Raw genomic sequence first — 122084 nt, forward strand, 5'->3', positions numbered from 1 at the left:
AGTTGTAGGGGAACAAAGAAATTCTTTTGGCTCCTGCGCTTTCAGTAACCTTGAACGGCTGTCTCCTTATCGGAGACTTTCCAGGTGGTGTTTGTACTGGGCTCAGGGAGTTTGAGAGATATATGGTGGTGGGATGGGAGGATGGGATGTGTTTGTGCTAGGCTCAGGGAGTTTTGAGCCCGGGGCTGAGGAATGTGCCCAGCTCCTTTCATTCCCCCCTTCTTTTCAGGTATCTTTAGAGCCAATCTTGGGTCTTATAAGTCTGATTCTGTTTCAGCATTTACAGGTTGGTATTGGGCTCTGAGGACCATGAGTTGTACGGTGTCAAATCTCTCCCTAACAAATTGTAAAATTCTGTTAACAACACAAGGTCCTACGGTAAGCAGAAATAGTAGACTTAGCAGGGGTCCAAGGAAGGGGGCTAACAGAGAAAACATAGAGGAATTCCACCATTGGTCTGCAGCTGAAGCAAACTGCCGTGTTTTTACTTCAGTGCTTAACTTGCGTAACTGTTGGACCCGGTCCTCTACAAGTCCTGATTCATTTATGTAGAAACAACAGTCTTCTTTTAGAAATATACATGTACCACCTTTTTCTGCAGTGAGTAGGTCTAGGGCCCTCCGGTTTTGCAAGGTTACCTGAGCTAGGGACGTGAGCTGCCGCTGAAGGGAGGCAAGGGACTCAGCCGACTCCTCCATAGCAACGGCAAATTGTTGGTATAACTTGTTACTTTCTATGAGGGTGTGACTTAGGGCTCCCCCCGCCAGTCCGGCTGCAATGAAGGATGCGGTGAGGGAGATTCCTGCAATGAGGGGGAGAAATATGGCTCGTGCAGGTCTTGGTCGAGGGTCTGGGTGAATAACAGCACTAGTCCAGTTACCGGTATACCCTAGGAACTCGCCAGCAGTTAGTAGAGTCAACCGGGGAACTAATGTGACAGGGAGACACAGTAGGTTATTAACAGAAGGACTAGGTAGGTTCTTAGATAAGGTTCCATTACACCAGAAGAATATGCCTGATGGAGCCCTTAAGGTGATATTAGGGGGCGTTGCAGTGATGCTGCAGAGGCTGGAATTGGTTCCTGAGAAACAGTAGGGAAACTTCTCCTGACTGGGGTTTAGGTATAGGGGCACGTTCAGGATAGGAGCATACGAGTGGTTTCGGAGGTTGTTAGCTTGGGCAAAGGTAGAGGGTCCCCATGGCAGAGGGACAGCTGTTAGCGGTGGACGCCCTAGAGTGGCGCACAGGAAGCAGCCAGACAGGCTATGAAGTCCTGTAAGGTTAGCAAGTTCTAGTCCTTCTTGTAATAACTTTAACCAGGAGAAAGGACGTAAGTCTTGTGTTAGTCTGTTTTCCTGTCGTTGGATATTCCCGTGGACCAGGGGCAGTACTTGCACTAGGCCTTGCCACAGATAGAGGTGACTGCTAGGCCATGTGGAGGAGGGGGAGTAGTATACAGCCCCATGTTGAGGTGTGGTCCAGCGGGAGTTCCAGGGGTCTCTAACTATCCATGTATATGGAAAGTCTCTATCCCATCTACAATAGAAGGGCCATTTAGGGTCTAACTGTTTCCTCTCTCCCCAATAACGGGGTCTGTGGATGTTACAATAGTTATAAGGACAGCCAGCATTTTGGTGCCACCAATAGTGTTTACAATTGTATTTAGTCTGATCAAACTCAAAGCATATTATTGGTGTCATAGGTTTGGCTATTTGAAAACCAGTAAAATTTAGTAGAATTGGGCTGTTGCACCCTGAGGAAGGGCAATCAGCACTGGCCAATAATTTTCCGGGCTTATGAGGTTGCCCAGGGTGGGTTCGGTTTTCATAAAGCCAGAATCTCCAGACAAAGGGATTATGAGCTGGTTTTGTGATTTCTCCAGCGGCCACTAGGGCGACTAACGTTAGGGTTAGACTACCTAACTGCATGTTTGCAGTGAGCTATGCTGCCGGCGCAGGGTGAGTTTTAAGGGGTTGTTCCTAGCTCTGTCCACAGTCCACGTGTCCGGTGCTTCAGCCGCCGCCGTGATTGGTCCCAGAAGATCGGAGGTTGGGTCCACTGGCTTGACGTGGGTGTAGTGGATCCACGATGCGATGCCTTCTACCTTCAGGGCGGTGGGTGTGGTTAGGAGTACCTGGAGTGGTCCTTTCCACCTGGGTTCTAGGGTCTCTTGTCGGTGTCGCTTGACCAGGACCCAGTCTCCCGGCTGGTACGGATGGGGTGTCGGCGGGGGACCGGTCTCATATAGTTCCTTCAGCTTGGGCCAGATTTCTTGATGAATTTTCTGCAAGGCTTGTAGGGAAAACAAGAGTTCAGAGACATTTTCTGTTTCGGACTTGAGCAGATCATCTTTTAGGCCGGGAACTAAGGGTGGGGGTCTGCCATACATAATTTCATAAGGAGTAAGGCCTAGTCTGTAAGGGGTGTTACGGGCCCGGAACAGAGCGTAGGGGAGAAGGACCACCCAATTAGCGCCAGTCTCCATAGTCAATTTAGTTAAGGTCTCTTTTAAGGTCCGATTCATTCTCTCTACCTGTCCTGAACTCTGGGGCCTGTAAGCGCAATGTAGTTTCCAATTTGCCCCAAGGATGGAAGCCAAATCCTGACTTACCTTAGCGACGAAGGCCGGCCCATTATCTGACCCTATCTGGACGGGGAAGCCATACCTGGGGAGGATATCTTCCAGGATTTTCTTTGCTACAACCTGAGCAGTCTCTTTCTTGGTGGGGAATGCTTCAGTCCACCCTGAAAAAGTATCTACAAAGACAAGTAAGTACCGATACCCGTATTTTCCTGGCTTTATCTCAGTAAAATCTACTTCCCAGTAGATACCGGGCCTGGTTCCCCTGAGCCTTGTTCCCGTTGCAGCCTGGGATTGGGGGTAGGCGTTGTTAAGCTGGCAGACTTTGCAATTTGTCACGATGTTGCTGGCCATCTCGGCTGTATGTCTGAATTTGAGCTTAGAGCGTCTGATCAGGTCTATCATCCACCGAGCACCCAGGTGGGTGGTTCAGTGGATGTGTTCTAACACTTGTTGTCGTAATTTTTCTGGTAGGATAGTTTGGTCATTAGTATCAGTCCACCACCCATTCTGGATCTGTTTCAGGGGAAGCTTGTCAATCCACTGGAGATCTTGTTCTGAATAATCAGGGAAATATGGCAAGTCCTGGGGGCCCGGGTCAGGGAGCTGGAGTGCAAGGAGTTGGCTGGGAGCCTTCGCCACCTTTCTTGCAGTTTGGTCCGCTAGAAAGTTGCCTTGAGCAGTTGGAGTAGTTAGTTTCTGATGCCCTGGGCAATGCACAATGGCTAACTTTTCTGGCCTCCATAGGGCTGTTAGCAGGGCTAGGATTTCTTGCTTGTTTTTTATTTCTTTTCCTTCAGCCGTTAGTAACCCCCGCTCCCTGTAAATGGCCCCATGTATATGCGCTGTTGCAAAAGCATATCGGCTGTCTGTATATACCGTCAGCTTTTTCCCCGCCCCCAAGGTAAGAGCTTGGGTGAGCGCTATCAATTCGGCCTTCTGGGCCGATGTCCCCGGGGGCAGGGGTTACGCCCAGATTACCTTAGTCTCTGAAGTCACTGCCGCTCCAGCGTACCTCTGGCCCTGATGCATGAAGCTGCTCCCATCAGTGAACCAGACGAGGTCGGCGTCAGGAAGTGGGCGATCCTGCAGGTCTTCTCGAACTCCGTGCACCTGAGCTAGTATCTCGGTGCAGTCATGGAGTGGGGCGTCCAGGTCCGGGTTGGGCAGCAGCGAGGCAGGGTTTAAGGTCGTTGGGGGCAGGAAAGTTATCCTGAGAGGATTTAGTAGTAGTCCTTGGTAGTGGGTGAGTCGGGCGTTACTCATCCATTGATTAGGTGGCTGTTTGAGTACACCTTCGATGGCATGTGGGGTAACGACCCGCAATTCTTGCCCCATGACAAGCTTATCAGCATCCTGCACCATCAGAGCCGTGGCTGCAATCATTCGGAGACAAGGGGGCCACCCAGCAGCCACTGGGTCTAACTTCTTTGACAGGTAGGCAACTGGCCTCTGCCAGGGGCCTAAGTTTTGAGTTATTACTGCCTTAGCGATACCTTTATTTTCATCTACGTATAAGTGGAAGGGCTTGGTAACATCAGGTAGTCCCAGTGCAGGCGCGGAGAGTAGGGCAGTTTTAATCTGTTGGAAAGCCGACTCGGCTTCGTCTGTCCACTTAAATGGCTGCTGCCCCTGTGTTGCCTGATATAAGGGTTTAGCCAGTTCTGCGAACCCAAGTATCCATAGTCTGCAAAACCCCGCTGACCCCAGGAATTCCCTCACTTGTCGGGTGGATTGCGGCCTGGGGATCTGCAGAACAGTTTGTTTTCGGGCGTCTGTTAACCAGCGCTGCCCTTCTTTAAGCAGGTATCCTAGGTATGTTACCTCTGATTTACAGATTTGAGCTTTCTTTGCTGAGGCTCGGTATCCTAGATTTCCCAGAGCTTGTAAGAGACCTTTGGTCCCTTGGATGCAAGCTTCTTGGGTCTCAGCAGCAATCAGGAGGTCATCAACATACTGTAGTAAGGTTATTTCAGGGTGTTTGCGTCGGTACTCACCCAGGTCTTCATGGAGGGCCTCATCGAACAGGGTAGGAGAGTTTTTGAATCCTTGCGGCAGTCTGGTCCATGTCAGTTGGCCACTTATGCCTCTATCAGGGTCATTCCACTCGAAGGCGAAGAGCTTTTGGCTCTGAGGGGCTAAAGGCAAACTGAAGAAAGCATCTTTTAAATCTAAAACAGTGTACCATTGATGTTTAGGGTTTAGGGTGCTTAGGAGGGTATATGGGTTAGGCACAGTTGGATGTATGTCCACAACCCTCTTATTGATTTCTCTTAAGTCTTGTACAGGTCTGTATTCTCCACTATTAGGTTTTCGTACTGGCAACAATGGAGTATTCCAGGGTGAGTGACATGAGCAGAGGATTCCTTGGTCAAGGAGCCAGCGGATATGCGGGGCAATTCCTTTCTTGGCCTCTAGGGGCATCGGGTATTGGCGTACCCGCACGGGGTCTGCCCCAGGTTTAAGTTCAACAAATAAAGCAGGATGGTGTTTTGCTAGTCCTAAGCCCCCCGTTTCCGCCCAAGCTTCTGGATATTGCTGGAGCCAGGTTGCTATGTCCTGGTCAGGGGCCGGTTGCTCCTGGTGGAGCCGGTACTCATCTTCTAGGGTTATAGTTAGGACGGACACGGGTTGATTGTGGGAGTTGGTCACGATGGGCCCCTCAGGGAGGAAATGGATCTGTGCTCCCATTTTAGTTAGCAGGTCTCTCCCTAATAGGGGACAGGGGCTCTCAGGGATAACCAGGAAAGAATGGGTTACATTCTTGGCTCCGAGGTTTACTGTTCTTTGTGTTGTCCATGGGTATTTCTTAACTCCTGTGGCCCCTTGTACCCACGAGGACTTGGAGGATAATTTTCCATTAGTCTTAACTAAGACTGAGTGCTGTGCTCCCGTATCGACCAAGAACTGGACTGGGGACCCCTCCACTTGCAAAGTTACCCTAGGTTCGGGGAGGGGATCCGAACCCCGTCTTCCCTAGTCTTCATCTTGAGTGACTAGTACGGGTGTAGACCTAGGGGGTCCCTGTCCTCGTTGTTTCTTTTTGGGGCAGTCTCTTACCCAGTGGCCAGCCTCCTTGCAGTAGGCACATTGGTCTTTTTTCAGATTATCATGCCTGGGGGGCCGCCTGGGTTGGGTGTACTCTGGCTGTAGATGCTCTTTCTGTACTACTGCTGCCAGGACCTTGGTCATTTTTTCAGTGGCCTTAAATTGCCTTTCTTCTGGAGTATCTCTGTTATTGTAAACCCGCTGGGCTATCTGAAGGAGGTCCTGAATCTGCTTTCCTTCCAAGTCTTCTAATTTCTGGAGTTTTCTTTTAATATCTGGGGCTGCCTGATTTACGAATGACATTACAATAGCTGCCTGACTTCCTGGAGCCTCTGGATCTATGGGGGTGTACTGTCTAAAAGCTTCCATTAATCTTTCTAAGTAGGTGGCTGGGCTCTCTGTCTTTTCTTGCAGAATAGAATATACTTTAGCCAAATTAGTGGGCTTGCGAGCAGCTGCCCGGAGACCTGCCATTAGAGTCTGGCGATGAAGGCGTAGCCGTCCCCTACCTTCTGCTGTGTTGTAGTCCCATGCCGGCCTGGTCAGAGGAAAGGTCGCGTTTATGAGGTCGGGGTTGGCAGTCGGTTGACCGTCGTCCCCCGGGACCAGCTTTCTAGCTTCTACCTGTATTCTCTCTCGCTCTTCCGTGGTAAACAAGATTCGGAGGAGCTGCTGACAATCGTCCCAAGTGGGCTGGTGGGTGAACATGACACTATCCAGTAAAGACAGTAAATCTTTGGGGTTGTCTGAAAACCGAGCACTCTGAGTCTTCCAGTTATACAGATCACTGGTGGAGAATGGCCAGTACTGGAGCCTGGGGATTCCTGTGTCATCTGGGGGTCCTATTTCCCGGAGGGGTAAAGCCACCGTGGAGTCAGGCGGCTAGGGGGGGCTAGTCCGCGAAGTGTGCCCTCGCGTCCGCCCCGCCGGCCCCTCAAAGTTACTTTCTCTTTCAGCAGGCCCGTGAGTGGCGGCCGCCTCCTCTCCGCCTGCTCTCTCCCGCGACTCAGCCCGAGGGGCCGGGACCTGGGGCCCAGAGGGGTACGGAGGGGGTTCTGTGAACAGTGGGTCCCCACTATCAGGTAGAACAGGATGGGAGGGGGCAGTTGGTTGCTTGGTTTTTAGTGGTCGAGCAACCAGTGCCTTAGAGGGTTCAGAGGCTAATTGGAAAGGGGACAGCCAAGGAGGCGGGTTTTCAACAAGGTCCTGCCATATGAGGATGTATGGGATTTGGTCTAAGTGGCCCGCATGTCCAGGTAGGAAAATCTTGGATTTTACCCTAGTGATGACAGCAAGTCGGAAGGTCCCTTCGGGTGGCCACCCCACATCAAAGGCAGGCCACTCGGAGCGACACAGAGTAATTAGCTTTCCTTTCCTGATTTCCATACCAAGATCATGGCCCCTTGCTCTAACTTCTTTGAAATTATTTGTAAGGAGAGATAGAGGAGTACTCTGGGTATTGCCCATCCTGTAACGATTTGTAGTCCTTTCCTGTAAAGGAATGTGGGTTAGAATCCCAATAGAGGAAACCTGATCTGACTTATTACTGATAGCTAGCCGGGAGCGCGGCGCCGGAAGCCGGGAGCCCGGGGACCGGGGCCGGAAGTGTGGCGTCGGAAGCCGGGAGCCCGGGGACCGGGGCCGGAAGTGTGGCGCCGGAAGCCGGGAGCCCGGGGACCGGGCCGGAAGTGCGGCGCCGGAAGCCGGGAGCCCGGGGGACCGGGGCCGGGAGCGCGGCGCCGGAAGCCGGGAGCCCGGGGACCGGGGCCAGAAGTGTGGCGCCGGAAGCTCGGAGCCCAGGGACCGGGCCGGGAGCGCGGCGCCGGAAGCCGGGAGCCCGGGGGACCAGGGCCGGGAGCGCGCTGGAAGCCGGGAGCCCGGGGACCGGGCCGGGAGCGCGGCGCCGGAAGCCGGGAGCCCGGGGGACCGGGGCCGGGAGCGCGGTGCCGGAAGCCGGGAGCCCAGGGACCGGGGTCAGATTCAGACTGCAGGCGCGCACCCGGGGACCGGAGTCAGATTCAGACTGCAGGCGCGTACCCGGGGACCGGGGTCAGATTCAGCTGTTGCCCAGATCGCGAACACGCTCCCGGCAACTCAGATCGCAATTTAAATCAGTAGAGAGCCAGGGGACGTCTCCCACCGGTCTCCACTGGCTGTCCTATAGCGCGTCCGCCAGGACTGTGCCAGCCTCAGTTTCAGACCTCGCGAGTCACAGATTCAGATTCAGAACAGACACACAGACACAGACAGACACAGACAGACAAACGGAGACGAGCCAGCTCACCTATCAGTAGATCGATCTCAGCAGATCCGTTGACCAGGGGTCTGGTGGGCTTGGGGAATCCCGGACGGGCCCCCAGATGTTATGCCCAGACTGTTTGTTCCCCAAAGAAGACCACCAGAGTCCAGAGTCAAAGCCAAGCGGCAAGGATCTTTACTACAAGTTCGAACCTGGTCCCTCCTTTACACAGTATACAAGAGGGCCCCGAACAATGCGAGCGTTTGCTTTTTATAGCCCGAAAGTTGTAGGGGAACAAAGAAATTCTTTTGGCTCCTGCGCTTTCAGTAACCTTGAACGGCTGTCTCCTTATCGGAGACTTTCCAGGTGGTGTTTGTACTGGGCTCAGGGAGTTTGAGAGATATATGGTGGTGGGATGGGAGGATGGGATGTGTTTGTGCTAGGCTCAGGGAGTTTTGAGCCCGGGGCTGAGGAATGTGCCCAGCTCCTTTCAGTATCTCACTTGCCATCTGGGCAATTTAGACTTCTCAGGTCTCAGTTGCCATTTCTGCAAATTAAAGTAATGGGACCAGATGTTACATGGCTTCCATCAGCTCCACAATTCTCTGATTCAAACGTATCCCTTAACTGTTTTTTTCCATATAGTTTCAACTTAATTACATGATGAAAATAGTTTCCCATTTCTTTAGCCATCGCTATTATTTTCTGGACTCTCCAGTTCCTTCCTGTTTTTGTTTTTTGTTTTCCAGAGGAACAGTGATCCAAAGTAAACATATCAGTTTCATAAAGTTATGATTAGTGAATAATATGGAGGAGACATCATTTGTAAATTCTAACACAAAATCACTGTAACTCTTTCTTTTTTGTTTTTTTTAAGCAATAATATTATACTGCTGACTTGTTTCTGACAATTGATAAATTATGTAGTTGAGAATCAAGTAATACAGTAACAATAACTATTTTCCTTTCCTTAGATCATTTGGGTGATAAAAAGCAGCCCAGTGACTCCTCCATCCACAGGTAAGGATGAGAGTATGAACAAAGAAACTTTCCATTATTCAGAAGCAATAAGGAGCATGCAGTGGTTCTTTACCTAACCTGTAGTTCCTGTATTCAAATTAAATTCATTCCACTCAGTCAAAGCTGCTGTTAAAAAGAAAATTCTTTTTAAAAATCTTTTTCAACATCTAAGTATATTTTAGGTGTTATAATTGATGCCATTTCAAATCCATCAGGTGTGGCTATATCATTGAATGTGTGTATAAAGTTGTTAGGGTGAATTCAGTTTTAAAGCAGATTTTCTGTCAAACATCTGTCTACCTATATATGATAGCAAATATCAATCTGATTGAGCAATTCACACTTCAATACATTGATTTTTTAAAAAATGAAGTAGATACACCAAAACCCCTAAAAGCACTTGCGGGGTAATAGACAAATGTACCCTGAATAATAAAGTAGTATGAGGAAACAGGTACCATCCGAAGAAAGGGAAAAAAAAACAACATTCATGAAATGAAAGAACACATTCCCACTGTAAACTAATATACCAACAAGATTTCAATGGGATTGTTTTATTAGGTTATTAGGTTTTTCTTATTTCATGGTGGATTAAGTTTCTAAATCAGACTTCAAGTATATTATTATCAGAAAATACAGAAAGTTCCTGCACTATAATATATACGTTTTCTTTTCTTTTCTTTTTTTTTTGAGACAGAGTCTCACTCTGTTGCCCAGGCTGAAGTGCAGTGGCACAATCTCGGCTCACTGTAGCCTCCACCTCCCAGGTTCAAGCAATTCTCATGCCTCAGCCTCCCGAGTAGCTGGGATTACAGGCGTGCATCATCTTGCCCAGCTAATGTTTGTATTTTTAGTAGAGACAGGGTTTCACCATGTTGGTCAGGCTGGTCTCGAACTCCTGACCTCAGGTGATCTGCCCACCTTGGCCTCCCAAAGTGCTAGGATTACAGGCATGAGCCACAGCGCCCGGCCCATATTTTCTTTAGGTAATGATAAATCATATTTGAAGAATGCCTAAAAGGATCCAATAATGCCTCAAATACACAAACCTACTAGAACAGATTTTATTCAAAATTACAATGACAAAATAATATACGGAGGTAAAAATCTTTATTAAATGACCACATCGTAATCTGATAAAATATTTCCTGATATAAGAGAATGAATTATGAACTGGTTTATAATATATTTTTTAAAACCCAAGGTAAAACAAAACTAATAAACTCTGCATACATTATCATTTACATTTTATGATTATTTTCTATTTGGACATCCTCTTCCGTATACCCATTGCCCTGCGCTTTTCACTGATTTTCTCAACTACACTCCTCCTCCTGGACTGTGAACATTTGCTAAAAATCTCTTTAAAAAACACCACCACCACCACAGACTTCCCACTGCTGCCATGCTCTCAGATTGTCTAGCTCTCCCAGAAAAGGACAATAAGCTAAATAAGCTAAATTCACAATAAGGTGGATCTAAGGGATAACAGGTCTTTTCGAATCTGATTCCTCCCTTCTCCTCCACCCTCACCTCTCACCACTGGGCCTCTCCTTTCCAGCCACAGTGAACTGCTTTCTCACACTTCACAATCATGCCTAGCATGATTGGCTCCTTCAACCTTCACCATGGAGCAGCCTTCACGCACATACATTCCCTCTTCCTCTTCATGCTTTGGCTAACTCTTCATCTTCATTCAGAGTGATTCCAGGAAAACTTATTGACACCCTCCACCTCCCACCCCATAGCTGGGTGTGGTGTCTCATTTAGGTATGTATGTACAGATATATCCTTTGTATGTGTGTATATACATATATATCACATTATAATGTATACTTATCATAGCACTATTACAATGTATCACTGTTTTTACTGTGTCTTTCAATAGGCTCTAAGCTATTTCAGGGCAAAGATCATTTAACAGTCAATTTTATATCCCTAACATCTAACATAATGCTTCACTTATAGTCATAGATTGTAAATGGTAAATGAATAGCTAGATAAACAAATAGTCAAGGGCAGGGAGAGGTTGTCCTGTTCCTAAAGTACATTATGGAGGCAGCCACCTCCCACTGCAAAAAGTGAGCCATTCCTGATTTTCACTACATTCTGTACTTGTAGTCAAGAGAAGTAACCGTTCAGATAGAGATAGGAGGGTCAATGGATGGATGGATGGATAGATAGATAGATAGATAGATAGATAGATAGACACAGATTCTTTGTAGCCTAGGAACAAACGGCCTAAAATATATTTTTAAATATCCCACCGAATCTCAAGGCAATGACTGAAAGGGGTTGGATCAAAGGCATTAAAACCCAGCTACATCTACTTTAAAATTTTATATAGGGTAGCCCAAAACTGATGGTGGTACCCAGTGTACTGCAAGGGTACCAAATACCTGTTGAAATAAATTGCAAACAAGTCCGGGTGCAGTGGTTCATGCCCGTAATCCCAGCACTTTGGGAAGCCAGGGTGGGTGGATCACTTGAGGTCAGGAGTTCGTGACCAGCCTGGCCAACATAGTGAAATCCCAACTCTACTAAAAATATAAAAATTAGCTGGGCATGGTGGCGTGTGCCTGTAATCCCAGCTACTTGGGAGGCTGAGGCATGAAAATCACTTGAATCTGGGAGGTGGAGGTTGCAGTGAGCTGAGTTCATGCCACAGCACTCCAGCCTGGGCAACAGGGTGAAGCTCTGTCTCAAAAAAATAAATAAGTAAATAAAATAAATTTCAAACAAAAACCAAGTGCAGATTAGGTCTAAACCAATTATTTTTTACTTAAGACAGTAACCCCCAACTTGAAAACTACCAGCTTCCGAATCATAATAAGGTATCCTTGAATTCACATTTACAGGCAGCATTGCCAATAGACAAAATAAATGCTTCTCAAACACAAGGATGACTATTTGTCAAGTATAGACGACGGTGTGATTAATAAAATCCAAATACATTTAAAGATGGTATTGAATTTATAATCAGTTTATCATTAAATATTTTCTCAGCTAATATAAAATAAGTATTAATGAGTCCTTGAAAATGTTGGCATTATTTAAAGCATCTCATGCCAAGAAAAGGATTGAGAATTGCTAGTGTAGGGTTCTTTATAAACTCTGCAGAGGAGGCTGGAGTTTCCGGGTTCCAGTGCCTTAATATGTATATATGTAAGCTAACCTCTTTACTTCATTTCACAAAGATTATTAACAAAAATAGTTGCAATGTATTAAGTTTTACTGATGAACATAACGAGAATGGACTTACATTTGGAGTAATAAATTTAAAGTAATAAAAGGAAAGTAAACAACTATATACACACATGCTAAAACCCATATAAAAATCTATTAATTTAATTTATTGGGTCTCCTCCATAGATATGCTCATCTACAGAGTGTACTGAAACTTTCTCTTAGCACAAAGTTAACTAAGCCCCTCAGGCTGCTTCGAACTTGCTTTCTTTCCCACTTCCACGTTGTAAAGAGCTCCAAGTTCACTAACCAAGTGGTCCTTCTTTAACAGCAATAACAAGAAATGGGGAGGAAGAATAGATAGGAACTCAACAGCAACTCTAAGGCGGGTTGATTACCTGGTCTTCCTTAAACTGGAGGCTCTTGTTAAACTCACTTTGCTTCCTGAAGAAAAGCTGGGCCAAGATGCGCTCTGCGGTAGCCTGGATATAATCGTCCATGTCAAGGGTTTGAAGCTGATAGTGTAAACCAAAAGAAGGTATGTCAGCATCTAAAAGAAGATATGTCAGCATCTAACTACTCAGATCCCTGCAGAGATCTTACAGCTGTCAAGGCATTTCCCCGCAAGCAGAGGGAGCCAGTTCCCGCCTGGGCCAGCCCAGACTGGGGCTCCCACAGTGCTTGGCTACCTGCACAGCTATTGAGAGGTGACAACATGCTAGCGGCCCTCACTCTCAGAGCCTCCTTGGCCTCTGCGTCCACTCTGGCAGCGCTTGAGGAGCCCTTCAGCCCGCCACAGCACTGTGGGAGCCCCAGTCTGGGCTGGCCGAGGCCGGAACTGGCTCCCTCTGCTTGCGGGGAAATGTGGAGGAAGAGGCGTGGGTGGGAACCGGGGCTGCGCACCGCGCTGGAGGCCAGCGCGAGTTCCGGGAGGGCGTGGGCTCCGTGGGCCGGGCTATCGGAGCGCCCGGCTGACGGTGCCAGCCCGGGCAGTGAGGGGCTTAGCACCCAGGCCAGCAGCTCCAGAGGGTGCGCAGGATCCTCCAGCAGTGCCAGCCCGCCAGCCCTACGCTCGAATTCCCGCCAGGCCTTAGCTGCCTCCCCGCAGGGCAGGGCTCCAGACCTGCAGCCAGACCTGCAGCCCGCCCTGCCCGAGCCTCCCCCAACACCCGCTGTGGGCTCCTGCGCCTCCCGAACCTCTCCGACAAGCGCCGCCCCCTGCGCCTCGGTTCCGGGTCCCACCAACCGCCCAAGGGCTGAGGAGTGCAGGCTCGCATGGGACTGGCGAGCAGCTCCGCCTGCAGCCCTGGCGGGGGACCCACTGGTTGAAGCCAACTGGACTCCTGAGTCTAGTGGGGACTTGGAAAACCTTTATATCAAGCAACGGGATTGTAAATACACCAATCAGTACTCTGTGTCTAGCTCAGGGTTTGTAAATTCACCAATCAGTACTCTGTATCTAGCTAATGTAGTGGGGACTTGGAGAACTTATCTGTCTAGCACTCAGGGTCTAGCTCAGGGATTGTAAATGCATCAATCAACACTCTGTCAAAATGGACCAATCAGCTCTCTGTAAAACAGACCAATCAGTGCTCTGTAAAATGGACCAATCAGCAGGATGTGGGTGGGGGTCAGATAAGGCAGATAAGGAAATAAAAGCAGGTTGGCGGTGTCAGCAGCAGCAAGCTGCTCCTGAGCCGTTCCATGGTGTGTAAGCTTTGGTGTGTCCCACTTTACAATAAGTCTTGTTGCTGGTTATTCTTTGGTTGCACACCCACTCATCATGAAAGTCTGCAGCTTTACTCCTGAAGCCAGCGAGACCACGAACTCACCAGAAGGAAAAAACTGTGGACGTGTCTGAACATGTGAAGGAGCAAACTCCGGACACACCAAATTTAAGAACTGTAACACTCACCGCCAGGGTCCGTGGCTTCATTCTTGAAGTCAGCCAGACCAAGAACCCACCAAATCTGAACATACTATGACCTCCTGGAAACAGTCATCTTGTGTACCAGTTTCACGTTGCCATGGGGAGCTCACCTTTTCAACTCTGGGTGGTAGGGAGAGTCTGATAACTAGAGGGCCTGAAGCATCTGAAATTTTCTTTAGAAGGGATGGATGGAGCAGGACCTAGAGACAAAAGGACTTCTCAGAATTCCATGCCTAGAGGCTGCCAAATAGTTGGTTCTGGTGCTCTGCAGTCAGAGACTGATGGTCTCTCTCCGCTGGGGCCAGTAATCACCCTCTGCTGGGCCGGGATGTTCAGTGGGCTGGGTCTGATTCTCTGTGTCTGTCTTTGCATATACGGCTGTTGCTGTCCTTATTCTTCCCACTCTTGACATTCTCTTTCTCAGTCTGCTTCTCAGTTTCTGTGTGTGTGTGTGTGTGTGTGTGTGTGTGTGTGTGTGTGGCGCGCGCCTACCTCTCTCAATGAGTGTTTTTCCCTGTGTTTATTATGTTTGCACACCTCTGCACATCTGCCTCTGAATCTGTCTTGTCTGCATGTGTGTGTGTTTGTCTTTATGTATGTTCTTGTGTCTGCCTGCCTTCGTGTATAGGTCTGTCTGTATATTGGCAGGCGTGTTTCTTTCCTTCTGTCTCTCTGTGGGTCTGTGTCCCTCTTTGTGTGTATGTCTGTGTCTCCTACTTGTGTATGGTTGTGGTGTTCTTTTCTTTGCGTCACTCCCTTTTCATGTCCGTTTTCCTGTGTCTTTCTCTTTAATGGGGCTGTGTGTCTGTGTGTGTGTGTGTCTCTTCCTCTCTGGGCATCTCTCCGTGTATCTATCACTGTGTGTGTCTGTCCCTCTGTATGTGTGTGACTCTCTCTGTGTTTCTCTCTGGGTATATGTTCCTTCTGTGTCTCTGCCTGTCTATCCTCCCTCCCTCCCTCCTTTTTCTTTCACACTCCTGATGCAGAACACATCCCTGGTCACCCCATCAGAAGCACCTCCCATCACTTCCTCTGATGGGGGTTGGCGGATTATCCTCCATCAAGGTACAAATCAGACAATCCTGAGGGTGGGTGAGAAGTGAAAAACTTCCTCCTACCCCCAAATTCTGATTCATTTATTTATTTCCTGTTGTAAATCAATTCTTGTTTTCTTTCATTTAAAACTTCGTACTTTAGGTGGCGGGCGCCTGTAGTCCCAGCTACTCCGGAGGCTGAGGCAGGAGAATGGCGTAAACCCGGGAGGTGGAGCTTGCAGTGAGCTGAGATCCGGCCACTGCACTCCAGCCCGGGCTACAGAGCAAGACTCCGTCTCAAAAAAAAAAAATATTTGTACTCTTCTAATTTGGGATTTGTATTTAATGGTTTTCAATTGTCATTTTTATCTTTTATAATTTTAAGCTTTAATTTGTTTATATTAGCCTTTCATGTCACATTAAATCTTACTTTGCCTCCAAAATAATTTTGATTTTTAACATTTTGCCTTTGTCATATTTTGCACATACATAACATTTTTATTCTAATCATTTTTCTATTCTCTTTTCTTATTCACTTTTTAAACTTTAGCTTGCTATCTTTGAGTTTTCCCTTATTTTCCTATTTATATTTTATTTGATCTGATTTTGCTTTATGATTTGTTCTTATTATGGCTATTGAGAATGATGGCCAAGAGGGTGGCAGTCACAGTGAGACCCACACCGAAATTCGGGGTCACCAGAATCCTCCTTCCCTGCCATCCCCTGCCAATAACACCTACAGCCAACTTTCTGCTCTTTCTCATATAGCTCTCCATAAACCTCTCGCCAGGTAGGCCTAGGAAGGTTTTGAGACCAAGGTGCTAGAATTTGCCAGTCTCTCTCAAAGAATGGAGGGGGTCATCCTGGGAAATGAGTTTCACCAGGATCAGGTCCACCTTTTTGGACTTAGGCCCTGTTGAGACTGCAGAATTCACCTGTGCTTCTCCCTGGAGGCCTTGTTGGGTCTCCTTGTAGGAAGAACCACGGTGAAGAGAAATGCCTGTCTGTTCCCAGACTCACCCTAGGGGTGCCCAATCAGACTGTTTTACTTTCCACCCAGTCTCAAAAAGCAACCTAGTCCTAAGAATTTTTAAAATCTAAATTCCACAATGTATCCCTCTCTCAAACCCTTCATTTCATCTAATTAAGGAGCCCAGGAGTGAATTTTTTAAAGCAAATAATTATTTAATGCAGTGAACAATTTATCTTAGTCTATGTTTTGTATATACAGGTCATCGTAGATTTCCCAAAATAAAGAATGAAAGGGAAGAAATTCTACCTCGGTACTCCTGAAGTTTCTCTTCGTATAGAAGAAATTCTCTCTCCCTCCCCCTCTCCCCACCCTTTCCCCCTCAAGTATACTTGAAAAGTAAGTTGGGCATGCTCATTTCATCTCCTCTCTCTTTTTGCTTGGGAGCTGGCAAACCTTCCAAGAACATGCACTTTTACTTTATGCCATAAGTTATACAAAGACCTGCCTCAACATGGGGAGGCCTATCCAATTCTGGGGACCACTATTAGGAAACCCACCTGCCCACAATATTAGTATATTCTCTAATATGTGATTTATTACTAATAAAAGTGATTTGGATCTCTATATGTTGACTTTTTAATCTTTATTTCTAGGTTCAAAATTTCAAGCATTGAGAGAGAATGTGATATATTGGATCCCTTTTTAAACAGATGAGAAGACTATTAGATTCTCCTGTTCACATGTTAATTCATCCAGTTTATTTATTCATTTGTTTAATACACATCTACTGAGGGCTCCCTTTGGTCCAGACACATTGCTTACCAGAATATTGTGCAGAACACTGACACTTGGCAATCTCTCTCAAGCTGGCTTATTCTCACCTGGTCTTCAGGGTTGTAGGCAAGAATGAAAAGCAAATCCTAATCACATGTGCTCTTAATGTAATGCTGGGTTCCAATAGTGAAAAATACCACATCTTCAATGTGAATGTTGAATTCTATGGTACCTTGAGTGCCAATAATCCCCACCTAAGGAGGAAAATGCTGTCTATTTAACTTTAAGCAAATAAAATGTACACTTGTTGTCTCGGTGAAATTATTGATCACACCCCTTTGACTCTCCAGAGAACCTAATTTGGATGATCAATTATATGGATACTATCAGAAAATCTAATTCATTATTCAATCAAATATTCATTAAGAATAAGTGTTAATAGGGAAGAACAGATGAATAAAAGCACGTGGTTATACAGGAACTCCTTAATAAGGGTAAGAGTGGAAGGTAGAGGCCATCCTTCACTCCTTCACATAAAATCTCCTAGCCCCACAAAAATCAAAAGATAATAAAGTAAATGTTCCCTAAAATGTATTAGTGAGTTCAATACACAGAGCATTATGAAAAAGGGTATCAATCACCATGTTCTAATTAAGGGTTACAAATGATGTTCCCTAACACAACAGGCAGAAGATTTACATTTCAGTGTTTTACCACCCCCGTGCCTTCCTTTGCACTTGCTTAGCAAAAATCATCCTTCTAGGATAGCAACTTCCTAACAATCTTCCTTAAAAGGGGTTAAAAAGTAAATTTGTACACAAATGCCCACACACAAACACAACAAAATGAAGTCTAATCCTTGAAATATAATTAGTGAAAAATCACAATGCCCTTTTCCAATTTATTAAAGCCTTCACTTCTAAAAACATAAAACAAGACTTTTGCTATGATGACATAATGAGTAAATTCCAGTCTGGTTTTAGTTCTTTCTTTTAAGATGGAGAAAGGTACAGACTTCTTAGAGAAGCCCATTCCATCTGTGTATACTATTGTTGATTTCCTCAGGGAAATCCATGAAACTCTGGAAGAACCACAGCCAAATCATTATAGAAACATGCTACACAGCTTGGCTTTTCTTATGGTACCCATATAGTTGATCATCCAAACCAGGTTTTCTAGAGAGTTAAAGATGGTGATCAATAATTTCACCAAGACAAGTATACATCAGGGATGCCCTAGACAAACTGGAGTATGGCCACCCTACTGATGCTCCATGTCTCCCCAGCTACCCACACTCACATTGCACTGAGAGGCAATCTGTTATTTCACACTCTCCCAAGGGCAGCACCTTCCACTGAGGATGCAAAACTGAAAAACCTCAGCAAGCGTTCCAGACCTTCCATCATCATGATAACATCTTTACCACTTCTGAAATATTCTTAGCCTCTTTTCATGCACATCTTGAATCGTTCTGTCTCATTAAACTCAGAAACTACCTTGCAGGATCTTCATGGTTTCCTCTGTAGCAACTGTGCCCACAAAGCCATTAGGACTGAGTCATTCTATGTTATTAACAACTGAAGCAAAACTAAAAATACCTCCCATTTGCTTCTTTCTGCATTAAAAAGCAAATTCCCCCCCCCCCCGCAAAAAAATGTTTAGAGATAAATTACCTTTCCACATCCACTTAACACATAGTGCATTTTGTTTGCATTAAAATGAAAATGTGGCTGTCATAATCCATTATAATTCTGTTACAAATTCTGAGTGTACCCAAGGTGAGGGTATTTTGATGCTTACAAAAAAAAAAGGAAGGCCGGGTGCGGTGGCTCAAGCCTGTAATCCCAGCACTTTGGGAGGCCGAGACAGGCGGATCACGAGGTCAGGAGATCGAGACCATCCTGGCTAACCCAGTGAAACCCCGTCTCTACTAAAAAATACAAAAAAAAAAATAGCCGGGCGAGGTGGCGGGCACCTTTAGTCCCAGCTACTCGGGAGGCTGAGGCAGGAGAATGGCATAAACCCAGGAGGCGGAGCTTGCAGTGAGCTGAAATCCGGCCACTGCACTCCAGCCCGGGCGGCAGAGCGAGACTCCGCCTCAAAAAAAAAAAACAAAAAACAAAACAAAAAAAAAAGCAAAGAAAAAGGAAAAAGAAACCCCATTAGCCAACATCCTACTTAGCAACTTAGCAATTCATAAAATCATAATAATAATTAATATTTATGCAGCCCTCACCAAGAACATGCAATTTTCTATGTCTTTTACATTTATTATGTCACTTCTTCCTCACAACAACCTTATAAGTTCAGTGGCATTATTCTCCCCATCTTACAGATGATGGAATTAAAATCTAAGTTGGTTGAGGAATTTACATAGGTCCTCACAGCTAAGAAATGGCAGAACTAGGATTTGAACCCAGGGAATCTGACACCACAATGATACAATATAACCAGTTGAGCATTTAAAAACAAATGAAAAGAGAACTCTCACAGGCATCCAGTCTTTTCATTAATATAATTATCTATAACCAGAGAAGTTTAGTTCCTAAATCCACATTGAAGCCTCAGTCAACCACTGAAAACATGATTGCATTATCTGCAGCAAATTTCTTCCCATAGAAAGAATGGGTGAGTTTATGACTCTTCAGAGATACAAATTATAGCAAATTTTCTGTTAATTATATCATAATCTTTCTGCCAATACATTATAATTTCCTGTGGAAGACCTTGATTAAGGAAAATAAAAAACAACTCAACTTCAACAAGATTTTGTCATTAGGAAGAATATAAGATGTGCTTTTGAGTCCATTATCCAACTTCTATTATATATACCTACTAGTCAATTTTCCCTGGACTTAGCTGACTGCTGCCCTAGAAACACAAATACTCATGCTCTCTTTGTGTCATACCTTCAGGGTGATATGTCTTTTGAGATATGGTACATAATACATACCTTCAGGGTGATATGTGTTTTCAGATATGGTACCTACCTTAACTTGCCTGGAAGCAATGTCTCAGTTGCAGAAAAAAATACATCATCAACATTCAAAGTCTGAAGTTCATCATGTGTGGAAAAGAAGAGCAAGGAAAAACAGTCTTCATTCACCACATTCTTTATCCAGTATAGTATATTTTTAGGGAAGAAGATTACTTGGCCAGCTATAACATTGTATGTGTAACTACTTTACCATCATCATCAACCACCCCAATCTATGCTGTTCCCTGAAATATAAACAGAAAAACAAAACCAACATCACTTTGGAGCAATGTTTCTCAACATCTTTCCATTACTTTCCAAGTTATGCTTTTAGACTTTTTTTCTATTACCACCCTTTGCAATTTTAATACCATACATATACTGTAGATCAGTATACTGTATAAATCTATTGTTTATATACTCTATGCATATCTATTCTTTATACATAAAAAGGGTAAGACTTTTGTCTCCCTCAAAAGTTGTTACCCCATTGGGGGCAATATCACCTCCTAATAAGACTGCATGTTTTACACTTTGGTAGGCCGAGGTGGGTGGATCACTAAGGTCAGGAGTTCAAGATCAGCCTGGCCAACATGGTGAAACCCTGTCTCTATTACAAAAGCAAAATTAGCCAGGAGTGGTGGCACATGCCTGTAATTCCAGCTACTTGGGAGGCTGAGGCAGGAGAATCACTTGAACCCGGGAGGCAGAAGTTGCAGTGAGTGGAGACTGTGCCATTCCACTCCAAACTGGGCAACAAGAGCGAAACTCCATCTCAGAAAAAAAAAACAAAAACAAAGACTGCATATTTTAAAGTTTAAAAAGACTGAAGTCACTTGGGTAGGATGTGTGCATGTTCTTAGTTCATTGTACAAGTAGGAATGTATGTGTTTGTGTGTATGTAAGCATACAGATATGTGTGTGCTTTCCAGATAAGAAAAAGTCTACATACAATTTTAACAATGACAGCTAACATGTAGTGCCTTTAATATATGTCAGGTATTCATGTGATCACTTTACTTGATTCAGCCTGATTATTCCTTACATCAATCCTATGAAGCATGGTAATATTATTATCCCTGTTTTACAAAAGAGAAAACTTTGGAGAGAACATATTTTCCAAGATTACTCAGCTAGTCAATGGAAAAGCTGAGATTTGGACCCAAGCAGTCTGGCTACAAAGTCTATACTTTTTATTCATACTAAACCATATTTTGATTCTGCTTCTATAAAATTATATACTTTCTCATTCTCTAATCTGTTCCTCAGTATTACCCTGTGAGGTAGGCAGAGAAGAAGATACCATTATTTCTGTTTTATCAGAGACTCATGGTCACAAAATGGAGCAGCCACAGGGGCGGACAAAAAAGAAGTCTTTGTTCTGTCTACACAGACATGTATAACTCGAATCCAGATTGGTATTAAAGATGCAGGGGAAAGGTGGCCGTCTAAAGAGCTCTCTCTTCATCCACAAGCAAGGAGCAGCAGCAATGTGTACCTATTCATATCAGGGCACCAATTACTCCAGATACAGAGCAGAGATTACACAGGAGTCAGTAGGATCTTCGCGTTGAAGCCAGGCACACCAGCCAGCTTGCCTACCCTACTCTCAGGGTCCCTTCCAAAGCTTCCATGAAGACACTCAGAAGCAGAAGCAATCTCCCTGGACGATAGGAGTAGAGGGACTTCTTCACATACTGTTGCTTGGTTTCTTACCCTGATTGTGAGAAACAGTAATCTCACAATTTTCTGGGCATCCAGAGAATATTCAACTCCATATAGCTCATATTATGAACTCTCAGGACTGCCTGAACAACCTCCTCAGGCTGAGCTGGGTCCCGGGGCCTATTTTCTACTACAGAAGGCTCCAGACCCATTTCCCTAGCTTGGAGTTTCTTTTCAGGGGTCCCCCCCTCCCCCGAGGAAAGTCCACTGAGCTGCCTTTTCTTCTACTGTTCTGCTACTGCTCAGTCAAGGCCATGAAAATGAATCTTTTAGAGATTATCCTCTTTTACATATTTTATCTAGGTGGAAAAAGACAAGAAGTCAGAAAACATAAGCTTTATCCCAGTGAATCCAATGACAACAGTTTATCTTTAGAAAACCCAACTAATCTCTCTGGCCTCCTGTTCTCTTATAAGAAAAAAAGAATAGTTTGGTCGGTCTTATATAAAGGAAACTCTAATCTCTCTCTCTCTGTTGTAAATTCTAAAATTGAATGCATTGTCCAAGAATAAGAAAGAGGGCTTTCTTAACCACAACAAAAACATCATGTAAAATCGGCTACATGTCTTTAACTAGATTGCCAGGGAAAGACCAAACTCTGAAAGTTCTGTGAGGGCTTAGTCACTACTGCTTCCCCAGTGTCTGGAATGCAAAAGGAAACCAATAAATACTTTTGGGAATTAATGAATTATTTGAAATTCAAGTAAGGACACTCATTTTACCTGCAGCTATCTCTATTTCACTAGACTTCAAGAACATTCTGAAAAGTCTGAACCACAAAAGGGCATCCAATTGGCCTGATCTTAGACTCCAGACTGAACACAGCAAACTACTTTGTTATTCCAATTGCTGTTATTTTCCTTAGAGAAAAGCTGTTGTTTCTTTGATCATTAAATCAGAGCTACCGGTTTTAGCTTTGGCTCAGAGGACCAAACAGTGATCTTATTTTAACAATAGTGTGTGAAAAATGATTTCATACTGAAGAAAAGAGTTCAAAGTGATGCCGAAAATAATTTAAACAAACAGACTAATGCTTAAAGGCATAAATGTTTGTCTATCTCTTAGTTAAGCAGATTTAGTAACAACTAAAATAATATTCTCAGGACAAACAACTTAGATGCTTAAGAGGAGAGTGTGGGCAAACTAGTTATACCTGAGCAAGACAGTCATGTTCATTGGCGTTGAAGTGCCAATGAAGGGCCTGGAGGCCATTGCTTTTTATCCTAAGGGTCCCCAGAGTCATTTGTGATCTCTGACTGTTGAAGCTGGTGCCAAAGGCCTCTTCTTCATTGCTGAGATAGTCTTTGACATTGTTCCTGTACCGGGCCCACTGGATTGTACCACCAAGGAACTCAAACACCTGGAAAATCATAAACAATCCACCATAAGCATGGAGGCCACCTCCTAAGAGCATGGAGCCATCATGGCCTATAGAATAAGAAGGAGGCAAAAGGGAAAAGGCAATGGTGGTGAGGTGAGTTTTGGAGTCCCAGAAAGGAAGAGGAGGAATGGGTCTGTAAGAGTCCAGGAATGGCAATAGTAACACATGCAGTGCTCTCAGTCTAGACCCTGTTAGACATTTAAAAAGACACCCAGGGTGGCAAGAGAATAGGGGAATTTCCATTTGTCCACGTGCAATTCTCTACACTAGTCAGACATGGAGCTATCTACTGAAGAACATTTCTGTCTGAGGTCAACACCAACGCAACTGTCCCCTCTTCTCTATCTCTCATCATCTTTCATCCTGGCTCACAGTTCATTCCTTCCAATAGAGAAGAAAGCTTAGTAAACATGCAATGGGAAGGTGATTTTAAAGTTTCCATTAAGAATAATTATTTTTCCTAATGTGTGTGATTCATACTTTGGATTTAGGTAAGTTATTAAGAAACTGAAATTCTGGATCAATAGCTTTTGATACTATGGGAATCATTGTTTGCAGAGGCCAGGCTTCATGTTTGAAATGAATGTCTGTAAGAGTTGCTAATATACACCAAGGAGAGAATCAGCACTCCTACTGCTGTGGTAATCATGGAGGCCAAGAGACACATCAGGAAAATGCTTACCCGTGACCACAGCCTCTTCTTTTCCTAGGGAAAATTAGAAAGCCATTATTCTCTACTTAAGACACATTAGAAATATTGCCTCCTTTCTCGGTTCTTAAATTTTTCTTTATACTAACTTCAACTAAAATTCACTGACAACCATGATGAAAGGAGCTATTTTTAAAGTATACTTAAAATGTATGTTTTAATTATTTCATGTTAAATCAGGACATGATCAGAGCAGGGGGTACTACATTTCTTAAGATGATAGCTGGCTTTCCTGAGCTCTGTATTAAGGGTCTTAAGGGGAACTAGTCTCAAGATATAAACACAGAAATTTTGCATTGTAAAGAATACTAAGGATTCCAGCTTAGCTTCTATGTCTCATTTTCTTGATGAGGAAATTGAGGCCCAGGGTGGAGCAATGACTTATGGAAAGCTGCACTATTATCTGTAATTGTAGGTGAAGAAAGAATTTCTCCTGATTCCTCTGTTATGCCACTAAGTCAAAGTACTATCACTGCATATCATTTCAGGATCATTAAATTATCTTTTTTGTTTTAGAAATGGAGTCTCGCTATGTTGCCTAGGCTGGCCTCAAACTCCTGGCTCAAGAGATCCTCCTGCCTCAGCCTCCCAAGTAGCTGGGACTATGTAAGTGCACAACACCCAACCAGATCATTAAAATGTAATACTTATGAACCAGCATTCTCAAAGGAAAGTTTACATTTACACACAACTGTAAGGTCACATTTACATTTTTAAAAGAAAATGATAGCATATAACTTTATATGTCTAAGAGTAATGCTTTGCTAGACATTAGTATTTCTTCCTTGATCACTGGCCTTGATCAGTGTTTCTCAAACTTTTTTTTTTTACTACATCTACATCAAGAAATACATTTCCCCTTGTGATCCAGTACACGTAGATATATACATGCGCAAACACACACACACGTACATACATACACACTACTGAAACAAAAGTTTCACAAAACAATATTTGTTATTGTATTAATTTTAAAATGACAATTCAAATCCACTATATAGATTTCATGACTAATGGATTACAATTTGGAGTTTGAAAACCTCCTGGATCCCTTTAAATAGAAGAGAGGAAAAATTATTATTCTGCCTCCCCAAACTGATAAAGCAAACACTAAAAGAAGGACAATGAAAAACCAGCTGCACAAAAAAATAAATAAATAAGTTTCCCCTTTTAACTTGTCTGAAATTCACCGATCTGCATGATTAAAGACATTGCCCCTAGAAAGTCCCTAGTTAAGAGGCATATATTTTACCTGGTGATAAAATCCATTAAGCCAAAAGCACTCATTAATACTATAAGCAACAATTCAAAGGGAGTTGGGCCATTAAAGAGCTAAATGGGGTGTGAGTTTAGAGTTTATGAGAGAGGGCAAATCGAGAAATGTTCATAGCAGGAGATGCTATCTTTCTGAAGAGGGCCACTTAAGAAGAGTTGATCTAAAGAGGGGTTCTTGCCTGAGCTCTGCATAAGATCTTGGAGGGAACTAATCACAATATATAAATCCCCATGTTACCATTCTAGAGATAGTGTTTATCGTCCCCATAGACAAACTGTTCTGCGTTTCATCTTCATGCATTTCCAATACTGAGCTGTCCATTGGCAAAAAGGAACAATCAATTCACTGAAAAAGAAAGGAGGGGAGAGGAAAAGATAGCTCTAGCAAACTGGGAGATCCCAAAGGAGAAGAATGAAGATTCTTAACTAAGGGTGTACTTGTATAGAGCTGAAAGTGAAGGACATGAAATAAGGAAACTATCTATTCAATCATAATCTTGGGTTAAAAAAAAATCTTTGACAGAATTGCCAAATGAAAGACCAATAAAACATTTCCTTTGGTCCCCAACTCTTTGCTCACTGATGACACATATAGAGATAGTAACAATAATAACCCACACTTATCTCCTTCTCTCACTATGTGCTAGGTACTGTCCTGAGTGTTTTACAAACATTATGTGATATCATTCTTACAGTGATTATCAGGTGCTATTATTATTCCCATTTTACAGATGAGGAAGCTGAGGTATAGGGAGGTGTGGTAACTGCGCCAAATCACAAGACAGAGCCAGGTTAGTGTTGGAGCAAAGCACCTTTTGTCATAATATTCTTCCATGACATTGGTTCTTTTTGGCATCTGATGGTGGGGGCTTAGCCTAGTAAACTCTTTTTTTACTCGAATCAGTCTTGTTTCTTAATAATGTAATTTTCCTAATAGTTTATGAAATAATCCTGTTACCTAAAAGTTAATCTTTACGTAAAAGTCATTTTGCATCTTTTTTCCTGGTGATGAATGGTGGTTGAGTAATCTAAAAACCCCTACTATAATCCACAAAACAGTCAGCCACCCTTCTTTCCTTCATACCTTTGTACCTTTACTCCTTCAATAAACATGATGGTTGCCTACTATATTCCAGGCTGTATGCCACTCCTCTACATTAAGAGAATTTTGAGTAGCTCATAATTTAGGAGAAGAGGCAGAAAATAAAGCAAATAACTACAATGAAATGTGCTAAGTGTTATGTAGAAATATATACAAAAGTCCTGTGAGGGCCAGGCGCAGTGGCTCACTCCTGTAATCCCAGCACTCTCGGAGGCCAAGGTGGGCAGATCAGGAGGTCAGGAGATCGAGACCATCCTGACTAACATGGTGAAACTCCATCTCTACTAAAAATACAAAAAAATTAGCCGGGCGTGGTGGCGGGCGCCTGTAGTCCCAGCTACTCGGGAGGCTGAGGCAGGAGAATGGCGTGAACCTGGGAGGCGGAGCTTGCAGTGAGCCCAGAGATTGCACCACCGCACTCCAGCCTGGGTGACAGAGCGAGACTCCACCTCAAAAAAAAAGAAAAAGAAAAGAAAAGTCCTGTGAGTATACAGAAGACTGATTGTATCTGAGAAAGTAAGAAGACAAGTCTTCACTGAAATCACAACTGTGAGCTGGGCCTTCAAATCCCAACATGGCCACACTAGGTGGGCACACTTAGTCAATTACATTCTAGTCCAAATTTCTGACTTGTCTGTAAGCAGCTCTATGACAGACCATATGGTAAGAATGTAGACCCTACCTGTGTCGGGCAGCCTAGGTTCCAGAAAGGCTGCAGGTTAATCTCTGATCAAGTGATGGAGAGATGACCTTGGGGCTTTCCTATCATATTTGATCAAATCTAAAATACATATTTTTCCACATTTTAATATCTCTGAAAATGAGATATGTTTTAAAATGAGTGGTCTTTTTGACTCCGTGAAATATAGTGTGACCACTTTTCTTTGGTCTTATCTGACAATAGTACTATATGAATCTTCAAAACAAGTTTTACACAACTTCGCCATTTACTGTTCTTTCTTGGAAACTGGAAAATGCAGCCTTCTGCCATAAGCATTATCTGGGGGCTATGCTTAGCATTCATTTAAATGGCAATACAAACAAATCATTAAGTAAACTACACTAAAACTCACTGAAGCACTGAATCAGAGAAAGCTGCAGCTGGATAAGGTGATTTTGATTTTTTTTTTTTTTCTTTTGAGATGGAGTTTTGCTCTTGTCGCCCAGGCTGGAGTTCAATGGCACGATCTCAGCTCACTGCAACCTCCGCCTCCCAGGTTCAAGCAATTCTCCTGCCTCAGCCTCCTGAGTAGTTGGGACTACACAGGCGTGCCACCATGCCCAGATAATTTTTGTATTTTTAGTAGAGATGGGGTTTCACCATGTTGGCCAGGATGGTCTTGATCTCTTGACCTTGTGATCCGCCCGCCTCAGCTTCCAAAGTGCTGGAATTACAGATGTGAACCACTGCGCCCAGCTGATATTTGCAGATAAAGAGCCCAAAGAGGCTAAGGATTTTTCCAGAGGTAACAGAGTAAGTCACTGGCAGAGCCAAAACAAAAGCCCAGCTTTCCCACTGTCAGTCAGAGCTTTCCTTACAATTTCTATTTGCTGCAGGAGAACTTCATGCCTTTGATATACATGTAAATGGTTCGTGGTGAATTGAAGCCATACAGCTGAAAGCAGGAATATTTTTAAAATCATTTTAATGCACACGAAGGTAATTCTATGGTGTAGTACAGAGGACTCTCGCACCCCACCAACAAAGGGGACACCAGTTTTTCATATAAACCTCAGAAATGCAGTGAGTTCTTTAGACCACTCACAAATGCTTGGCAGGCTGGGAAGAAAATAGGCAGAACTGTAAACTGAACCAGATTCTACAATAGGAGCCAAATCACCAATCAAGTGCCAGATGTATAGAAAGAATAGAAAACTGGTGACCCTACTGAGACGTCCTTCTAACATATTCAATCACTCACCTAATAAGTACCTTTAAACAAGAGCCATACTACTTATATGTTGTGGCCATGGACAAATGTGGACTAATGGCTCAAAACTGGGAAGAATAATTAACAAATACATGTCTAATACTCCTGCTTTCACTTCAATGTTTAAATTATTGTGCTTCCAATCATAAACACCAAAAATATTTTCTGAGGTTCACTTATACTTTCAAATGGAATACATGCTCAATTCAAACAAAACTAGGACATACAAATATTTTTACTTAACAGTGCCCAGGCTTATGCTCAAAATATTTAACAACCTATTTAACAACCTTGTTAAATATAAATTTTTAACAAAATATTTACTTAAATATTTAAGAACCTAAATACTTAAGAACAGAAGCAGTTAGCTGGTATGGCCACACTAGTGTGTACTAGATGAATATCCATTCTGCAACCAGGGCACAAGTGCATAGTGAAGTGGTGAAGAGTCCAAACTCTGGAGCTGAGCCACCACAGTTCAATTCCTAACCCCACCATTTATTTACTGTGTGGCCTGGGGCAAGTTATTTAGCCTCTCTGGGCCTCAAGTTATTCATCTATATGATGGGGCTAATAACATTGCTCTCACAAAACTCTGAGAGGATTAAACTGGTTAATAGATTCAAAGCTTGGTCCTGCATATAGTAAATGTACAATAAATGTTAGCCTTGTTCCTTTTAAATAAGCACAAGTAGGCTTGCTCCACTTTGATAATACCTATATTTTAATTGGCATAATAAGGACGCTCCAAATTCATAAAACAGATATTACCCTTCCTAGTAATTCAAAGTAGTACATCCTTACACATTACTTTGGACAATGTATAGAATTATTCTTATTTTACAAATTAGAAAATTAGAGTAAAAACAGCTCCTTACATTTAGCTAATAGAAGAATTGTAACCAAAACCCCAGTTTTCTTACTACCATTCCAGGAAGCTTGCCATTTGGACCACATCTAAGCACTGCAGAGCTGTGGCAGTGTCCCTTATCCTTTAACCCTTTCGTCATCTTTAAATGATGACTTGACATCATTTAAACCATAGTCACTTTAATGTCCAAAATGTGGGGCATGGAGAGGAGGGCAAGGATCCTTAATATCTATGTAACCATCAGATATCCACCAAAACTTTATTTTTTAGTGAAGGAAACAGAAAATTATCATTAGAATATCACAGTAAAAATTGCTGCAGCAAGATCCCTTGATGGGTGCTAAAATTACTGATTGAAAGGTAAACCATAAACAATATTTGCATATTCTTGAAGTATCTCTCCCAAATATTTGATAATTGCCAAGGGAAAATAGTAATTTTATTTTATTTTTTAAAGTTTTTTGTAGAAACAGGATCTTGCCATATTTCCTGGGCTGATCTTGAACTCCTGGGCTCAAGTGATCTTCTCACCTTGGCCTCCCAAAGTGCTGGGATTCCAGGCACTTTAGTGTCACCACACCTGGCACTTCTGGTGAGCCACTGCACCTGTCTGGAAAATAGTGATTTTATAGTGGAGGATTCTGGTAGACACCACCTTAGCCAAGTGATCAAGGTTAACCACCTATAATACACATCGACATCACATACCCACGATTTGATGCACTGAAAAGGGCAGATCGCCTCCAGTCTATGGTAGCCTTCCCTAGAAGGCTTAATTCCAATTTAATCATGAGAAAACATCAAACAAACCTAAATTGAGTGACATTTTACCAAACTACTGAACAGTAATTACTGACTCTTCAAAAGTGACAGGATTATATAAAACAGAAAGATAAGAACTATTACAGATTGGAGGAGACTAAGGAAATGTGACAATTACATGAACTGGATCCTGGAACGTAAAAATGACATTACAGGAAAAACTAGTGAAATCTGAGTAAAGTTTATAGTTTATAGTATTGTGCCAGGTTTTGAAAATTCTTTTATCGTTATGTGGATGTTAACATAAGGATAAGCTGAAAGCAAGTTATTCAGGGAATATCTTTGTGACTCTAAAGTCTAAAGTCTAAAATTATCTCAAAACAAAAATTCAAAAGAAAGAAAAGAGGAAGAAGGAAGGAAAAATCATGAAAAATATCCATGACATCTTTTCCCTGGGCACATGACTACTCTATGTTTCCCACAGTCAGGTTTTGCCATGTGGCTGAGTTTTAATCAACAGACTATGAGCAGAAATGCTGTGTGTCATTTCCAGGCTCAGACTTTCAAAAAAAAAAAGGTAATTCCTCCACTGTTTCCCCTCACACTTTCAGCAGGTGGGTGTAATGATGCCCTGGTGGGAAGGGCAGATCCATTAGATGGAAGGAGCCTGGGTCCCCAGGTCACTGTAAAGAAAACCCACCAGACCAGGGAAAAACACCCATCTCAAACTCTTGCATATACAAGCAATAAAGTTCTGTTGTATTCTACCATTATACATTTGGTAGGTCTATTTTTTACCACAAACTAAAATGAAAACATATTTATAACTTTTTGAGGTCATTTCTCACTAGGGTATGCTACAAGTTTTATTATTTGAAATGTTTATCTCCATCACAAGGGCTAGACATAACTAATAATAAATTTGGCAAGTACAAAGAGCTGCTGATTGCAGTATCTGTCAAAGGGAGAAACTGAATATATAACTCTTCATTATATGACTTGAGTTTATTTTCCTGGAATATATCCAATCACAAAAGAATATTGTTTTCCTCAGAAAAACTGAGCCAAGTAGATTCTTCTTTATATCATACTGGTAAAGGAGAAAAAGCAATACTACTAAGTTCCAGTAAGAAATTTTCCCCATCTCTATGTTAATCTACCTTCATAATCATTCGGGTGGAAAAGGCTGATAAGACAATGTTGGGCAATTCTTTCTAATTACTCACTTTGAAATGTCTACTATTAACAGGACTGATCAATATTCTCATTATGCAAATGTTTCTTGTCTATTGTTCAACTTTCATATGACCACTGGATTATCAGAGATGTATGAGAATGTACTATATAACAGACACTGTGAAGAGTTAGTAAATTTAGAAGACACAGATCCTTGCCTCAAAGATTTTACAATGTATGATTCATTCCAGCTAACAAATATACAAGGAAAATTAAACAGGAAAAAAATGTGTTTTATGGTAACCTGAGAACAAGATGGGAAAATCACCTTCCTGGTCCTATTGATAAAACTTAAATAAGTACTTTAAATATTTTATCACCTCAAAATCAATGCCATACATTTAAATTCCTTTGTGGGAGAGGCTCAATACAAATCCCCGCTGCTCCCACCCCCACCATTACCCATTCCAGAAACACCCTTGTTCTCAGGAGAACCTTAACCCTGCAGGCATTCGGTGGGTATTGGCTTCTAATACAGGCATCAGAGAATGCTGGGATGGACCCCTAACCTTGTGAAGTTAAAAAAAATGAAAATGTTGTATTCATTCAGCTCTACTCTACATAGCAATATGACTTTAGTCTAGTTCCTTAACCGTGCTAGGTCAGTTTCCTCATCTGTATACAATTATGACTGGATTAAATGACTGTCTAGCTCTGCCACTTGAGTTGTTGATATAATTATTTTGAGAAATAACATCAAACTGCTAGCTTCCCAGCACTCTCATTTTTTAAGATTCCATTGGACATAATAATAAATATATTCAGGCCTGGCACCGTGGCTCATGCCTGTAATCCCAGGACTTTGGGAGGCCGAGGTGGTCAGATCACTTGAGCACAGAAGTTCAAGACCAGCCTGAGCAACATGGCAAAACCCCGTCTCCACTTAAAGTACAAAAATTAGCCAGGCGTGGTGGCGCATGCCTGTAATTCCAGCTACTCGGGAGGCTGAGGCATGAAAATCACTTGAACCTGGGAGGAGGAGGCTGCAGTGAGCCAAGATTGTGCCACTGCCCTCCAACCTAGGTGAAGGAGTGAGACTGTCTCAAATAAAAAAGATATTCAACATTCGAGCAATTCGTTTCCCCAAATAAGTACTCCATATATAATTTATAATGCCAATCTAATGGCATAATAGAAGAAAACTCAAACTTCAGGATGGCTACTGAGTGATCATATGGACAAGACCAGATGAGTCCAGCTCCAAAAAACTTCTGTTATAGCTCATGTGCACTCACTCAACAAATATTGACTGAGGACTCACTATGTCCAGGACACTGCTCTAGATGCTTCAGTTTTACTGGTAGACAAAACAGACAAAAATTCCCTGCCCTTATGCTGCTTACATTCTAGTAGGAGAGTCAGAATTAATTAATTAATAAAAAATTAATTAATTAAAAAGTGAAAGTACTATGAGAAAAAAATTAAACAGGGGAAGACCGGAGGGTGGAATATAAGAAGGAGTCATTTTAATAAGATGATCATATACGCCTTGTCTGGAGTTTAGCATAGAGTTCTATGCTAGTCTCAGTTTTATTGGTGATACACTATGTGCCCTTAGGCAAAGAATATAAAGTCCTGTGCCTTATTCACTCTTCAGATAAATGGATAAAGTCATAAACCCCACTCCTTGCCAACAACCCACTTCAGGAGTAAGAACTCTTGTTTCCTTGGAAGAAGACTGTGTCTACATCTAGGATAGGAATAAAAAAAATCAATAGAATCCAGAACATTCTGTTGTTGACAGAGAGCAATGATGCTTTCAAGAATGTCAACACAATAGAGGCTTTCAAGAACTCACACAAAGCCAGACTGTGACAATCTGAGCTTCAAATATGTAATAGTTATACTGTGGTTAATTGGAATATATTAAACCTATGAAAAATCCTGTGTTCATAGTGATACTCTAAGGTTAAAAGGTAATATAGGGTATTGAGAAAGGTAGTCATAATATAAAAGGATAAAGTAATAGAATATATGCTATATTTTATTTTATTTACGTATTTATTTATCTTATTTTATTTATTTTTATTTATTTATTTATTTTGAGATGGGCTCTTGCTCTGTCGCCCAGGTTGGAGTGCAGTGGTGCAATCTCAGCTCACTGCAACCTCCGCCTCCCAGATTGAAGCAATTCTCCTGCCTCAGCTTCCCAAGTAGCTGGGATTACAGGTCACCATGTCCGGCTAATTTTTGTATTTTTAGTAGAGACGGGGATTCACCATGTTGGACAGGCTGGTCTCAAACTCCTGACCTCAGGTGATCCACCTGCCTCGGCCTCCCCAAGTACTGGGATTACAGATGTGAGCCACTGCGCCTGGCCTATATGCTACATTTTAATAAGTAAAAGAGTATGACTATAAGAACTTTGTTTCTTCTATTAATAATATACATCTTTATAAATTATGAATATATACTTTTTCTGTTTAGGCACAACAGTAAACATAGAGGAGGGAACCACTTCAGAAGGTTATGATAAAAATCCAAAGAGAGATAGGAGACAGTATTTTAGAAAAATTTTAACTCACCATAAAATGGAAAGGATTAGCAGTTGTCTCTTCTTCTCCCATTCAGGGGGAAATAAATATACATTTAGATTTCTCACACTCCTGGCAATGCTTCCACATCACTCTTCCTTCAAATCTTCACCTGCCATATTTGCTATGGACCCACTGCAGAGAGATGGGATAAGATCTATCCATTAATGAACTCCTTCTAGTTAAAACTTAGAGATTTTAGGTAATTCTTCTAACAGATGATCAATCCACTGGAAGCCCGGTTACTTTCCATACTTTATTGACACTTCACTGGGCTTCACAAACCTGGAACAGTCTCTTCCTCTGACATCATCTCCTGAACTTGCATACCACAGATGAATTTTTAAACATACAACGGAAAAACCTGAGTTTTAAGAATGGAAAAACCAAAGAAACACCAAGTATGGTCCTAAGAATGAAGCAACCAATTAAAGGGCACCCTTTGTCAAAGCCATCACAGCACTAACAGATCGTTGACATGCATCAAGGGTTTGTTCTATAGAGACAGCGTGCTGAGGAGCTGAGAATGCCAAAAAAACATAAACCGCGATCTCTACCCTCAAAAAGTAAGCTGCAATTTTCCTTTTCATAGAAGCTACCCTCCAGAAAAAATAAACACACTGCAGAGAAACCTCTGTATCATTCCAGTGCCCAGTGGTCATACCAATGACCCAAGTATACAATGTGAGATCATGGGTAATGACTGCAGGATCCCTGAGGCAATCATACAAGTTTAGAGGAACTCATTTTGAATAATGTTCTGTGTGTATTTGCTGACAAACACTGACATTATGGCTACCACTCGTGGTGGCACAGATTCTCACTTCTTTTGCGTTCCTAGTATGAATGAACACTGTCTGTAAACATGGACTTCTTTTGTAAATTCACAAAGCTTTGGAAGCAAAAGAAATTATTTCTTAAAAAATAACAAACCTTCAATGGTTACAATTTCATTTCTGGGTGGGCCACTTAATGCCTCCAAATACAGCAATTTCCTTCTGAGCATGGTTCACTGTTTTTACCACCAACGAGCTAAATGCCATTTCCTTTCCTTGCACTCATCTATCAAAACTCTCTAATATCCTCAGAACTAGGTTAAGTGCTCCTGTAATACATTCTCAACACACCCTGAATGTTTCATTCAAAGTGTTCCTTTCAGTTAATAATTGTAGAATTATTAGCTACATGAATGCCTCCACTGCCAGATTATAGATTGCATATAGCAGAAATACCATCATTAAAGCTTAGCATAAAGCCTGGCACTTAGTAAGCTTAAATGAATAAATAATTGACTCTTATGTGATACTTACAATTCAGTACAACCACATTTCTTACCCTAAACCACTAACAAGTGACCAATGCATCCAGCCTTCGACATTCTCGCCTTCTCTTTCCCTTCTAAGAGTGCTGTTAGCATAGGAGAAAATTTAAGTGATCAATGAAACCATATACAGTATGGTTTTAAAACACAGAGAAATGGTATAGCAGTACGAGATGCTAAATAAGAAATATCAATGTGAATTCATGTTATTTTTCAGCTCTATTACTACCAAAAACAGTCCAACAACAGCTGCAGAAGCTGTACTTTTGCCCTATGTTCACTCTCATATGTTTTGGTAGTATCCAGACTATGGTACCTTATACTATTCTTTACTATGAGGAGCAAGAACTCTTGTTTCCTTGGAAGGAGGTTGTGTCTATACCTAAGGCAGGAAAAATCAGCAGAGTCTGGAACATTCTGTTGTTGCCAGACAGCAATGATGCTTTCAAGAATGTCAACACAATAGGAGGCTTTCAAGGGCTCACACAAAGCCAGACTGTGACAATCTGAGCTTCAAATATGTAATAGTTATATTGTGGTTAATTGGAATATATTAAACCTGTGAAAGGTTCTATGTTCATAGTGATACTCTAAGCATAAAGGGTAATAGAGGGTGTTGATAAAGGTAGTTGTAATATAAAAGGATAAAGTAATAGAATATATGCTATATTTTAATGAGTAGAAGGGTATTAATATATAATACCCTTTGTTTCTTCTATTAATGATATATTTCTTTAAAAATTATAAATATATTTTCTTCGTGTAGGCACAACAGTAAACATAGGGAAGGGGACAGTGAGTGAACTGAGTCATACTGGGAAAAGCAGATATAGTACCCAAGATAGGGAGGACTGAGATCACCAATGACCACATACAGTTACTGGGAAGAAAGGGTGTTCAACATTTTATCAGCACCTGTGGTCGTGCGCAATTACCAAGTAAAAGAAAGATTTGACTGTGTATCAAAACTGATGGATTTGCTAAATTTCTAAATAGAGAGGATAATTACAGAGCCAATCCCCATCTCCTAGGAGAAAATAATCTTCTGGATGATCTTACCCATTATACTAAAATTCTTTAAAGAATGAATATGTTTTCATAATGCCAACATACCCAGGCATTAAAATATAGTAACAGGACAATGGTTCAGGTACTGCTGGCTATGGGAAATCTAAAGACTAAATTGTTTTTGTGATAAACACCATTTAAAAGTTAAAATCAGTATGAACAAGAAGTACTTAAGAGTCTTATGATACAATACATAAAACTTCACTATTAAAAGAAAAGGAACTCCATCTAATGTTCCTATAAGCAGGTCCAATATCTCAACTAATAATTAACTTGATATTCAGTTCCTATAACATCACATGAAATTAGAAAATCCCTGGAGAAAAAAAATTAAAATAATAAAACCCTAGGAAGCTATCAAAGTAAGTATAACACTTGGAAAATATAAAATCTAATACACGAGTATGAATTAAAATCATGGTGCTGATGTTTTAGGTTTAAGCATAACTTTAGAAATAGTTTTGAAATGATTGTGTTTGTGTATAGTTTATCCCCTGTTAAAAGAATCAGATATACTAGTTTGAGTATAATCTAAATTGCTTCAGGGAATTAATCAACTTGCAATTGTTGTTTAAATGCTTGGAAAGGTTGGATTTTTAAATTTTATGTATTTAATAATTCATCATCAAACCACATAGTGGTTGGTGTTGCTTTCCATGTTCAAAGATCTCTGGGACAAAAGACCTATCAATAAGAATTTAAAATATATAGAAAACTTCAGGCCTTAGGCTGCAATTGAGTCCCCACAGGAATATAAGTATTCATATACATTTCTGCCATGACTTAAAAGGTTACTTCAAACCTATATTCTAAGAACATTCTGCCAGAGCAGAGGTTTAGGCTTTGTTGTCCAAGAACTAAAATCAAAGATACTATGTAGGTACTTACATGCCAAGAGAGAACATTAATTTCAAAACAACTTTATAGATAAAATTTAAAATATAATAATAATGGAGTATAATTTTTTGTAATAAAAGTCTACTAATGAGAAAAATTGAACTCTTCTTTCTCTTCTTTAGGAGATAACATTTTGCTTAATTGGGGTTCAAAGTTAGTGCTCCTTGTCATAAATGTTCATCCGTTAATGATGAACAGTTGCAATTTCATCTTTGAAAATGTTTTTGTACACAGATAGGTACTGCCCAATACTAATGTCAGTCTATAAACATATTATTTTAGTTGGACATATTCATGATTAGAAAGCATTTATGAATTCTATTAGATTCTTCTCTTGATATTTGCTTTTCGGCATGTCATTACATTAATAACCTCTGATTGAAGGTAAGGTGAAAGTTCCTCAATTGCACAATTAAATGAATGCTTAAATATGGAAAGTCCCTTTGCATTTGAATTGAGGTCCAAAAGTGCTGCTGAAATATAATTTGATCTTGGAAATTACATCCACTGCAAGTCTGTGTAGGAGTGGAGATTTCACTTCTTGTTTTACCGTTTGGAAACATGAGAACTGATGACATTACTTGTGATTCAAATGTTAACTGTCATCAAAACAACTTTACCACAGTATAATATTTGCATGTATGTGATGTTTTACCTTGTAATTTTAAGTTGAATTCATTAAGAAACATTATGAAGTCTACCTCAAGTGTTAATTTCAAAGCCATATAGTGTTCCTTAAGAGTTGAAGCTAATTTTTCTCGTTCTGAAAAATTTTAATTTTCCCCTAAACACAAAAGTATCACACAAAACTTGACAACTACTAAGTTATCAAATTGCTGTGTAGTAGGGCAAGAAAGAAGATTAAACTCCTATTTCTGACCCCCCAAAAATACAGAACTGATGATGGTTAAATCTACAAGAGTAAATGAAGTTCACTGTTGATACTATTGGTTCAGTAACATATGGTAGATCTAAATATTTTCTCCAAAGAATGCTAATGAATAATGCCATGAATAGGACTTCAACATCCTACATTTTGATATGATTTGTAAATTTGTCCAACTAAACTTTTTTTCTGCTTCACACATATTTTTACCACAATGAATTGTGATAAATCTTAGCAAATTCCATTTCAAGTTTCCTGGTTAGTTTTTCTCAACTTCTTTGAATATACTCCCCCTGAACTTGCAACTTGCAGACTATTCATAGAGACTAATTCTTTAGACACTTCAAACTTGGGATTGACTCCTTAAATAAAAAACAACTAAGCAGTATCAGTAACATCACTGACTCATCAAGAAACAAACAAAACCATTAAAATGAATTTTTCTCTGCTTTTTATTTGACTATTGATGTTCCTTTCAATGTCTTCAACTCTTTGAACAACTATTCTCCCCAACCGGCTAATAGTCTTAAACACGAGTATTTTCTCTGTACACATTCCTTCAGTTGCTGCAGTCAAACTCAGTTTAAATAACCTAGCACTGATAAACAGATTTCCTTACTTGACCCACAAATGAGCCACTCAAAACTTTGTGGCCTCATTTCAATTTTTTATTTTTGTAAAGAAATTCAACAGTGATTCTATTAAATGTTCTAGTTTATCTCACGGTTGCTTTCCCGTGAGTTGGAAATACCGTGACAGACCGGGCCAGGTGTGGTGGCTCACGCCTGTAATCCCAGCACTTTGGGAGGCCGAGGCGGGCAGATCACGAGGTCAGGAGATCGAGACCATCCTGGTTAACACAGTGAAATCCCGTCTCTACTAAAATTACAAAAACTTAGCCGGGCATAGTGGCAGGCGCCTGTAGTCCCAGCTACTCAGGAGGCTGCGGCAGGAGAATGGCATGAACTCAGGAGGCAGAACTTGCAGTGAGCCAAGATTGTACCACTGCACTCCAGCCTAGGCAATAGAGCGAGACTCCATCTCAAAAAAAAAAAAAAAAATACTGTGATGGATCTTCAGCCTAGTAAATGTTAATGTATATTTGTATTCTTTTAGTACAGCTGCAGTGTCAGTGCATAACAAACACAATGATTTGCCATCTAATTTAATAACAAAATAATCTACATGCCACCATGCCTAAAAATATGACATTTGAAGTTCACTTTTCCCATCTTGTTTTGACATGATGGGTATGCACTGGCAATAACAAATAAATAAAATGTTATTGTGGCAGGCCAATTCTCCCCAACAATCACACAGACAGGTCTGCACAGCACTTCAGTTACACAGACAGATTCCCACCGCACTGCCTTAACATTGAGCAAACAGTTATATCTAGGGAAACCGGTGCCCAGACATCAAAGCTAGAAATGAAACGTATGGTCACTAGGAGCTTTGCATGGGCTTCTCCCTAACCTGGAGGAAGTCAAAATAATAGAGGCAATATTAAATTCTTAGTGCCGGGATCTGTCTGAGAGTCAAGGTAACAGAGGCAGCTGTTTGAATAAATTCATTGGAGAGTGCAAGGCAGCTCTCCAGACCAAGCTATAAAGGAGATAAGATAGAAATAATCACTCCAGTACCACCATAGACAAGCCTGAAAGTACTGGGGTCCTTTTAAACAGACTTAGCAAGCATTTTTTGCCTCTGACCTTGTAGTTGAAATAAAATTAGTTACTAATAGACTTAGGTGAATGATATACTGCATATAGGCACATAACCTCAACCTATATAAGCACTAAGAAAATTGTAACACTTTGAGTGAGTTGGTCTGATGGAATTATCTCTGACCTTCTCCCTGTATCCAGTTACAATAATAAATTCCCTTCTTTCCTAGTTTGTCTGCTTCTCATTATTGGGCCTCAAGAAAATGCAGCCAGAGCCGGCTTGGTTCTGGGAACACTATGGTACAGTTATATGGACAGAATTCAAAACGCTGTCAAGTGATAACTATGTCACTTTAATTCGTAGTGCATGGAGCAGCAGTGCAGTGATGAAAATACCATATATGGTCTCTGTTGCAACTAATCTGTACTACCGGTAGTACAAAAGGTGGCCTGTAATCCCAGCACTTTGGGAGGCCGAGGCAGGAGAATCACTTGAGGTCAGGAGTTCAAGACCAGCCTGGCCAACATGGTAAAACCCCGTCTCTACTAAAAATACACAAATTAGCCAGGTGTGGTGGTGCACACCTGTACTCTGAACTGTTCGGGAGGCTGAGGCAAGAAAACCGCTTGAACCTGGGAGGCAGAGATTGCAGTGAGCAGACATCGCACCACTGTACTTCAGCCTGGGTGACAGAGTGAAACTGTCGCAGAAAGAAAGAAAGGAAGGGAGGGAGGGAGGGGTGAAAGAGAGGGAGGGAGGGAGGGAGGGACAGAGGAAGGAAGGAAGGAAGGAAGGAAGGAAGGAAGGAAGGAAGGAAGGAAGGAAGGAAGGAAGGAAGGAAGGAAGGAAGGAAGGGAAGAGGGGGAGGGAGGGAGGAAGGGAGGAAGGAGAAAGGAAAGGAAGGAAGGAAGGAAGGAGAAAAGAAAAGAAAGAAAGAAAAGAAAGAAAGAAAGAAAAAAAGAAAGAAAGAAAGAAAGAAAGAAAGAAAGAAAGAAAGAAAGAAAGAAAGAAAGAAAGAGAAAAGGAAAGAGAGAGAAAGAGAAAGAGAAAGAGAGAGAAAGAAAAAGGGAAGGAAAGGAAGGAAAGAAAGGAATTGGCCAGACACTCACACCTGTAATCCCATCACTGGGAGCCAAGGAGGGATGACAGCTTGAGCCCAGGAATTCGAGATCATCCTGTCAATATGGAAAAAATCTCATCTCTACAAAAAATAAAAAATTAGCCAGGCATGGTGGCATGTGCCTGTAGTCCCTTCTACTCTGGAGGTTAATATGGGAGGATCCTGTGAGCCTCGAGTTCAAGGCTGCAGTGAGCTGTGATCGCACCATTGCACTCCAGCCTGGGCACAGAGCAAGACCTTGTCTGAAAGAAGAGAAAATACATAAATGATTAACTGTGATTACGTTCCAATAAAACTTTATGAACACTAAACCAATAAAACTTTATGAACACTAAAGTTGAAATTTATTTTGTCATAAAATATGACACATCTTTTAATTTTTATCCAACTATTTCAAAATGTAGAAACCATTCTTAGCTGGAAGGCCATATAAAAACTGGTAGTAGGCTAGAGTCAGACTGTAGTTTACTTACCCCTGATTTGACCTTACTTCTCCCCACTTCCTGGTTCAGGACCTATGATGATCTAGAAAGGTGCATGATCAGAACCAGTTAATCAGCATTGTTAGGCTCCTCTTCCAGGCAGGGTAGATCCTGCTTTATTAAAAGGATGATTATTTCTACTAGATTGCTAATAATCTAGTTCCAGCAGAACCAGTGATTGACCATTTTTAATTACCTTTTGGAAAGCCTCTAGTCATGTCTCAATTTTGACCTTTATTACAAATCTGTCAACATCAAAATCATTCCTAACTTGCCCTCTTTTTGTTCAAGGTGAGATGTGTGGTCCTGAGAAGATGCTGTTCAAATTATTGAACCAGATCCTTGATTTACTTGTGTCTCCCAGATTAGGAGGCCTGTGGAAGGATTTGGCTCATTCTTAACAAGCGAGGACTTCCAATAGCCAAGGAACCCCTAGTACACAGTTGGTGCTATGTTTACACTTTTTCATTTGAACCTAAGATCACGGGTCATAGAGAATGTGGCTTTCCAGAAACTAGAGCAGGGACTGCATCTTCCAGGTACAATTCAAGATCTGTCATTTATAAATAGTGATGTTCTCAAAGTTTGTATCTCATCCTTTTTCCCCCTGTCTCTGCCTGCCTCTTTCCCCATCCCACATTTTCTGGTTTTTTCCCTGACTTAAAATAGGAGAGATGTTGGGGAGGCTACCCCACTGGTTCAGTCCACTAGGTAGACTTGGTTTAATCATGCATATGGGAGGGAGAATGCTCAGGGTAAGAAGTAATAAGGATGTTTCCTTTGAATCCCTACTCCTAGCTCACTATATCAAACCTGTGTCTTGCTGAACACCCAAAGCCAATTATTATTACATGTTTTACATGTAATAAAGGACCGCCCTTTACACTGGCAAAAGCATGTGCCAAGGCTAAAACATCCTTCCATTACGTGGGTGTGGGGAGGATAACCAGGGAGAGACCCGGCACAATGTGAGGTTATTAGTGGTCTAACAGAAATCATAGGGCTGAGGATGCTAAAGGGAAGGGGAGTGAGTTGGGGCCAGAGTCATAATGCTTCATGGCTGCCATCAGGTTTACAGAAGGAGAAACGTGCCCTCTAGTGGAATAAAAAAGCGTAACAGCTCTTAGTATTAACACTTCGGTGTCTACAGGTAGTCATTACTGGCTGAAATTCTGACACCATGTACTGGCATAATTCTTTTTACCAGCAACAACTAACACAGGTCACTTATTATATTCCGGGAACTGTGCTAAGTAAGTAAGCACTTTACAAGCATTACCTCACTTAATCTTCACAACTGTATGAGATAGATACCATAGCTCCACTTAAGAAATTGAAGATCAGAGGTTTAATTTGCCTAAGGTACTCTAGCTAATAAGAGAAGGAAAAGATTACATTTAAATGTTAAACCCTCCTAAGAAATCTGCCTCATAAAACTATGCACATGCACACAGAGAGAGAGAGACAGAGACAGAGAGAGACAGAACAAGAACTAAAGTTTTGAAATATCTGCTACTCTGCTAATTTTTTCTTCTATCTTTTTAAAAATCATTTTATTAAAGTATGATTGATGTTGCTTTGCTCACTTTTAATAGAATATCTATTCTGCTGTGGCTTGGAATGAGCAAATCTGTTTCTGAATAAAATTCTATGTTTCCCCAGGTTTCTCTTTAAAAAATTATTGAATACTTGTGATTTAAAGCAGCATTGACTTTTTAATTGTTAGGGGCACCATCTTGAGCCAGGTCATGCACAATATTATTCCTCATTGTCACCAGTGCTTCTGGATCACCTGCGAAAAGAAACTTCTTTGTGTTCATTTCTGTTTTCTTTTACTTGTGTCCCCCACTCCCCAAAAAGTAAATTGTTCAATAAATTAAATATTATCTACTACTGCAACCTAAAATAAATGAATAGCCCTCTTAACATCGTTATTAAAATACTATATTCTGGGAACTTATTTTACACTAAAACATCACAGAAACCTCACGAAGAGTAGCTCTATCTCTGAGCAAAAACAATAAGCCTTCATTCTACCTTTCATTACTATCTAAAGAAATTAATATAATGTGTTATTGCCATGGCATCAGGTTTTAAGGACTGGCTACTGGAAAGAAAAAAAAATGGTTTTAGTTTCTGAAAAAAAGTTCCACTTACTGCAAGCACAAATCAATATAGGGACTAACAAAAAATTAATATGCATTTTAGGTTGCATCAAAAATGCTAATCCCCTTCCTTTTGTCCACAGAATAAATCCAAAATTCTTGGCTGAGTATATCAAGTGCCTCAGATGGGCCCCCAAGTCACCTTCTCAGCCTCATTCATTCAGAGAACAAGTATTTTTGGAGCTTTTTACATAAATGCTAAGCGCTCTTCCAATTGTTAGGGATACAGCAGTGAATGAAACAAAGGCCCTAACCTCAATATTAATTAAAGAAAAATAAAGGAGGAAAGGGGCAAAGAGTAATGGTATGAGCAATGGTGGTGGTCAGGGTCGGCCTCTGGTAAATGATGTTTGAGCATACACCTGAAGTGAGGAAGTGAATCACGGAATATTTGAGGAAAGACTATCCAGGTGGAGGAAACAGCGCAAAGGTCTGAAAGCAGACACTCATGTTCATAGTAATTGAGAACAGCAAGACCAATGTGGCTGAATTATACAGCAAATGGAATGGTAGAAAATGCACTGGTTTTGTTAGGTGAGGGGACTGAAAGATATTGGCATACCATGGAGCTTTCTAGACTATGGCAGGAATTTCCATTTTACTCTGAAAGGAAGGCACAGGAAATTTTAAGAAGAGATACAACATCACATGACATGTTTGTAAAAGATTCTTCTTGCTGTAATGTGGAGAACAGAATGGAGAGGGCATTTTATTGCCTTAGAGGCAAAAGCAGCTTTATGTCTTATTCGTAGTGTCTCCCTCAACTAAATGTATTACCCCCTTGGCAATTAGTATTTTCTGAGCTCATATGTGCCAGACATACATTTTCTCATTTAATGCTCAAAACAAAACTGCAAAGTAGATATGAAAAAAGAGACGGAAAACAAAAAAGGCCTGGGCAAGGTCAGGACACTAGTCCACAGTAAAGAGCTAATAAAATAGTGGAATCATAAATCTGCTGTTTCTGAAGCCAGACTTCTTTTACAGCACACACTATTCTGATTCAACAAATTCTGTAGCAGGCTTTTCACTACTCAATCTTTGCACACATATTATCTCCTGGCTAGAAAAAACACCCTTCAAGCTGGGCGCGGTGGCTCACATTTGTAATCCCAGCACTTTGGGAGGCTAAGGCGGGTGGATCACCCGAGGTCAGGAGTTCAAGACCAGCCTGGCCAACATGGTGAAACCCTGTCTCTACTGAAAATAGAAAAATTAGCCGGGCATGGTGGCAAGCGCCTGTAATCCCAGCTACTCGGGAGGATGAGGCAGGAGAATCTCTTGAACCCAGGAGGTGGAGGTTGCAGTGAGCCGAGATCGTGCCATTGCACTCCAGCCTGGGCAACAAGAGTGAAACTGTGTCTCAAAAAACAACAGCAAACAAACAAACAAATAAAACACCTTCTACCTAATTTCTTTGATGGCAAACTTCTGTTCATTTTTCTGTATCAGCTCAAGTATCCTCTCCTGAGTGAAATCTTTCCCGGTTTTCCCCAGGCCACTTAGCTGATCCATGTTCTGTGCAATTCTTTATCAGTTGTTCTAGCTTCATTTCTCTGAAGCAATACTTACCTGGTTATAGTATACATTTCTCCATTTATATATTTCCTCCACTGAGTTCCTCATTATAGAGTGATGCCTTATTTGTGATCAACCCCCCACCCCAACCCCCACCACACACACACCCTAGAACAGTGCCAGGAGCCAAATAAATACTAGTCAAATAAAGTACTGTAATAAACTATTAAACATAGAGTCCCCATATTCTACTCTATGAATTCTGGACATCTGGTACCACATTAAAAAAAAAAAAAATTAAAAGCTGGAAAGCATCTAGAAAGGTGAAACAATAATAAAGAAATAAAACTTTTACCACAGAAATAATTTAGAAACATTGAGCCTAAAGTATGGAACATTACTTCTGTTGATTTCAACAGAAATTGGGAAGACTGAAATATGTATATGAAATTGTCTTAAGAGGCAAAATCAAGAGTAAAATGTGAAGACAGAAATGTAAATCATGACTTAACTGAAGCAAGTATATGCTAAAAAACAAAGCATTCCAACTGCAGAGAATTTTCCACTTCCAGAATTGCTTATATAAAACTATATGACCATCTTGATGAAAAGTAATGAAAGGAATGCTCTACGCTCCTGCTATATTGAGGGTGCCATTCATGTAACTCCAGAATATATATAGTAGTCTCGATTTCTAGTTCATGAACTATATTATGAAGTTATCAAATTCATTAGATTTTGAAAATATTGGCTCAAGGTTTTTCACGGTTCCTCAGTTTTCTAAATGACCTGATATTTTCACTACCTTACCTGTATGCCCACATTTCTTGGACAGGCTATGCAATATGTTGCAAAACAAGGAGGGCAAAGGAGGATAAGTGAGACATTTTATATTTACTTTGTGATGATGTCTCTCATCAAAACCTTCCTACAGCCTGATCAACTTCTGCACTAGTCATCAATGTATGGTCTCTCAGCTTCAAATTCACCCCGAAGGGACTCTCCTGCTGCTTCCTGGCAGCTACACCATCAGTAAGAAGTGAAGACATCTGGGGCAGCTCTGCCCTAGCCACGCTTCGGGAATGTATTATTCTTAGTGACTTTACAGACCTCATCCGGGCTGGTGATCACCTTCTGCCACCCTCCCAAAACAGACGCCTCACGCTCCAGATGTGCTGCCAGCACCAGTGCCCCTCCCCCAACTCCTTCTGCGTTTGCACACACTGAGTCACCAGTGTGGCTTCCTGCTGGCCTAGTAACTAAACGCCAGCACCGGTCTGAGCAAACCATAACTTTCACTGCAATCCAGTGGGCCACAGTTACCCTTTTTTCAACAAGGTCTGAATCCAGACTTTAGGCTCCCTCTTCCAAGTCTGCCCTTTCTTGGGTACTCTCCCTCAGCTAGTTTAAAACTTTTATATTAAACTTCCCTTGTTTAAAATCACGATTTGGTTTGCTTCTAGATTACACCCAAACTGATAGTGACCAACGAGCCAGGCTTGAAAAAGCAACACAATGCAAAACCAGTGCTGTGGTCTGCATGTGTTCCGTAAATTCATGTGTTGGAAACTTAATCCCCAATGCAACAGTATTGGAAGCTGGAGACTTTTGGAAGGTATTTAAGTCATGAGTAGAATCAATGTCATTATAAAAGAGCTTGGTGAAGGAAGCTGGTGGGTCCTTTTGCTTTCTGTCCCTTCCATCTGTAATGACACAAAGTTCCTCCTCTCCAGAGAATGCAGCATTAAGATATCATTTTAGAAGCAGACAGCAGCTATCACCAGACAGCCAAACATCTGCCAGCACCTTGGACTTCCCTGCCTCCAGAACTATGAGAAATATATTTATGTTCTCTATAAATTACCCAGTCTCAGGCATTTTGCTGTAGCAACATAAATGGACTTGACCCTTTATAACAGACTGAATTTTCCTAGATTTAGTCCTAAAGCTGTAAAATTGAATATATAACTGATGAAATGGAAAACACTTAAAAACTCAAAAATCTCAGTTTTGAGGACTCAAGAGGTCAGAAGGCTACAGCTATGTCATCCAAAATACACAACTGTTGCTCCTATTTAATGAATAGGAGCAGCAACATCAAAAAAAAGAAATAGCTCCTCCAAAATAGATTTAATTTACCTCATTTTAGGTGGATTTTCAGGCAGTTGGAGTTGGGACCAATAGGTGGAGCACAGAGGATTTTCAGGGCAATGAAAATAGTCTATACTGAGACAGCCAGGTGGGAATGGGTCCCCAGAGAAACTCCAACAGGCCTGTGCACGGGGATGAGTGTGCACTGGGGTGGAGCCACAGAAGTTCATGCCATTTGCAGCAGGGAAAAGCCTGGCCCCTCCTCTTCCTGGGTGAAACCTGGAATTCTATCTGCAAAACAGGAAGCACACTAGTAGGGACTCTGGTTTTTCAGAGAGTCCCTGTTTCCCTTTTTTCCTTTTTGCCCGATAAATTCCATTATTCTCACCCTTCAAAGTGTCTGCAAGCCTAATATTTCATGGCTGTGTCACAAGGACCCAGCTCTTAGCTGAACTAAGGAGTAAGTCCTACAACAGCTTTGGTGCCCCCTGTGAGGCTTAAGAAGTGAATGAAATAGGGACTCAAAGCCTCTCACTATCCTAAGCCTTTTCATCGTGGGACTTCTAAGGGTAGGGGAAACTGTACTCATACCCCTGTCACTCCCAGGGGTCGGGGGCATTTTCATGGCCTTTTCCTTTCTGTTTTGGGATAGACAAGCAAGCAGGCCTTCTCACTCCTCCTCCCCTCCTGGTATTACCAGGGGGTCCTTGCTCCTAGAGCTCCCAAGATGGTGGTGGGCCGCTTCCAAGATGGTGGCAAGCCTCCTGTTCTCTGACCTGGGGTTCTTGGCCTCAGGGATTCCAAGGAATGGAATCTTGGGCCATGCGGTGAGTGAAATAGCTCTATTAGAAGTTGTGGGTCATGGAAGAGAATGTGGAACCCAATGACTAGTGTTCAGCTGGATTAGGACAAACCTGGGCACTTAGCTGTGCGGGAACAATGGCAAACCTTTAGTCTGATTAGGAGCAGCAATGGGCGCCTTGCTGGATCAGGAGCACAGTGGACACCCTGCTGGATCCGGAGGGATGGAAGTCAGCGGCGGGTCTGCGACTGCGGCAAACAGCAGTGGTGGACGGTGAGCAAAAGTTCAGCTGGAGCCGTAACAAACACTGACCAGAAGAGAGTGCAGTTGCAAGATTTAATAGGGTGAAAACAGAGCTCCCATACAAAGGGAGGGGACCTAAAGAGGGTAGCCGTTGCCTGGGTTTATATCCCGATCACTGTCCCTCCTGCCGTGCTCTCAAGTGATAGATGCTTGGCTATTTCTTTATCTCCTGTTTTTGCCTAATTAGAATTCTAGTGAGCTCTCTTTATTACCTGATTGGTCAGGTGTGAGCTAAGTTGCAAACCCTGTGTTTAAAGGTGGTTGAGGTCACCTTCCCAGCTAGGCTTAGGGATTCTTAGTCAGCCTAGGAAATCCAGCTAGTCCTGTCTCTCACTGGCTGGGGCTGGGGAATGCCATGAGATCTTCCCCTTCCCCTGCCAAGGGGTTCAACTCCAACAGATAGTAATTAAGCTTTTCTTCCTGGTGGAGGAACCAGTTGTATAAGAATAAGATGCTCTTCCTCAGGCATTTTTAAATTGTTTCTTTTCTTCCCCTTCTCCACCCCACCAGCAGTTAACTTTTAAGCAAGAATTTTCTTTTTAGAAGATGTTTTACTAGGCTAGGAATGATAAGGATCACTGTTTATATTCTCTGTAAAGTTTTGTGAAAAAGGATTTGTGAGGCTGGTCTTAAGCTGTAGCCAATCTGGTGTGCTTTGCACGTGTGTATGGTTAGTAGCAAACTTCGCTGCAGGCCTCCATCTTGTTTTACATCCTGGGGGTGTGGCAAGGCTTTGTTTAGCAATCCTGCCTTAGGGAAGAAGTCCTTTCTGGTTTGATATCTGCATGTTTTCCTAGCCCGGTCTCTTACAGGGCTCCACCAGGGGATTCAGTTTTCTCCTGCCTGTCTATGTAGCTATATGTGTTGTGTGGAAGATGTCTGTAAAAAGAGCTCTAATTTGACCTAAAGAAATACAGCGCTTAGATCAAATATTTTTTAAAGGGAAGATAAAAGCTGTGGTACCTCTCAGTTCACATGACTTTAATCTTTGAGGAAACAATAAAATAGCCCTAAAGATTATTGGTTAAAAGCACATGCCATCAAAATGTAAATAGGTGGACTAAATTATGCAAGTTAGATGTAAGGTTTGCTAAGTGTTTTGAGGTTATAAGCTGCTTTTTGGGTTTTGAGAACTATCTGACTTGCCTGGTCCACAACTGTTAAGGCCTGGGGACATATGGAACTAACTACCCCTTCTATTATGCTTGAAGGAGTCAAATCTTGGTTGTACCTGGCATAAAATTAAAACAACTTACCAGGTTTTACATTAAAGTTAAAATTGCTAGGAGTTACCATTATAACATGTAACTGAAACTACTATAAATATATTTACATACAAGATGTGTAAGAACAGTAAAATGTGTTTTTTAGTAAAAGGTTATGAGAAGGCATGGAAATGTAAGTTTTTGCCTATGAATAAAGGATTGTTTTAAATTAGATAAGATAAAGCTGAAGGGTCAAACAAGTGGCAAAAGGATTTTAAGAATTAATCTTGCAGAAGAGGTTCTCTGTTTGAACATATTGACTAAATTTTAAAAAGGTATTATATGTTTTTTCTATAAATTGAGCATTAAAATAAAAGCACAACAAGGTATTCTTAAGGTGCTAATCTGCTCTTTAGCAAAATTCATAAAGGGTTATAAAAGGTTTTTGTTTCTTTAAAATTTTGGAGTCATCATTTTGGCAAAATAAATAACTTATGGTAATCTGAAATTCTATTTCATAATACCAAGTGCTTTGAACTTCTAACATACTTAATAGGCTTCCCCAAAATCAAACTTCAGTTTCAAAATTGTCTTTCCTGATGCCTGGCTTTTTGGATGGATCAGAGGGCCCCTGAAACATGCACAAAAGAGGTAAACATGGTTATTTGACATATTTAGTTACATGGGATTGCCAAGATGATGTTCGATCTTCTTTAGGTTATATTTTGGTGAATAATATTATTACATATTCCAAAATTATATGGGACTTCTAAAATTCTAATGTCTAAGTATACGCTATCAAACATAATTAAGGTTGTAAACCACAGAGATAAACTTGTCAATTATGTTTCTAACCATCCTGGACATTTTGCTAGTGACAATTATTACCTTGTTTTAATCCTTTTCAAAAGATGGTTTATTATAAGCCATAGGACTCTGACAGGTGCTCTCAAGTACAGGTTTCTGATAACTTTGGAGATCGTGACATTGGAATTAAGGAAAAATGTACAGGACTCAAAGAGCTGAAGTGTTCATGAATATCAGGCAAAACAAGAGTTCACTAAATGGACTGAACTCAGGAAACTGAAGCAAATCTTTTTGATTTTTGCTTCGAACATTGCTGATCCATGTTTTGTTTCTCAAAGTCAAGGAAATTTATTTTGCACTCCTATGGCCTTTAATTAAATTACACTCCTGTGAACAAAAATTTGGAGTATGTTTGTTTCTCTCTGCCTGGTTCCTCTAGAATTTGGAAACTATCTGTGAGTATTCTTAACTTATAGCAATATAGTTATTTGGATCAGTGCAATAAGGATCCACTTTTCTTTTGCAACAGGATGCAATTGGAGAAACTGGTTATTTTACTAAGGCATTGACTGGAAGGGTATGCTTCCCTTTAAGGAGTCAATCTTCACTTGCAGAGCTGCTAAAAGCCCCGTAGGAAGAACTGGCCTCATACCCTTGCCTACACAGTCCCTGTACAGGGTTCCTGACCTGTGATCAGTAAACAATGTCACTTTGTAACAGGCCTAGGAGCTCCAAGTTTATCTTAGGACCTTAAAAGGAGAGAATCACCCAACTCACAGGTAGTTGAGGATACAAACCCATGGCTGGGCTCAGCTTTAAAAGGTCTCAACTGAGATTCCTTGTGGAACAGAGTTCCATCAAAGCCAATTCAAAAGGACTATGTAGAAATAATTACTCTTGCTGCACCTTATGCGAATAATCAGGCCAATTATAAGACTAAAGTTCATTTTGGAAACCACTTAGTACTACGATGATTTATGTTTTTTAAAGAAAAATGAGGACTGGTGACAGAGAAATTAGGTTTCAAAAATTATCATACATTTGTTATTAAATTCTCAACTCATTAGTTGTTTTTAAGTTTTCACCTACATTTTAGAATAACCCTACTTGTTCCTGTGAACCAACCAGCAATCTCCAGCTGCAGCTCAGAAAGAACAGAGGAATGGGTAACGTAAAAATCTGGATCAATACTCTAGTTCTGAGCAGTTATCCTGCAAATCCTGCCAGTTGATGGGAATAAATAGGATGCCCATCACTTGGAGGTTTCCTTTATGGGAAAGTAAGACCAAGGGAGCTAACCAAAGCCAAGCACAATGCACCCAAATCTTAGCAGCATAACTATAGCCACCAGTTATCTGGATGTATCACAAGACATCCTTTTCTCTCCCTTGTTGGAGGAGGACTCAACTCCACAGCTTCACCTTAGCATTTGGCTTATAAGAAGTCCATGCAAATCCCCGAGACGTATTTCTGTCCCAAACTCAATTCCAAGCTTCAGGTCAAAGCCCTAGGAAGGAAAACTGGATCTGAGGGATCCAGAGGCAGATGATAATGGAAAAGACACAACACAGGTGAATGTGGCTGATTGCTGTCAATTAAGCTACCCTTCCCATTTCATAGATAAAGGCCATGCTAGTATCCATGGCATAAATGAGGTCTCGGGAATTCAAGGCTATGGACAGCAGGGGAAACAGAACATACGAGGGAAGAGTGGATAATTCCCACCTCCTAGGTACCCTGTTAACATGAGTGAAAGCCGCTTTAACATCCGTGGCGGTACCTGCCAAGGTTGCCGGGACTCAGGGATACAAGGACAAGAGAATGCTCTTCCTTCTCTCTCACGTACCCTGGGTATCTGCTAAAAAGAGAACTAAGGATGCCTGCTCCCCTCTTTGTAGATGGATGGTCTTTCTTCTTCAGTTTGTACCCCTTTCAAATGCATCCTGAACTCCTAGGACTCCTTTGAAAAGAGGCTTTTTCTTTTTCCCTCCTTTGTCCTCTCTTCACAGAGAGGTAATTGTGTCTCCAAACTACAAGACACTCCCCTCAGATGCACCCTTCACAGTGGGAAAAGTTAATTTCCCAAACCTTAAACTGTTTGGCTTAGGACTGGGCTCAGGGGAAGGGAATCCAGAAGCCCAACATGCTGGTAAAAACATAAAAGTGTTTATTACGTCAGGCTTTTGACCTCTCTATCCCTGTGCAGACTGGTAAAAGGCCTTGGGATCTTTGAGCTGTCCTTACCTCTCCCTTTGTTTCGTTTTGACATATACTTTTAAATAACCCAGTTTGTCTATTCTTGCCCTTAGGCCATCAAACTCCAAATGGCCATGCAGCCGGAGCCTCCATGATGGCCCCTTCTGCTGGGAACCCTAAGACAGGCCTATGAGGAATCTCTGACTGCCGTTTTCCCAAAACAGCACCCCCTGTCAGGAAGAAGCGGTTAAGATGGGTCTTCGTCCTTATCCTTCTAACGGCAGTTAGATGTACTTTAGAGGGGAATGAGACAGCCAGGTGGGAAGGGGTTCCCAGAATCCAACTGGCCTGTACACTGAGAGGACTGCACACCGGGGTGGAGCCACAGTTTATTATACGTCTGTCCAAACTCACAGAATGTACATCAAGAGTGAACCCTGACGTGAACTATGGACTCTCGGTGATTATGATGATTCAGTGTGGGTTTATCAATTGTTCACCACTCTGGTGGCAGACAATGAAAAGGGGAGGTCGTGCATATGCAGGAGCAGGAGGTATATGGGAAATCTCTGTGCAGATTATTTTCCTCTTCATTTTGCTGTGAGCCTCAAATTGCTCTTAAAAAGGTTTAAATTTTTCAAAAAGTTATCAAAATGTTTTAAAAAAAGAAATAAAGGATTTCCAGAACCTCAAATAAGAATGTGGTCTCTTTATCTTGAACTTACAACTTTATACAGGAAACCAGGTTTAGAATATCAATCAGTCAATACTTAAAACCACTATGTAAAATACACTTTACTTTTTCTTGATTCTGTAAAGCAGTATAAAAAGTTCTATCATCGAGGAGATAAAACCATCAATCATCTAACATATTTTGATATACATTTCCTTGTCTAGGAATACAACATAGTATAAGAGGTACCATCCAAAATATTAAAATGAAATATAACAGGTAAATAAATGACAGGGGAAGGAAAAAGAAAAGCCAACTTACCACAGTTTGGTGGATAGTTAGAATGTTTAGGGACAAAATAAAATACTTGGTCAGAGCTTTAAAGAAATGTAGAGTAAGCTTTAGATAAAAGAATAAAAATTGAGTATTTCATGCATGAGAAATAATATACACAAAGGTGAGAATACACATATAAAGTTTGGGGGAATCTGAGTAAAGCAATTGAACTACAGCAAATTTGCTGAAACAAATCATTAAGGTTACAGTGGTGATACACAACAGAGTCTTGCCAAGACCAGTCACTCTGGCTTCTGTGTAAAAGACAAAGACAGGAGAGGTTAAAGGTTGAAATAGCTATTTGAAAATGAATGAACTAGTCCCAGTGAAGGTACTGAAGGGTAGATAAAAGTTGCTACATTGTGAGAAAAACTGTTACACAGAAGGGGCTGATCTAGGGTAAGGACAATGCAGAATACACTGGGAGGATAAAAAGCTAAGTTTTTGTTTTTGTTTTTGGTCCAAAAAAGGAAAACAATCTTAGGGACATATGATTACAAAGAAAAAAAGAAAAAGGAAATGGGAAAATAATAACTTCAAATATCACAGGAAAAATATCTAACAATATGCTCTACAATATGTTCAGGATTAGGCCTCAATTTACTCCAATCGCTGTATGATAGGCACTGCAATCCAACACATTTAATTAGGCATGAAATATCCAATTCATACATCTAATAGGAAGACACACAGTCTTGCACATTTGAAGAAACTTCAAGTGCTCAGAAATTATCCTCTGTATTGGCCTGTTGCTTCTTCTGTCTCCTTTCATGCTACTTGCCTTTTGACAAGTTCACTTCTGGATAGCACTTCTACCAAAAATGTTCTGAGATATACAGAGCGAAGGGTGGGACAGAAAAAAATGAAACAAAAATTCAAATCTACAAGATCAATTCCAGGTATCTATAACATAGAAATAAACATGGGACCTTGTCATGATTTATCTTCAGGCAACATTTTGGTATAACTACATATAATTTAATAACACATTATACACCATTAAATACTAAAACAATAAAAAAAAACCCACAATTATAAATTTCAATAAGAAATAACATAACTATAATGACATATACCCAAAACAAACCCAAGAAAACAGTGTTTTTTAATTTGGTCAGAAAACTCTATGAAGCTGAAATTAACTGTGAGAAAAAACTGAAAGTAGAGTTCTTGATAGTAAAGACAATATATTTCAGTCTTGACCCTTCATACTGGTCACACCATTGTCCCTTGATCTCAAATAGTCTTTTGAAATTAGGCTTTTTTGTTATATTTTTCATACTCAAAGATCTGAAACATCTTATTAAAATTTCTTACTTTTTTCTATTTAACATTTTCTCAACACATCTAAAAGAGTGAGAGCAAAAGATAAAAATTTTACATTCACAATGCAATTTAAAAAATTTTATGTTCTCATTTCTTTTAAATTCTCAACTTAGCAGTCTCCACACTATTATCCTGCTCTTTTCCCCTGGAAACCTAAAAAGAACCCTGAGATATTAAAATTGTAATTAAATCTCTTACTTAGAGTATTTCTTGAATGTTTATTACTTAGATTCGTTGTTTTTCTTAGTTGACTCTCCTAGAGATTTCTTATAAGAAGGTTGGAATGAATCATTTTGCTAAAATTAATTCCTTTGTTAGGTAAAGGATTAAACCTCTCCATATTTAAAACAAGAGAAAACAATGTTCCTTTGGTAAGTATAATCAAGTTTCTTAAAATACTGGCTATAAGATTTTAGAACAGGCTTATCTCATTTAGTATTGGAGATACAGTCTCATGAATAGGAGCACTAACCAAATAGGTGCTTTTCAGTCATTACAATTTCCAAGCATAGTATATATTATGTATGATCAACATATAATACTCAATTAGAAGTTACCACCTGATGCCTTTATCTCCTTGCCTTCTTTAGAACTTGTCTAACAGTGGATTTTTCTAGGCCTAGAACATGACCCACCCAGACCTACCTGATGTTTACCCACCTAAACTCTGCATTTTTAATAGTCAGGCATACTTTAATTTCAAAGTAATTCCTTGTTTGTTTATGCAGGCTATTTTCTATGAAGCAGACTATAATCAGAAAACAGTGTCAGTGGCAAAAACATCTCCACAGAATAAAGAAAACAAATCCGTTGGTGATTGCCTCTCAAACTGGTCAGAGCAGCATGGTAAAAAACTCACTGGCAAAAAAAAAAAAAAAAAAAAAAAAACAACAACAAAACCCACAGAGCTCACTGTAGTGTTTGACGTGTCACCTCTAACAAAGATGTTAAATGATGCTTTATTAACTTGGAAAAAATGCTTTGACTCAATGTGCTTAGAAATTCCTATTTGACAATAAATCTACTGAGGAAAAACGCTATCATTTGGGTGAAGTGTTAATCTGTGCTAGTTATATATACACATTCTTTAATTTCATCAGGCTGTAATGTGCTGTATTAGTTATGTTTTATGACTTAATTCTCAGTTGTGTTAATAAAGATGCTTACTACTTATAAGAAGTATCAATAATAAGTGCTTGGTAAAAATTACAGAGCTTTGTTCGGTTCCAGCTAGAGACAAACTTAAGACTAGAGATTGTGTTAAAGAAAATACAACTCTTACAAAATTGCTCTAAAATACAGAGTTGCTTTCTGATTTTCCATATTCATTTTAAGTTTTAATTATCAAATTTCATACAGCAATTGGCCATTGAGTCATAGTTTTCACCAGTTTGAGCTAACCCCAAAATTAAAATCTGGGAAACAACCTAATATTGAAATATTAAATTCTTAAATATCCCTCCAAAAAAAGGTTTGGAAACTGTCAAGCATTATCAATATTATCTTACACAGAATCAAAGTACTAATTAAATGAGGAGGTTCTCTTGAATGTCACAACATTCCTTTTAACACTGTATCACTCCACTATTAATGCAATTTTCAAATACAATGTATCTTAAATATTAAATTTATGAAAATTTCAAAGTAACAGACTTCTGCATAGATGACATATACAATAACAATTTTGATATTCCTTTAAGCTGTTTAAGTGATGCTAACTATATCTAAAAAAAAGTCTATTTCACATAAAAGATTTTGGATAAAAACCAGTAAGTTTCTTAATGATCCTGAACCAGATAATAAAATGTTGAGGATGCTGAAGAAGGTTAAATCCAGGTAGGCTTCAAGAATAGAAGTCATCCATCTTTAAATATGAGACATTTGCTGGCGAGAAGATGAAAGTAAGACTTTAGGATATATTGTGGATCCTTGCAGTTCACATTCTAGTATGTTGGCACAAAATGAAGACAGGTCCTAAAACCTATGGGTATTTTCAAGTTTAGTGTTTTAGAAATACATAATCCTTGAACCAATCAAAAAATAATGTATGGCTTATATTTACTTTGTCAGTTTAAGTAACAGAAAAAATGCCTATTTGTTCTGTGGTGACTATTGTGGTAACAGTTTCATTTTCCTCTTCACATTTTCGGTGACTGTTCTCCATTGGTATCATCAACCAGGTCTCTCAGGCGAGATAAATGGTGCAAAGCCCTTCATTAAAAAGTATAAAACACACTGTAAACCAATTATTAAGAACTGAATAGCCAATGCAGACAGCAAAATAAAATAAAATAAAGTTGATTATTAACTTCAAAATTGGTATGAGAAGTAAATTTATATAAACGTTGAGACTTATTTCTTATAAAACCTTGAGATGTGAATAACTGAGGGTTAAAATAATTTAAAGTTCTATAAACATTTACTTTAACAATTACATTTTTTGACATTAACTTTTTTTAAGATAGTCTGCCAAGTGCCCTAACAAGAAACAATAGGTATCAGTTGTATCACACTTAACAAATACACTTTTTTCAAGTAATTTTCACTAGAGCTCTGTGAAATGACACCTTTGCTTTTGGTATCCTGTGTATTAGTTAAGAAGTAAAATACAGAAATTATTTTTAACATTTATATTCAAGATAGCTATTTTTTAAATAGCATTTAAGGATTAGTTACAGATCTAAACAAAACTCATTTTTATTGAGTGTAGGAGAAGCTGCTAACTACTCCAACAAGCCTATATAATATGGTGTTATACCAACAACCTAGATTTTTCTCTAAAATAATGCCAAGACTGTATTGCAGGTCTCAGTGGAGAAAACTCAATCATTCCTCAAACCAAGAAAAGAGGCCCTTAACTTTCCAAGCCTTCTCTAATTATATTTTTTCAGTTTTTCTCTCCCCTATCTTTCAGTTCCTGGAGGACCACTCAGAAAACGTCAGTTAATTAGTCATATTTCAGATCTTTAATAAATATGAAAGATATTAAGGAAAAACAGAGTGACAATATAGTAATTAAGATGTGCAGGAAGGGCCAGAAGCAGTGGCTCACACCTGTAATCCATGCACTTTGGGAGACTGGGATGGGCAGATCACCTGAGGTCAGGAGTTTGAGACCAACCTGGCCAACATGGTGAAACCCCATCTCTATTAAAAATACAAAAGACAATTAGCCAGGCGTGGTGGCAGGCGTCTGCAATCCCAGCTACTCAGGAGGCTGACGCAGGAGAATCGCTTGAACCCAGGAGGTGGAGATTGCAGTGAGCCAAGATCGTGCCACTGTACTCCAGCCTCCAGCCTGGGCAACAAAAGCGAAACTCCATCTAAAAAAAAACACAATTAAATGTAAAAAAGAAAAAAAAACATAAGCTGTGTAATAACCTCTAATGTCAGTAATTTCCACTTATGGTGAGCAGAAAGGTAACGACTACAACACTCTATTCTATAGTCTCTAACACATAGAAGTTGTTCAATAAATGTATAATAAACTGCATCTTCCAGTTTATCCAGGACAAGGAGATGGAAGGAAACTAGTAGCATTAATTACTGCATGTATATCTATTTCCCTGTACTCTATACTTCTTGGACACTTTTACTCAAATGTAATAAGAAGACTCTCAATTCTCCCACCTTTCTTGGCAACTTCAGTTAATTTTTGAGATTCCCACCTTCATTGACTAAGTGACAATAATTCACCCAAAGCTACTAACCAATCAGAGGCAAAATAACTAAAATTTTAAAACATTCGGCTGGAGGTGGTGGCCAGTCCTGTAATCTCAGCACTTTGGGAGGCTGAGGTGGGTGGATCACCCTAGGTCAGAAGTTCAAGACCAGCCTGGCCAACATGGCGAAACCCCATCTCTACTAAAAATACAAAAATTAGCCGGGCGTGGTGGCATGCACCTGTAATCCCAGCTCCAATGAGTCTTCCTAGAGAGCACATGTTTCCACTTAAAGAATATAAGAAAACTGAGTACTTAAGGGACTAAACAAAGGCCAGACTACTAGCTTACAGTTCCCTATGGGTAATGAAAGATATCTTAAAACTGGTTAGCCACCCAAATTATTATTATTATTTTATTATTATTATACTTTAAGTTCTAGGGTACATGTGCAGAACGTGCAGGTTTGTTACATATGTACACATGTGCCATGTTGGTGTGCTGCACCCATTAACTCATCATTTACATTAGGTATATCTCCTAATGCTGTCCCTTCCCCCTCCCCCCTCCCCACAACAGGCCCCGGTGTGTGATGTTCCCCTTCCTGTGTCCAAGTGATCTCATTGTTCAATTCCCACCTATGAAGCCACCCAAATTATTAAAAACAAAAACTGTTATTTGAGGAATGTAAAGAGCCATAATAGGACTTTTAGCTTAGGAAAGGCCAATAAAACCTACAAAGTATAATCAGTAACTTTTGAAAGATTTTGGAAATATTTTAGAAATTTTGAAATACATTTGAAATATCTGAAGTATGAAAAGATGACCATATAGCTAACCAGAATATTTTGCAGCCAGAAAAAGGAATTCTGAGAAAGAATTAAATTTAAATTGTCCTTAAAACAGTTAATCTTGAGACTGAAAATAACTTTTCTAAGTGTAAGCTTACTTCATTACAGTACAAATGTCTTACTGATAATACTTCTGAATGTAAAGACAAATTAAGAGTGCTCCAATTAATACAACAGAATTAATAACTAAAGGCCATGTAACAAAACATAAAACTTACTCTCTCTAAAAATGAAACTCCATATACAGGTAAGACTTGATTGCTTATAGTAGAAAAAAAGTTACTATTAAAAAAATTCTAGCAAATGGTAAAAGCACTTATAGATCAGTATTGATTTTTGTGGTGATTTAATGACTTGCAATACAGTGTTTGTTTTCACCAGGAAAAACATCTAGGATATGTACATTACCTCAGAAAACACATTTAGGTCTGTGACAAGTTCAGTATCAATGCTTTAAAGAGCAATGGAAAACCTATGGTCATTCACCTCAAATTTTAAAGCAGAATGAAGTCTTCATACTAGATGATCAACTGAGGCCCTGTACTTAGTCTCAATGAATAATTCATCACTATTATTAATGAGACGAGTGTTAAAAATACAGACTTTCAAATCAGACTACCTAGTCTGAATCACCCTTCTTCCTCTTACTAGCTATGCAACACTGGACAAGTTACTTTACTACTCCATGCCTATTCTCTGATCTGTATTATGAAAATAATAATAATACTGCATAAGGTTGTGAAGATCACATGAATTATATTCAATAACACTTAGAATACTGACGTTTGGTAAATATTCAATGTTAGCTACTACTATCATTATTCACTGAATTCTATTAGGTATGGAACATTATACCCCAGTACTATGGCAAGCTACAAACAAAGGTGCATTATTTATACCCTAAAGATAATAAATTAAGTAGAGAGAAAAAAATTATCTTACATGATATATTTTAACTATGAAAACTATATACACATTTGTGACAATTAGATTCATAAGTTTACATGTCTAGTGTTTTATTTTTCCACCATTTCCTTAGATCACAGAAGCCTAAGCAAATTCTCAAAGTTTAAAAGGCAGCCACGTCAAACGGTGTGATTAGAGCAGAAACTTTTAATCTCAGTATTTCCTAAGCTCAGTATTCCATCTTCTGAGGACACTTTATAGTCACACAAAAACTCCAAAATAAATACCATTCTTTTCTGTCGATATTATGACTATAGAAACAACTTGTATTTTTCTCCATTTTATTATTTAAGATAATGTAACTAAGAAAATTAGACCTATCTTTATATCCAGGTCATTATATCTACTTTAGATTTCTGTAGTGATGTTCCAAATAATGATCCATTTATTATTAAATTTATTCTAGGGAGAATATATGAAAACACATTTCATACAAGTTCCTGTTATAGGATACTCACAAAAATACTATCATAAATTGTTGCTATTACTACTCAAAAATGAGTCATTCATATCCATTATATTTTAGAGGTCTAAGGCTATCTCATTAGGTCCTTAGGACATTTTGAATGGAAAAAGCACAAGTTTAAAAGAAAACAATGTTTTTTAGTGTAATTAAACAGTGTGCTCCAAGAAGCTTAAATATGCCTAGTAGTGCTACTCTTAAAACTACTTATTTCTACCCTGTAACTTTGATTTGAGTCAGAGGAATGGCTAAGATGGATTCACATCCATATTAGTAAAGAATACTTACTTCTGAAGCGACCTGGTAATAGGAATCATACTTTCCTTCAACTGTAATTTAGAGAAATCATCTTCTGAAACCTATTATTAAAAACACCAAATATTAAAAAATATTAAAAATATTATATAACTATAAAATTAAATGGTATTTACAATGTGATTAAAACATTAAAAAATATTTTCTACATTTCCAAAGAATTCTAATAATTTTCAAAAGAACATTAAATATTTTTATTTTTCATTTATTGTAAAAACATTCCAACTAACAACCATTTTTCAACTGTCCTAAAGTATACTTCTACACATGTGTCCATTAAAAATCAAGTCTTGGCTTAAAATTATGACTTTACTGAACAGGTTTGTATCTCAATGATGTTTAAAACAAGAGGGGAAAGAAGGATAGATTACATATTAACGTTATGATTATTAGAATGTAAGGACAGAAATTAAGAAATACAACTCAAATGAGCAGACTATGAAGGTTCTCAAAAGCTGATCCACTCATTTGTAATGAAAACTGAATTTCATATATCTACTGAATAACAATAAAACAATGACAATAAAAACAGCCATCATTTATTGAGTATTTACCATGTACCAAGCACTATACTAAGTACTTTATATAGTTTGTCTCAACAAACTATATATATACACATATATCTATCTATATTTTTATATATATATATATATATATATATATCTTCTCAACATCCTCACTGTACAGAAAAAGAAATTGATCAATAAAATAAGCCCAGCATAGAAAGACACTAAATAATAATCTCACTTCTAGGTAGAATCTGGGTGTGGGGACAGGGGAGTTGCAGAGATGTTTGTCAAAGGATACAACATTTCAGTTAGGTGAGAAGAATAAGGTCAAGAGATCTATTCTACAACATGGTGACTAAAATTAAAAACAACATATCGTATACTTGAAAATTACTAATGGAGTAGATTTTACATGTTCTCCACAAAAAGTACGTGAGGTAATTAGCTCCCCTAGCCATTCCATGATGTTTCAAAACATCATGTTGTACATCCAAAATATATATATATTGTCAATTAAAAATCAGTAATTTTTTAAATAGGAAACTGAAACTAAAGAGGTTAAATGATTTGCACAAATATTGCACTTGCTAGTAAGTGACAGAATTATAATTCACTGTCACATTTGGGAAAACAAACTCTATGTTCTTAAACACTATACCTTTGTGGGAAAAAATTCATCATGTAGAATGCCAGTCCAAAACAGAAACAGATTTTCAAATTCCCGGGAAATACACAAATTGAAAAAATAAAATGGCTTTAAAATAAAACTTGATATGACTGTATTCATAACAGCCAATAAACACACAGCAACAAAATTAAATTTCAAATGACAAAGGTGTGTGGAGGAATCTAATGTTGAAAAAGTTTTCCAGGTCTCCCCGAATATAACTACCAGAAGATGGGCCATATAGATTAATTTTGTAGAGCATTACAAAACAACTCTTAAAACCCTTTGATACTATAGTTGTAACATCATCATAACTAAATAAGATGTTGGATTTATAACCATAAGTTAAACAGAACAATCTGTTTAGAGATAAACACCTACAGAAATCAAACAGAATTAAATGTTGAGTACATTACTTCCTAACAAAAAAGAATACTACTGCCACTTACAACATGTGTATATGGCATGCTTACTAACATGAAACTATAAGTAGGTCTATTAAAAAATGTAGAAAAAATCTTTATACAAATTCACAAATCTCAATTCATAAATCATGTTTGTGCTTACTTGTTTAATCTCTTCTTTTGGCTCTGTGGCCTTATTTTGATTAAAACGTTCTTGTACTGCTTGAAGGTTAAATAACATTTGTTTCAGGGCTTCAACAGGACCATGATGTTTGCCTCCAGAAAGAGTACAGCTCTAAGGTTAAAACAGTTGATAGTATAAGGTTAACCATCCAAACTCAGGGAAAGAAGAGTTTTATTTTGTATTAATTTCCCCTAATAGAAAACCAATGTAAAAATCCAAAGAATATATGTCAATATTTTAAAAAATCAAAATTGTAACTCACCACTTCCCTATTCCGAAGCCCCAGGTAAAGTTACTTAGAGACAATCATGATTAACAGTTTGGCATATCCTTTCTAGTCACTGCTTTTTTAAAATAAATAATGCATGTTTATATTTATGACAAATTAATTTAGCACATTCAAAATCACAAATTTTAAATGAAATGAAAGGTCTTCAGAGGACAGGTAAGCCAACATGTTCTTTTCAGCTGATCAAGGACCACAATTTCAAATACAGTATTCTCTGCACACTTTAAAACATGTTTTTATAACAGAATGCTAGCTTTTCACCTCTTCATGGGCCATACATTCCTTCTACCTAAATAACACTCACAGCTTGATTACCACTGACCTTATTTGTGTTCAAAGAATGCAGCAGTGCTTCAGACACATAAGACGGTCAGGATTCTTTTAAGATAATTGGTGAGGGATATTTTAAAATTTCTTTTTAAAAGTCTTATCAGTCTATTAGTTTACATCTTTCAAATGAGTTTCTGTGTCCTAATAGCTATTTACCACGTAGCAAATAGGACTCTACAGATGTCTGTAATTTAATATATTTTAGCATAGACTGTGCACCATAAGTACTATTTAAACTTCAATTCTATAGAAAGTTGTTGATTAGCATAAGATACTCAAAGTAAGCAGTATGGCTAAAAAGATTTTAAAGACATTTCCACAGTTACAGAACAGGATATAAGAAACAGGGAGTGAAAAGGTAAAATGCCATAGCCATTGTAGAAAACAGTACAGGAATTCCACAAGAAATTAAACATAGAATTACTGAATGATCTTGCAATTTCCCTCCTAGGTATATATCCAAAAGAAGTGAAAGCAGGGATTTGGGTAGATATTTGTATACCCATGTTCACAGCAAAATTATTCACAATAGCCAAAAGATGGAGGCAACCCAAGAGTCCAACAACGGGTAAATGAATAAACAAAATGTGGCACATACATACAATGGAAAATTGTTCAATCTAAAAAAGAAAGGAAATTTTGACAAATGCTACAACATACATGATCCTTAAAGACATTATGCTAATCAAAATAAGCCAGTCACAACAAGATACATATATAATGATTATTCTTATACAAGGTTCCTACAGTACCAAGTCCATAGGGACAGAAAGTAAAAAGCTACTTACCAGGGGCTGGGGAGAGGGGGAAATAGGGAGTTAGAGTTTAATGAGTACAAAGTTTCAGTTTGAGAAGATAAAGTTCTGGTGATGGACAATGGTGATAGCTACACACAATGTGAAGGTACTTAATGCCACAGAACTGTACACTTAAAAATGATTAAAATGGTAAATTCTATGTTATGTATATTTTACCACAACAATATAAAAACATTAAAAAAAAAAAAAAAAGAGTAAAAGGATCCAGTTAGGATATACTCCTACACCCTGGGAGACAGCATCTGAGGCATAATCTCCAAATGTTCTGCATCCAGCCACTATCTTATTTTAGAACTTCGGCTGCCTTATGCCAACCATAATAGTTACAAAAGGCTGCCTCTGGAATTTATGCCTGAGCTGAGTGATTTTCATGCAAAGTAGTGGTCACAGTATCAAAAGAAGACAGAAAACTAGAAAACATACGAACTGTTTGTGCCACTGTTAATGAATGTTTTAAAAATATTGTATGGATAATACAATTTGTTCTGAGACTTGTCATTGACACCTGCTAGTAAATGTCTCTGGGTACATCTCTGTATATCTCTGACTCTTAGAACCATAGTGACATTTCATACATTCAAAAAACAAATTATTTAAACCAAACAGAACAAGAGGAGAACCCAATATACAGTCATCGCTGGCTCCTTGGGAGACTGTTTGCAGGACCTTGTGTGAATATAAAAGTTCAAGGAAGGCCGGGTGCGGTGGCTCACGCCTGTAATCCCAGCACTTTGGGAGGCCAAGGTGGGCGGATCACGAGGTCAGGAGATCGAGACCATCCTGGCTAACATGGTGAAACCCCATCTCTACTGAAAATACAAAAAAAATTAGCCAGGCGTGGTGGTGGACGCCCATAGTCTCAGCTACTCAGGGGGCTGAGGCAGGAGAATGGCCAGAACCCGGGAGGTGGAGCTTGCAGTGAGCCGAAATCGTGCCACTGCACTCCAGCCTGGGCAGCAGGGTGAGACTCCGTCTCAAAAAAAAAAAAAAAAAAAAAGTTCAAGGAAGTTCAAGTCCCTGATTATAAAATGGCACAGTATTTGTATATAACCTATGCATATCTTCCTGTAAACTTTAAATCATCTCTAGATTACTTTTAATAAATAATACACAACGTCAACAGTACATAAATACTTGTATACTGTGTTTTAAATTATGTTTTACTGTTGTATTGTTATGTTTATTATTATTCTCCAAATTTTCAATTTGCAGTTGGTTGAATCTACGGATGTGGAACCCACACATACAGAGGACCAACTGTATACAAAGACAAATGAACCAACTAACAGTATTATAAATAAACAGCACAACCACACCAAAGGGAGTTGGGAAGAAAATAATTAACCTAAGTAACTCTGGAAAACAGTATTTTGTTATGATGTTATAAGGCTAAAGATCAAAAAAGCAATATTTAGCTGGGTGTGGTGGCTCACGCATGTAATCCCAACACTTTGGGAGGTTGAGGCAGGTGGATCACTTGAGGTCAGGAGTTCAAGACCAGCCTGGCCAATATGGTGAAACCCTGCCTCTACTAAAAATATAAAAATTAGGCGGGTATGGTGGGTGCCTGTAATTCCAGCTACTCGGGAGGCTAAGGCAGGAGAATTGTTTGAACCTGGGAGCAAAGGCTGCAGTGAGCAGAGATTGTGCCACTGTGCTCTAGCCTGGGGAGACAGAGTGAGACTCTGTCTCAAAAAAAAAAAAAAAAAAAAAAAGCAATAGACAAATAATGTAATCTAGTTAGTAAATTCGTTAATTAGAGGAATATGGGTTAGCAGTTCTAAAACTACTTTGCATGTATAATAAGACTGAACAAACAAACTTACTGTAGATAATGAAAGGATTCTCATAGGAGGAGAAAGTTACAAATAGGGAATGGGAAAAGCTAAAACAAACCATGGTATTAGACTGGAATCAGAGGTATCAATATGAACTCATGATTTTATACATATATGTGTTTATTTATAGGTACACACACATATACACATATATGTACACAGATCAACAGATAAAAAAATGTACATATGTGAGTATGTGTGGGTTGGTAAACTTGTTTCCTAGATCTTCCTGCTGACATAGTTTATAATGAACAACACCTTAGTAGCACTCAGCACAACTAATGCCTAGATCCTAGTTTCTAAATGCCGTTTTCCAACACAAAGAACCATGGGTCCTCAAAGAACTGCTCAAAAAAGAATGGAGACATGTAAAAAGGACACAGGAGCCAACATGAAGGAACTCCTAATGGCCTAACCTGAAACAATTGCAACAGCAGCATAACTAATTATACTGTACTCTAAACCAAGAATAAAATAAATTAGTGAATCTGTATAATATAATTTACTAAACAAATATAAAGGAAAAGATAGTTTTTCATTATACAAGGTTTTCAGTTAATATAGAAACAAGACAGGATTCACAAATGGATACTAAAATTAGTAGACGAAAGTTTGAGGAGAAACAGGATATCTGCAAAGTCTCAAAGTTCTTTCTAAGATATTTAATAATTACAAGTAGAATCAGTATCTTTACTAAGGATAAAGATCACCTTTAACTAAGTGTTCAAAGTTAATACAACCAGTTTTTACATATTCTATCTTTATTACATATTACTATTATTGCATTAATTTATCAATATATTAATGATATAAATATATAATGAGCATGATGCAGTGAGAACAGCACATCACTTCTTCAGCATTCTTGCCAAAAATGCATAACCTCATTCTAATCATGAGAAAACTTCAGACAAATCCAAACAGAAAACCTCTACAAAACAAGTGACTGATCCTACAGACCTGCAGATGATCTGGCAAACAAAGAATTCAAAATAGCTGTTCAAAGAAAACACAGCAAACATCAACAAAACACACAGAAAATAATTCAGAAAGATGCACAGATACCAACAAACAAACACAAGAAACATGAAAAACCAAGAAAATATGACACCACCAAAGGAATATAATAACTCTAGTAACAGACTCCAATGAAAAGGAAATCAGCAGATTGGTGGGAAAAGAATTCAAAATCTTTTTTTTTTTTTTAAATCAATGATACAAAAAAACCACAGAGAGATAATTTGACCAAATCAGGAAAACGATTCACAATATGAGCAACAAAGTCAACAAACAGAAATCATAAAAAAGAACCAAACAGAAAATATGCAGTGAAGAATTCAATGAATGAAATTTTAAAATACAATAGAGAGCTTAATAGACTTGATAAAATAGACAAAGAATCTCTGAACTTGAGGATAAGTCACTTGAAATTACCCCATCAGAGAAGGAAAAAGAGTAAAGAAAGCCTACAAGACTTGAAGGGTACTATAAAATGAACAAATGTCTTACCATGGGAATTCCACAAGGAGAAGAGAAGTCAAAAGGCACATAAAACCTATTTAATGAAATCATAGCTGAAAATTTCCCACATCTGGGAAGAGATATGGACATTCAAATCCAGTAAGCTCAATGGCCCCCAGTAGATTTAAGCTAAAAACAGCCTCCCAGAGGCACATTATGGTTACACCGCAAAGGCAATTCTAAAAACAGCAAGAGAAAACCATCAAGTCACATGTAAGGGAGTTCCCATTAGACCGACAGTGGATATCTCTGCAGAAACCTTAAAGGCCAGGAGAGGATGGGATGATATATTAAAAGGGTCGAAAAAAATATCACAAGCCAAGATACTATGTCCAGCCAAGCTTTCCTTCAGAAATGAAAGAGAAATAAACTCTTTCTTATGTAACCAAAACCAACAGAATTCACCACTACTAGACCTGCCTTACAAGAAATGCTCAGGGGAATTCTACATCTGGAAGCAAAAAGATAATCACTATCATGAAAACACATGGAAATATAAAACTTACTAGCAGAGGGAAAAGAATAAAACACTACTACAGAAAACCACCAAACCATAATGATAATATGAGGGGAAAAAAGGAAGAAAGAACATATAAAATGACCAGAGTACAGTAAACAAAATGACAGGAATATGTCCTCACTTATCAATATTAACCTTGAATGTGAACAAATTGAATTCCCCAGTTAAAATTTGAAATGGACTTCCTGAGTAGATAAAAATAACATTGTCCAACTATATGTTGCCTACAAGAAACTCCATTCACCTTTAAAGATACACATAGACTTAAAGTGAAAGAATGGAGAAAGATATTCCACACAAGTGGTAACCAAAAGCAAGTAGGAGTAGCTTTACTTATATAAGACAAATCAGACTAAGTCAACAATTGTAGAAAGAGACAAAGAAGGTCATTATTATGGTTTAAGATTTCCCATTACAACTTACTTTTAAGAAATAATCACTTGTGGAATATAAATTAGTATTATCCATTACTGCAGCATTATTCACAATAGTCAAGATACAGACTCAACTTAAGTATCCATCAACAGATAGAAGGGTAAAGAAAATGTGACATATATATACAACAGAATATTGTTCAGCTGGGCCAGGCGCAGCAGCTGAAGCCTGTAAACCCGGCACTTTGGGAGGCCAAGGCGGGCGGATCACAAGGTCAGGAGATCAAGACCATCCTGGCTGACACGGTGAAACCCTGTCTCTACTAAAAATACAAAAAAAAAAAAAAAAATTCAGCCAGGTGTGGTGGTGGGCGCCTGTAGTCCCAGCTACTCAGGAGGCTGAAGCAGGAGAATGGCATTAACCCGGGAGGCGGGGCTTGCAGTGAGCCGAGATCGCACCACTCTTCTCCACCCTGGGTGACAGAGCAAGACTCTGTCTCAAAAAAAAAAAAAAAAAAAAAAAAAATATATATATATATATATAGTTCAGTCTTCAAAAAGAAAGAAATCCTGTCATTCGTGACAAAATGTATCACTCTGGAGGACATTATGTTAGGTAAAATAAGCTAGGAGCAGAAAGATAAATATCATAGTTCCCATTTACATGGGAAAGCTTACTAGCTTATCTCATAGAAGTAAAGAGTAGAACAGTGGTTACTGGAGACTGGGAAAGGTAGGAGGGAGGTAAGGAATAGAGAGAGATTGCTTAAAGGATAAAAAAAATTATAGCTAGATAGAAAAAATAAGTTCTAGTGTTCTAAAGCAGTATCAGCTAACTATAACTAACAATAAATTATTATATATTTCCAAATACATTAAAGAGAGGATTTTTGAAAGTTCCCAACACAAAGAAATGATAAATATTTGCGCTGATGGTATGCAATTACCCTGATTTGATCACTATATATTCATGGTGTATCACATCACCATGTATCCCAGATATGTATGATCATTATGTGTTAATTTTAAAATCTTAAATATTATAAAAAATAATATAATCAATAATTCTGGAAGGAATTATGTGTATTTGAGAGGAGATTTGAGTCTCTTTTATTTTAAATTATCTAAGTAACTTAAAAATTAGTATCTACATATTATTCATAAATTTTTTAATAAGTTTTAAAACTTTTAATTTCACCTACCTGATTATCATTATTTAGAAAGTCTTCAAGAACCCCTGTAGCACTCTTTGCCCTTGAAGTTTGTTGAGGACTATCATCAGAGTTAACAGGAATAGGAGATTTGCTAAACAGGATTTAAAGGATGCAAGATAGTAATTATGTTCCCAATTTCTAAAAAGTAAACAGTACATGATTTAAGAATTCTCATTTAAATACAAGTAATCACCAAGAAATAATCATCATGGATATGATCCATATTAATGTTGTATGGTAATTCCCTTACCTTCTCCCTAAACTGATACCAGAATCCAACCCCTTCTTATCTCCCTGCTTCTCTTTTCAAGTTTTAAGTAAACACTATGAAGAAACTGAAGATATCAGCATTCAGCTAAACAAGGCCTGAACTATAGACTATGCTCCACAAGTTCACCTTGTTTGAAATAAACAGTACATTTTTCCAATTAAACATTGTTACCAGATAATAATCAACAACCCCATGAACTATTAAAAGTTTTTACTAGAATGGCAGTTAAATGTTCTCCTACTTGAAGGCAACAGAACAGACTTCCCCTTTATAACTGGTATTAACATAAAGGACAGATTCTGGAAAAAGAATTCTGAAATTAACATTCCTGCATGCAATCTCAGTCCCACTCATTGTATGACCTTAGGTAATTTATCTGAATTTCAGTTTCAACATTTGTAGTCCCATCTATCTCACAGATATATTGCATAAACTGAATTAATTTTCTATGTACCTAGTACATTTAATAAATACCCATTTTTTTCCTGATATTCACGGGGTAGTAGAGGAAAGGGTATCCCCAGAAAAAATAAGAATGTTCCAAGAATCCAATTCTATTAATCACAAAAATGAATTCAACCTATTTCTCTCTTATTCTTACATCACTATAAGGTATGTTTGTAACTCAAGAACTCAGATATCTAAGAATCTTTTTTTAACATTTACACAATGCTGATGTTTTTCTTAATAAGCATGCTTCTTTATTGACATATTTGATTTCTAATTCACAAGCTCTTTCATACTGTCAGGTAGTCCTTTCTCCGATTCTTTACTAACACTTTGTAGATCTGCCCATCTGTTATTAAAAAACATTTACCACACTGTTGAAGACGGGTAAAGAGTACATAGAGGTTCATTATGTTATTCTACTTTCGTAATTTATTTGAGCTTTTCCATAATAGCTGTTTTAAAAAAGCAATGATCTGATTGTGGTTTTGCTCTACCACTTAAAATACTACCTTGAGTACTCCTATTCCATTTTGTTTTTGATGACAGGTTGATAATAATTTGTCAATCTCAAACTGAGATCTATTCCTTCTCAGCAATTCATCACTAGTTTTATCTACAAACATTCCCATCACAATATAAATTCAGTCTTCCAAATTGAATTGTTATATGCAAGGTACTCAGCCAAACTATTGATAGTATTAATTATACAAGTTAGAAGTTACATTATCAAATTATAAAATACATTAAGTACATTCAAAAATTTTAAGCACCTCTGATACTACTTGCTTGCCCATTTTGGTTCCAATTAAAATCAAAGTATTGCAGCTATGATACTTTATTAATACACAGAACAAGTGATAAAATAAGCAACTAGGAAACAAGAAGGATAAGAGAAGTTAAGCATTACATGAACTCATTATCAACCTAAGTTTAAATATATATATCTCAACATATATATGAAATATATGATATATATGTGATATATATGAAATATATATGGAGAAATTAAGCTAAAAGGAGAAAACAAAATATTCTAGATAATCATCATCACTACTAAAATTTATAAGAGAGCTCATTCTAGGTCAGAAACTTTATATTCATTTTCTAGTCAAATTAATCCTCACAATAACCCTGAAGCAGACATTATTTCTCCATCTTTAAAGTTTAGAGAAGTCAAGTAAATTGTACAAGGCCATAGGTAGGCTTCTAAATTGGAATTATAGTCAATGTCTACATTCTGAAAACAGACAATCAACTGAGAATAAAAAAAAAGAATCCAGGAACTAATAGACTCTGTCTATAACAGAATGAAAGTTTAGACAACTAAAGATAATAAATTATCAAAGCCTAAGGCATGATATGGGGTTAGCAATAAGGCATTTCTGATAATAAAAAATGTACCATCATTTAAGGAAAACAACAACTAAAAGGGAAAGTAAAATGTAAACAATAAGAAATCTGTAACTCTAGGCCGGGCACAGTGGCTCAAGCCTGTAATCCCAGCACTTTGGGAGGCCGAGGCAGGAGGATCACGAGGTCAGGAGTTCGAGACCAGCCTGGCCAACATGGTGAAACCCCGTCTCTACTAAAACTACAAAAATTAGCTGGGCATGGTGGTGCAGGCCTGTAATCCCAGCTACTGGGGAGGCTGAGGCAGGAGGGCAGGAGAATGGCTTGAACCCAGGAAGCGGAGGTTGCAGTGAGCCGAGATGGTGCCACTGCATTCCAGCCTGGGTGACAGAACAAGACTCCATCTCAAAAAAAAAAAAAAAAAAAAAGAAATTTGTAACTCCATTATATGGAGAGAATATAGAGGAACAGAGGAAAAGCTTTAAGTCAGAAGAAAATAACAAGAATTTCATAACCCTACTCTGCAAAATAATTGTTTCTGGTTCTAATCCCTCATATTAAGATGCTTATCAATATTTTATAATGAAACAAAATGAACACGTAACCAAGACAGATGTTATATAAAGTACCTAAGGTTATGAAACATCATACCATCTTGTGGTAATAAACGAAAAATGAAATTTAAAGCAAGTAACACAAAGCTATGTTCTATGGAATTACAATATTATTAATCACCATTCATTTAAATATAAATCAGATATTCACATGACATTTTTCATTTGGAAAACTAAACAGTTTTTCCATTGTCACTTACTTACAAAGTAACAGGAATATTTTCCCATGATCTTTCTGCTTCAAGTTTATCTAATGAGCAAGGACTGTCATCCTTTTTCATGGACTTTGGTAATTCTTCAGTACACTGCTCTAGATTTCTCTTGGCCTTCAAGATAAGCAATTCAATTTTGTCACCTAATTGTAAAAGATGACTATTAATCCTTAAAGAAAAAAATTAATGTAAAGCATAGCAAGATCTCACAAAGTCAACAAGAGTTCTGATCATTTGGAATGTACATTCATCTATAACAGCAAATTATGTTACAATGTGACATCTCAAGCAAAGAAAAAAATGGGAGAAAAGACATATTCTAGGTACAAAATGCTGTATGTGAAGATTATAAGCATTTTAAAAAGATGTATGACATGAAAACAAAACATAAAAGCTCCCAGATATCACATCAACTTACAGCATTTCTTTTGGTTTAAAAAAAAAGAAAAAGAACTATAAGCTATAAACAAAGTATTACCACTGAATGGCTTTGTGGATTGTCCTGGGAGAAGTGGATTCTCACATTCACATTGACTATGTTCAAAATCACATTTGTATTCATTAACTAATTCTTTATCATCGCTCAAGGAATTTGAAAAGTTTGAGGGTTCAAAAGCATATTCAAAACAATCTAATTTATTCATAAGCTGAGAAGTTCCTTGTGCCTGATGACTGTGTCTATGGGAACACTGATCATCTTTAAATATTTGACAAACCCTTTGACTATTTGCATCAGGTAGCAAGTCTTGATTGTGGAGCCAGACTGGGTATTTGAAATCAGGTATACTAGTTATCCCTGAAACATTAAGGTCAGATTTCTGGCTAGTGAGCCATCTTGGATAATTCTTTTCAAGACTGTGTTCTGAACTGTCCTTGAAAGACGATTTCTTGGGAAAAGACAAAGATGATTCAGAAATGCAATTATTAGTCCTATTCATAAGTTTTGGGTTTTTTAGCCTACCACATTGCTTTCCATTTATATTTGTGCATACAACAGGAGTAACAAAGTTATCCTTGCCCACAGGAGTGGAGGGTCCTTGAAAATTTGGATTCTTCTCAACGTCCGATGAACCCAGTCTTCCATGGCATTTCTTGTTTTTCTTGTTCGTTCGGTGACTCGGTCCAACATAAGTATAAGAAAATGATCCATCTGCTGGGAGTCTTAATAGATCATCAGTTGTTAGGCTCATGGAGTCTATGTCATTAATAGTCTGTCTTCTACAGGAGATGAAGTTTGAGTGCTTTTTGTGATCAAGGTTTTCAAAAGCTGAAAAACAAAGAACAGTTCTGTTTATTACATACAAATATTTTATAATATCCAACAGTAAATGAGAATTAAGAATTTAAGAGTCATTTTGCTGCTTTCCCCTTATCCTCACTAAAGTTTCGATTAAAAGTATAAAAAGGTATAGGTTGATAAAATAGGATGTGCTTTTCTCACGATTCTTCATTCTGTGTTAATTTCTGCATGTTTCTCTCCAACCTCCTGAATTTTCCTGTGTTCTCGAATTTACTGTTTCTTCAACTTTTTTCATCTAGACATATTTGATACACTAACATAATCACAGTAACACTGGTCACTCAATATTGGCTGTAGCTTAGAAAAAAATATGCTATTAAACTAGTTGGAAAAATAACTTGTTTTCTCACCTACAAACCCTGCAATGGCATGGATTACACGTAGAGAACAGCTCTTCTCATTCTTTTCTTCTGGAATATACTGACCACATACCCCTAAGAACTGAACACAAACTTTTTCTATTCTAGGGTCGTTCTGTAAGTGTTCAGTAAAGTAGTAATTGGTTTATCAACAACTGCATTTTCCAAACCTGTCTTCAAGGAAGCTTTATTATGGACAAACTCTTAACATCTTGTGAATATTACTGTTCCATAGAGAATTATATAATCATTTTACAAAAATACCCAGATCTCAATATTATAAGTTATTTTTACTCAAAAATAACAAAAATAATGTCAAACTTTACAATACTACAGTACATCTCTCAAATGCTTCAAAACATATGAACATAAAGAAAACATAAAAAATAAAAGCATACCATTGTTTGGTTTGTAAATATAGTTGCAGAACTGTGACATATTAGTAAAATCCTCATCAATGTTAATTTTTCCAGTACTGGTACCAGGATACATTTGGCTTAGATCAAAATCATCAATATAAGCCTGTAGAGCTTGAGAAGCAGATCTGTACAGCTTATCTTTATAGTGATAAGAGCCATCAGAATTAGAGGAATTACTATCACTCAGGCTGCAGCTTGCCAGCAGCGAAGATACTGAAGATTCTCGAGAACAAAGTCTATGTTTTGTCTTTGATTTTGCCATGGCTTCTTCACAGTGGATTATTTCTATTCATTTCCCTTAAAAACAACTGTAATACAAAAACAAAATGTTAAGGTGCCAATTAAAATAGTGACCATATACAAACAAAATTACTAAATATGTAAACCTTTCATAATTTTCTTTAAAGAATAAAATCCATTATCTATAACAGACACTCCTTGTTTGGAATTGTAGATTTTTTGTTATCTTTATTATTGTGCATTTCTTAATCAATGATTTAGAAAACATTTTGTGAGTACCTACCACGTGCCTGGAAGTATGTATACAAAAATAATCTGAGAATATACATGGAAAAGACCAAAGAAAGAGTACTCACTCCTTAAAAAGTCCTAAAAACTACTTACGAATAGTCTTTTCCCTTATGGTGATATATTCTATGACATCACAATACCTAAAATTCCCCTATACACAATATTTTTCAAATCATAAGCCTACCACCATGTGCTGCAGATAATAGTGCTCAATAATTTTTTAAAGCCATCAAATGAAGTATTCAAAAGAAGAAGGAACAAAGGAGAATATTTACTTTCAATGTTATAAATGCTAGTACATTTACAACATTTAACTGTAAATAAACTGTAGGTCTTATTCTGGAATGAGCTAGCAATATGCACGTTTCCTAACATAGTTAATAACCATTTCCTGACCTTCGTTTTTTGCTACCACCCTCCCTATTTTCAATTCTTATGTTAAATGGATTCAGCTCACCTCTTTTAAAGGAAGCTTAAATAATGTGAAAATCAACTCAACGTGTTCTTCTTACTGCTTGTCCGTTCTTAAAATTGAGAGAATCCCTGTCCACCTCAGTACAGTAATAGGATGCATATTTGAAAACCTAAGAAATAACAGAACGAACCGGCACTAATTCAGTCCATGATGACATTCTTTTTAAAATTAAAGCAATTGATTTCCTATACTAAAAAAGTATTGTTGAGGACTTAACATATGCTATGATGTTATAATGTTTAATTTTTGGCTATAATTTTAGAAATATTTAAGTTATAACAACTTGTAATCTTAGCAACTATTAAATTTGGCTTTAAATATCGAAACTTTTCTTATTAAATAAGAGACAAAGTAAAACATCATCCTACCACAGCGTTAGAGCATACAATGGCCATTACAAGAGATCTGACCGTGGTCAGTGCAAATGGCAGAACATAAGGAGGTAACAGTTGTTTCGTCTCATTGATTTCTCTGAATGCTGTAATACTGGTATTATCTCTGACGAATGGCTAAACTAAGCCAGCTTCACCTTTTTCGTATCCCTTTTATTTAAAGAAGTTTAAATTCACTCAAATAAATTTGTTTGGATAAGCCTGACCAAACGTTTTCCCTCTTTGAATGCCGAACAGGCTACTGATTTTATTTTACAAAACCTTAAAAGAGAAAGCTGTTGTATTGGTATCCGTAAGTGGATGATAACATTTACTAGTTATTTCAGCACACAGGACAGACAAAAAGAAAATGCACAATTTAAGTTTTATTATGAAAAGTTTTCCAACTTTTCCCCAAAAGTGTACGCAAAAGTAGAATCATTCAATAAACCCCTATGCACTCATTATCCTGCTTCCAACAATCACTGAACAGATCCCAATTGTGGCTGAAGGTGGGTATGGACCCACCCACTTCTTCCCACTTCAGCCACAGGATTATTTTGAATCCCATATATCTCACGCAAATCCCATATATCTTACCATTTCCTCTGTACAGGCTTCAGTTCGAATCTTCAAAAGAAAATCCATCACGCAGAAAAACAGAATTTTAAACTTATTGACAAGAAATTTCAACTACCTTTGATTCAAAAACAGAACGTTCAGTGTCAAATAGCCAATGGGAATATCGCACAGGAAATTAAGAACAACTCTTGGAAATAGCTCTGTGACTCCTAAGTTAGGAAAGGGAACGTTTGTTTACTCAGCAGCAGAAAGCCAGGAACCCACCACTGGTCAGCGAAGGTCGCCCGCACCCCGCGCTGCGCATCTTTCCCCTACCGGGCGCTCTGAATTCCAACTTTTCCAGCCCCAATCAGGCGACACCCTCCCTTTGATGTTCCACCGCCCGGCAGTCACAGACACAGACAAGGTCTTCAAAGAGGTGCTTTTCACTCCGAAACCATTTATTCAGCAACCAGGGCGAGCGCCGCAATGGACTGAAGGAGAAGTGTTCGGAAGCGACAGACCCAGAGCGCAAGCCTCTTCCCGTCGCCGCCTCAGGTCCCCAAACGCCTGTGTCAGGCCCCTCCGCCGCGTACCGCGACCCTGCCTCGTCCGGGGGGCACTCCCCCTACAGTGTTCCTCCTTCCACAGAGACTCCACAGGCGCCCTCCCTCAGGAAACGTCTCCTCCTCTTTCCTCGCCACTCTCCTTTCGCCTTTTCTCGGCTGTCACAGGATGGGACAACCCTCGAAAAGACACCGTCCTTCCCGGCCTAACTCACCTCTAAGGCCCCAAAATAAAAATAAAACAAAACAAAAAAACCGCACACTTCCACAGCTCTCCGCCGAAAGCTCAGGCCTTTACCCAACGCGAGACACCGCAAAGCATCCCGAACCCGGACACCGCCCCGCCTCAAGGATCGCCTCACTCGCAGCTTACTCAGCCGTCACAGCAGAGCTCAACGCCCGCGCTCGCTTTCAAACCGCCCCAACATGGCGCCGGCCTGCGGTGCGCACGCGCGGCAGTGGGGCGCCGGGCGCTAGGGGAGGCGAGGAAGCGGCCAGAGCTGAGAAGAGGATGCTGTGGAGGGTTAGGTCGCGACCCCTGCTGGAAGGTGCTGTTTCTCCCTCCTTTCTGGGGCTGGGAGGGGGCGGATGTGGGCTGCATCCAAGTCGCTGCCCCCCACGCCCTCCCAACCTCCGTCACAGCTAGTCTTGGCCAGCCCCGGGGTCTGCGGGAGGGCACTGGATGGGGAGGGAGACTTAAGGGCGCTGGCGGTCGTCGTTCCGGTTGCTGAGAGTCGGCCCCACAGCTCCAGTTTTTCCAAGTGAGCTCAGCCTCCCCGCTTTCAGAGCATCCCCCGCCAAAAATAAGACATCATCTCAGCTAGTAGGCAGCCTCCCTCACCACTTCTTTCACTCCCTCTTCAGTGCCTTTCCTATCACACCCCGGAGCCTCTCACACACAAAGCAGATGGGAGATTGGAGAGCCGAGTTTAGCCAGGGATGGGATTTAACAAACTCCTAGCGAACCTTGATTCCCAGGGAAGAATAGCAGTGACCCAGCACGGATTGGGTACCCAGTCAGGCAGCCCAGACAGAGGGACATTATACAAACAGATGTAAAGACTCACTAACATGTGTAAACCTGATTGCAAGTCTGGAAAGAATCCAGTTTCAACCAATTGGTGTATACAAAAAAGAGGCCATCCCAATCTTGGTTTATGTTTATTTTCCACTGACCCTATGAGTGAAGATATCCTTGACCATGACTCCATCTGAATATGTTCCAGCTCATCCGATGTTCCATCACCAGGTAATACAACTGTAGTCTTACTGTTTGTGCTTTCTTCTTTTTACTCTTTGTGGCCTACTAAATTTTACCTTCCCTTTTCTCTTAACAAATGAAAAAGCCCGGAAGCTATAACGTTCAGTTTAGTGGTTAAACACAAGTCTATTGTGGCAGTAATAGTTGGTGATTTGAAAATAAGACATACCCTCCTAGCGGTATGTCCCAATAATCTTCAAAGTGTCTGGATCAGTTAATATCAAGTAGGTTTCTAATAGGAAATCAAGAACGGTGTTTTATGCTAAGACAAGCCCTGTTCAGGGATTAAACAAGGATTGTTAATGACATGAGCTTAAAAAGTTAGATTTTGGTATCCACGTTCCACCTAAATGTCTTTTTAAACTGAGTTTCTTTAAAACGGTTTCTTGGCCGCGACCGGTGGCTCAGGCCTGTAATCCCAGCACTTTGGGAGGCCGAAGCGGGTGGATCACGAGGTCAGGAGATCGAGACCATCCTGGCTAACACGGTGAAACCCCGTCTCTACTAAAAAATAGAAAATATTAGCCGGGTGTGGTGGCGGGCGCCTATAGTCCCAGCTGTTGGGGAGCCTGAGGCAGGAGAATGGCGTGAAACTGGGAGGCGGGGCTTGCAGTGAACCGAGATGGCGCCACTGCACTCCAGCCTGGGCCACAGAGCGAGACTTCGTCTCAAAAAAAAAAAAAAAAAAAAAAAAAAAAAAAAAAGTTTCTTAAAGATTCTAAGTTTTATCTTTTAAAGTTTTTTGTACTAACTTTTTCTTTCATCTTGGGGCGCATATATAGCAAATGTTTCCTAGTGAAGACAAAGTATAGACAAAGGGCATTGAGAAGATATAAAGGAAATTATCAAATATATTACCTAATTCATGGATCTAAATAATTCTACTTCTGCTTTGTTTCCTCGCAGGTTAAGAAATATGGAGATTTCCACAGGGATTTGGAGAGGAGCCCCAGTGGTTACTAAAATTCTGAATTAAATCTGTGAGGAAAGGTAAAGAAACCAGGACTCTGCTAGGAAAAAGGAGGTTATAATAATGGTTTACTAAAACTTTTCAAATATAGAGGCTATCAACTACTTGTTGTGCCTTGCTGGAGAATTAAATAAGAGAAAATAGATTTATGTCCAACCTAAAGAGTTTTAGGTGAGAGCTAAGGAAGAAATGTTCTAATAATTAAACTTTAAGAAGGTTTATTTAAGTGCTTAAGGAGGCAGATCTTTGGAGACTTTTTTAAATGATGGATTTACATGTGTCCATTTTTTAAAGAGAAACTAACCATTTTGATAACCTAGTAAAGGGCTCCACACTGTTTCAAGCATTTTTACATATATTAATTCTCATAATGATTCAGTGAGATAGATATTATTATCCCCATTCTATAGATGTGGAAATTGAAGTTCAAAGATTAAGCAATTTACCCAAAATAATATAGCTGGTGCTAAGTGACAAAGTCAGGATTTGAATCCAGTTCTGCTTTCAACTTACCGGCCAGCTTCCCCTAACTGAAAGCTGGATGATGAACCAAACGACCAGTGAGACTGCAGCTTCCTGAACTCATTCACAGCAGAAATAGTATCTAGTATCTTACTCAATTGTTGTTGCTACACCTACCATGGTGCCTGTCTCAGTCCTTTTGGGCTGCCATAAGAAATTACCAAAGACTGAATGACTTGTAAACAATAAATTTAATTCTCAGCGTTCTGGATCGTGGAAGTCTGAAATCTGGGTGCCAGAGTGGTTAGGTTCTGATGAGGGCCCTCTTCTTGTTGCAGACTGCTACCACTTCTGGCAGTGTCCTCACATGGCAGAAAGGGCCAGTGAGCTCCCTGGGGTTTCTTTTGTGAGGGCACTAATCCCATTCATAAGGGCTTTGCCCTCATGACCTAATCATCTCCTAATATCACCCTGGGAGTTAGGATTTCAACATATGAATTTTAGGGAGACATAAACATTCAGCCATTGCAGTTTCTAACTTCAAGTAGGGTTTAGTACATTTAAATTCAGTTGATTTAAACTTGATCCTATCTGAGGAGGTGACATTTAAGCAAAGATATCTATGAAAGAGTTATATGAACACATTGCAGAAGAAAGTGACAAGCAGAAAGAACAGCAAGTACAAAGAACCTGAAGTCAGAAATTGCTTGATTGTATTTGAGGAACAGCCAGGAGATCAAATGATTGGAGCTAAGTGAACAAGAAGAAGCCCGGTAGGAGGTATATTTGAAGAGGAAGCCAGGGGCAAGATCATGTAGTGCCACTGCTACTCACTTTAAAAAGATTAATCCTCAAGAACACATAACCAACAGCTCATGATGCTTCAGAAGAGAAAGGACGCATGATTAAACTGTTAGAAATTAAAATTATTTTTTGAATGTCTATAATATGCCAGGCACTGGATAGAACCTTAAGCATATCATCTCATTTAATCCTCACACTAATTCTACAAGACAGATATTATCCTGATTTTATACCTTGAGAAAAATGGAAAAACAGAAATACTAAGTAACATGCTTCACAGAATTAATAGGTGGCAGAGACAAGATATGACCCAGGTTTCTGATTCCAAAGTCTAGATTTTTCTACTATACCACAGTTTCTTGTTTGAAAGACTGTAAGCAGAGAGGGGTTCATGCATACATGCATTCATCAAGTAATTGTGTTCATTTCTATGTGATAGGCACTATAGAAATAATATTAAAATGTAAGATAGCACTTCTTAAGTTTTTATATGATTATATTCTTACCAGTTGTTTGTTTTTAAAACTTTGCAGACAGATGGACTACAAGGCAATTGCCCAAAAAACTGTCCAAGAAGTTTTAGGTTATACTCAAGATACATCAGGCTGGAAAGTGGTTAAAATTTCAGTAAGAAAATAAGTTAAAATATGTTTCAAGAGTTTGTTTTTAAGTAAGAAACAATTCATTGTAAAGATTTTTTTTTAAAAAAAGTATTTTCTGTGCCAGGTGCAGTGGTGTGCACCTATAGTACCAACTACTCAGGAGGCTGAGACAGGAGGACTGCTTGAGCACAGGAGTTTGAGGCTGTCATGCACTATGGTTGTGCCTGTGAATAGCCACTACACTACAGACTGGGCAACATAGTGAGACCCTGTCTCTGAAATATATATATATATATATATTTTTTTTTTTTATTTTACCAACCAGAAAAAACGTTTTTTTACTTTTGTTTTTCATTTTCATTTTTCCTGCATTTGACAGCTAATTATTTGTGGATTTTTATTCCCCTTTGAGAAAAAGATAACTGTTTCCAGTAAGGCTTCTAGAAAATTCCATGGAAACCTGTGAGTACAATCTTCTATTTGCAAGTACTGTTTTAAATTCAATGCCATTGATATATCTGGAATTTCAGTGCTGCTTCATTAGCTATAATAAATTATTTTATAGTAATAAATAGAAATTATTGTCACTAGGCTGAAATGTGATATTAATACAGCAATTAGATACCATCTAATCTTCTATTTTCGAATCTGATGACAATCAGATAAAAAATCTCTTATAATTACTAATTCACTAAAATAGGAAATTTTCACTTCAAGAAATAATTACTATAAGAGCAGATTGGTATTTTCTTGCTAACAGTAATATTTTATGGAATTTTAAACCCTTCATATGTCCATTAAATGAACCATTAACAAGTAAAGTTTATTTCTTCATTTTATTTTATTTTTTTGAGACAGGGTCTGGCTGTCACTAGACTGGAGTGCAGTGGCATAATCTCGGCTCACTGCTATCTCTGTCTCCTGGGCTCAAGCAGTCCTTCCACCTCGGCCTCCTGAATAGCTGGGACTACAGGTGCACACCACCACGCCCAACTAATTTTTACATGTTTTTGTAGAGATGGGGTTGCCCAGGCTGGTCTTGAACTCCTAAGCTCAAGCGATCTGCCTGTCTTCGCTTCCCAAAGTGCTGGGATTACAGGTGTGGGCCACTGTGCCCGGCCTACTTCCTCATTTTAAATATGCATTTTTTTCTGTGTGCTTCTTTTAAATATACTTTTAAGGATCAAATTATTTCAAATACAAGTACCCTAAGGGAAAGTCTGTTGACTTTTTTTAGCTTAATCTTTCAGAGTTCATTTATTGCTCATGATAGTACATCAGGGCCATCAGATCATCATAAATTTTATTCATTTCCTTTCCTTTTGGTGTCCACTCCTTCTTTCAACTACCTCATTTTATGCTTCTTGGTTTTTTTAAATTTCACTAAAATTTACCTATATTATATTTCAACTCAATTTTTTACCATTGGACAAAGCTGATATGCTTTCTCCCACTCACTTTAACAATTATCAGGAAAATAATCCCTACCTTATCGAAATAATGATTCCAATAGAGGCACTTTCAAAAATAAACTGAGGGAGGAGTGGGTATGGTCAAGCCTAGGTACACTAGGGGAATTAACTTTTGGATAATATGGCTTTTTGGTATCTTACAGATCAGACCAGTGCAGACAGCAACCTTGGCATTTTTTAAAAGCTTGGAAGTTATTCATTTAGTCTACAAGTAATTATTGAGTATTTATATACAGGGTGCTATACAAATGCCTAGAGCCAAAGAATAGGTTCTGTTAAGCTGTTCTAAAGCTTTATTGGAAATTTTCATCAGAGGTATTTTACTCTTACATGCAAAACTAAACAGTTGGTACTTTTTGCACTCACAGTTTGAGTGAAATTTATATGCACTGTGTACTAGGTATTTATTGGTGCACAACAAATTATCCCATAACTTAGCTACTTAAACATTTATTATCTTATGGCTTCTCTGGATCAGGAATCCAGGAACAGCTTTGCTAGGTGCCTCTGCCTCAAGGAATCCACAAGGCTGTAATCAAGGTGTCAACTGGGCTTAGGTCTCATCTGAAGACTCGATTGAAGGAGGCTATGCTCCAAACTCACTCACATTGTTGTTGGCAAGATTCAGTCCCTCACGGGCTTGTTGGACTAAGGTCGTCAGTTCCTTGATGGCTCTTGGCTGGAAACTTCCTTAGTTCCTTGGCATATAGCCTCTCCATAGGGCTATTCAAAACATAGCAGTTTACTTCCCTCACAATGAGGGGGCTAGGAGACAGCAAGAAAGAGCAAATAAGGCAGAAGCCAATGTCTTTCTGCAGCCTAATTGCATAAGTGACATCCATCACTTTTGCAATATTCCTTATATTACAAGTGAATCACTAGATCCAGCCCTGACACAAAGGGAGGAGATTACACAGAATGTCAGTACCAGGAGGTGGGGTTTATTGGGGATCACTTTAGAGGCTGCCTACTGCACAATGGTTTTGGAAAACTGTCTTTTGATTCTGTTTTATAGTTGAGCTATAGTCTATTAAGTATCAAACAGCTTTAAATTTAACATTGATTTTAAAAATACATGAAGCTCCATTTTACATGCATATTTTCTCCAGCATGACTCACTGCCTAGCCTAATTTTGTACATTTTTATGTACGTAAGGAGAGTATAATGAAAGTAGTTTATATTTGTCAATATGTATTTTTTTCAAAATCAGCTATGGCAAGTATTTAGGTTCTTGTAAAATAAATCAAGCAGAATATGTTAGCTCATTTGAAGTTTACCTTCCCCAACCAGAAGTGAAAAGAAAGTGAGATTTTTATCAAATAGGGAGCAAAGATAGGGAACCTTAAAATTTTTTGGTGCTTCAAACAAAGCTTCATGGCTTTATTTTAAAAGTCAGGAATAAAAAGGAAACAAGAAATATGTGCATATGAATTTAGAATGGGCAACTAAATATAAACACTATACACTTTGGAGATATATGGTAGGTCCAGTGCAGTCTGCCAAACTAGCATCTGAGAGAAATGTAATACCTTAAAATGCCTTTTGGAAAAAAAGTGGGTTGCGCTGTCAAATAAGTTTCTAAAACACTTCATACTATATTATCTTTTTATTTTTCTATTTTCTTTTTTTGAAATAGGGTCTTGCTTTGTCACCCAAGCTGGAGTACAGTGGTGCCATCGTAGCTCACTGCAGCCTCTATCTCTCACCTCAGCCTCCCAAGTAGCTGGGACTACAGGTGTGCACCACCACACCTGGATAATTATTATTATTATTTTTAGTAGAGATAAAGTCTCACTGTATTGCCTAAGCTGACCTTCAGCTCCTGAGCTCAAGCACTCCTCCCATTCCATCCTCCCAAAGTGCTGGGATTACAGGTGTAGGCCACCATGCCAGGAAAGATTCACTCTAAGGTTCAGAGAAGTCCTGAAGTAAAAAATTTGTTTAACTTCAATTCAAATTTTTCCAATTTTTCCAATTTCTTTTTTTTTAACCAAGAAGGTGCTTATAAAACGTTGGCCAACAGAAAGGATGATTGACCTCAGATTTGGATTCTGATAGAGGCTTTAAGTGACCAAATATGTACAGAGAAAAGGAGGTTAATTTTCGTTATTATTCTGTTGCCATCCTAGTGCAAGCTGCCATCATCTCTCAATGGATTATTTTAGTAACCTCCTAATCTCCTTGTGTCTACTCTTATTCAACTACATCCCACTCTTCACACAATGGCCAAAGTATATTTTTAAAATTATCATTCAGATTGTGTCACTTTGCTGCATAAAATCTTCTAAAGGTATCCCATTGTATCTAAAAGTCCAGAAGAATTCTGCAAACTGAGACTTTGGGATAAGATGGGAGATAGGAGGCAGGGCCAATATGCAGCTCCCACTTGGACATACAGAACAGCCTGTGGGGTCTCACACCATGAACTTGTGCTCCAAGAACTACTGCAGGAACATACCAAGAAAACCAAAGGAATACACAGACCTTTGAAAGAAGCAGCACACCGCTGCAAATTCCATGAGACAGGTGAAAAACTGAGTTCCCAAAGTGTGGGAGGGGGAAAACCTGCCTCCAAACACACATCCCCACTGGGGAATCTGAAAATCCAGATCATGGGAGAGGGATATAACCATACCTAGAGCTGAAATGTATTTAAGAAGCTGAGTGAAATACAAAAGCAAAAGCAGTGGCAGGAAGTGCTTTGCAGGCACTCTCAGTGTCCAGCTTGAGCCCAGGGAAGCCATCCATGACTATATGTCACAGGGGCCCTCAGAGAAGGCAGCCAGTGGAATTAGGGAGGGGTCACAGGGTGAAAGAAACTCCCAACTGAAATTAGGAATAATTTTGATGAGGCAAAAATTTTGTTGAGCAGAATCAGTGGGGTTGGGGCTGCCTGGAGTGCTGCAAATGGGAACTGCTACAGATACAAGTGTGGGAGTCACCACCAACGGAGTGGGCAGGCAGGGAGGGGCAAGTTCCAAAAACCTTGCTTACCTTCTTAGCAGGGAAGCTCATGACCTGGGGCAAAGTCCGAGTAGGGCACTATGGGAGCAAGACCGGCCTCACCAACTGCGTGGGAGCTGGGTGAGACCCTTCCTACCTGCTATCACTTATTTCTCTGCCAAACTATATGACACACCAGAAGGCAGCCACAGTTGCCTCTATAACATAACCCCATTGGCTGAGGACCACCCCCCTATTCCCCACAGTGGCCACAGCAAGCCCTTCCCAAGGAGAGTCTGAGGCCAGATCTGCCTAATCCTGACCCCACCTTAATGGTATTCCTCCCCCCTGGTAATCGAACACAAAAGACAGAAACTCTTGAGAGCTTTATGGCCCTGCCCATTGCCTGAGAAACCAAAATACCTACCCTGGCCAACTTGGGGCAAGCTTAGATCCCCCTACTACTGGTGCTCTCTTGAAAGCACCACCTGGCTGGGGGCCAACTAAGGCCATTACAGCAACTCATGACAGTATAACCCTTATCCTAGGGGAAGACAAGAGCTACTTCCAGGATGTTCCTGGAACATCCTGTCTAACCAGAGGTCCTGAGTGCGTCCACATGACAACTTCACTGCACCATAACCAGCATTTGAGAAAGCCAGCACCCGAAACATATCTACAACCAAGGACTCTCACAAAGTCTACTTTACTTCCCTGCCACTTCCACCAGAGCAGATGTGGTATCTATGGCTGCAGACCTGAAGACTGATCACATTACAGGCCTCTTAACAGACTTTCCCCAGCCACAGCCCAGAGCCTTGTAGCCCTGCTGGGTGGCTAGACCAAGAAAAGCAATAACAATCACTTCAATCTGGCTCTCAGGAAGCCCCATCCCTAGGGTAAGGGTAAAGAGCATTCCACTGAAATAGTAGACCCAAATAAGAAGAAACAAAAAAAGTAATTCTGGTAATCTGACAAAACAGGTTCTATAACACCTCCAAAAGATCATACCAGTTCTCTAGCAATGGATCCAACCCAAGAAGAAATCTGTGGGTTGCCATATAAAGAATTCAGAAGGTTGATTATTAAGCTACTCAAGGAGATACCAGAGAAAGATGAAAAGCAACTTAAAGAAATTTTTTCAAAAATACAGGAAATGGATGAAAAAATCTCCAGAGAAATAGATATCATAAAAAAAATCACAACTTCTGGAAATGAAAGACACAGAGAAATACAAAATGTACTGGAAAGTTTCAACAACAGACTAGAACAAGTAGAAGAAAGAACTTCAGAACTCAAAGACAAGCCTTTCAAATCAACCCAATCAGACAAAGACACAGAAAAAAAGAATTTTTAAAAGCTGGGACCAGGCACAGTGGCTCACACCCATAATCCCAGCATTTTGGGAGGCTGAGGTGGGTGGATCACCTGAACTCAGGAGTTTGAGACCAGTCTGGGCAACACGGCAAAACCTATCTCTAGTAAAAATACAGAATATTAGCTGGGCATGGTAGTGGATGCCTGTGCTCCCAGCTGCTTGAGAAGCTGAGATGGGAGGATCACTTGAGCTTGGAAGGTGGAGGTTGCAGTGAACCAAGATCACACCACTGCACTCCAGCCTGGGTGACAGAGTGAGACCTTGTCTCAAAGAAACAAAAAACAAAAAAAATGGACAAAGCCTCCAAGGTATTTGGAATTATGTTAAATGGCCAAACCTAAGAATAATTGGTGTTCCTGAGGAAGAAGAGAAATCTAAAAGTTTGCAAAACTTATTTGAGGGAATAATTGAGAAAAACTTCCCTGGCCTTGCTAGAGATCTATACATCTAAATATGAGAAGCTCAAAGAACACCTGGAAAATTCATTGCAAAAAGATCATCACCTAAGCACATAGTCATTAGGTTATCTAAAGTCAAAATGAAGGAAAAAATCTTAAGAGCTGTGAGACAAAAGCATCAGATAACCTATAAAGGAAAACCTATCAGATTAACAGCAGATATTTCAACAGAAACCTTCCAAGCCAGAAGGAAGTGTTGTCCCATCTTTAGCCTCCTGAAACAAAATAATTGTCAGCCAAGAATTTTGTATTCAGCAAAAGTTAGCTTCATAAATGAAGGAGAGCTGAAGTCTTTTTCAGACAAACAAATGCTGAGAGAATTTGCCACTACCAAGCCAGCACTACAAGAAATGCTACAAGGAGTTCTAAATCTTGAAACAAAACCTTGAAATACACCAAAATAGGACTTCCTTAAAGCATAAATCTCACAGGGCCTATAAAACAATAACATACACACACACCAAAAAAGGTATTAAAACAATAACTAGCATGATGAATAGAACATTACCTCACATCTCAGTACTAACATTGAATGTAAATGTCTCAAATGCTTCACTGAAGAAATACAGAATTCAGAAAGGACAAAAATTTATCAACCAAGTATCTGCTGTCTTCAAGAGACCTAACACATAAGGTCTCACATAAAATTAAGGTAAAGGGGTGGAAAAAGATATTCCATGCAAATGAAAACCAAAAGCAGCAGGAATAGCTATTCTTATATCAGAAAAAAACAGACTTTAAAGCAAAAACAGCTTTAAGATACAAAGAGGGACATTGTATAATAATAAAAGGATTAGTCTAATAGGAAAATATCACAATCCTAAATATATACACACCTAACACTGGAACTCCCACATTTATAAGACAATTACTACTAGACCTAAGATACAAGATAGACAGCAGCACAATAATAGTGGGAGATTTCAATACTCCACTGATAGCACTAGATAGGTCATCAAGACAGAAAGTCAACAAGGAGACAATGGGCTTAAACTAGTAGCATATAACAAATGGACTTAACAGATATTTACAGAAAATTCTTTTTTTTTTTTTTTTTTTTTTTTTTGAGACGGAGTCTTGCTCTGTCCCCCAGGTTGGAGTGCAGTGGCGCGATCTCAGCTCACTGCAAGCTCTGCCTCCCGGGTTCCTGCCATTCTCCTGCCTCAGCCTCCTGAGTAGCTGGGACTACAGGCGCCCGCCACCGCGCTCGGCTAATTTTTTTTGTATTTTTAGTAGAGACGGGGTTTCACCATTTTAGCCAGGATGGTCTCGATCTCCTGACCTTGTGATCCACCCGCCTCGGCCTCCCAAAGTGCTGTGATTACAGGCGTGAGCCACCACGCCCGGCCTTATTTACAGAAAATTCTACCCAACAACTGCAGAATATGTGTTCTTTTCATCAGCACATGGAACATTCTCTAAGACCATATGATAGGTCATAAAACAAGTGTCAATAAATTTAAGAAAATCAAAATTACATCAAATATCCTCTCACACCATAGTGGTATAAAACTGGAAATTCCAAAAGGAACCCTAAAACTGTGCAAATACATAGAAATTAAATAATCTGCTCTTGAACGATCTTTGAGTCACCAATGAAATCAAGATGGAAATTTTAAAATTATTTGAACTGAACCATAATAGTGACACAACTTATCAAAACCTCTGGGTGATGCTAAGAGGAAAGTATATAGCATTAAATGCCTACATTAGAAAGCCTGAAAGAGCACAAATAGACACTCTAAGCTCACACCTCAAGGAACTAGAGAAACATGAATAAGCCAAACCCAAACACAGCAGAAGAAAAAAATGACAAAAATCAAAGCAAAAGTCAATGAAATTGGGACAAAAAAAATTACAAAGGATAAATGAAACAAAAAGCTAGTTCTTTGAAAAGAAAAAATTGACAGACCATTGGTAAGATTAACCAAGAAAAGAAGAGAGAAGATCCAAATAAGCTCAATTAGAAATGAAATGGGAGATATTACAGCCGATACTACAGAAATACAAAAAGATCATTCAGGGCTCCTGTGAATGCCTTTACAGGCACAAGCTAGAAAATAGAGGAGATCAATAAATTCTGGGAAAAAATACAACCATCCTAGATTAAATCAGGAAGAAATAGAAAATCTGAAAGAAAAAAAAAAACAATAACAAGTAGCAAGATTGAAACAATATTTTTTAATTGCCAACAAAAAAGTCCAGAATGAGATGGATTCACAGCTGAATTTTATCAGACATTCAAAGAAAATTGGTATGATCTTACTGAAACTATTCCAAAAGATAGAGAAGAAGGAATCCTCCCTTCATTCCATGAGGCCAGTATCACCCTAATAACAAAACCAGGAAAAGACATTAAAAAAAAGACCAATATTCCTGATTAACACAAATGCAAAAATCCTCAAGAAAATACTAGCTAGCCAAATCCAACAGTATATCAAAAAGATGATATATACCATGATCGAATGTGTTTCATACCCAGGATGTGGGGATGGTTTAACATACCCAAGTCAATAAATGTGATACATCACATAAGCAAAATTAAAACAAAAATTTTGATCATCTCAATAGATGCAGAAAAAGCACTGGACAAAATTCAGCATCCCTTTATGATTAAAATCTTCAACAAAATAGTCATAGAAGGAACTTTCCTCAAAGTAATAAAAGCCATCTATAATAAACCCACAGTCAACATTATACTGAACAGGGAAAAGTTGAAAGCATTCCTCCTGTAAACTGGAACAGAAAAGGATGCCCATTTTCACCACTTCTATTCAACATAGTACTGGAAGTCCTAGCCAGAGCAATCATGCAAATGGGTAAAGAGGAAGACAGACTGTCACTGTTGATCAATGATATGATTGCACACCTATAAAACCCTAATGACTCACCCAAAAAGGTCCTAGATCTCATAATTGAATAAAGTTGCAGGATACAAAGTCAGTATACACAAATCAGTAGCACTGCTATGCAGCAACAATGACCAAGCTGAGAATGAAATAAAGAATTCAACCCCTTTTTCAGTCACTGCAAAAAAAGAAATACTTAAAAATATATCTAACCAAGGAGGGTGGGAGATCTCTACAAGGAAAACTGCAGAACACTGCTGAAAGAAATCACTGACTACACAAACAAATGGAAACACATCCCATGCTCATGGATGAGTAGAATCAGTATTGTGAAAATGACCCTACTGCCAAAAGCAGTCCACAGATTCAATGCAATTCCCAACAAAGTCTCATCATCATTCTTCATAGAACTAGAAAAAAAAATCCTAAAATTCGTATGGAACCAAAAAAGAATCCACATAGCCAAAGCAAAACTTAGCAAAAAGAATAAATCTGGAAGCACCACATTAAGCAACTTCAAACTATTCTACAAGGCTCTAGTTGCCAAATACCATGGGACTAGTATAAAAACAGGCACATAGACCAATGGAACAGAATAGAGAACACAGAAATAAAGCCAAATACTCACAGCCAACTGATCCACAACAAAGCAAACAAAAACATAAAGTGGGGAAAGAACACCCTATTCAACAAATGGTGCTGGGATAATTGGCAAGCTACATGTAGAAGAATGAAACTGGATCTTCATCCCTTATCATTTACAAAAATGTACTCAAGATGGATCAAAGACTTAAATTTAAGACCTGAAACCATGAAAACTCTAGAAAATAATACTGGAAAAACTCTTCTAGACATTGGCTTAGGCAAAAAGTTCATCACCAAGAACTCAAAAGCAAATGCAACAAAACCAAAAATAAATAGATGGGACCTAATTAAACTAAAAGCCTTCTGCATAGCAAAAGAAATAATCAGCAGAGTAAACAGATAAACCACAGAATGGGGGAAAATATTCACAAACTATACATCCAACAAAAGACTAATATCCAGAATCTATAAGAACTCAAACAAATCAGCAAGTAAGAAACAAATAATCCCATCAAAACGTAGTCAAAGGACAGGAATAGACAATTCTCAAAAGAAGATATACAAATGGCCAACAAACATATATTTAAAAAAAATGCTCAATGTCACTAATTACCAAGGGAGTGAAAATTAAAACCACAATGAGATATCATCTTACCCCTGCAAGAATGGCCATAATTTAAAAATCAAAAAATAATACATTTTGGCATGGATGTGAAAAGGGAACACTTTTACACTGCTGGTGGGAATGTAAATTAGTACAACCACTACAGAAAACAGTATGGAGATTCCTTGAAGAACTAAGAGTAGAACTACCATTTGATCCAGCAACCCCACTACTGGGTATGTATGCAGAGGAAAAGAACTCATTATATGAAAAAGACACATGCACACACATGCTTATAGCAGCACAATTTGCAATTGCAATTATATGGAACCAATTAGTGGATAAAGAAAATGTGGTATATATAAACCATGGAACACTACTCAGTTATAAAAAGTAACAAAATAATGACATTCAGAGCAACCTGAATGGAGTTGGAGACCATTACTCTAAGTGAAGTAACTCAGGAATGGAAAACCAAACATCATATTTTCCCACCTATAAATGAAAGCTAAGCTATGATAACACAAAGGCATAAGAATGATATAATGGACTTTGGGGACTCCAGGGAAAGGGTGAGAGGAGGATGATGGATAAAAGACTACACATTGGGTACCGTGTACACTGCTCAAGTGATGGGTGCACCAAAATCTCAAGAAATTACCACCAAAGAATTTATCCATGTAGCCAAAAACCACCTGTTTCCCCAAAACCTATTGAAATAAGTCCAAAGATTTTATCATGACCTGCAGGTAACTATCTGGGCCCTGCTAACCTCTCTGACCTCATTTCTGACCACTTCTCTTCATTGTCCCTGTGTTACAGCCACAATGAACTTCTGTTGTTTGAATGCACTGAACTTAAACCCATCTCAGAGCCTTTTTAGTTGCTCTTCTCTTGCCTGGCAAGCTATTCCCCAAAATGTTTCCAAGGCTAATGTCATGTTTATTTTCAAGATTTCAGTTTCATTGTCTCCTCTTCAGAATGACCCTAGCCACATGGCCAAAGTTGCCAAATAGACACACACTCAACCTCTATTAACTACACTGTTCTGCTATTATCTTCTTCATAGCACTTTTCACTATATGAAATTTATTTTCTTTGTTTTCTGATGTATTATATGTCTCTCTTATTAGAATACAAACTTGATGAGGATACTAACTTTAATAGTCACCAGACTAGAGATAAATCACTTGTGTTCACTGCAGTATCCCTAGCACTAGAACAGTGTCTCTCACTAAGACACTCAATAAATATTTATTGAATGCATTTATGGACTTTAGTTATATTATACTGGCTAGCAAATGGAAAGTTATATATTTTATAACTGCAGTACAAAAAAAACTCAAGATAATTTTTCAACACTTATGCCTTTTCTTAATAATTTGCCACTCATAAAGGGCCTTTTGTGGTTACCTTTAAGCATTTGCCTGAAAGAGGGGCAGTTCTTTGGTTGGAATTTCATTCCTTTCTGCTCTTAAGGGATGAAATATAGACCTACCAGTACATGGGTCTACACATTTCTCTCAGTGTTAGAAGCAGTGAACAGTAATGTCTTACTATATGTCAGGCACTATGCTAAATACTTTTCTTTCATTTTCTAAATGTATTTCTCATATTTCCCACAATGTAAGCACTGTTATTTTCCCCATTTTACAAATGAATAAGGGCCTGTGTAAGTTACTATCTCCAAGTCACCTAGCTAGTGTTAGTGAGACAAAAACTTAGACACCAAGACTTTACCTCAGAGGCTGTACTTTCTTAATCATAATTCTCTCTGACCTCATCAAAACTGTCAGATGTATCTGTGGAATAATGAAGGCAGAGTTTCCAGAGATGGATTCTAGCAGAATGTACGTTTTCTGCCTTTATGCATTTCATGCTTGTTTAGCGTACTACTTTCTCCTCCATCATTACTACTTATTACCACCATCATTACCACCACTACATTTAATCCTCTATTCTACCTTCTGAGGCAGATGTGTGAGACAGTTTGTAAGTTTTATAAATTAAAGCATTCAGGTTTAAACAGGTTGTATTAGTTCATTTTCACACTACTGATAAAGACATACCCAAGACTGGGCAGTTTACCAAAGAAAGAGGTCTAATGGACTCACAGTTCCATGTAGTTGGGGAGGTCTCATAATCATGGGAGAAGGTGAAAGTCATGTCTTACATGGCAGCAGACAAGAGAGGATTGAGAGACAAGTGAAAGGGGAAACCCCTTATAAAAAACATCAGCTCTCATGAGACTTATTCACTACCACAAGAACAGTATGGGGGAAACCGCCTCCGTGATTCAATTATCTTCCACCAGGTCTCCCTACAACACATGGGAATTATGAGAGCTACAATTCAAGATGAGATTTGGGTGGGGATACAGAACCAAACCATATCACAGGTTAAACACTTTTTAAAGTAACAAATGTAATTAATAAAGTTGCTGTGACCAAAATAAAGAGTTCTAACAGCTCAGGATTCATCCTGTTCTACATAATGTGTAGATATATTTGGAGGAACAATGAAAACCCCCCCAGTTTAATATCTTCTTAAACCTGGTTCAGTATCTTCCCAAAGTTAAAATTTTTCTTAACTACAAAAATAATTCAGATATTATTAATATAATAATTTGGAAAGTGTTGTTCAAACTCTGCTGCCATTCCATTTTATGAAAAACTTAAGAAACAAAAAGTTATGTTGTTCAATGATGAATATTGTAGCACTATTTTAAAAATAGAATTTGGGGTTTATATTAGGTCATTTCACACAATTCTCTATTTCACAAATAAAAAATCAGTAACATCAGTATCATCAATAACTCCACCATTAACATCAGCTGGGTGATGTTATATATGTTATCATGATGTTATTATAATTAATACTGGGTGTGGGCAGAGCAGGAAATTGGGAAATATATTTATAATGAATAAATACAAATTGATAATTAAGAGATATGATAACAAAATAATTACTGATGACTAGTTTATAAATTACTGAATCATCTTATTTTGGTTTGCAGGTTAGAGCAAGTTATTTAGATAAAATATAGGTTTTCTACCTACTCTAGAGACATTAAGAATTTTTGTTGTAATTGTTTTTATGCAATAGATTAGATGAGAAATAAATCTAGTGTCATTCTCTAATTCAGAAAAAAGAACTTGTGGAACTAATTCACTTTTAACAATTTTATTGAGATAATTTATGTACCCTAAATTTCACCTACTTTAAGTGTACAATTCTGTGTTTGTTAGTATATATACAGAGTTGTACCAGGATCACCATAATTTCATTTAGAACATTCTCCTCAACCAGAAAGAAACTTGTGCCTACTAGCATTTACTTCCCATTATCCAATTCACCCCAGCCCCAGGTGACTAGGTGACAGTTTCTGCCTTTTATATTTGCCTATTCTGGACATGTCATAAAGGAGATCATATGCTCTGTGATCTTTTGTGACTTGCTTCTTTCACAAAATCTTTTATCATGTTTTTGAGGTTCATCCATGTTGCAGCTTGTGTCAGTACGTCATTTCTTTTTATTGCAGAATAATGTTCTATGGTACGGATATGCCACATTTGGTTTATCTATTCATCAGTTAATATACATTTAGCTTCCATCTTTTAGGTATTATAAATAAAGCTGTTATGAAATTTGTGTACACATTTTTGTGTGGACATATATTTTTATTTCTCTTGGCTATAGATCTAGGACTGGAATTGCTAGATCATATGGCAATTCTATGTTTAATATTTTGAAGAACTACCAGACCATTTTAGAGAGTGGCCACACCATTTTATATTCCTAAAAGCAGTGGTTCCAATTTCTCCACCTCTTCAGCAACATTTTTCATATCTGTCTTCTTGATTATAGCTATCCTAGTTGGGTATGTAATGGTGTCTCATTGTGAATTTGATTTGCATGTCCTTAATGACTTGTGACCATAAGCTTCTTATTACATGCATATTGACCATTCATATATCTTCTTTAGATAAATATTTATCCAAACTCTTTTTTTAAAAACTGGGTTGGTTTTTTATTGTTGAGTTGGAAGAATTATTTATACATTCTGGATATGACTTTAGTATCACATATATGATTTGCAACTATTTTCTCCCATTCTGTAGGTTTCTTCTCACTTTCTTGATGGTGTCCTTTGAAGCACAATTTTTACAAATTTTGCTGAAGTTCAATTTATCAGTCTTCTGTTGTGTTATTTGTTCTGTTGGTGTTGAATTCAAGAACTAATTGTCTGACCCACAGTCACAAAGATTTATCCCTAGGAATCTATGGTTTTATTTCTTACATAAAGATCTGTTGTGATCAGTTTGAGTTAATTTTCTGTATGGTGTGAGGTAGGAATCCAATTCAATGTCTTTGCATGTAAATGTCCAATTGTCCCAGCACTATTTGTTGCAGATTCTTCTTTCCCCATTGCATTGTTTAGGCTCCTTTGTCAAAAATCAATTGACCATATACGTTAGGAGTTTCCTTTGGGTGCTCAATTATATTCAATTGATCTCTATGTCTATCCTTATGTCAATACCACACAACCTTCATTACTATAGCCTTTTAGTAAGTTTTGAAATTAAGAAGTGTGAGTCCTCCAACTTTTCTCTTTTTCAAGACTGTCTTGGCTATACTGGTTCCCTTGCATTTCCGTATGAATTTTAGACACTCCAGCCTGGGCAACAGAGCAAGACTCCATCTCAAGAAAAAAGTCAGCTGGGATTTTAACAAAGATGCTTTGACTCTGTAGTTCAATTTGGAGAATTATTGCCATTTTAAAAATATTGAGTCTTCCAATACCTGAACATAGGATGTCTCTGTTTATTTTGAGCTTCTCTAACTTCTTTCAAAATGTTTTGTAAGTTTCAGTATATATCTTAAACTTTTTCTTTTTTTTTTTTTTTATTTTACTCTAACACCATTCAATGACTTTTGTTAAATTTATTTCAAGGCTTTAATCTTTTCGATGTTATTGTAAATGGAATTGTTTTCTGAATTACTTTAAAAAAATTTTTAATCCCAGTATATAGAAATAAAATTGATTTTTGTATATTGATTTTGTATCCTGAAGCATTACTGGACTTATTAGTTGTATTATTTTAGTGAATTCTGTTGTTTTTTCTGTATATAAAAATCATGTCATGAAGAGTTTGACTTCTTCCTTTCCAATATGGATAACTTTTATTTCTTTTCCTAACCTAACTGCCTGGTAGTATCTCCAGGACAATGTTTAATAGCAGTGACAAGAGTGGACATCCTTGTCTTATTCCTGATCTTAATAGAAAAGTATTCAGTTTTTCACCATTAAGTATGATGTTAGTAGTAGTGGACTTTTCTTTTTTCTTTTTCTTTTTTTTTTTTTTTTTTGAGATGGAGTCTCGCTCTGTCGCCCAGACTGGAGTGCAGTGGCACAATCTTGGCTCACTGCAAGCTCCGCCTCCCGGGTTCACGCTGTTCTCCTGCCTCAGCCTCCGGTGTAGCTGGGACTACAGGCACCAGCCACTGAACCCGGCTAATTTTTTGTATTTTTAGTAGAGACGGGGTTTCACCGTGTTAGGCAGGATGGTCTCATCTCCTGACCTCGTGATCCGCCCATCTCGGCCTCCCAAAATGCTGGGATTACAGGCTTGAGCCACCGCGCCCGGCAGCAGTGGATTTTTCATAGATCCCCTTTATCAAGTTGAGGACATTTCCCTATACCCCTCATTTTATGAATGCTTTATCCTGAATGGGTGTTGGATATCGATTGAAATGATGTGGGTTTGTTATTTAGCCTGTTAAAATTGTGTATTATAATAATTGATAATTCATAGGGTAAACCAACCTTACATTCTAGGATAAATCCCGTTTGGTCATGGTTTATAATCCTTTTTATACATTGCTAGATTTGGTAGGCTAGTACTTTGTTGAAGGTTTTTGCATATATATTCATAAGAGATACTGGGGTATAGTTTTTTTTTTTATGATGTCTTTATCTGGTTTTGATATCAAGCTAAAATTTGTTTGGGAAATGTTTCCTCCTCTTTTATTTTCTGGAATAGTTTGTGAAGAATTTATGTAAAAATTTTTCTTTAAATGTTTGATCAGATTCATCGGTGAAGCCATCTGAGCATGGGCTCTTTTTATGGGGATTATTTGGATTACTAATTCAATCTCTGTCTTGTTATAGATAATTAAGATGTTCTATTGCTTCTTAAAGTAGTTTCAGTAATTTGTGCTTTTCTAGGATGTTGTCCCTTTCATCTAAGCTATCTAATTTGTTGACACATCATTATTCTCTTACAACCCTTTTTATTTGTATAGGGTCAGTAGTCCTCACTTTCAGTCTTTATTTTAGTTGAGTCTATTCTCTTTTTTTGCTTAGTCCATCTAGCTAAACATTTATCAATTCTGTTTATCTTTTTCAGAGATACAACTTGTGTTTTTGTTGATTTTCTTATTTTTCTATTCTCAATTTCAGTACTTTCTACTGTAATCCTTATTATTTCCTGCCTTCTGCTAGCTTTGGGTTTAGGTTGCTCTTCTTTTTCTAGTTTCCTAAAATTAAAGGCTAGGTTATTGATTTCAGAACTTTAAAAAAAAAAAAAATAGACATTTACAGCTATAAATTTTCCTGTAAGTACTGCTTTTGCAGCATCCTGTAAGTTTTGGCATGCTGGGTTTTCATTTTTATTTATCTCAAATTATTCCCTAATTTTTCTTTGACTTAATTTTTCTTCTTTGACTTACTGGTTATTTAAGAATGTTTTGTTTAATTTCTGCATATTTGTGAATTTCCCAAATTTCTGTTGTTAAAATTTAATTCCACTGTGATGGAAAAAAATACTGTGTAAAATTTCAATCCTTGAATTTGAGACTTGTTTCATTGCCTGAATGATGGTCTCTCTTGGAGAATGTACCAGATGCACGTGAGAAGAATATGTATTCCGCTATTTTTAGGAGTATTCCATAGGTGTCTCTTAGATCTAGTGTTGTTCAAGTCTTCGATATTCTTGCTGATTTTCTTCTGATTGTTTCGTTCACTATTGAACATGACCTGGGCCTGGCGCAGTGGCTCACGCCTGTAATCCCAGCACTTTGGGAGGCCGAGGTGGGCAGATCATGAGGTCCCGAGATCGAGACCATCCTGGCTAACACGGTGAAATCCGTCTCTACTAAAAACACAAAAAATTAGCCGGGTGTGGTGGTGGGCGCCTGTAGTCCCAGCTACTTGGGAGGCTGAGGCAGGAGAATGGCTTGAACCTGGGAGGGGGAGCCTGCAGTGAGCCGATATTGCGCCCCTGCATTCCAGCCTGGGCGACGGAGGGAGACTCCATCTCAAAAAAGAAAAAAGAAAATGACCTATTGAGGTCTCTAATTATTATTGTGAAATTATCTATTTCTCCCTTGAGATATGTCCATTTTCTCTTTATGTATTTGGGCTCTATCATTAGATGAATATATGTTTATAATTATTACATCTTCCGAACCGGTTAACCCTTTTATCATTATAATATATCTCTCTTTATCTCTGCTAATAGTTTTTATCTTAAAGTCTACTTCATCTGATACCAGTAGAGTCACCTCAGCTCACTATGGTTCCATTTGCATGGTGTATCTTTTTAAGACCTTTTACATTCACCTATATGTATCTTTGAATTTAAAGAGTATCTTTTGTAGACAGCAAGCATATAGTTGGAACTTGTTTGGGGTTAAAAGAAATACTGTCGACAATCTCTACCTCCTGAGTGGCTTGTTTAATCCTGTCACACCTAATGTTATTGTTATGTGGTTGTATTTATGTCTGTCATTTTTCCTGTATTTCAAAAATTTATTTTGTTTTCTGTATGTCTCATGACTATTTTGTTCCTCTGCTCTTTTACTATCTTTTGTATTAAGTAGGCTTTGTCAAGTGTAACATCTTTAATTCCTTTAATAATTTTTTGAACTACATTTTTTGGTTATTTTCTCAGTAATAACTCTAGGAGCTACAATATATATTTTAACTCATCAGAATCTACTGCAGATGTATACAAACTTAATTCCACTAAGATATAAAAGCTTTACTTCTATATAGTTCCAGCCCCTTCCCCAACATTTTGTACTGTTTTTTGTTGTACATATTATGTCTACATATGTTACAAATACCATATTGTTATAATTATTGCTTTATATATTATATTTTAAAGAAGTTAATAGGAGAATACAAACATCCTTAAAGATATTTCTATCTTACCCTTCTAAATACACATATATATCTGTAAGAATACATCTATATAGGAATATAGCTGTAGAAATATGTTCTTTCTTATTTACCATTTCTGGTTCTCTTCATTTGTTTCTATGGATTTGACTTACTATCTGCTGTTATTTTTTTATTCAAATATAGCTTTATTTCCATCCCCCTCTGTTGTGTTTATTGTTAATTATATCTATATGTTATAAGCCCAATAAAATGTTATCGATATTGTTTTATGAAATTGTCTTTAATCAGTTAATAGAAGAAAGGGGAAGAAATATTTAATTATACTGTCTTGTAACATTAGCTACACACTATTGTTACTGTAACTCTTTATTTGTAAGGATTTGAATTACTATTTTGTGTCTCTTCCTTTCGCCTGAAAAACTTCCCTTTAGTATTTTTTGTAAGGCAGGACTACTACCAATAAATTCTCTCAGTTTTTCTTTATCTCAGAATGTCTTTGTTTAACCTTTATTTTTGAAAGATAACTTGGCTGGATATATAATTCTTTTTTGGTAGCTTTTTTTCTTCAACTCTTTAAATGTCATTTACTTCCTTCTGGCCTCCATTGTTTCTAATGACATGCCAGCTGTCAGTCTTATTATGGTTCCCTTCTATGTAATGCCTTTTTTTTTTTAACTGCTTTCAAGGCTTTATTTTTATTTTCACGTTCAGGTTTTTGACTATGATATATCTGGAGGTGGATGTTTTTCCACCTGTACTACTTAGAATTCAATGAACTTCTTGAATGTAGTGTTTTCCTACAAATTTGTAGAAATTATAGTTATTATTTTATTTCTATATTTTTGTGCATATTTTTCTTTTTCTCTATCCTCTCTTGTTTTTAGAGACGGGTCTCACTCTCTTATCCAGGCTGGAGTGCAGTGTCTGTTCTTTCCTTCTGGTACTCTCAAAATGTGTATGTTGATGTGTTTAATGGCATATCACATTTCTCTGAGGCACTGTTTATTTTTCTCTTTTTTTTTTTTTTTTTTTGCCTGCTTTCCTTAGTTCTTTGAACAGATTTACAATCATTGCTTTTAGTTTTTTGTTTTTTTTTTAGATGGAGTCTCACTCTGTCGCCAGGCTGGAGTGCAGTGGCATGATCTCAGCTCACTGCAACCTCTGCTTCCCGGGTTCAAGCGATTCTTCTGCCTCAGCCTCTCAAGTAGCTGAGACTACAGGAACATGACAGAACACCCAGCTAATTTTTGTATTTTTAGTAGAGACAGGGTTTCACCATATTGGCCAGGATGCTCTCGATCTCTTGACCTCATGATCCACCTGCCTCAACCTCCCAAAGTGCTGGAATTACAGGAGTGAGCCACCGCACCCATCCAAATTTTTTACACGATAATTCCAACATCTTTATGTGATAAGGCCCCCTAAAATGTAGTTTCTCCTGCTTGCTGTTTTTCCTAAGTATAGGTCACACTTTTCATGTTTTTTTGCATGACTCACAGTTTTTTGTTGAAAACAACGTTTTAGGTAAAATATTGTAGCAACTCTGGATACTGACTCCATCCGCCCATCCTGGGTTTGTGGTTATGAGTTTGATCATTTGTTTATCTGTTTGGTGATTTAACTGGACTAATTCTGTGAAGTCTGTTTCCGCCACAGCCTGTAGCCTCTGATATCTCTGCTCTGACTTTTTACTTGCAGTTATCTTTTAGCCTGGCTTCCCATGGATCACTCCTTGGTCAACATAAGCCATTTTGTGGTAATTTTTACCTTCTACTGTCAAATATGTATGTGGATTGAAGACTGCTTTTGTAATTCAGGGAGTTTTGTGGTTTTGCTCTGGATTTAGCCAGAGACTGGTAGCTTGGAAGTTTTGTCACCAGTCTCTCCTCAGATGGTGCAGCCTTCAGCATACACAGTCTTCTAGACCCAGCTATGAGTATATTTTATTTTACAGTGGATAGAATAGATTATTTTCCCGTCAGTGATGCATCAAAGGTTGTACTATACTTATGTGCCTGAGTCAGTAAGGCATCAGCTCTTTGCTAATCAATCTGAATGTGGCTTGGGGAATACTTACAAGTCTGCATTACATCTTGCCCTGATTGGTACTGAGTAGGAAAGCCTGTGCATAAACACAGCCATCCAGACCCCAGGGATGAGTGTGCTCTTAGTGGGTCACTTTAGCTGTATGTTCTCTGCTTCTCTCTGTTAAACTTCTGGCTGGTCCTCTTTGTTTCTTTGTTGCTATTAGTTTTATGCAGCTATTAACCTTCTAATTGTTCATGAACGAAAAAATAATTTCTGCCTTACAGCCATATAATATAACTGTAATTTGTACTTTTCTTACCTTTACAAAGTGACTGGAAAATGAAAGATTAGCCACTGAGTGGACACCCTAAATCAGGGGTTGGCAAAGTTTTTCAGTAGAGGGACAGAGAGTAAATACTTTAGGCTTTGCAACTCATATGGTCTCTTGCAACTACTCATCTCTGTCATTATAGCACAAGAGCACCCAGAGTTAACATATAAATGAATGAGTGTGGCTGTGTTTCAATAAAGCATTACAGTTGACCCTTGAACAATGTGGGAGTTAGGGGTGCCAACCCACCGTGCAAAAATCCCATTGTAACTTTTAACTCCCCAAAAACTTAATAACTAATAGCCTACTTATAGAAAGATGAATTTTGAAATAAGGTATTTATTGCAATGCATATTTAAATAAACCTTGCTACTTCCAATTGAATATTAATGTATTGAATTGCTGATAGTACCTTTAAGTTTTCTTCATTGCTTTTTGCTAAATTAGCCTACCTTTATGCTTTGAAAGTATTACATTTTCAGCTTAGACTAAACTTTGTAAGCTTTGGATTTTCTTGATTTTGTTAACTGTAGATATCGTGTTGAAGGGATAATTCCAGAATCAGCAGCTAAACTATCTGATTTCCTCTACCAAACTGGAGAGAGAGTTACATGGGATAAATCATTGCAAGTATATGATATGGTACACAGGATTGATTCGGTAATTTGTTTAATACTGGACTTTTAGAACATTAATATATTTTTAGTTTATACCTTAGTGAGTTGAGTTTATTAAAACTATGTTATGTAGACACAGTATTTTATAGTTTCAAATTGACTTGAAGTCTTTAGAAAAGCTTTAAAACTTCCCTACTTTCCAAGAGTTTAATTCCAATTAGCTTTATTCTGCTTGCAAATGCATTATTACATTTTGAATCTGGTAACCTCTCTTGCAATGTGTGCCGTTTGTTATAAAGGGAACAGAACTCAGGGATTCACCTCCATTACATGGAAAACAAAAGTTAAGTATGTCTTATTGATGGGAAGTCTGTAGATTTATTTTAGTCATATTACATTAGATATTAGGATACTTACAATCATAGCAGAAGGTGAAGGGAAAGTAAGCACATTTTACCATGACAGAGCAGGAGAGAGAGGGAGCAAAGGGGGAGATGCCACACATTTTTAAACCATCAGACCTCATGAGAACTCACTCACTATCATGAGAACAGGAACAATGCAGACACATACCATAAGGACTTAAAGAACAAACGGCATATAATGTTTAAGAGTAGGTGTATGAGTCCGTTCTCATACTGCTATGAAGAAATACCCAAGACCGGGTAATTTATAAAGGAAGTATGTTTAATTGACACACAGTTCCACATTGCTGGGGAGGCCTCAGGAAACTTATAATCATGACAGAAGGCAAAGGAGAAGCAGGCACCTTCTTCACCGAGCAGCAGGAGGGAAACCACCCCTATGATCCAATTATCTCCACCTGGTCCCGCCCTTGACATGTGGGGATTACAATTCAAGGTGGGATTTGGTTGGGGACACAGAACCAAACCACATCAGTAAAGATAAAGTAAGGAAATAACATTATATAGAAGGTTGAAGTTTAGGAACACTTTCAAATATATTATCTCAGTTAAATACATACAAAGAGAGAGAATAAAAACAAAGAGAAAATAAAGGTAACTGGAGTAGAAAGTTGAGAGAAGAGAGACTGTGAGAGGAAAGTATGGTTTAGAGACAGACAGAAGAAAGGATCAGTATGAGGTAAGGGCAGAATGAAAGCTCAGGAGGAGAAAAAATGAATGAAATGACAGGAATAATGATACATGGCAAAAAGAGGTTGCATTAGTCTGTTTTCACACTGCTATAAATAACTACCTGAGACTGGGTAATTTATGAAGAGAAAAGGTTTACTCGATTCAGTTCTTTTTTTTTTTTTTTTCCTGAGATGGAGTCTTGCTCAGTTGCCCAGGCTGGAGTGTAGTGGGGGGGTCTTGTCACACTGCAAGCTCCGCCTCCCAGGTTCACACCATTCTCCTGCCTCAGCCACCCGAGTAGCTGGGACTACAGGCACCTGCCACCACACCTGGCTAATTTTTTATTTTTTATTTTTTATTTTTTTTTATTTTTAGTAGAGATGGAGTTTAATCATGCTAGCCAGGATGGTCTTGATCTCCTGACCTCGTGATCCACCCGCCTCGGCCTCCCAAAGTGCTGGGATTACAGGCATGAGCCACCGTGCCTGGCTGACCCACAATTCTATAGGCTTCACAGGAAGCATGCATGACTGGGAGGCCTCAGGAAATTTACAATCATGGCAGAAGGTGAAGGGGAACACCTTGGCATGAGGTAACAGGTAACTCTTCTGTTACCATGGCAGAATAGGAGAGAGAGGGAACTAAGGGGGAGGTACCACACACTTTTAAACCATCAGATCTCATGAGAACTCACTCACCTATGAGAACAGCAATTGGGAAGTCTGCCCCATGATCCAATTACCTCCCACCAGGCTGATCCTCTAATTCAACATGATATTTGGGCAGGGACACAAATTCAAACCACATCACAAGTAGAAACAAGGATGAAGAAGTGGGATAAGTGATTCCAAACTTTGGTCCAGAACACTATAGATATCTCATTTATTTATTAAGGCCATTGTAAAAATAACCACCTGGGACTGAGCTCAGTGGCTAACACCTGTAATCCCAGAAATTTGGGAGGCAGAGGCGGATGGATCACCTGAGGTCAGGAGTTCGAGACCAGCCTAGCTAACATGGTGACCCTGATTCTACTAAAAATACAAAAAATTAGCCAGGCGTGGTGACATGTGCCTGTGACCCCAGCTATTTGGGAGGCTGAGGCAGGAGAATCGCTTGAACCCAGGAGGCGGAGATTGCAGTGAGCCAAGATCATACCATCACACTCCAACTTGGGCAACAAGAGTGAAACCCCGTCTCAAAAACAAACAAATAAATAAATAACCACCTGAAGGGATGGAGGGATGATTCTCCTCTCTTCCAGTAATATGTCCATTCCAGTTGTTTGTGTTTTCTCCATCTTAGGAAACCTGTTTCTGGGGGAATCCTGACTTTGTTCCAAACACTCCCAGACTGATGTTTATGTTCTTTTGACTAATTAATTCACTTCACAAATACTTCACAAATACTTCACACTTCACAAATACTTTTTGAGCAGCTACTGTGAACTCCATACTGTTTCAGTTCACTAGGGACACATAAGAGAAGAAGACAGAAATTGTCCCTGCTTGCCCAAAACTTATATTCTCACCAGAAGAGATATAATAAACAAATAAACAATTTGTTAAAACTTATCGGATAATGAAGGCTAGGATTGGTAAGAATAAGTGTTATGAATGATAATAGTATAGGCAATAACCAGGAGAAATTAATTTATAGCTAGAGAATTGGGAAAGGCCAGTCTGAGTGAGAGACATTAGAAACCTGGGTAACAAAATGGAGGTTGGGGAGATAGACATGGAAAGATCTGGGAGAGAGTAGCAGACACAGGGGAAAGCAAATACACAGGTCTTGAGGTGGAAAGAGTTTGGCAGTGTTTAATCAGAAGATAAACAAGATCTGTGGGGTTTGACCATAAAAAGCAAGGAGAAAAGTGGTTAAGAGGTGAGAGGTTAGGCTGGGATCAGATTCTGCAAAAGTATCAAAGGTCAGGGGGAGAAGTTTTGCTATACATTCAGTGGGAAGCCATTGGTGTGTTTTAAGCAGGGAAGTGACTGATTTGATTTACACTTTTAAGAGACAGCTGCTGAAAGAAGCATGGATTATAAGGGGGTAAGAATGAAATCAGCACAAACAGTTATGAGGCTATGAGAGTAATCTAAATGAGACATCATGGTGGCTTGTGCTAGAGTTGTAGACATGGAGAGGGAGGTAAGTCAGGAAACCCAAAGATACAGAGATAGAGTCAATAGGGCTTACTGATGCAGGCAGAGAGGAATCAGATAAGTCTTCTAAAACTGGATTGTAGTGAAATTGCACAAATAAATTTCCTTTGGGAAATTAATTGAACTATATACTTAAAATAGGTGAATTCATGGTATGTATATTATACTCAATAAGCTGTTTTTAAAAATGAGTCCTAGATTTTTGGCTAATAGTAGCTTTATTTAAAAGAGATGAGAAACGTGAATGATGGAATGAAACTAACTTTTATGATTTTCACAAATGATTGCATTTGTAAAATTTCAGATCACTAGGCCTTTAGTTCTTTAAGTCTCCAACCTGTATTTCATTTATCAAACAAAAATAAGTAAATAAATAAATAAATAAATGTCCCACATATGTGCCATCAAATTATCATTTATTTAGAACTCCGTAATTTTACCTACTTTTATTAAACTCATCTTAAAATCTAGGAGAGAAGAGTTGTAGAAAAGCCCATGAAGGTAAATCTGTTTCATCTTGTAGAAAGTCCTTGATCTTCATCTTGTAAATCAGTTTTATTTTGTAGAGAGGAAGTGCCTATCCACAAAAAACACATGTCCATGATCTTCTTGGGATTTGAACATTCAATTTGAGAACCACTGGGCATCACAAATGAAAATCCAAAAATTTAACTATTTCATTCATCGTTTTATAATACTAATCATACAGTTCGATTAGCACTTCAGGTATTTCTATTGTTGTTTCAAGCCATATGGTATAATAGAAAGAATACTAGACGTGACATCCAAAAACCTGAAAACAAATTCAGAGAGATTTTGTGACTTACTCAAGGATAATGCAGCCAATATGTGGTAGAACGAGGACTTGTACCTGGTCTCCTAATTCTAAATTAGAATTATTTTCCCTTTCTGTAAAGATTTATAGTATTCATCTCCAGGAGTATGTTTTATTTACTTATTTATTTTTATAATTATTATTCTTTTTAGAGATAGGGTCTCACTCTGTTGCCCAGGCTAGTGTGCAGTGTTGTGATCAAAGCTCACTCTAGCCTCAAACTCCTGGGCTCAAGCGATCGTCCTACCTAAGCCTCCCAAGTAGCTGGAATTACAGGCATGTGCCACCATGCCTGTTCAAGGATGTGTCTTAACTGCCTCCTTTTCAACCTATTGGTGAGGGAGAGAGTCCCACTCTAGGGTTATGGGGATGGTCAAACACATAATACCCACCAATGGACAAGTGAAGTAGATTGAAGTTTATTAATCATTGGTCACAGACCAAGAAGGGAGAACAAACTATGCGACACAGGGCAACATAGGAACAGAGTGAACACCTAGGGGCTGTGGGAGGCAGCTTTTGTGTCAACAGGGTAGAGTGAGCCCCGGTTCCTGCAGAAGAATGTGATTGTCTTGTTTGAATGATTCCATGGGCCAGCAGGGAACTGAGACCACTAAACAGGGATAAATAGTAACCGTGCTGGTCCTGTTAAGAAGGAGGATTGTTTGGCTAGGGGATCTTATCTGCAGGAATGAAGAGGGAAAGGAATGTGTAGTTAGGCCATTCAAGACCAACATTGGTCTTTAATTTTAGACCTTACACTACAGGGTGCTAAATCAATGTATTTTTCAGAATATATTACTTAACCTATGTGGAGTAGTAGAAATAGTGCTAAATGGGGAATCAGGAAACCTGGATTCTATTTCTTTACTTATCTCTAGTTGTGAATGTGATTTAATCTGTTAGGCTTCAATTTCTCCATCTAAAAATGGAAAGAGTAGATGATCTCAAGATTGCTTCTTGAATTTTCTACACTCATAGATTTAATGCTCCTTTAACACTCAAAATCCAAGCTGATTTGGTGATGAGGTCTTAAAATTTCAAAGCCCTGCTTTTTCCAAATGGAGGCCAATCATATGCAATAAAATTTGGGAGGGAAACAATACAAAGAATAGATATTAAATAATGGTTGTTTTCTTTATGGTTTGATTTGTTGCAGGACACATTCATATGTCATACCATTACACAAAGTTTTGCCATGGGCTCCATTTCCCCTCGAGACTTTATCGACTTAGTGTACATCAAGCGCTACGAAGGAAATATGAACATTATCAGTTGTAAGTTGAAGCATTTTGCCCATATCTTGGAATTACTATGAACCATTAATAAATGTTTTCCCTTTATTCACAGCTTCAAATAAATTATATTTATAATTATTTCCTTTTTAAGTTTACTCAGTAGGATCAACAAGTACACGTATCATGTAGATATGCCTGTGACACTCCGAAGGTGCCATTTATATAATGGTCAATGTTTACAACATCTCTTAGACTTTTGTAGCATATATCATGTAGCAGTGAATATAGATAGATACTTGTAGCCTAAAACTTCCAGTATACGTTTTTAAAATCCGAAGAAACAAAATTAATTGTTAGATATGATTTTATATTTGAATTGCTTATAATGAGCATATCCAGTAACTGATAAAACTGTTAAAGAAATTTCCACTAGATGGCTCTTTACATAAATGTGCTTTTATTTCTTTTAGAAACTGCAGGTTTTGATATATACCTATCCCCACTCCCAAATGTGTCACTCTGTAAAATGCATATGTGTAATTTTCTAACTTGCATTATTGATCAAAACATACCATTCCATACCATGAGGATCTATGGACTCAGATAACTTAAGATAACTGATGGTGAAGGAACTTTGGTAGCACAGTGGCATAGAGCCCGTTTTTCTCTATAATTTGAATTAATTTCACTATTCCTACTTGGGACCAAGGACAATTACATTTTGTTAATTATTATTTCCCAGCAAGATTTCAGTTCCTTCGAGATATCTTTAGTACTCTACTTTTCAGAGTCCAGACTGCGTCGTAGCACTCATTCAAACCCAGTTAGCTCTTTCTTCAGCATGCCACTAAGGGCTGATGTTCATAATGTTCATATATGTTTAGTTGTCACATTTTTGAAATGAGGGCACATATAATGTATTCATGGCCTACAACATAAAATAGTCTGTCTAAACAGATCATACATCTGTTATTTTCCACATTTTGAAAGCAGACCATTTCTATATAATTATTAGTGATCAGAGGGAAGCTAAAAAAGAAGTAGAGATTAAAATCAACAACTAGAGGTAATCAACCTCTAGTTGATAGTGATTTGGTGCACAAATCACTATTGAATTTGCTTTACAAGTTTCCATTGAATGAATTTTCGATCAGTACTCATAGTTTTCTTAACATTTCTTTTTTTTATCCTACCCTGTACCTTGCTATAAGCTAAATATTTTGCTTGCATTATCTCACTAGTGAGGAAACTGAAGTTCATGGAAATTAAGCAGTTAAGAAATTAAGTTACATAGCTAATAAGCAGCTAACCCAGAATTAAAACTCAGTTCTTTCTGATTTTCCAAAATAAGTGCTAACTACCACACCATATGCTTCATAAAAGACCCATACCTGTTTGTAGACTACAACAGATTTTTTTTTAAAGAAGACAAGCAGAATTTCCATATTTCAAACAGAGAAAAAATCTTTTATAATAACATCACTTCTGGCAGTACTATTATAGGCTCTGTCAAGATAATGATATAAGTCATAAAAATGGAAAATTTATTCAACAACTCTAGTCTCCAAGTTAATGTTTTACATTGTATTTCCCATGGAATTGATTTGCTTATGTTAAAATCATATCAGAAAATCCATCTTCTCTGATAAGAGCAGGATTCAGTTGCACAGAATAAACACATATATGTTTTAAAATATTTTTAGAAAGAGTATATATATATTATCATAAATTAAATCATAAACCAACCCCCTCTGCATTCACATAGAATACAGATACTATGTTGCATAATTCTAAAATAAACTCTACTGATTTTCAGTTAGAGTTTGAAGTTAGTTACAGGGAATTGCAGAAGGGAGCATTTTAAAATATCGTTATTGACAGACCATCTAACTACTTCAAATATTTTACTTAAAAAAAAAAAAACATGATTAACAAAAAAAATCTATGAACCCAGGACCCTAGTAGAATAGTTTTCACCCAAAGCCAGTTAACGGTCTTCACTCAAACCCAGTGAGATTTAAGTTAGTTATAGGCATTAACTATTTTCTGAGATTTGAGCCATCTTTTGCTTCAAATCTCAGAAAATAGTTCAATGATACTTTTAACCATTTTTCTTGTATACAGAAGTTGACAGCATCTTTAGAAATACTAGCAGGAAAAAATTTAAGAGGACAATAGTGCTGATACTGGTATTTTCTCAATTTTGGCTTCATATGTGCAAATAAACATTCACATATATAAAACTAATGTTAATGCTATTAACCAACTTAAATGCTATATTATATATTTTTAAAAATATGCTGCTGGAAATAATTTTTCCTCTTTATGAAATAGGTTTCATTTTAATTTTTTAAAATCTCTTAGCTAAAAGCGTGGATTTTCCAGAATATCCTCCATCTTCAAATTATATCCGTGGTTATAACCATCCTTGTGGCTTTGTATGTTCACCAATGAAAGAGTAAGTGTTATTTGCACTTATTTATTTTAACAGGTTTTTTAGTTCAACTTGTGATTTAGTTCAAGATTCCTGGCTCATCAGTAGAAATACGTACCAGCATATTCTGTTGGGGGAAAAAAAAACTGCCCCTAAATATGATTTTTAAAATAACTTCATATAATCATTTTCATTTTAAGTATAATCAGAATGGATACTTCCCTATAAAGTATGATCTGAGGTTTCTGAGAACAATCAAACACACACAAACATTTCCCAGCAGTTAAGCTTCCTTGATATTTTCTATTTCTCCATTAGAGTCATTTCTGTAAATTATTAAGGAACTTTTATGAAATAAAAATAAACTTTCCTAGAATTATAACACACATTTATCAGTAATGAATGCTTTACTTTGAATGAATTCTTCCCAATGGACTACTTACTAAGAGCAGATACCTGCAAAATGAGATCCAGTAGGTACATTCAGATAAAAGAAAAGCTGAAGAAGTCAGAGATGAGTCACTGCCTAAAGGTGGCCTTGGGATAAAATGGCAGCATAAAATATACATATTTTGTAAAAGCATATACTCTAATTCAATGTATATCATTTCATAAGTTCCTTAAGTTTTAATGTTTGCTAAATGATTTTTTTATTGAGTAAAAGATATTGGCACATGAAAACAGATGCATTGGTTAGATATAAATGTTTCAGTACAAGAAAAAAAATGTATGTGAAGGAAGCCCAAATGAAATTAAATTTTGGACCTGTATTCCTTAACATTTCCTCTACTGAACTGGAAAACTAAAAAACCTCACAATTATTCACGTTAATGTACAGGATTGTTGATACAGATAATAATAACAATGCGTGGTCTTTCTACCCATTTGTCAATTTTGAATCTAGGGCCAAGATTTTATTCTCCATAGCAGGAGAAAACAAAACAAATGAAGGGTAATTACACCAATTCAGCAAGGTAATCAACCACTGGCACGGACTATAGTTGGAAAATTTTACACCTTAAAGCGTGCTTCACTGGCCAAGTCCCCTTCTTGCACCTTGTCAATGCAGAAGTGCACTCTAGTAAATATTAGAAAGGCTTTCTTATGTGTGTAAAGCCATTGTAAACACAAAGAAAGATTTAAGACCATAGAAACTACTAGTAAGGACAGCAGTTCCCATTTATCCATGGAGATATGTTCCATGACCCCAAGTAAATGTCTAAACCCATGGATAGTACCAAACCCTATGTATACACCATGGTTTTTTGATCTCATAATCAAGGAGGCTACTAAGTGACTAATGGGTGGGTGGCCTATACAGCCTAAATACGCTGGTAAAGGGATGATTTCACATCCTGGGTGGGACAGAGCAGGATGATGTAAGATTTCATCACACTACTCAGAACAATATGCAATTTAAGGCTTATGAATTTTTCTTATTTCTGGAATGGGTTGACCTTAGGTAAATGAAACTGCAGAAAGTGAAACAGAGGATAAGAGGGAACTACTCTGTTCTCAATCTAGCCATTTGAGGCACTGTAAAAATAGTCTAAACCTTGCATGGAGAAAAGTATAAGAAAATGGACACTCACGCTATTTGTTGGAACGGTCGTCTTCCTTGAAAATTTTATAAAACTATATTCTCCCTTGCACATTTTTAAGTTGACATTAAAATTTTTCATAGGGATTACATTGATGAAAAGTAAATTACATTGATGAAAAGTACAATTCCCAGCATGTGCTAAACATTGACTTTTAAAAAAAAATGGTTATATTATCCTTATAAACATATCCAGTAGATTATAAATACCATAACTTGAAACCCACCATTAAATTATTCACTTTAAAATAAATACAACTTTTAACAGTCAGAAAATTTACATCATTCCTTTCCTCCTTGAACTCACATTTTTATTTTTCCCCTCATATAATTTTATTCTAATAGAATATATTTTATGGTTTGAATTATTTCATAGTCATCCTAATTCTTTGCAAAAATGACATGTGTTTAAAGTTTTAAAATTTGTTTTACTTCCCATAACTCTACTGTCTAACAACTACAAATATATATATGCCTTCTGGATTAAGTTATCATTACATATTGATCAAAATTAAAAATATGTTTATATATAAATATTAAACATAGTGCAAACTGTTATTAGAAACACATATTTTATTATTAGCAAAACTGAAATAGCACTTACTATGTGCTAGGCACTGTTATAAACAATTTGCATATATTGACTCATTTGATCTTCAAAGTAACCCCATAAAGTAGGTAGTATGACTGTGCCCAATGGGCAGGAAAGAAAGTGGAAGCCCAAAGAGATTAACTATCTGAAGGTTATATATAGGTAATAGCAAAGCTCAGTTTCAAACCAAGGCAGACTAGTTCCTGAGTCCACGCTTTTAACCATTACACTCATTTCATTTAACTGTGGGTGTATATTACTGATAAGACAGCATTCAATATCAAGTCTACTGGTGCTTTCATTTTAAGAAAACTGAAGAAAATTTATTAACATAAATGTGTTAAAATGGAGAGTATAATTCCAGCACTGTCAATTAAATAATTTCTGATTTAATACTAATAAAAATAAATTTCAGAATTATATAAAAATATTTTTTATTTTATTTTTATATAAAAATTTATGAATTATATACCATAAATTATGTAGTGACCGATCATCAAAAAATAGTTATCATTAAAAAAAGACCTGGCCAGGCATGGTGGCCCTCACTTATAATCCCAGCACTTTGGGAGGCTGAGGTGCGTGGATCACCTGAGGTCAGGAGTTCAAGATCAGCCTGGTCAACATGGTGAAACCCCGTCTCTACCAAAAATACAAAAATTAGCCAGGCATGGTGGCGCATGCCTGTAGTCCCAGCTACTCGAGAGGCTGAAGCAGGAGAATCGTTTGAACCCAGGAGACTGAGCTTGCAGTGATCCCAGATCATGCCACGGCACTCCAGCCTGGGTGACAGCGTAAGACTCTGTCTCAAAAGAAAAAAAAAAGACCTGTCAGCTGACAGCTCAATTAGATCCTTCAGTTTTACTGAAAAAAAAAAAAAAAAAAAAAAAATTGGCATGACTTGGAAAAGATTTTTTTCTCAATCTGCTTCTACTCAGATTTTCCCTTTAGCATCTCAAAGATTTTTACATACCAAGGTAAAGCACCATAGTACTATTTAGTGTGGATAACAGGTATGCCTTTGTTGTATAAAGCAAGAGAAGGGCGATTTTGAACAGGCTGATAGGAAAGAAAAAGCCCACATCTCCATCAGAGACATATTTACACATCAGATTAAGGAAAAAATGCATATGGAAGTTAGAGATTTGAAAACTTATTCTCTTAAAAGTATTCATCCTTTCCTACCCCAGTGTGATGATCGGTGGGCTAGAATATAAAATACCACTTAGAGTGCAGTGTGGAATTAACATGTCAAAAAGCTTAATGCAAAAACCTTTGACCTAGAAATTCTAAGTATTTATAAAAGTGTAAATGGGGCTGGGTGAGGTGGGTCACACCAGAAATCCCAGCATTTTGGGAGGCCGAAGTGAGAGGATCGCTTGAGGCCGGGAGCTTGAGACTAGCCTTGGCAACATAATGAGACCCTGTCTCTTTAAAAAAAATTTTAAATCTAGCCAGGCATGATTGGGCATGCCTGTAGTCCCAGCCACTCAGAAAGCTGAGGCTGGAGAATCGCTTAAACTCAGGAGTTCGAGGCTGCAGTGAACTATAATCACGTCCCTGCACCCCAGCCTGGGCAACAGAGTAAGACTGTGTCTCAAAAAAAAAAAAAAAAAAAAAAAAAAAAAGCATAAATGGATACATTACAAAGATATTTTATTGCAGCTTTACTTACAGTAGCCAAAAGTGAGAAACAACCTAAATGATAGTCAATAAAAGGACTGTTAAATAGAATAGAAATACTGTCTGTAGCCATGAAAAACAGTTAAGTAGATCTGTATGTACAGACACAGAAGGAAGTTCATAAGATAAAAATAAAACTAGTTGCAGAAAAATGTCTCCATTAAAAAAATAAAACTCTATTTATATATGTGGGGTACATACTCATTTATGTACAGATGTATGCTGTCTTCGTATATGTGTGTGTGTATATATATATACACATATCTATATAGACAGTCACCTGAAAAGATAACAATTAAAACTATATACAGTGATTATCTCTGGGAAACAGGATAAGGGAAATAAGGGAGGGAAATTTTTCTTTAATTATGAAAAATTTATATTGTTTAACTTTTCATAATAAGCATACATTACTGTTAGAATTTTTAAAAGTCAGTAAAATGACAAAAAGAAAAGGGTGCCTAAAACTGAAGGTTTTAAGAAATATTCTAGCCACTTAATATTTTTAAGTACAATTTTTAAGTATGTCAATGGTGAATAAGAATCCTGCTCTCCAAAAACCTGTAAATTCAGTAGGTAAATCTAAAAATTTCTTATCTTTTTTTTAACTCTTCTTTTGCTTACAGAAACCCAGCATATTCCAAACTAGTGATGTTTGTCCAGACAGAAATGAGAGGAAAATTGTCCCCATCAATAATTGAAAAAACCATGCCTTCCAACTTAGTAAACTTCATCCTCAATGCAAAAGATGGAATAAAGGCACACAAAACTCCATCAGGACGTGGATTTCGTCATAATAGTCATTCATGATACCAAAAGAAGAAATGAGGCCATTCTGCTATAAAATCATGTGTAGTAGTTATTGCAGTTTACTTCTAAGTCAACATGCATAAATAATACTGTTAAACTATTCTAAACAGTATTCTTGTACACATTGCTGAAGATAGTTCATAAAAATAAGAACTCATAGTTGTACAAGAATATGGCATTAAATACAGTTTTTAATCTCACATAAGAATGATGTTAAATAACAAGTGTTATTAGCATATTTTCATCTTTTGCTTTTGTCCCTGTAAAATCCTCTGTATAAGAACCAATAAGAAAGCAGATACAGTCAGAGGTCAGCATTAACTAAAGGTTAAAATATACTTTAAATTGTTTTTCTTTCACTTACTGCTTAAATTGAGAATTGTAGGAAAAATGAACATAAAAATTGAAAAGAATTCCACTAAAATGTATGACTAATGACATTTAGAATTTTAAATGGAATGAGTCATCAAACAATTTCTGATGTGGCCAAGATGCAATAGCCCATTCCTCCCAAGTCTTTCCTCTTAAAACTTAAAGACCCTGCACATAACACAACAAACAAGCATAGGAAAACTCAAGCATAGGTGGAAAGAATGCAGCAAGCTATCTATGGACGTCGGGACTTAAGGAATGACATTCAGTGAGTTCTCTGGGTTTCCTTATTGCCTCCCACATATCCCAGGTGGGAAAGACACACACACACACACACACACACAACTGCATGCATGAAAAGCCTTCTCCTCCTAGTCATAGGACCAGGCGCCTAACAGAACAAAAACCCTTTTTTGTAATGCCCACCCTACACCAGCCAAGCATCAACCTACAAGCCACCCCCATGGTTTCAGTGTGGCAGAGCAAGGAGATACTTTTCCATCCTACCCACCCCCATCCCACAGAAGCAGATGGGAGTGCCCTGACACACCCCTATCCTATGGTGTCTGCAAAGCTGAGCAGGGAGCTAATCTCCCATCTTCTACCTGGCAGATGTAGGCAGCACTGATTGCCCTTCCAGGTGATATAGACTGACCAAGCAGGGAGCTGATTTTCTGTCTTCCACTCAGCAGAAGCAGGAGGTAATATAGGTAGTATGAGTGAAGTCCAGTGACAAAGACAGCTTCCACCCCTACCTGGCAGCAACGAGACTTAACCAATGTCTTAGTCCATGTTCTGTGGCTATAACAGAATACCACAGGTTGAATAATTATAAAGAAAAGAAGTGTATTTAGTTCACAATTCTGGAAACTGAGAAGTCCAAGAGCCTGGTACCGACATCTGGTGAGGGCCGTCTTGCTACATCATAACATGGTGGAGGGCATCACATGGCATGAGGGTAAGAGCAAGAGAGACCTCACTTTTATAACAAAACCACTCCTGTGATAGTAACATTAATCCATTCATAAAAGCAGAGGGACATTCAACCCATAGCAACTAGGTAGTGCAAAGAAAGACTAGTGACCAGGGAGCTTCACTACCCTCTCCCACCCCTACTCCCACCCCTGGAGTCACCAAGGCCCAGCAGGATGCTAAGCCTCCATCCCCACCCTCCATCAGGGTGTAGTGGGAACAGTGACCCACCAAAAAAAATGTCCATGTCACATCCCTGGAACTTGTGAATGTGACCTAATTTGGAAAAAGGGTCTTTGCAAAGATAATTAAAGATCTCAAGATGAGATCACCCTGAATTATCCTGGTGGCCATAAATCCAAAAACAAATGTCCTTATAAGAGATACACAGAGGATAGAGACATGGAGAAGAGGAGAAAGCCATGTGAAGACAGGTAGAGACTGGAGTTTTACAGCCACAGCCCAGGAACACTTGGAGCCACCAGAAACTGGAAGAAGTGAAAAAGGATTCTCCCCTAGAGCTTTCAGAAGGAGTGTGGCCCTGCTTTCAGACTTCTGGCCTCCAGAGTTATGAGACAAAAAATTTGTTTTTTTAAGCCACTAAATTTGTGGAAATTTGTTATAGTTTCCATTGGAAACTAATATACCCTCTCTGGTGTTAGCAGGGTTCAGCAGGGATCTGAGCCTCCATTCCCACCGGGGTATCAACAAGGTGAAACAAAGAGGTAGGACACGGGCCTAGGCAGCACTCCATTTCCTTGTCACCTCCCCTGTGTCATCAGGTTCCATTGGGGAGGTAAGCTTCCAGTCCCACTGGGAAGCAAAAAGGATGTGCAAATCAGTGCCCCCCTTTGCCAGGAGGATGTCAGCAGGGCCAGAAGGGGAGCTGAACTGCCACCTCACCCATCTGCAATGAGAGGCAGTCTGTGCTCTACTTTTGCCAGAGTGGTGATGGCAGGGCCCAATGGAAGGCTAAACCAACACATCCACCCAGTCCTCATACTACACCTGAACAGCAGGACTGCCTGCTAAAAATGAAGATTAAATAGGATCCAGAGGTCTTCAGAAAGAAAAGAGCATTGGAATGGGTAAAAATAAACTGTTCTCGTGAGTATATTAAATCACCTTTGATGGGTGACAAAGGTTTAAAAACAATTTAGTGGAACAGCCTTTCAGCAAATGGTGTTGGAGCAGCTGGACATTCATAGGCCTTGATCTAACCTTACGCTAAGTACGAAAATTTACTTAAAATGGAATATGGAGCTATATGCACAATATAAAACTATAAAATATTTAGAAGAAAAACACAGGATAAAATTTTCAGAACCTACAACTAGGCAGAGATATTACACTTGACACCAAATCATGATTCTTAACAGAAAAAAATGACAAATTGACCTTAATCAAAGTTAAAAAAGAAAAAAAGGTATACTACGTGAAAGACCTGAGAGGATGATGGAAAGATAAGTGATAGACTGGAAAAAAAATATTTGCAAGACATTTCCAACAAAGTACTTGTAACTAAAATATATAAAGAGCTTTCAAAACTCAACTGTATAAGAAACAATCTAATTAGGGACAAAGACATGGACATTTCACTAAGATATCCATATCAAAAGATGTTCAGCATCATTGGCCATTAGGTAAAGGCACATATCAATACAAGCTTACCAGAATAGCTAAGTTTTTTTTGAATAGTGATAACATCAGGTGGTGGCAAGGATTTGGAGAAAATGGATCACTCATACATTGCACCTGGAAATGTGAAACGGTAACTGCCTCTCTGGAAAAGTGCGGCAGTGGCTTGCAAATCAAACAAATACTTACTGTACAACCCAGCAATTGTACTCTTCATCCCATAGAAATGAAAGCATTTACACAAAAACATGTACACAAATGTTGATAGTAGCTTTATTCCAAATAGCCAAAAACTTGAAACAACCCACATGGGTGAAGAGTTAAACTGTGGTAATCCATACACAGAATACTACTAAGTAATAAAAAGAACAAACTATCGATGCACACAACAACTGGAATCATCTCAGGGGAATAATACTGAATAAAAAAGCCAATCTCATAAGGTTAAATAGTGCATTCTTCCATTTATTTAACATTTTTGAAATGACAAAATGATAGAGATGAACAGAATTAGTGGTTTCTGGGGTTAGGGAGGTAGTGGGAGGAGAAGAAAGAAAGTGGCTGTCGCTTTGAAAGGGTAGCAGGAGGGATCCTTGTGATAAACCTGCCCTGTGCATTGACTGTGGTGTGGTCACATGAATCTATACATGCAATAAAACTGCATAGAATTAACACGCATAAATGAGTGCATGTAAAACTGGTGGTATCTAAATAAAGGCGGTCAAAATTCAAGTGTGGGAACATACAGAAATACCATTCTCATTAAGAGTAATAGGTCTTTTCATGGCACTCACTTCAAACTCCTTTAGTAATCACCCTCTAGCTTCAGAAGTTTGTCTTCCAGCCTTCTTTGCATGAGAGAGGATGCACAGAAATCTGGGGATTGGGGACCTGTGGGAAGAAGAAGGGCACAGTGGGGGAGAAGCTGGAAGGCACATAAAAAACCACTACAATTTAAAAGAGCAGCATAACTAAAGGGAGACTGTCTTCTGTTCCCAACTCTCTTCCTAAATCTACTGGGATTCTGAGTGTTATTTTCCCTTTTCTACTGAATGTTCGGGAGACATAATTAAAGTTGTAGTTATACTATGATTTAGAATATGCCTAATTTTGTGAGTATGCAACTTTTACTATTTTCCAATTTAGACTTTACTCTTAGAAGAATGTGAGCCTTTTAGCCACCCCTAAACTTCATAAACATACAAATAACCAAATTATACATTTTATAAAATATATATCCCAAGAAAGATAAAAATCTTGAAATCAGAAAGCCAAACATAAGTTTTTTCTTTGTCTTACAGATAGGAAAATTGGATATTTAATTAACCTGTCTCCTATTTAAGGTAAAATGTAAATAATAATAGCAAACAAATTAAAAGGAAATAATACCAGGTACTGTATCTTTGATTCCTTCTCCTTGTCCTGTCATCATCTCCATATATTATGGCATTTTGTCACTTCGATTACTTCTAAATAGCTAGGTATTGCAGAAGGTACCATATATGATAATAACTATCACATAAAACAGAAAGGTTTAAAGGTAAGTAATACTGGCATCCAAATAATATGACAAATAAAAATAATTTAACAATTCTGAACTTAGATTTTTCTATAAATCTTATCTTTCTTACCATATAACTCCTCCAATACTTTCAGATATTCAGACATTAGTGGACTTACCAAAACAAAAATGTTTATATTTAACTAAATATAGTCATAAATAGTCTTACCAAGAAATTATCAAGACTATTTATGCCCCATGTCCCTTTTCAATGTCCCTTCTCTACCATGATTTTGGACACATAATATTAATGAATCAGAACAGTAGATTCCATGGCGGGGGGGGGACATTATTATATTAGTTAAGAAAATGTTTGGCTGCAAACAACAAAAATACGATTTATAGGGGACATAAATGTTGAGAGGTTTATTGATCTCATACAATAAGTCTGGGAGTCTGCAGTAGAGATCTGACATGATGGCCTAATACTGTCATTAGGGACCAATGCTCTTTACAGCACTCAGTTCTGCCATACTTAGCTTATAGCGTTTGTCTCTCTGGTGGCACTGTACCAGTGCTCTAAGCAGGAAGAAAAAGAGTGAAAGGCAAAAGATATTTTAGCTGCGTTTAGTCCTATTTCATAGCTTTCTTGGGAACCCCCATACACCAACAAAGATGCTTACATCTCATTAGCCAGAAATGGAACACTGTTCACATCTGGCTGCAAAGGCATCTGGAAAGGTATTCCAGTATCTATAGTAAAAAAAGCAAAGAAGTTCCACTAGAGTGCAGAAATAAAGTAGTACAACTTATATTTATATTTATATTTATTTTTTCAGAAAATTATTTAAGCTTTACTAATACAGAATATGCAGCTTGACTTTACTATCTTATTTATTAAAACTTATTTTGCTATTTCAGTGGTTATTTTAGGGTTTATATTATACATCTCTAACTTACCACAGTCTGTCTTCAAGCTGTAACTCACCACTTCATGTTTAGTTTAAGGGCCTTACAATAATATATTACCATTTATATACTTAAAATTATATACTTCCCCTCCTGGCCTTTGTACTATTGTTACCTTTTACTCCTACATACATTGTAACCCTCCAATGTATCTTTAATAATTTTTATTTTTGTTTTATATAGCCAACTTTTAAAAAGACACTTGGAAATAAGAAACAAAAAAAGCTTTTAAATATACCTACATTTCTGGTGCTCCTTATTTATGTATGTAGATCTGTATTTCCATCTGGTGTGCTCTTCCTGCCTGTTGGACTTCCTCTAATTTTATGGGTACTGTAGGTCTACTGGGCATGAGTTCTTTCATATGTATGCCTTATGTTCTTATTTCACTTTTTTAAAAAAAGATATTTTTGCTGGGTTTGGAATTCTAAGTTAACAGACTTTTCCCCCACTTCTTTACTTCATTTGAGGATGTTAGACCACTGTCTTCTGGCTTCCAATGTTTTCAAAATTGTTGGTTTTGCTTGTTTTTCTCTAATAGTATGTCTTTTTGAAGGGATGGTGTTTATCACTGGTTTTAAGAGCTCTGATTAGGATATTCCTTGGTATAGTTTTCTTCATGTTTATTGTACTTGGGATTTGCCAAGCTCTTTGGACCTGTGGGTTTATAGTTATCCTCAAATTTGGAAAAATTTCTCCATTGTTTCTTCAAATATTTTTTACATCTCCCACACTCTTCTTTGGGGACTTGAATAAGACATATATTGACCAGGCGTGGTGGCACACACCTGTAATCCCAGCACTTTGGGAGGCCAAGGTGGACGGATCACCTGAGGTCGGGAGTTCGAGACCAGCCTAACAAGGAGAAACCCTCTCTCTACTAAAAATACAAAAAATTAGCCGGGCCTGGTGGTGCATGCCTGTAATTCCAGCTACTCGGGAAGCTGAGGCAGGAGTATCACTTGAACCCGGGAGTGGTAAGAGGAGACATATATTAGCCTGCTTGAAGCTGTCTCATAGCTCACAGATGCTCTGTTTATTTTTTTTCTGTTTCCTTCTGAATAATTTATTGCTCTGTCTTCAAGTGTACTAATTTTTTGTCCAGTACTATCTGCTGTTAATTCTATTCAGTGACTGAAATGCAGCATGATACATGAGATATTCAACATTTTATTATAAAACAGGCTTTATATTTGTTTTATTTGAGATGGAGTCTTGCTCTGTCACTCAGGCTGGAGTGCAATGGTGCGATCTTGGTTCACTGCAACCTCTGCCTCCCAGGTTCAGGCGATTCTCCTGTCTCAGCCTCCTGAGTAGGTGGGATTACAGGCATGTGCCACCACGCCAACTTTTTGTATTTTAGTAGACATGGGGTTTCACCATGTTGCCCAGGTTGGTCTCGAACTCCTGAGCTCAGGCAATCCACCCGCCTCGGCCTCCCAAAGTGCCAGGATTACAAGCATGAACCACCCCACCCAGTCCAGGCTCTGTAAACAGGCTTCGTGTTAGATGATTTTGCCCAACTGTAGGCCAAAGTGAGTTGTTCTGAGCATGTCTGAGGTAGGCCTAGCTAAGCTCTGATGTTTCATAGATACATTAAATGTATTTAACTCATGATATTTTCAATTTACAATGGCCTTATCTGAGCATAACCACATTGTCAGTCAAGTCATACATATATTTACTAAAGTAGATCACTTTGGGGACCATAAGACATCTCAAAACTCATTTTAAAAGATTCTATAGTAGGGCCAGGGGCAGTGAGTCACGCCTGTAATCTCAGCACTTTGGGAGGCTGAGGTGGGCAGATCACGAGGTCAGGAGTTCAATATCAGCTTGACCAACATGGTGAAATGCCATCTCTACTAAAAATACAAAAATTACCTAGGCGTGGTGGTAGCTGCCTGTAATCCCAGCTACTCAGGGGGCTGAGGCAGGAGAATCACTTGAACCCGGGAGATGGAGGTCGTGGTGAGTCAAGATCACACCATTGCACTCCAGCCTGGGCAACAGAGTGAGACTCCATCTCAAAAAAAAAAAAAGATACTGTAGTACAATTGGTCTGGTCT

At 38.4% G+C, this 122084-nt stretch overlaps 2 protein-coding genes and 1 pseudogene across 9 annotated transcripts; 1 reads left to right on the top strand and 2 right to left on the bottom strand.

Annotated features, from left to right (window-relative positions):
* Positions 1-12454: 12454 nt before the first annotated feature.
* LOC123569999 (uncharacterized) lies at positions 12455-25174 on the bottom strand (annotated as a pseudogene).
* Positions 25175-42425: 17251 nt separating this feature from the next.
* Positions 42426-76990, bottom strand: C18H18orf54 (chromosome 18 C18orf54 homolog). Of its 8 annotated transcripts, XR_012427223.1 has the most exons (12): positions 76930-76990; positions 75041-75167; positions 74032-74360; positions 72993-73241; positions 71967-72117; positions 69066-69168; positions 62153-62284; positions 60418-60453; positions 49364-49410; positions 47453-47613; positions 46553-46795; positions 42426-42522 (listed from the first exon to the last, which is right to left on the bottom strand). XR_012427223.1 is itself a non-coding variant. In XM_005586659.4 (9 exons), exons 3-9 carry the CDS (start codon positions 74312-74314, stop codon positions 56291-56293), a joined length of 1119 nt encoding a protein of 372 aa, XP_005586716.1. In that variant the 5' UTR covers positions 74315-74360; positions 75041-75167; positions 76030-76990; the 3' UTR covers positions 52512-56290. The 8 variants fall into 8 exon arrangements, 5 of the variants coding, with proteins under 5 accessions (XP_005586716.1, XP_073878787.1, XP_073878786.1 ...); XM_005586659.4 differs by lacking the exons at positions 42426-42522; positions 46553-46795; positions 47453-47613; positions 49364-49410 and adding an exon at positions 52512-56363 and having other exon boundaries at positions 60383-60453; positions 72936-73241; positions 76030-76990; XM_074022686.1 differs by lacking the exons at positions 42426-42522; positions 46553-46795; positions 47453-47613; positions 49364-49410 and adding an exon at positions 52512-56363 and having other exon boundaries at positions 60383-60453; positions 71967-72088; positions 72453-73241; positions 76030-76990.
* Positions 76991-80524: 3534 nt separating this feature from the next.
* STARD6 (StAR related lipid transfer domain containing 6) lies at positions 80525-118221 on the top strand. The gene is made up of 6 exons (XM_074022687.1): positions 80525-80680; positions 81068-81117; positions 102026-102152; positions 107366-107483; positions 109809-109902; positions 114380-118221. Exons 1-6 carry the CDS (start codon positions 80591-80593, stop codon positions 114561-114563), a joined length of 663 nt encoding a protein of 220 aa, XP_073878788.1. The 5' UTR covers positions 80525-80590; the 3' UTR covers positions 114564-118221.
* The last annotated feature ends 3863 nt before the right edge of the window (positions 118222-122084 follow it).

Source organism: Macaca fascicularis, chromosome 18, assembly GCF_037993035.2.
Source record: "Macaca fascicularis isolate 582-1 chromosome 18, T2T-MFA8v1.1".
Lineage (NCBI taxonomy): Eukaryota > Metazoa > Chordata > Mammalia > Primates > Cercopithecidae > Macaca > Macaca fascicularis.

Coding starts and splice junctions, on each gene's coding strand:
- C18H18orf54 (XM_005586657.4), bottom strand. CDS start 74,314: ATGGCAAAATCAAAGACAAAACATAGACTTTGTTCTCGAGAATCTTCA. Junction 72,118..72,452: donor ATCCACAAAGCCATTCAGTG/GTAATACTTTGT, acceptor TTTTACAATTAG/GTGACAAAATTGAATTGCTT. Junction 62,285..69,065: donor TTCTAAATAATGATAATCAG/GTAGGTGAAATT, acceptor TTTTAACCTTAG/AGCTGTACTCTTTCTGGAGG.
- STARD6 (XM_074022687.1), top strand. CDS start 80,591: ATGGACTACAAGGCAATTGCCCAAAAAACTGTCCAAGAAGTTTTAGGT. Junction 80,681..81,067: donor GGAAAGTGGTTAAAATTTCA/GTAAGAAAATAA, acceptor TTCCCCTTTGAG/AAAAAGATAACTGTTTCCAG. Junction 107,484..109,808: donor AAATATGAACATTATCAGTT/GTAAGTTGAAGC, acceptor AAAATCTCTTAG/CTAAAAGCGTGGATTTTCCA.